Source organism: Brachyistius frenatus, unplaced genomic scaffold (genome assembly GCF_029030835.1).
Source record: "Brachyistius frenatus isolate BFR_SWC_R1_liver_20210118 unplaced genomic scaffold, ASM2903083v1 Contig_7, whole genome shotgun sequence".
NCBI lineage: Eukaryota > Metazoa > Chordata > Actinopteri > Embiotocidae > Brachyistius > Brachyistius frenatus.
The window spans coordinates 3,876,583-4,010,000 of NW_027210606.1; the positions used below are offsets into that span (position 1 = coordinate 3,876,583).

The 133,418-nt window shown below is 42.2% G+C and overlaps 6 protein-coding genes and 1 pseudogene across 8 annotated transcripts; 5 read left to right on the forward strand and 2 right to left on the reverse strand.

The window, feature by feature from the left end:
* The first annotated feature begins 3,254 nt into the window (after positions 1-3,254).
* On the forward strand, positions 3,255-10,232 carry LOC138615814 (fascin-like). Its single transcript, XM_069689651.1, has 5 exons — positions 3,255-4,291; positions 6,169-6,325; positions 6,488-6,609; positions 7,471-7,641; positions 8,808-10,232. The coding sequence occupies exons 1-5, from the start codon at positions 3,460-3,462 to the stop codon at positions 9,011-9,013; spliced, it is 1,488 nt and encodes a 495-aa protein (XP_069545752.1). The 5' UTR covers positions 3,255-3,459; the 3' UTR covers positions 9,014-10,232.
* A 6,418-nt stretch (positions 10,233-16,650) lies between these two features.
* On the forward strand, positions 16,651-17,431 carry LOC138615645 (dexamethasone-induced Ras-related protein 1-like; annotated as a pseudogene).
* A 3,259-nt stretch (positions 17,432-20,690) lies between these two features.
* Positions 20,691-26,405, forward strand: plk1 (polo-like kinase 1 (Drosophila)). The gene is made up of 11 exons (XM_069689398.1): positions 20,691-21,363; positions 21,845-22,013; positions 22,354-22,498; positions 22,594-22,687; positions 22,794-23,019; positions 23,138-23,180; positions 23,315-23,412; positions 23,679-23,756; positions 24,365-24,519; positions 24,676-24,858; positions 24,990-26,405. The coding sequence occupies exons 1-11, from the start codon at positions 21,001-21,003 to the stop codon at positions 25,182-25,184; spliced, it is 1,749 nt and encodes a 582-aa protein (XP_069545499.1). The 5' UTR covers positions 20,691-21,000; the 3' UTR covers positions 25,185-26,405.
* Positions 26,406-26,980: 575 nt separating this feature from the next.
* On the reverse strand, positions 26,981-35,526 carry palb2 (partner and localizer of BRCA2). 3 transcript variants are annotated; one of them, XM_069689655.1, is made up of 13 exons: positions 35,166-35,526; positions 35,023-35,082; positions 34,922-34,942; positions 34,672-34,876; positions 33,044-34,480; positions 31,359-32,809; positions 31,035-31,187; positions 30,164-30,246; positions 29,068-29,217; positions 28,877-28,993; positions 28,065-28,152; positions 27,783-27,979; positions 26,981-27,700 (listed from the first exon to the last, which is right to left on the reverse strand). In XM_069689655.1, the coding sequence occupies exons 1-13, from the start codon at positions 35,241-35,243 to the stop codon at positions 27,496-27,498; spliced, it is 4,245 nt and encodes a 1,414-aa protein (XP_069545756.1). In that variant the 5' UTR covers positions 35,244-35,526; the 3' UTR covers positions 26,981-27,495. The 3 variants fall into 3 exon arrangements, with proteins under 3 accessions (XP_069545756.1, XP_069545755.1, XP_069545757.1); XM_069689654.1 differs by having other exon boundaries at positions 34,672-34,942; XM_069689656.1 differs by lacking the exons at positions 26,981-27,700; positions 27,783-27,979; positions 28,065-28,152; positions 28,877-28,993; positions 29,068-29,217 and adding an exon at positions 29,245-29,430 and having other exon boundaries at positions 34,672-34,942.
* A 1,547-nt stretch (positions 35,527-37,073) lies between these two features.
* On the reverse strand, positions 37,074-41,980 carry LOC138615647 (retinol dehydrogenase 8-like). The gene is made up of 6 exons (XM_069689399.1): positions 41,794-41,980; positions 39,405-39,566; positions 39,118-39,297; positions 38,757-38,850; positions 37,904-38,087; positions 37,074-37,768 (listed from the first exon to the last, which is right to left on the reverse strand). The coding sequence occupies exons 1-6, from the start codon at positions 41,897-41,899 to the stop codon at positions 37,541-37,543; spliced, it is 954 nt and encodes a 317-aa protein (XP_069545500.1). The 5' UTR covers positions 41,900-41,980; the 3' UTR covers positions 37,074-37,540.
* Positions 41,981-46,794: 4,814 nt separating this feature from the next.
* Positions 46,795-84,085, forward strand: LOC138615817 (collagen alpha-1(XI) chain-like). Its single transcript, XM_069689657.1, has 66 exons — positions 46,795-46,875; positions 57,690-57,857; positions 57,965-58,056; positions 58,483-58,604; positions 58,979-59,141; positions 60,118-60,240; positions 61,555-61,674; positions 61,770-61,898; positions 62,013-62,060; positions 62,805-62,846; positions 63,050-63,112; positions 63,196-63,270; positions 63,719-63,802; positions 63,965-64,021; positions 64,706-64,759; positions 64,903-64,956; positions 65,131-65,184; positions 65,279-65,332; positions 65,413-65,466; positions 65,554-65,598; positions 66,357-66,410; positions 67,541-67,585; positions 67,664-67,717; positions 67,804-67,848; positions 67,925-67,978; positions 68,117-68,161; positions 68,266-68,319; positions 68,631-68,675; positions 68,842-69,003; positions 69,104-69,157; positions 69,248-69,301; positions 69,387-69,431; positions 70,232-70,285; positions 70,398-70,442; positions 70,525-70,578; positions 71,348-71,401; positions 71,844-71,897; positions 71,979-72,086; positions 72,195-72,284; positions 72,376-72,429; positions 72,649-72,756; positions 72,920-73,027; positions 73,126-73,179; positions 73,282-73,335; positions 74,141-74,248; positions 74,354-74,407; positions 74,504-74,557; positions 74,649-74,702; positions 74,792-74,845; positions 74,985-75,092; positions 75,898-75,951; positions 76,403-76,456; positions 76,572-76,625; positions 76,842-76,895; positions 76,979-77,086; positions 77,181-77,234; positions 77,839-77,892; positions 77,976-78,083; positions 79,190-79,243; positions 79,355-79,390; positions 79,476-79,529; positions 79,647-79,956; positions 80,165-80,277; positions 80,451-80,519; positions 82,595-82,828; positions 82,914-84,085. Exons 1-66 carry the CDS (start codon positions 46,797-46,799, stop codon positions 83,058-83,060), a joined length of 5,217 nt encoding a protein of 1,738 aa, XP_069545758.1. The 5' UTR covers positions 46,795-46,796; the 3' UTR covers positions 83,061-84,085.
* Positions 84,086-91,020: 6,935 nt separating this feature from the next.
* LOC138615818 (noelin-2-like) lies at positions 91,021-119,663 on the forward strand. The gene is made up of 8 exons (XM_069689658.1): positions 91,021-91,610; positions 97,240-97,389; positions 100,065-100,214; positions 105,513-105,738; positions 107,963-108,069; positions 116,979-117,155; positions 117,243-117,416; positions 118,708-119,663. Exons 1-8 carry the CDS (start codon positions 91,467-91,469, stop codon positions 119,026-119,028), a joined length of 1,449 nt encoding a protein of 482 aa, XP_069545759.1. The 5' UTR covers positions 91,021-91,466; the 3' UTR covers positions 119,029-119,663.
* Positions 119,664-133,418: the final 13,755 nt, after the last annotated feature.

Here is a 133,418-nt window from a genome sequence, read left to right on the forward strand (position 1 = left end):
ACCATTACGAGGCTCGTTTAGTGCTCTAGCTGTGGTGTTATCATTTATTAGAGTAGTCTGGGGTTTTTTTTTGTGTTTTTTTTAGAACCCAACTCATCACCTATGTTGACCACAAAGATAATGGATATATAACGCTGAATAAACATCACACGCCTTTTAAATCCAAAATACATTTTATTTTCAAACACATCATAGTTGTCATAGCGGTCAACAATCCAAAAGTCAGAGGAACAGCCATATCAGCAGTGTAAGTGAGCAAACAACACTTGTGTCATCACTTGTGTCACTGAAAAATCAACACCTAATAATGTGGAAAATGTTCTGCACGATGTGAGTTTAATTTGTTGTTAGGATGGGGTTTCTGTGATTCTGAGTAGCTAATCTAGTTTTAAATATTTAAACATACAAGAGTCCAATAGGATTCTGTTCACTGAACTCCTCAAACAATAATAAGGAAGATTAAAAAAAAAATCTTCCTTCAGGCACTTTTCTGTACAAGAAGTTTCTCTTTGTGTCCAAAGAAAAAACAAATTGGGTGTGAATGGAGTAAAGTGTTGCATGTAGAGGCAGCTGTCTGATGTGTAGTGTGTCAAACTGACACTAGATAGATAGATAGATAGATAGATAGATAGATAGATAGATAGATAGATAGATAGATAGATAGATAGATAGATAGATAGATAGATAGATAGATAGATAGATAGATAGATAGATAGATAGATAGATAGATAGATAGATAGATAGATAGATAGATACTTTATTAGTCGCGCAAGGGGACATGTTTTCGCTACAGCAGCATGTACAGGTACAGGGTAAAGCAATAAAAATAACAATAAAAATAGAGGTAGAGTTTTTTTTTTTTTTTTTAAATGCACATTATATACAAATGAAAAAAAAAGAATAATGTTAAATTAAACTAAACATCAGTGAAAAATTAATGAACATGAATCTATCAATACTACCAGAATAAGGATTTTGGTCATTTAAAAGCACAGGTGTGAAGAATAAAATTGATAAGCTGCTTCAGGTTTGGTGTAGCAACGAGAGCTTCATTTCACTTAGGGGAGGCCTTGCTCTTTAGTTATTGATTCAACCTTTGCTTTTCCTAATGAGACAAGTAAAAATGTCCACCATAATGTCCCTGTTGGTTCATTGTGACACTGTCATGACTTGTTCATGTTTGACGTAACACCTGCGCCAGTTTCCAAACATATTTTGCAGTTACAATGATTAGTTATGATTAGCTGAATCCAGAGAAGGTTGAGTTATACTTTATTGATTTCTGTGGGGAAATTAACTTTCTCCTCTGGGTGCCATGCTATAAATACAGGCAGCCAACCACTGACCACCACCAGTCCAGGGGGCAGTGCCTTGCTCAAGGGCTGTGGCAGAACGTTGCAACTAGATTGGCTAGCGAGGAACAACGCCAGAAGTTTCTTCTACTAGAGATGAGGTTCGTGTTCCCTGTTACCGTGTTGGTCATACAACAGAGATCCAGGTCTCTGCTGCTTTACCCTGAATGCCCAGACGGGGGCGATGTGGTCTGAGCAGAACAGGCCCACTCCATGCTTTTTTCCCACATACCCCCCTCCCCATCCCCATCCCCCGCCCCCTCCTCCACATTTCCCTCACAGGCTCATTCCCGGCCCACTCTCCATGTCCTGTCCAAACCCACACTCTTCTTACAGTCAAATCCCAACCTCATTCAAAGCCCTCGCCAGGCCCACACTTGCTTAAATTGGAGTCATGCATGTTTTACTGACAAAAAAAATGTCATATTTTTTTTTTAATATTTCCTCTGTAGTTTTCATGCTCTCATGATCTCACATCCTCGTGTGTCTTCATTTCATTGGACATTTGGGCACATGGGACAAATCTAAATTATGCACAAAAGATGCTTTTCTCTGTTGCGGCTTCTTTTTTGTTTGTTTGTGGAAAACCGTTCATTTAAGGTTTTTGTCTGTTAAAATGCCAAAACTGATGAAAAATCTAAGCTTATGAGATCCCAGAGCAGTGACATAAATTTTGCTTTTCTTTGTCTAGATAACAGTTAACAGCCCAAAGGTTCAAGTTACAGTCAACTGACAGCAAAACCTCAAAATGACATCAGCTCTTAACAGGCAATGTCATTTCTACTTGCCAGATGTATAACTATAAACATATACAAGCAAACTTATGCAAATTTGCCTGCTTTAAGCGACTCAAGTTACATTCAGAAGTATTAAGTGCAAGTTATTTCAGTTCTAAGGCACTCTGAAGGGAATCTGAGTCAGGCTACAAGACACATGACCATTACTGTGTAAGCATCACTTCATTATAGCTTTAGAAGCTGATATCTTTGCTGGATAAAGCACTCAAAACGTTATTAATATAATCAGATTTATCATTAGATCCAGCAGAAAATACATATAAAATGGCATAAAATCCTCAACTGGATAAATTGGCTTTTCAGAGAGATTTGCCACGCTAATATTGTTTTAGTTGGTGTGAGGAAAAGATAAGCACACACCCGTTTAACTCTCTCCAGGATAAATAAAGGTGGGTGTGCAGGCCGGAGCCATGACAGAGCCCAGGGGACGAGGACGGAAGAGACAGGCAGGGCCAACCAGACCAGAAGGTGGAGAATCACAAAGAAGGAAGCAAGCTCAGGAAACACCCATCCACACTTTTAGTTTTGGTCTTCATGTCTGATTTTCATGTGTGTTTTCATAACAAAGATTTGATTACCTGCATATATCGCTCAACACGGCCCTTTGAAGCGGAGCGATTTCAATGTTGATCGCAGAGTTTTAGAAGAGAGAAAGAGGGGGTTGGGGAGAGAAAGTTAGAGCAGACATGACCTCTGACCTCACAGCAGATATGTTCGCATGACAACATGTCACCAGGGGAAAGAGAGAAGAGGCCCAGTCACAGCTCCGGTCCATCCAAAAGGTGTTGGACAGGGTAGAAGTTCAGGGTTCTGTTCACTCCAAACTATGTGTGTGGGTGTTGGTGTCATTCTGATGCGTTTTATTCCAATATCTCACAAACTCAACCCTGAAAACCAAACCGTTTTGTAAGTGAGTGGACATATATGTGGGAGTGAGGGTGAGCAGATGTCATTCAGAAGGAGGGGAAGTAAAGGAACAGGAGTGGTTTGGGAGGTAGTGATGTGGGTGTAGGTGAACAGCGGAGAGTTGTGCAGGAAAGGGTGGTTTGCCAAAATTGCAGTGAGCTCCTCTGTATGTGGGGCGTGTACTGGCGTTAGAAAAAACTCTCAGTCCTGCAGCTCCAGCAGCGAGGCGGTCTGGGTTTTCAGTCAGGGAACATTCATCATCATCATCATCATCATCAGTCAGCACAGCTCTCTCTCTCTCTCTCTCTCCCTCAGACATCCCCACAATCTCCCCCTCTCTCTGTGTCTCTCTACAAGCCCTGCATCTCTTTTCTTCTCTCCTCTCCTCTCTTCACACGAGAATCATGTCCTCCAACGGTGCTGACGGGGACCTGCTGCGGATCCCTCTTGGGCTCATCAACAGCGCCGGGAAGTATCTGACGGCGGAGACCTTCGGCTTCAAAATCAACGCCTCAGCCAGCAGCCTGAAGAAGAAGCAGACCTGGACCCTGGAGCAGACCGGGGAAGACGGCAGCGTCGTGTTCCTGCTCTCCCACCTGGGCCGCTACCTCGCCACGGACAAAGACGGCAACGTTACCGCGGACAGCGAGACGCGCGGCCGGGACTGCCGCTTCGTGGTCACAGCGCACGAGGACGGGCGGTGGTCGCTGCAGTCCGAACCCCACGGTCGGTTCCTGGGCGGCAGCGAGGACCGGATCACCTGTTTCGCGCAGACTGCCTCACCGGCGGAGAAGTGGAGCGTGCACCTGGCCGTGCACCCGCAGGTCAACCTCTACAGTTTTGCGCGCAAACGCTTCGCCCACCTGAGCGCGCAGGGGGACCGGCAGGAGGTGTCAATAGACCGGGATGTCCCGTGGGGTGTCGACTCCCTCGTGACACTGGTCTACCGTGATCAGCGCTACCACCTCGAGACCTCTGACAACCGCTTCCTCCGCAATGACGGCAGCCTGGCCACCAAAACTGACAAGGACACCGGCTACGTGTTGGAGTTCCGCTCCGGGAAAGTGGCATTCCGCGACTGCAACGGCCGCTACTTGGCACCGGTGGGCCCCACCGGCACGATGAAGTCCGGGAAGAGCAGCCGGGTGGGGAAGGATGAACTGTTCGGCCTGGAGCGCAGCCACGCACAGGTCGTGCTGACTGCAGGCAACGAGAGGAACGTCTCCACGAGGCAAGGTGAGGCTCTGCAGCGCCACAGAGCCAGAGGGGGGGGGGAGAAAAAAAAAATCACATTCAGCATGAAGTCACTGCATAACTGGGCACACAGCAGAGGCAGCTGTTGCATGATTTTGGTGTGTGTCAGAGAATGCAGAGCAGAATTAGAGACTCCTGTTACTTCATTTCTCCCACACCATGTGTTTTTCATTATCATGCCCCCTCCCCCCTCCTTTTGGCCAGCCTCTGCTTAGCTTAACATTTTTCTGCAGTAATTCTACCCCTGCATTGTGGTTGCTGGTCCAGGGTCAGCGTCGGTCTACAGTTATCCATCCTTCTTCCTCTCAGAATAGACTGAGAACAGAGAGGAAAGGAGGAGAAATGTGTTTTGCAGACGAAGACGATAACATTAAGGAGATGGCAGTGAAAACAGGCGACAAAGAGTGAGGTGTGACTCAGACAGTCGGGCTGAATTTGGATCTTTATGCCACATGCAACTGCTTCTCCTTTGTCGCCTCCCAGTCTCAGCCTGATTCTGTGGTGCTGTGCACATGACCGATCATTAACAGTAGTTCATCCATGCAATCAATACGGGTTTGTTTTGGAGTATAATGTGTTTTGTGTGTGGGTCAGAGAGACAGAGAGAGAGCATTCAATGTGAGATGGATTGAAGAAGAAAGATAATGTTTGTTTGAAAGAGGTCAGTGTAGATCGAGCCTTGTGACCACAATTGCAAGACTGAGGGACAGCACATGCGTTAGAAGGACCAGGAGAGAGGCCCAGTTCTCTTTCCTTTGTCTCTTTTTTTTTTTTAAGAACCACCATCTTCATCTGGAGCCAAAGAAATTGAGCAGTAGGCCAACATGAGCATTTTGTCAGCTAGCAGCCAAATGGCTAAAATCGGGCCTATGTCAAGTTTCAAGTGTGAAGATTGCTGGTTATGACTTAAGATGCGAGTTTTTCTGCTCTGGAGCATTTTGTCTTTCAAAGATGCACTAAAGGCGCACGAACTCAAATTTGTATCTTAATAATAGTTTGAATGACCACCTGTAATATAAAATGTGTTAGGATGAACCCACCTATCGGCCGACTCTTCAGCTCCCAACAGCTTTGCAGAGCTTTAGCTCATTGTTTTGGTTTACTTTCACGGTTCTCATTGTCAGGCGGCTGCTTTTAGTCCTAAAAACCCAATGTACTCAACCTGCTCAGCGCTGTATAGCAGACCGTCATAGCAACTACAGTAAGTGCTGAATCTGCAGGAGCATTGAGCAGCCGAAGACACAGAAATTTGATAAACAACAAAAGTACACATTAAAACAAAAGAATATCTGAGTGACACATGCCATTTGACTCCAGATGGATGTTGCTCCATATCTGCTATATATGAATATACAGTGTATGTCACAGGTTGTTGCTCTGCTCCCTAATTGCCCAAAAATAGCCGTTATACTTATTCACCAGGCCAACACTTTTTTGCAATTTTTGCTTTCAAATATCTGTAGAGGGTCAATCTTGCAGTCCTCATCTTGTTAGAGTGTTTTGAGTCCACAGCTTCAGAAACTAAACAGAAGCAGGAATGTCCATATCCTCACAGTATGATAATTAGAAGAGAATGAGACATGTTGTAAACCTGACTGATCGATGCAGTTCGATCATTTAGAACTGATCAACTTTTATCATGTGGGGAAACTAGCTTCCTTACTGGCATCACCTGTTCCTCTCATTCAGCCCCATTGAGGACTGGCCTATTTCCTGCAATATCTGGGTAGCTATAGAGAGTTCAGGATATCCTGTCGCTTTAAGAGTCTGTTGGGAGAACTTCATGAATTAGAGGGGAGCAGATTTTCAGACCTCCAGAGACAAATGAAATCTGACAGCTGACTGCCCCACTTTTCTAGGCATGGACCTGTCAGCCAATCAGGACGAGGAAGGGGACCAGGAAGTCTTTCAGTTGGAGATGAGCCGTGAGGACAGAAAGTGTGCCTTCAGAACTGCTTCTGGAAAATACTGGGCACTGACAGCAGCCGGAGGATTACAGTGCACCGCCTCCACCAAGTAACCACACACACACACACACACACACACACACACACACACACACACACACACACACACACACACACACAGCACAGTGTTGTACATAACACACTATTGTTGATACATATCCATCCTTCACAGTCTGCTCACTGAGTTCTGTATTGTGTGGGTGGGTTTCAGGTCCGCCAATAGTTACTTTGAATTGGAGTGGCGTGATGGTCGTGTGTGTGTTCGTGCAGCCAACGGCAAGTATGTGATTGCTAAGAAGAACGGGCAGCTGGCTGCTACTGTTGACAACACAGGTCAGTCGCTTTTCTGATGTTTCTCAAATAACATGAGGTCCTGAAACAGGAGCTTGAGGTGCAAGTAACTAATTACAAATGCTCTAATTAATATAAACAATTAGCATTTATGTACATGTACTTTTGAATGCACTGTGAAATTGATTAGTTTTAATATCAGGTAAAGTCAGGATTCGTATTTATTCTCGCCCAGAATCGCAGCAAAGCCGACAATACATCCACCTGTCCACTAGAGGGTAGTGTGTCTTAGTGACGCTTGGTGTCTCATTGACATGAGGGGAAGATGCAAGTCACCCGACTTGGGTTATTTAACAGAGGTCATATGACGGACATTATTAAATAAAGTACAAAGACAGTGGAGTCCTTGTATGGACGTTGGAGGGGTGTTCTTATGGCGTAAGTCACAGACTTGTATCCAAGAGACCAGGGTTCAGATCCAGGGGGAGGGTGATGTGGATTTTTTTTTTTAAAGCAATATAGTCTTTGTGTATAACCTTAACCATGTGGTTTTTCACGCTACCACTAGGCAAAAACATCTGACTGACACATGAAACAAGCAAAAATTTGACATGTTACCCTCTAGTGGACGGAAGGATACATTACACTTTGCCGTGATATCAGGTTGTACTCGTTCGAAAGTAAAATGTCAGTACGTCTTCCAGACTACAATATCTCAGTACTCTTTTCATCCATGATGAGGACAAATAACAGGGGAAACCTTGTTTCCTAGCAGCACCAAGAAGTTTAGATAACCTAAATACCCATGTATGGCTATGGGCTATTATTATCTTTACTTCAAGATGCTTTTGGGAAACAAGTTCCCGATATGTTGATTGGACCCTAATCAGTCTGTCTCTTCAGGGGAGGCTGAACAGTTCCTCATGAAGCTGATCAACCGTCCAATCATCGTTCTACGTGGGGAGCAAGGTTTCATCGGGGCTCGTAAAGCCGGGGTGGCGACTCTGGACTCCAACCGAGCATCGTACGATGTTTTCCAGCTGGAGTTCCATAACGGTGCCTACGCCCTCAAAGGTAGGTGATTGTGTAACATCATGACTTCACAGAAACATGGTGTTGTTTTAGAATGGTTCACCTGTAAATTACAAGTCACATAGCTCATGATTGCCGGTAGTTTTCCAAAACAAGGCAAAGCTAGTTATATTAAAGTCCCATGTGTAGTAAATATGTAAATATTAGCATGTTTTAGCATCTGGATAGCAGGTGATTTTTATTGTAAGAGATTAACACTGTTTGCTATGCAGCCTTTTCTGAGACAAGCACTTTGAGGAGTCTCTTTAAACCTGCATTCAAATATTTTTTGGCTTCTTATGGGCAGTTGAAGCTGTAAAAATACAACATGGACATATCAGCTTATAAAACGGAGAGTGAACCTTTTAGCATGCAACAGCTGCATGCATCCCAGTCTTGTGAACACAATATATTAATAATGCTTTGAAGGAATTTCTTTGAGTGTTCACTTAGTGAAGGATGAACTGATTAGATTTTAGGGCTCAAAGGTCAGTGGTCACTCTGACCTCACATCCTTCCCATGCTCATGAATGTACTATGTTTGGAAAGCCTTGAGTCTGGACAAACTAACTCCAATTTGACTGGTTGGTGGAGCCATACAACCACGAGGCATCATTCTAGTTACATTTTTATGACAATAAGTCTTTTAATAATACAAATAGCACAATAGAGGGGTTGAAACCAAATTTAGACTTGCTGGAAGGAAGATAAGACATAAGACACTTGAAAGTCAACTGAAACCTTTTTAATACAAGACGCTGGATCAGATTCCTTTGCACAATCTCTCCATTGTCTTGTCTTGTGGGTTTGATTTTAATTTGATTGATTAGTTTATGAATGTAGGGATTGTTGTGGCTGTTAAAAATAGTGCTCACCACAACCATGTTTATCTCCACTGTGCTTCAGTGAAAATCAATCTTGAAAACATCTAATGGGAATAACGTTATGGTTCGAAGCATCAGTCATCTGAAACCCACTTCAACCAGCATACATACTTAGGCCTGAACAGTGACTCACTGTGATGTATTATTATCATTATCTCCATGATGAAATGGGGGTTTTGTGTGATGTCGAGTAAATTTGACCCTGAAAGATTTAAAAAACAATCAGCCAGCTCTATATGTGCTGTGTGCATGTGCCAAGCCTCATTAAGTGCGTTGTTTGTCCAGACTCCCAGGGGAAGTACTGGAGCGTTGGAGACGACACAGCGGTGGTGTGCGGCAGCTCCTCGCCTGTCCAGTTCCTGCTCGAGTTCTGCGACCTCAACAAGATGGCCATTCGCGCTTTGGGCGGGAAATACCTTAAAGGAGACCACGCAGGGGGGCTGAAGGCCACCGCAGACTCCCTGGACAGTGCCACCCTCTGGGAATATTGAGAAAGCACAGCCGGACTTCTCCACTGTCTGACACAACGCTTCAAACTATTGATAAATACTGTAGGTAGCTGTTTCTCTTTGCATATATATATATGTGTGTGTGTGTGTGTGTGTGTGTGTGTGTGTGTAGTTGTGAATATGTTTGGATGGATGTCTGGTGGAAATTAAAGCTGATGAACTGGAAGTCGTGGCACCAAAGCACTACAGGTGTTTGATTTATTTTTATTTTTTTCTTGGTCATTATCTCTTCTTACTGGGCTTTTTACTGGAGTTTTGGATTTCCACTGACTTGCCGTTTAATTAATCTATTATAATGTGGTTGCACATTATTTGTTTCACTTCCAGTCAATTTTACACAAGCTGTACCTGATAAATGTCAGGTTACTATTATTAGTTGTGCCTATCTGTGGTAACTACTGGTTTAACAAACATGTAGAGCGCTATAACTCATAACCTACAATATGTAACCTTCTCCTCTTAAATGTCCTGCTGCTTCTGTATGCTGCTTTCACATCCTGTTCTCTTTCAAACTCTAAAGCAGAATGCACATCGGCTGAAGCGATGTTACTGATTTACATGCTCCTGCTGTAAATAATGCTTTCTTTGTCGCTGAAAACATAGTAACCATGGAAACGAAGAAAGGGGATATGGCTGCCAGATTTACCATATTTGTCGCCTGTGCACCCTCCAGTTTTCCTTCATTAATCGTCAATGTGCCGAAGAAAATTTCAGTGAAGGGGTAAGAGGTCAAAGTTTTTCCTTCAACACTAGATCCACACAGTTTTATCTGGTTCCCCGGATTTTCAATTATATTACAAGATGAAACAAAGGAAGGTGACTAAAAGGACCTTTAAAATCTACTCATTGAGTGAAGGAGCTTTTCTTAGCCTTCTGTTCAGAGGGGTGATGGGGAAGTGGTGGATAATGCCTTGCTAGCACATACAAGTCTATACCTTCAAATGCACAAAGGGACTTAAATAAATGTATTAATTCTAACTGTGAAAAGATGGTGACTAAATATCTGCACAAATTTGATTAAAGTTAGAAGCACATGTTTGTAGTGATGCCTTTGGCTGAGTGCTGCTGCGGATGTGTAAACACAATGGTGGAGTCTTCTCTCTTGTCTGTCATTGTGGCTCTGCCTTCCACACAGCATTCAGTTTTCCTATTACATTTGAACTGAACTGAGATTAAACACCAATAAAGTTTTCCCTCCTAACAGCGGACCTAATTCTTGATTATTATTTTTTTCCAGTTGCTTAATTTTCTGTTATCGATTTTGTACCAGAGAAAACTCTTTCAGCCATGTTAGTTATGTGGCTCTGTGGATGACAGTGCGAGTCTGTTGGCGCGCCATTTTGGTAGAAGGAGACATCTGGACGTTTAATAGGTTGGTGCAAAATCTTTTGTGTCTCTTCTGGCTCCCCTATAAGGTTCACATTTGTTGTTTTATATAGTGAATATATTTGTATTAAGTTCTATTTGACTGGTGTTCCCCTTCAAAATGAATCAGAATACCTCAGGTGCTCCTTCCGTTATTGCTACGCTTCACTCTGTCCAGTACTTTGGGTTATGACCAAATACCTGCAAAACTCAGCACGCTAACATTTTCATTGCAAGCTAATGTGAGTAAAGTAAAGCCTCGCAAGACGCTAGCACAATGGAGGACTCGTCTTAATCGTAATTAGAGTGAACCAATCCTTTGAAAAAAAAAAGAAGGAAAGAAGTAGAATAACTATCTGATCGTGTGCCTCTGTCAAGTTGGAGTTTACATCCATGTCTGTCCAGATTAATATATTTTATGTTGTCAAGACTGAAGGAACTTGGCCAACTACGCTGATTCTCACAAAATACAAAGTTCCATGACAGGAGACAAATGCTTCAGATATGGAGATTTTGTCTTAAGGATTCTTGAGTTATGGCCACAAAAGTGTTTTGTAAGGTCACAGTGACCTTTGACATTTAACCAGCAAAATGAAAATAGTTTATCCTTAAATCAAAGTAAATGATTGTGCCAGATTTAAAGAAACCTCAAAACATTGAGATATTGCATTAATGAGAATGGGATGGACAACCCCAAAATGTAATGTCTCTGGCAGTTGCTTTCGTGGAAGTATAAAAAAAAAAACTGGAAATACTGGAGGTCCTGCAAAGAAGAACGGGAGAAACTGCCCAAGAATAGGTGTGCCAAGCTTATAGCATCATACTCAAAAAGACTTGAGGCTGTAATTCCTGCCAAAGGTGCTTCAACAAAGTATTGAGCAAAGGCTGTGAATATTTGTGTATGTGTTATATTTTCATTATTTTTCATAGATTTGCAAAAATTTTAAACAAACTTCTTTCACGTTATCATTATGGGGTGTTGTGTGTAGAATTTTGAGGGGAAAAATCAATTTAATCCATTTTGGAATAAAGCTGTAACATAACAAAATGTGGAAAGAGTGAAGCGCTGTGAATACTTTCCGGGTGCACTGTAGTTTCTTTGAGGGCCAGAAATCTTTCTGTCCCATTGATGCTACCGTGATAACAGTTCTAACATTAAAAAGCTGGAGGAAGAGGAGACGAATCAGGTCAGAACTTAAATTGTTAATAGGATACGTGTGTCACGATTTCATATTTTTCATTAAATCTCATTTGAAGGATTAAACCCAATGATGAATTGACTCTATTAATTAGCCAATTATTTCCCCTGTGTCTTACAACTTCATTTTTGTCCTCCGTTTCTCTTCAGTTATTCCCAATGTGGCAACCATCTTGTTCTGATAAGAAAATTCATTGTCATGATTTTGCAAATGTGGTCGTGTGTGGGAGAAGGAAGAAAGAGCCTGCATCACGTCCCCTTGAGGTTTCAGAGCCAAAACTGTACAAGAGGAAGGAAGGTGAGGTGGAGAGGGAGGTAACCTACTCTACTTTCTCCGTCCTTCTGCAGAGGAAACTCGACTCTCCTCCTCTTTAGAAAGTAAGAAGTCAGTCAGACAGTGTAAAACTTGTGTGTTCTAACAGATACAGGACACACGGACCAACCTCTTTCAATTTTTACTGCAGGTTCTCTGCGTGTTGCCATGGTAACAAGTCATGGCAGGGATGGGGCTTGAGGTGGATGAATGTTCAGAGACGCAAGAGACACACATGGATCAAAAATCTCAATAAACCTTGCAACAGTCAAAGTCAAACAGTCACATAGCTGCAGATACAGTTTCTGATACTGAATAATGAAAAGAAGACTTTGTAAATAAAAACCTCGAGAAGCACAGACGCGATAGAACCTGAATGAATTGGAGCTTCAACGGTGCTCACATTAACACAATAATAGTCCCATTCCTGTTCAGTGAGTCTTTGTTTGTGTGCAAAGCCTATAAAAGAAAACACATGTCAGGCTTGAGCCAATGTGCCTGCCAAAAAAAATTAATATGGCACAAGAGTGAAAGGAGAGAACAGTGAGCAGAAGTGAATACAAAGCAGGACATAATGAAAAGACAAGATCTGCAGCAAAAAGGGTTTTTGTTGACCATTCATAGAAGGACAGTTTGTTTCTTGAATTTGTGTACACAAGAGGAGACTCCTGAGACATGAAGGAGATAAAGAAGAACAATACTTCAAATATAGATGTTGCGACGAAGAAGCTTCAAATTCTAAAACATGGATAATTCATTGCAAGAGGATGGAAGATCTAAAAAATCCACACAGCTTCAAGGTGGACACTAAAGATTAGTGTCACCAATTCAGTATCTGATGTGGATGTGAAATATGGTTATATGAGTTATGGTGTTAGTAAAGGCTAGAAATGTGTTGGTGCAGAACATTATGATGTCACAGCAAAATTTGACCTTTGACCTCTTGGATATGAAACATTATGACTCCATCGTTTTACCTTACTAGATATTTGTGTGAAATTTTGTCATGATTATGAATTCTTGAGTTATGGCCACTGTGTTTTGTGAGATCAGTTACCTTTGACCTTTGAACACCACATTTCAATCAATTCACTCTTGAGTCCAAGTGAATATTTGTGCCAAATTTTAAGATAGAAGTACAAGAATGTACTGGATGGATAGGATTGATATAAAGTCATACTGACCCTGACCTTTGACCTTTGTTTACCAAAATTTATTCCGTTTATCTTTAAGTCCAATTGAACATTTGTGGCAAAGTTGAAGAAATTCCTTTGAGGTGTTCCTGAGATATCATGTTCATGAGAAAAGGTCAAATTGAGGTCACAGGGACCTTAACTTTTGACCCCAAAATCAATCTAGTTCATCCCTGGGACCAAGTGAACATTTGTGCCAAGCTTAAAGAAATTCCCAAAAGGCATTATTGACATATGCTCACAAGAAGGGGATAAGGCATAAAAAGAGGAGGATCAAGAACATTGTTACAATTCATCCAGTCTTTATGTTCCTCGTCCAGAATTGTTTTGGAGTGCATTCAGTAGTTGTAGAGATATTTCAGACTGGACCAACAGATTGACATATTTGAGGCACACTGCCAACATGGCTGGAAATCCACTGGAAATCTCTGCAGGGGTGTCAAACTCATTTTAGGTAAGGGGCCACATACTGCCCACTTTGATCTCAAGTGGGCCAGACCAGTAAAATCATAGCATAATAACGCATACATAACAACAATATTTCTCTTTGTTTAAATCATTGGTGAAGGTTTTTGGATGATAAACCCTATTTTAAGGTCTTTCTACAATAAACTAGAAACATAAAGACCAAAAACTCAGACATCAGCCCATTTACGCTGTTTTTGAAGCAATTACTGGATCGATTAAAAAAAAAAAAAAAAAATAACAAAACGTTTGTACTCATAAACCTCCATTTTCTCATAGAAATGCAATTTATGTCTCTCTGTAATTTTCACACTTAGCAAAGTCATCCGGCGGGGGAGCTGGACCCCCTGGCGGGCCGGATCTGGCCCGCGGGCCGTATGTTTGACACCAGCAGATCCAGCAGAGTGTCCCTCTAGAGTCTAGAGGGACACTCAATCCTTTATGCAGGCTGATAAAAACAAAACCAAATCTCATGGCCTTTGTCTTTGAATGAAGCTTCTTCAGAATGTCAGCAGCTGAAATCTGTAAAAAGAGAGAGAGACAGAGAGAAACCTCCTATATTGTGTGTAGGACATGACAACTTTTTCATTGTTCTTTTTGACTGCAACGTTTTGTTTTTAGTTTTTTTTAAACACAGCACTGGAACAACTGCTCTGCACTGCTCAAATGACATGAGGCCGTCACTGATTTGATTACTCACACCTGTGTTTCCCTGCTGTGTAGAAACGTAACGCTCTTACTTCTGCACGTCTCATATTTCTAGCTGCAGTAATATTCCCGTGTACATTTGAACCACAACTGTCTCTCAAACTTGTTTTAAGGTGTGTACTGCTGCCATCTGGTGTAGATCATGTGAAGGAGATTCACAATTGATTTCACTGTGGGCCCTATATGTATGTGGATACCTCTGTTTTTCATGGTTTTGCTCTGGTTATTTAAGGAAATATGATTAGAACGCGCTTCTAATTTTGTGGAATGAGCTTGGGAAGGTTTTTTTTTCTTGTTTTTTTATAGGTCTCTGCTCTAAACAAGGTCTGAAGGTCACCTGGTCTTACCATCCAACATCAACCTCACTTCATGCCCCTGTGGCTGAAAGGCAGCAGCATTAACCTCCATAGTTTTTGAATGAAATTTACAAGTGTGATTTCGAGGTGCCTGCATACGTTTACATACCATGTAGTCTACACGTAGTAGTTTATTACCCCTCCTGACAGTGTTGCTGAGACTGGTGCATAACAAGTACAAGTATTTGCTTTGCAAAGATGCTGTGGTTTATGCCAATAGGACCTATAAAATGCCATAAACAGTTAACAGTTTTGTTTTTTAAAGGATGTGTTAAAGTTGCAGCAGTTGAAAAAGCTGTAAACTCAGTTGAGTTTGTCAGTTGGATTGTTTGTTCTTTTTTTTTTTATTTGTTCCTGTCTTGTTTGCTTCTGTTATACTACTTCTCATACTGACCTTTTTCAAATGAAAAGATAAGAGAAAGAACAAACTGATGCATGCTCACATTGTCAGATTATCATCTATTTACGCAGTGACAGGCACGTCCAGACAGACATGTGAGCCAGCAAGACACAGGGGAGAGTTTCGTATCTTGTGACAATAATTTCACGCCTCGGGGTAAACAATTAAGTTCTTTACCACCCTTTGATGGGTGTGTTTATACAAATATGTGATACTTTGAAATCCTGCCAACCATCTGCTGTGCTGTCAAACTTCATCACACACCCAGCTGCTTCTCAAGAAATCCCCCCCAGGTGTGGTCCACTCAAACAGCTTCCCTTCCTGTGTTTTTAATAGCACGGCACAAAAATCAGCAGATGATCATTTCTGAAAGAAAATGTGTGTGTGGATCAAACAGCGGATCTCTGTGGGAGGACCATCATGAGACCTCCATGACTCACACCTGGTGTACACGACCGCACGTGTCTGTATGTCTTAGTCGTGCGCCTGAATGCTTTATGACTGCTAGACCGTACCTAAGAGCACAATAACAAAACCATGTGGGGATAATGAACCAAGAGCAAAAGGGAAATGCTGCTGTACCATACTGTAAAGATCCTTCAAAAACATATTTCAAATGATGGTCTGAGTTGAACAGGTTTTAATAAATAACACATTATAATTTTCTCAGTTCACAAATAACCAACGGTCTGAGGTCTACTTATTTTGTAATTATTTTTTCTTACCCCTTGGCTGTGACTTGAGGATCAAAGAAGTTATTTATTTTCTGGTTGTTGTTTTATATAATTTTTGTGCATGTTTGTATCAGAGAGCTAAAGAGTTAACTGCTAACATCAACCAATAACAAAAGTCTCTCAAGCTGGCTGACTGTGTGCAAACTAGGCTCTCAACTCTCACTTAGTGCAGACTGTCTGTCTCTGAAAGCTGGAAAAAAAAACGTTTTTATTTTTTTTATGAATTTTGTTGGCTGTATTGTTTTTGGTTTTTAAGGTTTACATTTCTTGTTTTGTTTTGTTCGTTTGATTTTAAAGTTTGATCCTCCACGACACATTTTGTGAGTTTCACCGAATCAATTTTTGCTGCACAATAACTTTTAGCTGAGAAAAATAAGCGTAAGTGGAATAATAATAATAACGGGAACAAAGACAAGAGGGTCCCGTGCAGCTATGCTGCTTGGACCCCTAAATATCCTACCGAAGAAACAAATTCTAAAATCAAATCTACTTGTTTGTTTGCCAATATCTGATTAATATCCTATCTTCATCACATATAAACACGGGGATGGAAACTGTTGAAGTTCCTGAGAAGGATGCAGTGCTGCTTGAAGTTTGATGACTCATAGTGCTGCAAACAAGAGCTCGTGCTTGTGTGACCATGAGTGATTGTTGACGTACCAGTAGAACACATTCATTTAAAAAAAAAAAAATCATTTTTGGTGCCCTGCATGGTCTTTTAGTGTCTGTTAGTGTGTATTTTGAGTGGTGAAACTCATGCGAGTGTGGGCTTGTATCGGTGGAGAGGGGCCTATAAATAACGGCTTTAAGAGGAGACCATCGTCATATCAATTCATATCCTCGGTCGGAGCCGCGGTGCAGCCCTGCGTCCCGCAGGTCAGATCAGCATGTCTCTGTCGGGACGTCCCAACGGTTGGTGTTCCTTGGGTCGGCAGGGGTCGGAAAGACTGCGCTCATCCGCCGTTTCCTCCACGACTACTTTGAGCACAAGTACATCGCACGGTCGAGGAGCTTCGCGTGCTGGAGTACGACACTGCGGGTATGTCTGGGAAGATGCGTCTGGAGATCTTGGACACGAGTGGGAGCTACTCGTTCCCGGCCGTGCGGAAGCTCCGCATCCGCCACAGTGACGCCTTCGCCCCGGTTTACGGCGGTGGACGACCCCCGGTCCTTCGAGGAGGTGCGACGGCTCCGCGACGAGATTCCGGAGCTGCGGGGCGGCGAGAGCGCGTCTTTTACCGTCTGCGCGCACAGGTGTAAACAGGTGTTCCGCTCGCTGCTGCATCAGGTGAACGAGCCGCACCGGCTGAGCCCCGCGGGGTGGAGGCGCAGAGACGCTGTACCAAGACCAGCAGAGAAGAAGAGACCATCGCTGAAGAAGAACAACAGCTGTATCCTGTCATAGACACATCTGTTCTGGTGGAGGGAGGACTCAGCTGACTCTTTTTGTGTTTCAGGTCATCACAGTTTACTAGTTCGTGTCTTGAAGTGGAAAGAATAAATCCTCAACATAAAATTTTACTGTCAAAAAGAGAGATGCTTGAAAGACACAAGGCTTACAGTCAAAGTTTAAGGGTATGGCACTTTAACGACTCACAATTTTTTTTATCTAATGTCAATAAAAACAAATCTTGATTGATTTGTTTCTGCTGTTTCATTCTCACTCTTTACAGCCAACTTAAAGAGTTACTACAGGGATTTAATTTCTCCTATTGTAACACCCTTGTAAACATACTATACCGTAACCTATATAGCCTCTTTCACAAGATAAATAATAGAACTATTTAGCCTACTTTTGAGTATCGAAGGTAAAAGTAGCTTACTCCTTATGAAGTACTCCTGTCAGTGTGATATATTTTTGGATTTATGTGCAGCATTTTATGTTGTAGGTGGTCAAAGTAAAGGTAGTTTGAACTTCTTGCCAATCACAGGATAAAGCATCGTATTTTAAAAAGTGATAAACCTTGATCTTCCAAGTAACTGACTGTCAAATCAATGAAGTAATGTATCTCTGAAAAGTATAATATAAACTAGAAATAACAAGTAAACTTCAACATTGTACACTAAATGTTTATACTTCACACCTTCACAACTCAGCAGACTCATTATTTACGTCTCTTTTGATTGATGACAGTGAATAATGTAAGCTAATAAACTCAAAGCACCTCTTAAAATAAGGTCATCTTTGAGTTTATACTTACAAAGACACAATACCTCTGTTAATTTTCTGAGTTCAAAGTTTTAATTTGTTAAGGAACTTCATTGTGTCTATGAATCTTACTTTAATTCATACAATGATTTGGTTGCGCAATGACAAATAAGACACTTTAAAATCAACAAAGAAGTCCCATTTGTGAACACTTACACAAATACAGCCACACAGTCATATAAATTCATCATTCTTGAGATGCTGAATGTCATCTGTCATTGTCAGCAGATTGTCGGTGAATATTTAGATCAGTCTCTGCTTTATAGAAATAGCTCCTCTCTTTGATGCATTGTGCTGTTTTGGACACCTATGTTAAGTGGCCCAAGGATAAACAAACCCACGGATATCATCATCTGTCCTCTCTTCATCCACTTATTCTCCTCCTCTTCCCCGTGTCAGTTTTATAATCTGCAGCTGGACAGATATAGCACTCTTCCTGAAACACACAATGGGTAGAAGAAAACATGAGACTCCTGACAGGGCTGTTGTTGCAAGATCATGAAATATCGCCCGGTCGGAGTGCAACCGGCGCTACCCTTCATCAAATGAAGTGATATAAATTATAGAGGAGTCTCACATTCAAATATCAAATGAAAGAAAAACACAAAACTAAAAGATGATTTAAATTTTTTTGTTGTTGTTCCTTTAAAACTGGAAATGTATTGGCTCAGTGCAGGTTGTAATAGCAGGCCCATGGTCCATTTGGACTTTTATATCCATTTATTAGCCTCGTGTAAAGTCATCGTTACTGGTTCATTTGTTATGACGAAGGCGGAGGTGATAATACTGATTCTGAAGATTGTTAGTTGCAGAATAGCAGCAGAAATAAAATTAATATCGGCAATTGATGCAAAGGCAAAAGTAACAGCCTGCAAGGCAGAAAGTTATAGCAGTTGCAATACTGCAGAATAACAATTATACCATCCCAATGGTCTATTTAATGTGTAATGTATATTGTAACATTTCCCTTCTAAAAATTCTAGATAAAGGTTTTCCGTGACAAAATTCACTTTTATGAATATTATGTTGCTAAGATGATCAAAAGATGTATGACGTGGAACTGATTTTTGTTCTGCTGACGTCATACAAACACATAGAAGCACATCTTCGTACAGTTTGAATATTCAGCAGAAACGTTACAGTGAATATAATCAGTCAATTTTTTCCAAAAAATAAAAGTACATGGACAGTTCCAAAATAAGTGTATGGTTGTTTCATAATAAGTCTGCAGAAAGGGCAATTCATATCAATGTCCTTTCTTAATTTCTACAATTACAGTTTTCATGGATAGCATTGATGGAGAACTTTAAAACAGACATCTGTAGGTTTGTAATCAAGTATCTTGAAAATAACACTCTTTTTTTTTTCCACTGGATTTTTCAGATAAGCCTTCCCCAGAAGTGGATTATAGTGACAATGTCTTTCTGAAAAGTGAGCTAATCCTTCTATTGTTGGTTGAAGGGCTGAAAGCATACTTTTCCAACCATGGTGTCATACAATGTTGGCAAACAAGGGAAGAGAAGTGGATCGCAGCACCCCTGAATAACAACATCACACCTTTGGTAATGTCATTCATCCATTGCAATAGCAAATTCTTTTTCAGGGTGACGGGTATTATAAGTGGACAAAAATTCTGAATAACTAATTGAATATATTCTGAGTTAAATAACTGCTTTACCAATAGAATATTATTATTAGACCAATTTGGGGGAAAAATATATAAATTTGTTTTTGTGGGTTTTAGCATATCACAGTTATTCCAAATGAGATAGCGTATTTATGTGGAGAAAAGCAGTGCTTGTTAATAAGAGAAAGAGATAAGAGTCAGTCTATGGATGAGACACAGGGGACCTCTGATGTACCAACTACACTGTATTTTGTGAATGCTGCCCCCTATTGCGAGAGAATAAATAACATCTAAACTACAAAAGTTTGATCAAGCAAATGTACATAAGTTTTATTATGAAAATGTACTTAGAAGAAAATGGCAGACTGGGTCTGTCAGTATGTTTTTGAATATAAGGGTTATATGTTTAGTTTCGCCTGCATTCGTGTAATGACAAGCAATCGTCATTTTAGTTGATTAAGGTTAATCTGAATTTGGACTAATTTGTTAAGCATACTGCTTTTAAATTGATTAATCTTTAACAAACTTGAGGCTTTATATGTAAAAAAATTAATAAACTAAACCCGAAAAAAATACTCGTGCATCCACATTTATTTAGTCAATGATCCACACAAACATTCAAATATAACTTTCGTTTTTAATCGTCATGTGTATTTGGTTATTTAGTTTAGAGGGTAAAATGTTGAGAACGCTTCCCATATAGGTCCATAGAGTATTTTAGACGGTGCTTTTTTTTTTTTATTTTTTTTTTAACAAAAGCAAAGAGCGTAAAAGCCGTTCTTCGTGACCATTAAATTCACAACCTGTACATTTACTCCAAAGTTAGTTTTAAATCCCACTCAAACTACATTTCCCGTCAGTACTTTGTTCAGCAACCATCGGCCGGCATTCAGCCAATCACACCGCGCGATGAAATATCCTCGTTTGGCGATTGGCTATTTTTGCACTGTCTTCCCACGATGCTTTGCTGCAACTCCTCGGAATTCAAATCGAGCCGACCAATCAGAGAGCGCCCTAACGACTGAGGGAGCATTTTAAACTTTGTATCAGCGGCTGTTGTGAAAAGGCAGAACGGGGTTACGCTGCAGGCACCGGGGGACGAGGCTGGCGATTAACTTCGTATTTACCTCAGGTTGTTTTTTTTAAATCTTAAAATTCACTTTCGCTTCGTTCAATCAAATGTCCAAGTAACGTTCGCGTCCAAAGGCAGGTAACGTTAGTTTTTATTTAAAAATCTTGAGGTGTATGGGAGCAGGCTAGTTTCCAGGGCTAAACTAACGTCGGTTGGGGGGGGGGTGAGGTTAATAATAGTTTGACCCTCGCAGCTAATATCGTTACCGGAATTTGCTTAAGACTTCTGAAAGTTTTTTTTTAAGACGCCGAAGAGCACTTTAATCCAAAATGAGTGCTGCAATTGCGAAGCCGGCGAATCCGTCGGCACATGTTGACCCGAAATCAGCGCCTCTCAAAGAAATCCCAGATGTTCTGGTGGACCCACGCACCATGAGGAGATACACGCGGGGCAGGTTCCTCGGCAAAGGTGGTTTCGCCAAATGCTACGAAATCACAGACGTGGAGACGAAGCAGGTTTTTGCAGGCAAAATCGTGCCCAAATCCCTGATCCTGAAGCAGCACCAGAGGGAGAAGATGACCTCGGAAATCGCCATCCACAAGAGCATCGACCACCCGAACATCGTGGGCTTTCACGGCTTTTTCGAAGACGACGATTTTGTCTTCGTTGTCCTGGAAATCTGCAGAAGGAGGGTGAGTTTACGGAGAAATACCGCCTCTGTCCAGTGAACGAGGTCCGGATGGCCGACGGTTAACACGGCGGTCTCTTCCGTTGTCGTCCCCCCCCTCCTCCCGTCCCGTCCCGTCCCGTCCAAGTGTGTGAAGTTTAAATTATAAGAAAAGCCAGGGGGATTTTGTAACGCGATCCCGACTTAAAGGAGTTATGTAACATTTTAAGCAGAGCTTTTATACCAGAACTCATTAACTGATGTCGTTTTTTGTTTCTATGCATTGAACTGGTAATCTACTAAAAATAAAAAATAGTTTTGCTTTGGATTAATTATGCAGCAGATTCAGTGATGTGTTTTTTTTAATAGCTTGAATCAAACTATTTCATATAAAATAGCATCCTTCTCATGGCTGCATTACTGTCATGCTACCCCTTTTTTGAGTTTTCTTTGCCTTTTTTTGTTTTCTTGATAATATGCCGACTAATCAAAAGCTCTTCTTTTAGTCCCTGCTGGAGTTGCACAAGCGACGTAAGGCAGTCACAGAGCCTGAAGCTCGCTACTACATGACTCAGCTGCTCAAGGGTGTCCACTACCTGCACAACAACAGAGTCATCCACAGAGACCTGAAACTGGGCAACATCTTCCTCAATGACGACATGGAGGTCAAGATAGGTAATTTCCTCAGAGTTGAACTGGACTTATTCTTTTGCTGCACCTGATACAGGCATAATAAACACCAGAGGACTGTCACAGAACCCACAAACAAAACCGGATGCTCCAGTAAAGAATTGGACACGCCCAAGTACTCTAATCAGCACTTTGTCACACTTCCTGGATGAATGGTTTGCCTCGGCTGGTGGGGAAAGTTCTCATGAGGACTAAACGCACAGATAAACTTCATCCTCCATGTGCAGAGAATAAGGACATTATTATGTCCTGAAAATGTACACAAAGCTGCCACTTTTATTCTGCTCTTCTCCAAAAAGGTTGTCTGTCTGTCTTCCTCGTCTAGGGGACTTCGGCCTGGCCACGAAGATCGAGTTTGATGGCGAACGGAAGAAGACCTTGTGCGGCACGCCCAACTACATCGCCCCCGAAGTGCTTTGCAAGAAAGGCCACAGCTACGAAGTGGATGTCTGGTCACTCGGTTGTATATTGTAAGTCTGAAAGCCAGAACACACCTGGGAAAGGAACTCGTCGACACGAGTCCGGTGAAGTCATTTAAACTTCCTCCCTTTCTCTGCTCTCCCAGGTACACTTTGCTGGTGGGCAAGCCCCCATTCGAGACCTCCTGTCTGAAGGAGACCTACAACCGCATCAAGAAAAACAACTACACCATCCCCTGGGTAAGTTGATTTCATGGAGCGCGCACCCACTGTTCCCTCAAACCGAATTGGGTGCGTTTACGTTTTCGGGCCCCGACTCCTCTCGTGACGTGATATTTGCGTGCAGCACATCAACCCGGCCGCGTCCTCTCTCATCAAGAGGATGCTGCACGCCGACCCCGCCCAGAGGCCGACCATCGCCGAGCTGGAAGCGGACGAGTTCTTCACATCAGGCTACATCCCCGTTCGTCTGCCCACTACTTGTCTCACTGTGCCGCCACGCTTCTCTATCGCCCCCTCCACGGCGACGGAGCTCGGCCAGAGACGCCCCCTGGTCGCGATAAACAACAACGGTAAAGGTCCCGACAGAGCCTGAAAATAAATGACCAAACAAACGATCGAAACGAAGCCGAAATGTTGAAGTCGGGAGTTCGGTGTTCGGAATGATGAAGATTTGGTTTTGTCTTGCAGCGGGGACAGAGAAGGCGGATTTGAAGGACGAGGCCATGCAGAGGTGAGATGTTTGCGCAATGTTTGGCTTCTCTGACATTCTGCTCTTCATTCAACTGCATCAGACCCAACCCGAATTTCTGAAAGAGTCACATTTGTATTCGCATAAACGATTTGACTGGTGTCTTCTGTGCGTAGGGAGATCGAACCGGCAGAATGCCACCTGAAAGACCTGCTGCAGCAGCTCAACGTTATCATCGCCGCCAAACCCTCTGAGCTGGCTGTCATCCGCCAAGGTGAGCGCAAGAGTCTTCACGTCAGTTGGGAGGAGAACCAAACACTGGTTCTACAGAGGGTCTTTTACATTCTTTTCAATTGAGGGAAAAAGTGAGGGGAGGGTCACTCGGGTTGGTTGCAATTTGAAACCTCACCACTAGATGTTACTAAACCCTACTATACACTGCTCCTTTAAGTGTGCGTCGCACACGTCAGACTTGTAGGTCGTCTTTGTGACCGTTTCTCTGCTGCATACAGACAATATGTTGTCTTTTTGTTTTTCCAGAGGAAGCAGAGGATCCTGCTTGTATTCCCATCTTCTGGATCAGCAAATGGGTCGACTACTCTGATAAATATGGCCTGGGTAAGTATCCCACTCTGATTCCACGGCCATCTGCCAGCTATGCTTATAGGCAACTCTTGTGATTTAACAAGAGAAGTCATGAAGTCAGTTATGGAATGAAATTGAGCAGTAATTTCTTTTTTGAGTCTGGACATAACTGGACACTAATGTTGCACAGGCGGTTAATAATTTGAACGTGTGTGTAGATCAATGTTGACCTCAGTGTGGAGAAGATGGTAAATGTGGCCTTAAGTCTTCGATGCATTTGAATTATAGCAGAACTCCCACAAATGGTTTTAAAGCTGAATCTAAAATTGGTTCCTTATTAAACCAAGAACTCCAAATTCATCATTTGTCTGTAGTTTGATGTGAAGAGTTCAGCTGAGCTTCTTTGATGCTATTAAGAACCAAAGGTTTTAATATTTGGCTTATGTCAGCCAGTAAGTAACAAGAAACTACTGTAGTGAACTGCTAAAAGTATGTTTGAGGTAATTGAGAAACAGTGATGCTATTACATATCTTGTCCACCAGAGAGCAGTGACACAATATTTCTTTGACAGATGAGTGACTTTCTAACTACATTTCCTGGTTCAAAAGGTCCTCATCAAGAGTTTAAATGTCTCTTCCAGGCTACCAGCTCTGCGACAACAGCGTGGGCGTCCTGTTCAACGACTACACTCGTCTGATCATGTACACGGACGGAGACAGTCTGCAGTACATCGACAAGACGGCAGCTGAATCCTACCTGAGTGTCCGCTCCTTCCCTTCTGCTCTCAACAAGAAGGTCAGGGGTCAAAGCTCGTCCTGATTTCATTCGTTTAAAGTTTAATTCCGGATGTTTGCGCGACGTCGTAGAACTGGTGCCGCCGACCGAGGCCAGCGACCTGCTGTTTACGCTGCGGCGTTAAGCCTCGTGTATTTTTTTCCCCCCTCCTTGCAGATCACGTTGCTGAAATACTTCCGTAACTACATGAGCGAGCACCTGCTGAAAGCCGGCGCCAACATGGCGCGGCGGGAAGGAGACGAGCTGGCACGGCTGCCTTACCTGTCCCTCTGGTTCAGAACAAAGAGCGCCATCGTCCTGCACCTCACCAACGGCACCGTGCAGATCAACTTCTTCCAGGTTAGACGTCGTCGCCCACCTGCATCTTCCAACCGTCTCCCGGCAGCTCGTCGCGTTCTCTTGGTCTCGCGCGCGCGCACACCCACACACCCGTCCTCACCTTGTGTCTCGTGTTAACTTTTCTCCGCCAGGACCACACCAAGCTGATCCTGTGTCCGCTCATGGGTGCGGTGACCTACATCGACGAGAAGCGAGAGTTCCGCACCTACAAGCTGTCTCTGCTGGAGGAGTTCGGTTGCTGCAAGGAGCTGGCCAGCCGCATCCGCTACGCCAAGCTCATGGTGGAGAAACTGTTGGACAGCAAGCCTTCCACCACCGCACATTAAACAACCTCCAGGCTTCAGCCGACATCTGTCTTTAACCTTAGGCCTCCTCTTCCAGCCTCTCGCCGGACGGGACAGACCTTTAAATCCTCCTATATTTTATTTAAGGGTCACAGTGTAAAGATTTTTTTAATGGCATCTTCAAGACTTTGACAACGCACCACCAAAACGAGTCTTCTCCGTGTGGTAAATGAAAAGTCTTTTATTCACTGATTTTTATCTTTTCTGCTGGTTCTAGAAACTCCAACTCTTTCTGTCTTAACGTTCTCGACGACGCTTCGGTGAACGCGGTCCTGCTGACAAATTACAACAAAGAATTACAGGAGGGAAAGATGACGATGATGTTCACTTTGTTCAAATTTATCTTCTTGAAGTTAGAATGGTCTTTCCAAGGTTTCACTCTGTTCTTCCTGGTCGGCATTTGTTCATGCGTCCGTCGTGTCGTGTGGGTGGATAAAAGCTTCTCTAGTTTGTCTGTTTTTATCTGTGTTCTGTGTAGAGATATGCACCATGTTAATACATCATCATCATGTACATTCTGCTTGTAGCGCCGCTTCGCTCATTTTATAAGTCTATTTTAGATGTCATTTCCATCAAGATGTACAAACCTGTACATACTGCGGAACCTGCAGACATGTTGTAAAGATGGTTTAATTTCACCTGAGTTTAAATAAAGATGATCTTGAACAAGGTAAAAAAAAAAATACCGTGACCTCATGTTTCAGTCCAATTTGCTGCTCCACAAGATAATTTTTGAATTTAGTCTGCACACGAAAGATTTAAAGTTTATTATTGAGTCAGAAAACAGTGTTTGACAAAAGTCCTTAAACTGTTTGAAAAAAAAAAAAGCTTTCATACTAGCTGGATGTTGATGTTGTAGTTATGGTTTAGTCAGGATCCACATATATTTCATGCTTCATGTTGCTCGACTCCCTCACAGCACATCTCGGCTCAATGTACTATTTAAAAAACGTGCTGATTTCGCAAGTTTTTTTTTTTAAAGGAATAGTTCACTCAAAACTTTTGCACTGTGGACCCTTATTCGCACTGTCGTCCGTTTTATTGTTTTTGCATATTTAGGCTTTTCTTGTTTTGCATATTTATTTGCACACAGCGGGACGGTGAGAACGTTTTTTTTCAATCCATCTGCATTTCATAACGGTGGATTGACATTAAAGTAGTTGAAGACCGAGCCCGTGCAGGTGAGGTGTTTCTGTGTATTAAAATGTGTTCGATACGATCAGAATTCCTTGTTGTGACGTGATATTTGCACATCGCATACATGTTTTGGCGCGCTGCAGCAGCTCAACGGTGTCTCCGCCGTCAGACCCTCCGAGCCGGACGTCATCGGCCGAAGGAGGAGTGCAGAGTCTTCAGCTCGGTTGTCAGGTTTTTTTTTTAATAAACGTCCAGTATGTAAGTTTCAGGGGATCTATTAACAGAAATGTATATAATATTGCTCATGTTTTTCATCACTATAATCATCTAAAACTAAGACGTGTGTTTTATTTATCTCGCAATGAGGTATTCATATCTCCTCCTCACTGAGCTGGTCCTTATCTACGGAGCCTGTTGTGTTTCCACCCAGGAGCGTCCAACCAAACACTGGCTCTGAAGAGGGCCTTTCTTGTCTTTCATGTCCACGTAGATCCTCTTTATCCGGGCTCAGACTGCACATTCAGCCATTCAGGAATTTTTTTTTTTGGGACTGATTATTTTAGTGTACTGACTAAATCAAAAACACGAGATTACTGACTCGGTTGTTTTGAGTCACGGTGGTGGAAAAGCTGACAAAGTACGAAAGTCACAAATGTTTAATGTAAATTTTAAAACCAACTTTGGTCAAACATCTTTTTCTTTAAATAGAACAAATATTAACAACATGCACGTACGTGCACAAAGAACAGTCAAAACAGAAGCGGTAACAAAAACACAGCTAGTTTTCAGCTAAGAGTAGACATAATTAGAGTGATAATAGTGCTGTTAAACCTTGATGTCTCCAGTCTGGAAGACAACAAATCCAGCTTTAACACTTACGTCCTGCTGAGACCACAGGCTGTAGGGATGAGCTCCATTTACAGCATTTAGATTATCTGTGTTACAGTAGTCTTACTGAGAGTAAAGACACAATCCTGTCAGGCCGAAATAACATCGGTGAGAAACTGTGACCGCTAAATGAAGGTAACCAAAGCAACTGAAACTCACGAGTACAACGGCCCGATGTGATGTTGCAGTTCTGTTAAAGTCTTGATGTGGACACTGACGGAATGATATTTACATTTTGATTAAAAAGCCACCCGACGGTCTTGTGTTTTTAGCAGCAGTGCAGGGTAACGTCTCCGTTGTGATGCCCGGTCACCAGCGTGTCCGCCCCCCCCCATCGAGCCAGCTGCCAGCCTTCGCTCTCCGGAGCCCGGACCATCCGTGAAGCCCCGCCAGGCCCGAGCTCCCACACGCACACGCAGCCGCTCTGACTCAGGCCCACCACGCTGCAGCGCCTTGCGTCGGCTTCGCACAGCCTGCGGGGCACAGAGGGAACACGTCAGTACGTCGACGCGCCGCGCCTCGCCTCGCCTCGCCTCCCGTCGGCCCTCGTCTCACCTGCCGGACCAGGCCTCGGGTGGATACAGACGGGTGGCCGGGACGGACCGTCCGCTCAGGGGGTTCACCGTGACCAGGGAGAACAAGGCGGTCTTCGTGTCCTCCTCTGGAAACAGCCCGTCTTTTAGTTTCCCTTCTTTTTCCTCTTCCTCCGGCGAGCTTAGGAACTGATGCTGCAGCAGGACAAACAACACTCCCTGCGTACAAACACAAACACAAACACACACGAGTGAAGTCATCTTAAAGGCCGACAGGTATTTTATACAACGACAGCGTACTTACGCAGGAGGCGTATCCTCTGAGACAGGCCGTGTGTGAGAAAGCACCCCCGAGGAGGACTCTACGCAGCAGCTGTCCGGTCTTTAAATTCCTGTAACAAACAAACAAACGTTTCCCTGTAAACAGAAGCAGTCTGAGGATATTATTTCAAGGCTTAAAATGAATGAGACAGTATGTTAGAGAAAACTGTGGAGTGTTTATCTTGACATACACAACATGTAAACATGCTTCAGGTTTTTTTTCTCGACACTAGGGAGCAGCACAACCAAGTTCCAAACTTGACATCAGCTGTCTACAGTAAGTTGTTGAGGCAAAAGCAGGGAAACTTCTGACCAATCAGGTGCTGCCGATGCTACTGCATGCTGTACCCAAGCGACCAGGCTTCATTCAGCCCACCTCAGCTCCAACCACACGCCACTCCTTTGCCCTTTTTTTTGGATGAGTAAAGACGAAGGCTGTCAGCCACTGCAGAGATGGAGAGCGCCGGAGACGTCAAAACCGTTCTTCAGAAAATGTCACAGAGGCTTCCTCCATTTTTTATGAACAGTCGATTGTGACAAACGCGTCTCTCACCGTCTCTCCTGGCGGTGTCTGAAGTCAGAATTTTCCAATAAGGGCACAAATACAAGGAAGTGAGCACAAGTCTGTCTGTGTTATTGATTCTCCATTGGAATAAATGATTGGGTCTAACAATACTTGAGCGTGTGAACACTATGAAACCAGAAAACCAGAAGTCGGCAGGGTTGATGTTTTGCTGCAAAGCGACCGTCGGCGTGGCAGTAACTCCGACCCGTCATCGCTTCATTGGTACTCACCAGATGAAGAGCCGTCCGCCCTCGTCTGTGCCGATGAGGGCGTCGGAAAGTCCGTCCACTGCAGCGAGAGCCCCGACACAAACACCGGGAGACACCAGAGGCTGCGAGCCGGGCGAGCTGGGAGACAGACGGAAGTGAGACGCCGAGACATCTCTGCAGCGACGCGAAGGAGTTTAAGTACGCCCAGTTACCTGCTGCCGTCCGTCAGCGTGAACACCTGCAGGGTGGAACCGGTCGCCGAGGGGGACGAGGTGACCACTCTGGACTTGGACACGCCCACGGCTGCCTGGACGAGCCCCTGACAGAGGAGCGTTCCCGTGAAGCTGGAGCACGACAGCGTTCTGGGCACACGGGCGACACACGCGGAAGTCGTCTCATTTCCCAAACACGTCTGAGGTATTTCACAGCTTTGAGTTCATGCAAGCAGTTGTTCCACCGTATGTTGTTGTTGTTATTTACAACATTTGAAGTGCTCCTCAAGAAATACAACCAATCCTGACGCCGCCTCTTTTCTTTCCACTTTGTTGCGAAGCAGAACCGGTTTTTAAATTGTGCTGTGGAAATAAATGTCATGATGATGATGATGATGATGATGATGATGATGTAGGTCTGTCTGTAAGCTTTTAGACCACTGACCTAACATATTGCATTTAAGAAAAAGTCTATTGAGGATGAATAGTTTCACATTATTACAATGGCCTGGCAAAATGCAGAGCACAGCAGACAGACAAATAATCTGATGAGAGGAGTGAACCGGGAGTGAACCGAGAGTGAACCGAGTGAATCAGGAGAGCTCCGATTGTTTGCCTTCTTTCATTTTGGGCTCAAATTACACACAAAAGTTGAAAACTCAATGTTTGTGGAGTTTGTAGTTCTCAACTTTGTCTGGAAAAACTAAATCCAGAGGAAGCTTGATGATTCTCGTGTCAGATGGACGACCTGTTTTGTGATTCAGTTAACGGTCTCTTTACAGCCACCAGTTCAGTTTGCAGTAAATCTCCGACTCTCTGTAACGTTCAGCTGCGTTCAACAGAATCACATAAGATAGTTTTTCAAATTGGATATTATTTCTATATCTAAAACAGAGGATGTTAGGTGAGCAGGCAGGTCTTCAATGTGGTCCAGGACATGTTCGTTTACACCTCTGGTAAAATAACGAGGGGCTCATCATGTGGAGGAGATTGGATCTCAGTGCGTCCTGGGGGCCTTTACATTTTTCATTTGTGATTTAAACACGAGAAGACGCATTCAAGGTCAGGTGTGAACCTCTTTCACTGTTGTACTCACCTCACTTCTCTGATTTCCAACTGACCCAGAGTCACACACATGAGCGCAGCAGCATCCGGGACAGGAAACACATTGATCACTGGCTGCAAACAAGACACAAACAGAAACAAATACAAAAATACATTACAATTCATGCCTGACTGAATGAATGGGTCCCACAGCAGAGCGTGAAGGAAACATGAAAGTCTGCCAGCAGCCGCGTGTCCTACTGTCACTGCAACTTGTTTAATTTAGCTGAAGCTAAATGAATCGTTGGTATTTGTATATAAGCGCTGCAGCTAATGATTATTTCCATTGCTAGTTAACCTATAGATATTTTGGGATCAATCAATAATGTATAAATGTACAAAAAAAAAAATGTCCCTCATGTTACCAGATCTCAGATCTTCATCTTCAAATTGCTCATTTATTTTGAGACCAACAGTCTAAAATCGATTTAAATTACAACAATATTAACGAGAGAAATCAAACGTGAACACTTGAGAAGCCGTGAATCGGCACATTTTTTTTTTATTAGAGCCATTTTTTAACCAAGAAGGTTGTGTTGACATTCACCGTTTCTCACCAGAAAGCATTATGTTGATCTCTTTCATGTATTTCGCACGTTACAAATTGTTTTCAGAGATAATGGATGAAAGAATATGAAACCTAAATTGTTCATGTTTACTCGTCAACAGTCTTTTTGAACGTACTGCTGCATTTCCTGGCAAATTACAGACGCCAAGTATCAGACAGAAGAAGAGTGTGACTGGATTTCTGCACAGTCCTGTGAGAGTGAATGAAACGCACTGAACCAGCGCTCTATAGCGCTCACTGCTGGTGCAGACCTTTGGTATGCAGGCATGTATGTGGACACTCAGTAAAAACTCACCTCATCAAAGGTCCAGGTGTGTATTAAGCTCCAATCAGATGCTGACGTCTGACTCCAGAGGCACACAGCCCACGTTCCTGCTGCTGCTACACACAAACCGCCTGCGGATCCGGGAACACAGCATGCGTCCACCAAACAGCCTCCTGCTGCGGCCTGACACACACACACACACACACACACACACACACACACACACACACACACACACACAGTAATTTACTCAGAAAATGTGTTGCAGATGCTCGCCACAGATCTCATGACCTACTTTCACAAGATTTAAGCACAGTAATAACAACAACATATAAAACACTTTTTTTTTTTTACCTTCAGTGTGTGCGTGTGTCTCATCTTGTACTTCTCTGCAGTCTCCTCTGTCCTCTGTCCACCTGAGCCCTGGAGCTGAATGCTGGCAGGAGTCGGGCAGGTAGCAGCAGGTTCAACCCTGTGACACTGATCACCTGGTGGCTCAGATGAAGTCCGGATCCGAGCGGAGGGGGCGACATCAGTCGGGCTCGGAGGGGGGTAAGTGACGGACGGACACGGAGACAGAGCTGGAGGAGACAGAGCCTGTGTGGACGGGCTGTGAGGAGGAGGAGGCAGGGTGAGGGAAGGGGCGCGGGGGGAGGTGATCTGGGGGCGGCTGCCGGTGACCGGGTGGGGGCTGGATCCGAGGGAGGGTAGCGGGGGACTGGAGGTTACAGCGGATGAGGGCAGGTGCGGGGTAATGAACGGGTCGAGCGCTGAGGCTTGAGAAGTCAACAGCAGCTGGAAACATTTGCTGTTATTTTCGCTCAGTCTGTCTGTGGTAAGTCTTGTTCTGGGTTCAGAGGGTTCAGAAGGTTCCTCTGAATCCTCGCGACACGTTTTCACATCCAGCTGCTGCACAGGAGACTCTCCTTGAGCTTTCATGTCATTACGTGCATTTAAAGCGGTGCAGTTGTTCCAAGGCTCTTCTGGTGTTTCCTGTAGAGGGCAATCAATGTAAAGAGCCTCGATGGGAGCTTGGTCTTCTGCTTCAGGGTCTATAGACATTTGTTTTTCTGATGCAGGCTGGTTTATTATGAGGTCATCTGAGTGTCCAGTGATATAATCATTCACTTTGCCTGCTGGTCTGTCTGTAAAGTCTAGATGAGGTTTGTTAGTGGAGTTTATATTTGTGTGCGTGTTGCTTTGGCTATGACAGTTTGGAGTCCCAACTTCATGCCCTGCAGATTTATCTTCACACTCTTCGACCACTGACACCGATTCTGTCGAGCTGCTCCGAGTCTCCATGTGGAGGTTTTCAGTCCGAGACTCTTTATGGGCTTCTCGATCCGACGGCTCTTCAGTTAACGACCGGCCAATCATTTCATCTGTTAGCTTGTCTTCAGTCGACAAGTCCTGAAGGTCTACAGACTGTGTGGCAGCTTGTTGCTCTTCATTGGGATGAGGTGAGTCTGCGATTGTGGGCGTGAGGCTGAGAGGGAGAGAAAGAGGCATCACCGGTTCACTGCTGCTGTTGTTGTTGTTGATGTTGTGGTGAGGGTCATAACGCCGGTTACTGCTGCGCGTGTTGTAAGACGGCGATGAGAAATGTTCGACTTCTGATCCGGTGGCGACTTGGCGGAGCTTGTGCAGCTTCAGGGAGGCAAACTGGTCGTCTGGGAGATGGAAATCTTGGTGGATGTCCAGGTTCGTCAGGCCGTTGACCAGCGAGCCGGGCAACAGAGAGGGAAGCGGAGATGTTTGGGACGCTGGAGAGGAGGGCAAGAGGAGAGATCGCCAGCTTGATGAGCCTGAAAGACACGAAAGTGAAGTATGTCATAAATGTCGAATAGACGCCGCGTTAAACCAAGAAAGTGTTGAATGGCTGTCGTTTTGACTCCTCTCTCTCATGTTTCTGGACATGTTCACATGTATATTTTACGTGATGTTTGTGTTCATTTGCATATGAGTGGGGAAGTGAGATTCGATCACAAGTGGTCACTTAAGATGCATGTTAACACCAGGTACCTCCATACAATACTTACTTCTGTTCCTGTGTGAGGATCCGCTCAGAAACACGGGGCAGACCTTCTCCAGATATTTGCAGGCAGAGCTGGGTAGAGCTCCATCAACTCCAGAAGAAGGCAGCGACGAAGTGCTGCGGGTGAACGCAGGCTGGGGTTCATCTGGCACTGAAATAGTTTCCCCTGGAGTGAGGCGGGGACCTGGTCCATCAGTTCCATGGGGAGACTCGGAGGACGAGATTGGGGTGTTGGTGGGTTGCGGATCGTCTGAGGTTTGTCCGCTGCCTAACTGATGGGTATCTAAACTAAGAGAGGGTCGTGGGGTCCGAGGTCTCCCTCTGCCCCTTCCTCTCTTCCCCCTCCGGCCTCCCGCTGGACGAGCCGCGGTGACCACAGTTGAAAAGCCGGCATCTGATTCAATCTGCCGAGCTGCAGACGGGTCCGACATCCCCCTGGCGCTCTGACCCTGCTCTGCGTCAACAGCCTGCACATGTGACAGTTTAAGAGGAATTACAGCCGTGGGTGCAGTCGTCGCAGAGGAGAAATCTGGGTGAGTGCGTTGATCTGAATGTGTGCTCCTGCTCGGTCCTCTGCCGCGGCTCCTGCGAGGTCGCCCCATGCTGAGCTGGGAGAGTATGACAGCCTGCATGTCAGGCTGGCTGCGTGACAATGTCATTCGCCTTGTGGTTCGAACGTAGTACTCCGCTGGGAACAGTAGTCCTTCCACTAAGGTACAAGAGTCCAGGAGGCTCACAGCTGTCTTTTCCTCTTTCATGCCCACAGTTTCATCAGGATTTTTTTCACTTTCTATTTTTTCTGATGCATTTTCTCCAGTGTGTTTATCACTAGTCTTTTCACATAGGCTTATTTCACTCTGTCCTCTGTTATTATCACCATCTTCTCCTCTCATCACCTCCTCTCTTCTTTCACTTTGAGTGCCATCTTGTCCCCTTTCTTCTGTGGTTATCGCGGGGTTACAAGATGTGAGCAAGATGGAGGTCGACTCTGATTCTTTTTCCCCTTCAGCTCTCAACTCAGTTTTGTCTTCTTGGTGTCCTTGCATCTCCTTTCCGTCCTTCTCTCTTGTGTCAGTGTTCCAGTGTGTAAGCAGCAGAGAGGGAGACTCGGAGTCTGTACCTGAAAACAGCTCTTCACTTTCATTCAAAACATCTGTTCCCTTTGACTTGGCTTTTTTCTCCTCTCCTGCTGTTCTAGTACTTCCCGTCAGTTCACTCTGCTCCGGTGCTTCTTCGCTGTTGTCCGTGTTCATGCCGACCTCCGCGCTCCTCCTCTCCCAGCGCAGGCGGCTGCGTCGTGACCTGAGGCGCAGGGCAGGACTGGGTCTGTGGCCTGCAGGTGTGCCATCGCTTGGACCTGGTGTCTGTGGACTGGCAGCATCAGCGGGGAGCAGGAACCTGATCACCTGTCTCCTCCTGGAGTTATCACAGTCTGCTGGACCTGGTAAATCATCAGATCATTTGTAAATCTAACGGTTACGACAGTGTAACCTCATCCATATGACAAAATGTATGTCCTGTGAGAGTATTTATGTGATCAAGTATCAACGAAATCGTTTTGAAGTAGATAATGGTGTCATATGACTGCAGATTAAAGGTGAAAGAGATTTGATTGGATTAGGGCAAACTAACCTTCAGAGTGTCCCTGGCACTGCGGGACATCTACAGCTATTGATTGGATGAGGCAGGGATTAGATGTGAGCTCTGGATGTCTCTGGTCCTGCTGAGTGACGGTGCTCCTCACATGTCTCTGGTCCTGCTGGTCCTGCTGAGTGACGGTGCTCCTCACATGTCTCTGGTCCTGCTGAGTGACGGTGCTCCTCACATGTCTCTGGTCCTGCTGGTCCTGCTGAGTGACGGTGCTCCTCACATGTCTCTGCACGGCATCCAAGCGCTCCGCACGCTGTTTGCAGACGATGGTGTGCATCAAAGAATGTTTCCTCCATGTTCCCGTTCACAAAACAACGTGAAACAGCCTCTCACCTGCAGTCTCTGGGCTGTCCTCAGGTATTCCCTTTGCAGCTGTGCCAACTTCCTGCGAAGCTGAGAGGGGACACTGTCAGAAGAAGCGGCTTCGCGGGCAGCGCTTCACGTGGCTTGAAGTGTGTAAACAAAATGTGCATTACCTTCTCCTTGTCGTCGCAGTGCAGCGTGGTCTTCAGCTGCTCCTCACGGTGCACCGCGTCTCCCCCGTTAGTCTCCATCCTGCTTTAATGGACCCTGACACACAACACGAGACTGAGACTCGCATGCGGCCGTAGCACGGCCGGGTTTGGCACGAGTTTAAGGCCGGCGGTTACAGATCGGACGTTACATTTATTGTAGAAAAACAAACTACAACTGAAACATGAACAACGAACAGCCAAGGTTAAATATATCTACTTCGCCGGACGGGAAACGTGCCTTTCCACGCAGGTCGTGTTCATGTTTAGTTCGGCGACTCCACCGGTTTGTCCGCGGAAAGGTTTGTTTTGGTGTTCGATCGTGCGGGGATCGATTTACTCCGAATATTCCCGCGACTCAAGACAGGCGTGAAAAGTCGAGCTCCGACGACTCGATCGGTGGCAGGTAAACAACACGGGTTCGTGTTTACTCCACATTCACGAGCATTCATGTTACTTCCACGTCCAAAACGGACACCAGTGTATTCAATTGTAATGCATATAGTCAAGTTATTAACCGCTAAACCGGTCACATAAAATTCAGAGACCAAACAGGCTCATAAGTGGAAACGTTAATCACATTTTTTCCGACATTAGGAGCGAACATTGTCCAAATGCCACCACGTTAAATCTTTTTATGGCCGCCTTGAAGATATTTTTGGACAGACTATGTCCCAAACATCTGCAGTGGTGTGCTCTTGAAGAGGTTTGGCTGTTCGCTGTCTACCAAACCACACGGATTAAAACTGGGACGCAAGTGGAAATAATTTGTAAAGAAAAACCTTCCAGACAAAGTTTACAAACTATTTACCCAACACAAATATTTCTCATAGACCTCTACGTGTTTATTTTATGTGTGGTAGAAAGTCACTAAAGTACATTTACTCAAGAACTGTACTTAATTACAATTCTGAGTTTCTTATACTTTACTTAAGTATTTCCATTTGATGCTTCTTCATTCTTCCACTCCACTACATTTATTTGACAGCTTTAGTTACTTTTAAGATGAAGATTTGACACAATAATATTCAACACGTTGTTAAAGATTTAAAAAAAAACAATTTCCTACAAAAAGCAGCGTGTTGTCTGGCTCACTTTTCAGAAGTCTGTGAGTTGTTAACAGCTCCATCAAACAGAGTTGTCCCTCTAAACTTCAACATGGTTTCATTTGAATAAATGTTCAAATTACCTCATATCTCAACAAAAATCAAAGCTTTGAGGGAAAAAAAGCCTTCAAAATCCCTTTGATTTATCTGCTGTCCTTGGATATAAAACTGTAAGTAACTTCATCATGTCATAATTCATAATATAAGGGTAAGGGACCATGTAGAAGTACTTTTACATGAATAATTTTACTACACTTTGCTGTTAATAGTTATCTTGGGATTCTGGAGGACTTGGATGTTCAGTGGTTTCATTGAGGGGTGGGTGGGCGTTAAAACTCTGCATTTTCATGTAATTTTGAAATATCGTTATATCATATCTACTTGAAATAAATAGCGGTAAAACAAGGCTTATCGTGATTTGGTCTAAACTGCACTTCTCTCATTCTCCCGTAGTCAGCACTCAAAATATGTTCGGTGCTCTGATAAAGCACTCGTGTGGTGCACTGAAGTGTTATAATGCTCCAGAAAACTCTGCTTATGTACTTTTGCTTAAGAAGGATGTTTCATGCAGGACTTTTACTTGTAATGGGTTATGTTTAAAGTACTGTATTATTTTTTCTCGGGTAAACAATCTGAATACCTCATCCACCATTGGTAAATGCTAATATTTTATTTTAATTCTCCTATGACATCAGCGTTTTAATACATTTAATTTGGATTTAGTTTTATTAACATGTTGGCAGATACCCCCTCCCACCCCAAAAAAACCACCAAAAAAAGCAATATCGCACACAGCCACATTTTCTACAAACTATCAAAAGCAATTGAACAGTTTCAGAATTTTAATGCCACAATAATTGCTCAGATGCACTAACAGTACTTGGAAAAATATGTACACTGCTCCAGCGAACCCGACTCGTTTGGCACAGTTGGAAGGATAGCGAATGTTCAAATCTATCGGATATAAACTCAAGCGGACTGCGGTATCTACGTCTTCAGGACAATACAGAAGACTTTTCAGTCCAGACTGCATCAGCATAAAATATGGCAACTAACACAAGACAAACTCTTTGAAACTGTTCACGTGTGGTTGAATTTGTGATTGAATCTTTCTTTATTTGTAACAAAGTCACTTTTGCTACGTGTCTATAGTATTAGTTTAACACCAGTTTAATATGGTTTTCGCGATCCTCTGACGATGAAGCCAAGCCCGTACGCGGTCCTATTTAGTTTCTAGTTCGGTGAAACCGTGCCGCTCTTCAGCCATCCGAAGGTCAAAAACTTCATTGCCGACAGGCTGAGGTGCATCAGTGGACCCAGGTTGTAGAGCATGTGGTAGAAGGCGTGGACAGACAGGGTTCCCGTCTCATCGGCGTATTTCAGCGCTACGATGGGTGTGTACAGCTGGTTTGTCAGACTACGGAAAGGTGGTTTGCTCGTTTCAATGACTTTCTTGGTGCACTGCAAAGAAAGAGACAACGGACAAAAAAAAACAAAAAACGGACAGTTTTGTGTCAGATTTAAAGGATGAATCAGTGATGCGGTCAGAAAGATCGGACACAGCGACGCTGAGCCGCAGACCGTTTGTGAACTTACTCTGGCAATGTCTTCAGGTGTTTGTCCCAGTCCCTCAAAAATTTTCAAAGAAGTAGGAAGATAGTAATTGCGGAAGTGTTGCAATGTTTCAGGATCAGTTCCAGGGTACTGCTTCTTTTTCACATCCTCCATCATCTTTGCTTCAAACTCCGTGTGCACTGGACCAGGTTCAATCATTGACACTCTGAGGAGAGAGACACCAGCAGAGGACAGAAAATGAGAAGACTGCAACTCAATCGCAGCATGGATTAAGATTTCCACTGTCAGAAGGACTGCACTAGTATTGGAATAACAATTTAAGTAACTGCTTGATGGTTTTCCATAATTTATGACACGATTGGACAATAGACTGAAAGTGTTGGTTTGACTGAAGGTACTAAAAGGAGCAAACATTTGACATTTTAATATTGGTCTGGTCTTTCAAGCTCCGTGCTCGAGATGAATTTGTGTCAACAACTATAAAATGGCCTGCTCAGCAGAGGAATCTAACTGACTGTTTATTCCCCCGATGTCTTTTCTAGCCCCATACACCAAACATGTTTATTTTTTAGGAAAACATCTAAACTGTGAATGTTGTTACCATATTTCTTGGCAATCCATCTAATGATGGAGACAGGTGACAGTGGGAAAAACAATGAATGCAGATGCTATACGATAAATGGTTTGATAAGTATATAATTGGAGACTTTGGACAGCTGTATTATCCAATGCACCAAATGACGTAATCTTTTTCAGAAAGATGGTGTTCGTCCCTTCTGTAAAACTTCTGACATTGTTTAAGGCAGACTTTCTATTTTTCTTTGTATGTTGCTACTTTACTAAAAGCATTAATAATGTGACCAGTGGCACTCACGTGACGTCAAACTTCAGGAGTTGCACAGCCAAACTCTCGCAAAACCCCTCCATGGCAAACTTGGAAGCCGCATACACGTCATTAAACACCACCGCTTGAAAAACACAGCACATATAATTTCCATTTTCTGACGACATGAAGACACATCAGCTCTTCTGGTTCGTTCTTGTTTGTGAAGACATACACTCGTACTTAAACTATATTATCTTCTTCATCCGTCTACGCTTCCACTCATCCATCGTCCACGTACCCATCCATCAAGCTGAAGCCGACAAACCTGTTGTTTCCTCCTGTACCTATTAACGCCCCATCCCGCCTCCTCTTCCTTCACTCATCCCTTCACTCCTCTGTCCCGGCTCACCTTGCACTCCCATCACACTGCTGACCACGATGATGTGTCCTCCCTTCCTCTTCTTCATATCAGGTAACACCTCCTTGATCATGCGGACCGCCCCGAAGAAATTGGTCTCAAAAACCTTCTTCATCTCTTCAATGGGGATGCTCTCCACCGGACCGACCAGGCCGATACCTGCATTATTGACTGTTTAGGAGGAAAGGAAAACAAGGAGGACCAAGAAGAAACGGCGTAATCACCATCAATTTTAGACTGTGACACTGCAAGATACATCAGAAGATGCTTCTACTTACTCAGGACATCCACGTGTCGATCTTTGATGCCATCAATACACTGTTTGACGGACTCGTCACTGCAGACGTCCAGTACAGCCAGAGAAAGAGTTTTCCCATACGCATCCCCGGCAGCTTCCAGCAGCTTATCTTTGCGTTTCAGATCACGCATCGTGGCGATGACTGTGGACAGCGAGGTGTCAAGGAGAAACAAAATCAAAGCTATGAGGAGTGTGAAAGAGATTTATCTTCATCAAGGAGGTTATGTTCTTGGTGCGGCTGTTTTTTTCTGTTTGTCTATTATGGATAAACTACCGACCCAATTTCCATGAAACACGGTAGAAGGACGTAGCGTGGGCCATAAAAAGAACCCATTTAATTTTGGAGCCGATCAAAATCACAGGATGGATCCACGAAATATTTGGCAAAACAAAGGCTGTTCTAGAAATATGATCAATCCTTATCACAATCCACATCTGCAGATATCAGGCGTCTTCTGGGACACACGTGTTTGCTTGTGACAGTGGTTGGGGTGAACTGGTTCTGTTACAGCAGCTGAGATGTGCACAAGCGTACTTCGACATCACTTTCTCTGGGTCTACGACGGGGCCTCCTGCTAGTTGTATGTATGGAGAACCTTAAATAGGAGCCCCCCCTGGGAGCCTCCTCATCAAGTACCTTAACCACCTCTAGTGTCTCCTTCAGCGTGAAAGAGCAGCATCCTTCTATTCAATGTTAATGTATTGTTTGTATGTATTTGGCAACACAAATGTAGCATCTCTGTAAGGCGCCTGTGTGTGCTCCGCCATACAAATCATTTATGTTCAGATTAAAGACAAAAAGTCTCACAAACTTTTGTTTGTCTGGTACGAACAAAGCCTCGTTGAGGGGGCAGCAACCTCAACGAAACATTTGAAACCGTAAACATTCATTAAATGAATGAGAAAATTAGCTCAGCCCCTACCGTCAAAGTGCCTTTCAGCAAGACGCTGAATCACCAGCTTTAATCGTTTCAATCCCAATCAGATCTTCGTCATGTCTTTCTGATCTGTGCCGGTGTTCCTGTTTTCATTGGCTGTTTGCCAATCGTTTTGTCTATAATTATGCTCCTTCTGTTTCCATTGACGGCTTCCAATTATGAGTTTGTGAACTTACAGTAACACTGCCTTCCTGTAACTCCAGCACTACCCCTTCAGGCTGCTGTAGCTTAAGGTTAAATTGGGATCAGAGACAATGTTTACGGCTGCAGAGAGGCGTAATGACCTGGGAGCTTTTCCTTGTATTGGAACCTTTAATCTGAGACCTTAATGACAGTCGAAGAAACCCAGTACGCAGAATATAACCTTTTGTACTCTACTGTGCATGCTACAGATTATTTTAAAGGTAGTTTTCCATCTCTTAGGAAGTCATTGTTTCCCATTATTTACGGCATTAAGATACATAGTGGACATCAAACATTATTAGCATTATTTTTTTGTCCATGTTATAAATGTAAAGTATTTCTTTAGTAGTATCAAAATGAATGGAGACCAGTGGATACCTGGAGCAGCAGCAGAAGTGCATTCAAATTTAAAAACGCAGGAGCATAATGATTTGCATAATAGTTAGCTGTGATGTAAATTTAATTCAAAGTTAATTTTAAAGTCATTTTTAAGAGCTGACACATGAAAAAAACACCGTTATGTTCATTTAAGTAGGACGCTGATACAACCTTGCTTCTTGTCACCATCATTATTTCTTCTTTGTTTGAGAACATATGACAGGTATGTGGCCAATAGTTATGAGTTTTACATTTGCAGTTCTGCTTCTAATGAAAGAGTCCTTAGCAAAGTCAACTGTGACCTCTCTGTGCGAGATCAAATGCTGCAAGCTGTGCAGTTTCCTTTTCAGGCAGTTCAGGCTGCAGCATTATTGGTTCTCAGTTGTTGTATCTAAAGTCAATCCTTATTGACGTGGCTCAGACTGATTTGATTCCTAAACAACACTTGTTGGAGATGTAAACCACAAACAGCATCTTAACTTCAGATGGAAACGCCTCCTCTGCTGTGCATCCAGATGGACAGATGACAGTTGTCATAATCATGTGTAACACTCTTATTATCCAATTAAAGTATAATTGTCTTATGTGTTCCACACGATAGAGGCTGAAGCTGCTATAATTATGATCATCATCATTAGTTGTATTATTTTAGGAAATGTTGCATGTTTTTTTTTAGGCTATTTCCTATAACACAAAGGTAGCCTATACACACCACAAATAGAAATACAAAAGAAATGCTTTCTCTGTATGTCTCTAACACACACACACACACACACACACACACACACACACACACACACACACACACACACACACACACACACACACACACACACACACACACACACACACACACACACACACACCTACCATGGTAGCGCTGATTCTCGTCATTGGCCAACATCGTGGCCAACCTCAGGCCGATACCGGAGGAGCAGCCGGTGATCAGCACCACTTTCTGTCCGGGAATTGCCATGACTACACTGCCTCTCTGCCTTCTACTGGCAGATGGAGACAGTAGGTGAAAGCTTTGCTGGATGTGCAGGCTGATCTGAAGTTAAAGCCACTGTAAGAGGATGAAACAGAGAGAGAGAGAGAGAGAGAGAGAGAGAGAGAGAGACAGTCACATAGACAGCATCCAACAGGATTATCTCCAGGTCGGCCTTATGATAACTATATAACAGTTGAAATAAAAACATGTTATAACTGTAGGAGTTGATAATATTTGACCTGACGTTTGGTTTCTGACTTATAGTGGACAGAACTGACTGAAACAGAAAGATTTGAAGTATGTGAGTATGTACATACATGTCAGCAGCTGTAAGTCTTTTTTTAAAAGATTTGGCGCCGCCTAATGGTCAATATAATTATTCTTCAGGCGAGTCCACTAATTAGTATATTTATATATGAAATGAATGATTTAAAGACAATTGACTATATTCAGAAGCAGACTGGTAACAAAAATGTATATCTGCAATTTGCTCTCAGTCAGCACCAGTTTGATGCACTAAATTCAAATAGACACAACAGGTGCCTGTAGTGACTTCCTCTAAACCTTCTCTGTGTGACTCAGCTTCACCTGTTTGTTAAAAATGCATAAAACATAGTTCATTTGGAGCGTCTGACAGGAACAGAACATTCCTACCTGGACAAATATATACACTGCTCAAAAAAATAAAGGGAACACTTAAACAACACATCCTAGCTCTCAATGAATGAAATATTCCAGTTTAAAATCTTTATTCATTACATAGTGGAATGTGTTGAGAACAAAATAACATAAGAATGATCAATGGAAATCAAAATCATTATCCCACGGAGGTCTGGATTCAGAATCATACTCAAAATAAAAGTGGAAGAATCAGATCACAGGATGATCCAACTTCTGTGGAGATTCCTGAAGACAAGTCAAAATGAGGCTCAGTAGTGTGTGTGGCCTCCACGTGCCTGTATGCACTCCCTACAACGCCTGGGCATGCTCCTGATGAGACCACGGATGTTCTCCTGAGGGATTTCCTCCCAGACCTGGATCAAAGCATCAGTCCACTCCTGGACAGTCTGTGGTGGACGTGGCGTCGGTGGATGGAACGAGACACAATGTCCCAGATGTGCTGGATTGGATTCAGGTCTGGGGAACGGGCGGGCCGGTCCGTAGCATCGATGCCTTCATCATGCAGGAACTGCTGACACACTCCAGCCACATGAGGCCGAGCATTGTCCTGCATCAGAAGGAACCCAGGGCCCACTGCACCAGCATATGGTCTTCCAATGGGTCTGAGGATCTCATCCCGGGACCTAATGGCAGTCAGGGTACCTCTGGCTAGCACATGCCTCCCCAGACCGTCGCTGACCCACCGCCAAACTGGTCACGCTGGAGGATGTTGCAGGCAGCAGAACGTTCTCCACGGCGTCTCCAGACTCTGTCACGTCTGTCACATGTGCTCAGTGTGAACCTGCTCTCATCCGTGAAGACCGCAGGGCGCCGATGGAGAAGCTGCCAATCTTGGTGTTCTCTGGCAAATGTCAATCGCCCTGCACGGTGTTGGGCTGTAAGCACAGGCCCCACTTGTGGACGTCGGGCCCTCGTACCACCCTCATGGAGTCTGTTTCTGACAGTTTGAGCAGAAACATGCACATTAGTGGCCTGCTGGAGGTCATTTTGTAGGGTTCTGGCAGCGCTCCTCCTGTTCCTCCTCGCACAAAGGAGCAGATAGCGGTCCTGCTGCTGGGTTGTTGTCCTCCTACGTCCCCCTCCCCGTCTCCTGGTATCTCCTCCGTGCTCGACACTGTGCTGACAGACACAGCAAACCTTCTTGCCACAGCGTGCATTGATGTGCCATCCTGGATGAGCTGCACTACCTGAGCAACTTCTGTGGGTTGAAGACACCTCATGCTACCTCTAGTGGTGAGGGCACTGGCAGAATGCAAAAGTGACCAAAAATCAGCCAGAAAGGATGAAGACAGAGAAATGGTCTGTGGTCACCACCTGCAGAACCGTTCCTTTATAGAGGTTGTCTTGATAATTGCCTCATTTCCACCTGTTGTTTGTTCCAATTGCACAACAGCAGGTAAAATTGATTCACAATCAGTGTTGCTTCCCAACTGGATACGTTGATTTCCCAGAAGTGTGATTGACTTGGAGTTACATTGTGTTGTTGAAGTGTTCCCTTTATTTTTTTGAGCAGTGTATGCACCACACTTGCCAATCATTTGTATTTCTTGCACTGCAGCAGTAAATATCTTGACTGAAGTAGTCCAACCTGATCTGATGTAAAGTGCTGTAGTTTACTTCACAGTGACACAGTAACATTCCATAGTGCATTAGTTAGATCTTTGCTGATCCCTGCTCCTTCCTCCTCCTCCTCCTCCTTCTCCTCCTCCATTTTTTTCCCTTTCCTCTTAAGAGCTATTTTCCCCTGTTTGTTTAGATTGTAGTTTTTAACATGTCATTTCTATTGCACGGCTGGCTATCAAATATTAAACGCCTTATAGGCGATGATGTGAAAAAGAATTGAGTAGTCTAGAAGAAAATGATCCTGTTTACAAGCTTATTTCATTAATTTACAGTCAAAGCTAATGACCATTTTTAAAACACTTTTTTGACAATGTAAAGGATGGCTAGTTAAACATTGAAAATGGTCAAACCCGCAGCAGGACTCCTGCACTGAACCACCGACATATTGTTCTTTAGTTTGTTCACTGGGTGAGTTCACATGTAAGCATGACAAAGCACCAAGAGCATTACTCTTGGTAAATGTTTCTTCCTCTTCACCAATGTCATCATCATCACATGCAGATTGCTTCAAAGAATCTGTTATCGTAGCGACACTTTGTGTCTTCAGCAGAGAAGGGTTCACTTCTTCACCACCAGCCGCAGGTTTTCTCTTTCTATCCATGTTTTGGAGACGAGTGCTTGATACTTTTTACAGTCGTTGACACTTTTAACAATGAAAGGTCCTTTGAACGGTCCGAGATACTTTTTACCAGCGGTAAGTACTTTTAACTTCCCAAACTTCCCCAAAAATTCCCAAACTTTCCAATGGCCAGTTCATTGCTGAAACAGGAAGTCGGGGGAATGTTTTTTTAAATTTTATTTTTCATTTCAGTATTATATAAAGTTATAACCATGGCTCCTAGAATAGATGAAACAAACGCTACACGTGAGTAATACATCTCTGTCTGTTCACACACACACACACACGCACACGCACGCACGCACACACACACGCACGCACGCACGCACACACACACACACACACACACACACACACACACACACACACACACACACACACACACACACACACACACACACACACACACACACACACACACTTTAACACAAGACTGTACATATGCCAGTCATATGTTTAAGTCAACCTATGTGAAGCAGGAGGTTAGGACTTTGGAAATATGCCTGGAATCTATTTTCATCCAAAAGAAAAAGTCAGTATGCATGTGTGCCTGAATCCAATTGACTAACGTTACCAAAACATGGACAATTATTGAACACCACATTTATATCGTCTTTAACTTAAATCTTGTAACCTATATTATATGGAGAATATTCCAAATGTCTTAGGACATGAGACGATATACATTCACAAAAACAGAGTAGTTTGTGCATCTGTTCATTAGTTACAGGCTGGAAAGCACTAATCCTCATCTCAAACTATGTATATATAGGGGAGTGACAATTTTTGCAAAATGCTGCAAGATGGCATCAAATCACACCATGAACAGTTATTTCTTCATACTAACATGAAAGTACACTCCTGCATATTTACCACTATGTGCACTTTTCAAATTTTTCTGATGTCCTTTTTAATATGGGTCAAATTTTAGCACACATGATTTAAAAAAAAAATAAAAATAGGTGTACAGATGTCCTCTTCGACAATAGACTAATGTAGATTTGGGTTGAAGCGAGGGGGACATGCATGCATGTGTGTGCATGTACTGAGCTCAGATTATGTTAAACTCCCTGTGAGCTGCTAGTTTCTTTGGAGTTTCCCACATTAGAGATTCAGAATGGTAAACCCTTGAAATAGAAGTCATTGAGTACATTTTTGGCAGCATTGTGCACATATAATGGTGTGTGTGTGTGTGTGTGTGTGTGTGTGTGGTGGGCAAAGACAGACAGGCACTGGAATTTGGAATCTGCAGCAGCATATTTTTATTAGTTGGGCAGCACCGTTGTCCTGTCCTATCTTGTTGCGTGCGTGCGTGTGCTTGCGTGCGCGTGCGAATGTTCATGTTGGTTGTTTTGCGTTAGGTCCTAGAGAGTGATTTTAATTGGCATGCTTACATTAATGCATCGAAACAATAATGCACATGCGCTCGGAAACATGTGCGTGCCCATGAGAGATACAGATACAGACAGCACAGACTCCCTTAAATCAATCCAAAGACAATGATGCTAATAAAGACACGTGCAGTAATTATGTTTCGGCACAGCCCCAAGAGTCTCGGAGTGCCCTGGGAGGGAGGGGTAGCCCCGGAGAGGAGGAGAGGGGAGGGAGGGAAAAGAAAGTGAGGGAAGTTCTCTGCGGGTGAAGGTGCATTTTTTTTTCTTTCCCCCCTCCCCCCGCTAGTCTGTCGTTTTCATCCGTCCATCCAGAAGTAAAGCAGTAAAGAGAGCCGTGTACGGGCTGCTGAGTATCAACTATCATCAGTTGAATCAGCCTTTATGTTTGCGCACTCTTAATTGCCAGATGTCGGAGCGCGCGTAAAGACGCACAGGCGCGCCGCACTTCTCGACTGGTAAAGCTCTCTCCTGCAGAGCCGAAGTTCCTCTGACTGCAGGTGTCCCGCTGAGCGCAGGGAGCCACGAGGGAATTATTGGTCGCCATATCGATAGCTTCAAATGCAATATGATGGATCGATGGAACCCAGTGCGCGAGACATTGCTGCTGTTGCTGCTTGCCACATTGCCTTACACCTCAAGAGCAGGTAAGCTGAAATATCCAAGATTGTTTATTTGTTCATCTTTATGTAAATAATTGAACCTCTAAATTAATTTGTCTGATTAAATTGATATAAAAAGTTAAATTGGTTCCTCCACTTCACTTCTTCCTCTCCTCCTAATCACATCACTTGTCACCACCTGCCCTCAAGTTTTAATGCCATCTTCATCCCATCATTGCCATTATTTCAATCCTTTAAAGCCAACACACTCATTTTCACCCACTTTTGCATCAAGCCAAAAGTTGGTTTGAGATTGATCAGGTAAAATCAATTTCTAAAGATCCTCTCTGTCACCCACAGAAAGCTCTCCGTGCCATTTTCTCCTTAACCCCCACAAAAACAGTTTTCCCCCTCCATCTGACAGATGGTGTTGTCGTGCCAGGTCATGCAGGCCTGAAGCTTATTGAACTGAACTACCCTTTTTTTGGGGGGCTCCATGAGCCCACTGCACATTTGCTAGACAGTCGAAAGGTATCGGCCTATATGTCCAGACTTGTTCTGCCATACCTGCTGCATCAGTCTGTTCTCCCATACAGCAACTTACAGGATATCTAAACTGTAGCCTAAAGCTGGGTAATGAGGAACAGACAGATAAATTAAAGTAAGCTGTGCTGAACTGTACTGGGGGATGCTTAGTTCCATACAGAAGCTCCTGGAGCTGCACTGGAACCAGGAGGACTTTAATCTTCTTAGAACCAGGTGTCACTGATGTCTGTCAGCTTAACTTCAAGTGTGTATTAGTGTGATTGAATATCATCTCATGATATAAACTACAATGTAGTCTATCATGGTCACTCACATGATTCAGCCCCTCAGAGGAACATGGTGAAAGACAAAAAAAAACCTTGTGTCATCAAGATAGACCAGAGGAATCAGGTTATTCTTTGTTATTCTTTAATTTTAAATATTAAAGATATATTTAGGGTCTGCTTTGGAGCCATTGTTCCTATTATAGGATCTGTATTAAAGATGGAGTTTCTCTTTGTCATGAAATTGTAGACAAATTTGATCTACAATTTCTTTATTGCAGAGAAATGGTGGGAATTTTGCGAAATTGAAAGCCTCTGCAACCGTTGAGGAGATGGACTATATTTGAAATCAGTATTTTGCTTCAATTTTGCAGCTCTTTTAGACTTTCCTAATGTTATCACACTAAATGTAGGGAAATTAGTATTTCCTCAGGAGTTTCGGCACTCAAACCAGTTTATCCACCATTTTACAGCTGTAACAGTAGCACTCAGTATGTTACAGTGGAGCTATGACGTAAGCTCGAGTCTGGACAAAAGTTCTGCAGGGTTTAAAGAAACAGGAACACTTTGGGAAGCGTGCTTTTTTGTAAATGGTCTGCACTTATTACAACGGTTCTTTCACTTGTCAGTTAACAAAGCTTTTGACATTTTTGCCTCCAACTTACCCATTCATAAAGGCACACTCTCCAATGGCTGGAGAGCTGCCGTGATTGGTGTTTGCGTGCTTAAAAAATATTTGATGTTATGTCCTGATAACCTTAAAACAAGTTTTAATCATCCAAATTCATACTGAATACTTAGAAAATAACTTATTATGTGTAAATTGTGTCATAAAAATGGATTTAAAAAGTTTTAGCACAGCCTTTAAAGCTTGTTAGCCTTTGTCACAGTATCACGATCCCAGCATCCAGTATATGAAGTAACACACACACACACACACACGCACGCACACACACACACACACACACACACACACACACACACACACACACACACACACACACACACACACACACACACACACACACACACACACACACACACACACACACACTCAGATCTCAATGTGTCTGTGAAGGTCATTACGGAAGTGACTGATGTGACCTCTGGACCTTTAAGGTCATCTGAGGTCAAACTAGGTCAGGGTGTAAACCCTGCAGCGTCTCTCAATATGTCCTTGTAAATAAGAGTTTACAAGAAAACAACCCTGCCGGGAAAGAGAAACACAAATTCACAAATAGTCCAAACAACACAGACACACACACAAACAGTATTCTTTCATTCAGATACTATACAAACTCTTGCATAACACCCGTTCTTCAACTGTCTCCAGTTACAAGACCCTCTCGATAGTTTTCTTAATGTCAGATGCAGTTACACACCTAGCTGTCAGCTGGTCCGCTCTGAGTTATGGTCGCAGACTTCTGAGCTATGTGGTTAAGTTACGGTCAAGCGGTTATCTCAATCTGGCCTCAGGTGACATTACCCGCCTCTGTGTTACAGGTAACTATCAGCCTGACCCGTGCTATTTATTGCTCTCAAATAATTCAAAGTATTCAGGATTCACAAAACATGTGGTTGCCACTGTAACATACCTGAATACAGATTTGTTTAGTTCAGTGCTTTCCTGTTCCACTGTGAGCTGGCTGCCTCTAGAACAAGAGGAACAGCAGGAAGATGACATCACAGGCCCAACTCCCAATCAAAATATGTTTGTATTGGACAGTTATTCAGGACAGTTGTGTTAATGCAGCAAATGGTGTGTTGTTTAGAAAGCTTATGATGGCTGGCAGTGTCAATAATTGGTCCATCACTTTGGTTCAGATTAAAAATATTCCAGCTACTACCATCAAATTCTTGTCCCCCTTTTGATTTCCTCATTTAGCACCATGTTTTTTATTTTTATTTTTATGATTACTCGCAAAACTAAAACGGCATTCCCACCTGGATCAGCTGCATTTTGTGTTTACTACTTTTACTAGTATCATGCTAACACATTAAACTGTAATAGCGTAAACAGACTACACTTTTCTACTTTAATGAACAAAGTGCTTTATAAAGTAGTTCCTCTCTCATTCATGGCTTTGCACAAACACACACACACACACACACACACACACACACACACACACACACACACACACACACACACACACACACACACACACACACACACACACACACACACACACACACACACACACACATCAACCAGTCGTGGTGGAGCTGCTATGCGAGGCCGTGGTGTGTCCACTGGGAGCAGCTGGAGAATCTGAAACAAAGATTTAGGTGAAACAAAGACATGAAAATTTCAACAGAGTCCAAAAACTGGTCATCAGTCAATAACTGACTTCCATTTTGTGCCTTGATTGATGACCGTAGTTCTTTCAACTGACAGTTTGGGCAGAATTGTTTGAGGTTTTAGGTCAGTTTGAAGAGTGTGAAGGCGTTCCTCGCAACAGAAGAGATCAAACAACAACCTGAGTAAACTCTTTTTAACAGTCATACAGCTGCTGCTGCGTTTCAGTAGATTTATATAGAAAGAGGACATTTTGTTCACGAACATCATGTTGAACATCATGTTGAAGCATCTTTATAATTTATTTGTAAAGTATTCATAGAAAAGCTATAATGTGTATCTTAAACACAACTTTTAAATGGACACATAAAATGTGTATGGACATTTGTGGTGGATGAAGTCTGATGACTTCACCCTGATTTGTGACATCAACACTCGTTTGGACACCAATCGTGGTCCAGAAGACAACTTTCACAGGTGTGATGCGGAAACTTGAAATCTGCATTAAACAAACAGTGAGAACGGTCTTCCAGTCAGCAGCAGTTAATCATCTGAAATGACAAATAATTGCATATTCATATGACTTTAAGAACCAGCCTCACCACTTATTAACTTTGGACTAACTTCATTATAGAAAAATGACATCAGTCACAAATCATCTTTCAAAGCAGAGTATTTTTTTTAATATGTTTTCTAACAGCCATGTAGCGGATCTTTAATTACATCCCGTGCTTTAGTTTACGATCAAATACCAGAAAATCTAAGAATATTTCCACCTGCCTCAGTTGTGCTTTGCTTTTAATTCCAAGTTAGCATGCAAACTTGCTAAAACTGCAACAAAGAAAAAAAAAAAAGTTTTACACTTGGCTGAGGTAGAAAAGGTCATGTAATTTATTTATAGAAACAAACCCGGATGGAAACACAGCAAATGAATCGTAACTTACATATGTTCCGGCGAAGATGTCAATATTAGCATTCAGCTCAAAGCATTAGTGTGACAGGGTTAGGGTTAGTGCCGTTTATAAATAAATTATGTTTCAATATTTTGTCCTGCTGTAAAGATTTGTCGGAGTTTACTGCAAATATAGTTCTAATGTTCCCCGACCTACCAGAAAGCCAGACTTTTGGTTGAAGCAAAATAGAAGTTGAATGATTGGACTCTATAAAACATCTGTATGAATACAAGACTGAAAAGCAGTTAAATCACAGATCATCATCTTATTAGTTGTCCATTCAACAGTTTAAATAGCAGCCACTGACCAGCATCCGTCAGCAAAAAGATCAAGCAGAAGAAGTAATCTGATGTTTGGAACAAGTCCTTATTTACCTGGACTGGTGAGCAGTGTGAATGGTTGTGTAAAATATTCTTTGGCTTGTTCTACAAGAAACCCAAAGAGTCTTTTATAACTGGTGATGCTCAGTGTTTCAGGTGATTCTGTCCTGCTCTGTCAGCGTTTTATTTTGAAATGTTTCATTGATTACTTAAACAATGGAGCATGCAGAGGATCAACTTTTCAGCCAGCTTAAAAACAAAAGTGATAACGTATGGAAATTCACAAGAGCTGCGTTTCTGAAGTAGCTATGTCATTGGCTTAATGTCGAGCTTTAATTTTGCCCAACCAGCTCTGCACTGTATGTCATCATTTTGATCTGACACAGGACATCAACTGTTGATATTAGAAAACTTTGAAATGTTTGTGTTTTTATATTATTCTGTAAATCATGCTTTAACGTTAAGATATTGTTTGAAGAGCTAAACACACAAAGATATATTGCCGATGGTCATAATTTGTGTATTTCTTCCATGCACTCTGGCATAGTATGTCTTTGTACTGTAAATTCTTCTTATGTTAGAAAATAAGCTTGCCTTTGTTTTCCAAAAATCAAAGTGGCCATATGATGCAACATCCAACAGTAATAGAGAACAGAGGCGCATAAAGCAACGTGGGGCTTTTCAAGAAGACTTGGAGCCCAGTGACTGACAAATATTGATGCAGTCTTTCATCTGTGTATGGTGGCATGAATAAAACCCCTTTGTCGTTCATGTGGAGGAAGAGGAGGGAGAATTACAACCGGGGTGTTGATACTCGAGATCAGCATTGATTTCAAGACAGTGTCCTGAAGGGAGATAAGGAGCACATGTCCGTCTGTCTGTCTGTCTGACGGTGACACTGATATTAGAGATTCCTTTAAGTAGATGCATGTGTGTGTCTGTCTTGTGTGTGTGTGTCTGTCTGTGTGTGTGTGTGTGTGTGTGTGTGTGTGTGTGTGTGTGTGTCTGTCTGTGTGTGTGTGTGTGTGTCTGTGTGTGTGTGTCTGTGTGTCTGTGTGTGTGTCTGTCTGTGTGTGTCTGTGTGTGTGTCTGTGTGTGTGTGTGTGTGTGCGACAGGAGGGGAGATAATCCAGTGTGTTTCTTTGATCCGAGGAAAGAAAACACATGGTGCTTCTATCCTATTCTTGCCCTCCTCCTCTTCTCTCTGGTTTTCATCTCCCTCTTTTTGTCCTTCGCTTGGTTTTGTCTCAAAGGAGAACGGTGTCAAGTGTTTGAAGGGGAAGTTTGAGAAAAGCTGCAGAATGAGAGTGAGCTTGAGAAAGAGTACAAAAAGGTAAAAGACTGTAATGAGAGGTTACTGAAGCAAATCCTCTGTGGAGGAATTGAATTGTGTGTGCGTGTGCGTGCAGGCGCGCGCGCGTGTGTGTGTGTGTGTGTGTGTGTGTGTGTGTGTGTGTGTGTGTGTGTGTGTGTGTGTGTTGTCTAAGCCTTAGTTCTTGTTACTGCGAAAGGCATGTTATTGCATTCTTCGCCATTACTCAGTTAATGACAGACTAATCACAAACACACACAAACAACTACACATGTACACAAAAAAGAGCTCACCCAGTCTCCACTGATACACACAAACACAGACACACATCTGGTTTCCAGAATATCCACAGTCGTGCCAATGTGGTGCCAGGGAGGTTGTCAAGTGTTTTGTTTGTTTCTGTCCTACTTCCATGATGGAAGCCTGATAAAAGACACTGAGCTCCACTTACACTTCATTATTTCACTGTCAACCGGCATTTTGTAACAGATTTGTTAAGCTGAAAAAAAAAACAATATTACTGCAAAATGTGTGCATTGGTCCAAAGCGCAAAATATTTATCGCGTCACGGTAATGGCTCTACAATCGTGAGATGCCTCCATTTGAGACGGTTGTGGAAGGAGGAGGTCAAGGTGGTGGAGTGTGACGTAAGAAAGACAACTTACGTAATGTACAGAACTTAACTTACCCACGTAACATAGCTTGAGTAAGTAACTTCATTTGAACTCAAACCGTGATCTTTTCCAAAACTTAACCATGTGATTTTTGGAGCTGAAACCTACAGCAACTTGTGCGTATATGTGAGACCCCAACGGGCTTCGACAGTCACGTGACTGATGCTGGTCCTCAGAAAAGAAATAGGCAAAGAAAAACACCGGCTTCTAACATTTTTAGAGCTGTTATTGGGAAGCTAATACGTTGCGTGCTGTGGACGAACATAACTGTTACACCGCTTGAGACAGTTGAGTTCAAAACTGGCGTTGTCTGTTCAACCGTCCGTCCATTCACCCATCGTCCAAATGTGTCCAACAGAGTTACTTTGCGAAAGTCTTCATAGAATTCATTGTTTCTGCTGCGAGTTACAAAGATGCTTCCTCACAAGTTCCACCCAGTGTAATATTTCATCTTGAGATTTGGAAATAGTGCGCCGGTGTCGGATCTTGAATATGAGATGAAGTGAGTGAACCGGTGTTAGTCAGCGAAAGGTTGGCTTGGAGGACTCTTCTCTGTGCAGTAAGACAGTGTTACAACCAGGACACTTTTTCATTGTGATGCCTCTCTGCCGCTGACGTTGATTTTAGAATACCGTTTCACACACCGGTTGTAATTCTTCGGGAATAAAAAGCAAGTGGATAAATTAAACGTCTGTACTGCAGCCGACTCAATTTCTCGGTTGTTTGGAGAGTTGAAATCGGTGATTAGTTGGATTTAGGTCGTGTGAGTGACCCGGACGGTCGACGACATTCCGCTGTTCAGATCTTTTCTCTTCAAGATACGTCGTTCTGCTTTATGTCGAAGCTTACGTTTGACATACTCTGCTTGTGTGTGCATGTTGATGCCTTTCACACCAGAGTTCAGAGCCTCGGGACAACAGCAGCCACTGATGGAGACCAGAACGACCCCTTGTTTATATACACAACACAGATTTTGTTCAGTGTGTGTGTGTGGGTCAGTGTGTTTGTGTTCAGTACGTATAAATAATCTAGACCTTTAACCGACTCTTGCGTCGGCTGCGTTGGGAAACATTAGCTCGTGTTTGGGAGTGCGTATAGAGCAAGGGCAAAGTTTCCATGTCTCGTCTTGTCCGCTGCTGCATTCAGATGTCAGTGCTGCTGATCACTTCTTGGTATGTACTACTGAAACCCCCTTTTCCCCGACTCACTTCTTGTGAGTGAGGAGCAGCGTCACCAGAAGTCTCGCCGTGACTCCAGCATGTGCTCACTCCGAGATACGTCTACCATGTCGACAAAGTGTAGCTGTAAGAAAAGCACTTTAACACACCTGAATAAAAAAAGAAAAGGATTGTAAAAAAAAAAAAAAACTATTGTTCTACAATCCTATGGAGATATATTGTGTCCATATCGCATATGGTTTTATAGTGCATTTGTGGGAAATAACTTCTAAAATAGCTCTCTGATATCATTACGAATATAAACAAATAGGATAGGAGCCTTTAGATGAGAGTTAGATAAGTAGATTGATACCTATTTCATGACTGTACTGTAAATATAAAGCCACAGCTGATTAGCTTAGCTTAGCATAAACGCTGGAAGAAGAACAGCCAGCCTGCCTCTCTCACTGTTTTAAACCAAGAAAAAGTTTGGCACATAATAAAATATTGGTTGCTGGACTGGGCCCCCTGAGGGATGCACATTTTAAACTACATGCTGCTGTGATTGGTTGGTTTCACCTGAGCTGTATACCCCACCTTAATCCTATAACCATAATCATAACTCTCCCACAACGTAACTACCAATCACAGGCAGTGTCCCTCCCGCTGATCCAATCCAGCACCGGCCTAATAACGAAACAAAAAAAGCAAAACACAACTTGTCCTTTTAACTTCTTTAATCTAAATACAGCCATCTTTAGTGAGCTTTAGAGATGCTGGTGTATTCTACTACTCTTAATCAGACAACAGACCATTACACATGACGTATTGGAGTTAAATTCTCAGCAAGAAAATGAATAAGTGCATTTCCCCAAACTTTGAACTCTTCCCTTAACAGCCAAACAGAATTGTATAGTGGCTAATTTGCTTATCACCAGTCAATTAAGGATATCTTAGAGGATATAGTATAATATAATTTATATTATATTTATTATATATATATATAAAATTTAATAGAATCTTCTTGTGCTTGTATACTTTATTTTCACAATTTCAAGTCAGTTGGTAAGAATTTCCTTTGGGGAGCTGTGTGCAACCCATGCAGACAGATTTCGCTGTAGTGTGTGATGTCATCTGAGACTGTTACATCTTGCAGTGCAGTTGTTATCTTTGCTCTTTTATGGAGCTGAGATGAACAAATAGTAACTAGTCAGTATGCTGCAGGCCAACACACAGTGCAGATTCAAACTGCACACAGAACTGGATAAAATTAGTAGTCTCAACATTGAGGATTGTAAATCACATGACAGTGAACAGGTGTTCACGTTTTTGTGAGTATTTTGAGTCATGCACGATCAACTCCGACAGCCGAGCACAAAACACAGAGAGCAAATAATCGAAATGCCAAACTTTCCACAGATGCTTCTCAGCCTGTAAAGGAACCAAAATCTCTGTGGAGTTTGAATAGTATTAGTTGTATCTGTAAACGATATGAGGCCAAGCATATGAAAGACAGCGTTACAAGCTGACAGAGTGCCATCAGGCAGGCTGGCAGACAGACCGACCTGCAGACAGATGGACAAACAGACGGACAAACCTGAAAAGAGAAACCGGGCAACAAATACATCTGGCAGTCAGACGCAGACATCATGCCAACCTCGTGTGCACACACATGCGTGTGTTCGCACGTATGTGTGGAAAGGTACGAGGCAGATGGAGGGTTTACGTAAGCCTCAGAAATACGTGTGAAAAGAAGCCACACCAGTAGAGGCATGCCCTCCTCTCCCCTACCATCTATTATTTCTCCTATTTTCCCTCTTTCCCCCTCGTCTCGCCTTACTCTCAATATGTTACAGATTTCTCTGCTGTCTCGCCCCCCAGTCTCGACTTTTATATCCTGTCTTTTTCTGCTTAGTCCACCCTTGCGAAGCTCCGTGACCACAGTGTCCACATCATTCAGAAGAATGTGTGTGTGCATATGTAATACATGGATGCATATCTTTTGAATTGCAGTTGTCTCTTACTTTTCGTGTGTCTTTGTGTGCATCTGTTGTGTGACATTGGGCTGGATCAGTATCAGACCACATGTATTCTTGGTTGCCTTCTGGTATTAGTCCTGTGTGATGCAGACTTTTGCACGCGTGCCAAGACGGGTGTTATTGAATGACCACATCAAACTTCTGCAACAAGTATGTGTCTGAAAGAGAGACAAAGAGATCAAGAGCACATAGTTGGACTGTTAAAGTTGTGTACGTTTACAGAGGTTGTCGGTTTGTTTGTTTATTTGTACCATTGTTGCACTAAATCCTTGTTTTTATCAGAGCTTGTTTGCTGAACGTGGCTCAGCTGGAAAAAAGGTTGATGAGTGTCGGTTTTGGTTCAGAAAACAGAGCTAAAAGAGGCTAAAAAGCTCAGTAGACGAAGGTTTCGGTTGTTGTGAACAAAATTGATGAGTGCAGCTTTAAAAATAAAGTAAAAGGACACCTCAAACTTAATTTTGGTCGACAATTCTTGGAAATGTGTTTGTTTCTTTTCCATTTTGAGTTCAACTTTGAGGAAATAGACATTAGTCTTTGGTAAAAAAAAAAAAAAAAAAGCAGTTGTCAAATGCAGTCTTAAAGGTCCACTGTATAGGATTTAAAGGGACCTACTGTCAGAAATGGAATATGATATTAATAATTATGTTTTATTGGAGTATAATCTTCTTAAACCAAGAATTGTTGTGTTTTTGTCACTTTACAATGAGCCCTTAATTTCTAGGGAGAAGATAGCGCTGCAGTTCGAAGTACAGTAGCCCACAAGGGACAAACCAAACACCAACTTGTGCTTTTCACCATTTCACGGCTCCCATTGCTTCTTCTTTAGGGTGAGGCGAGACATGTTCAGTTGGTGGCAGTCTGCAACTTCACTATTTGATGCCACTAAATCCTACAATCAACCTGATATTGCTTTCCTTCGCCTCTAAACTGAAGACATGTATTTTTGCTGTTATATTTTATCCGCTGTAACTCATTTATTGTTTGTTAAGCTGCGTCATGAAATGACAGAGGGTAACTTTTCCAGCAGTTGCAGGATACATATTTCCATGTTTTTGCTGCTGCAGGGGAAGTTTGGCCATTTAAAACCACTCTACTAGCCCGTGTTCTGGTGAAACGTACAGCATCAAATTAACACTTTTAAGTCAAAAATAACAATAAGCAAACTGTTTGTCAACCTTGCATGAAGGTCTCTCTGAGCACATAGACATACCCTCTGAAATAACACCAGCCAGGTAAACGCTGTGATGATCTGCCTCAAACCAGCTCCATCCTCACTGTTCTTTTTTCGTTTTGCAGCCAATCCCATCGATGTGCTGAAGGTCCTGGAGCTGTCCGAGGACATGGAGGGCGTGTCGTTGGAGGCAGGACTGTGCACCAGCAGGAAGGGACGAGAGGAGACGGACCTCTCCTTTAAAATCAACAGGAAGATTCAACTGAGCGCGCCCACCAAGCAGCTCTTCCCTGGTAACTTTTATTATAACTGTGTGGTCTTGTTTGGCAGAAAAATCGTAGGTATGAATGCATTTTGTTGAATGTGTTTGTCCTGATGTGTACGTGTGCATTCTCTCCAGATTCCCCATTCCCCATCGATTTCTCAGTGATGACAACAGTTCGAGCTGTGAAAGGCTCGCAGGTCTTTCTCCTCTCCCTGTACGACACGCAGGTACGCATCAGATGTACTGCATCCGGATGTTGAAACCAATTTTCAAATTGCTGAATGTTTAATGACCAGCTCTGCTTTCTCTCACTCACCATGTTCCGTCTTTTTACTGTGTCCACCATACATTGAAATAATTCACCCCACTAGCGTGACACAGACCTTGAGCAAAACAATGATTCATGACTGAACATGCAGTCTGTAGGAGGAGCTCCAACTGGGATCATCAACACGGCTTGTCCTTAAAATGGGAATTTGTTTTGCTGGTTTTGTTAAAGATTTGTCAAAAACTGGTTATGTTATAATCTCAATCCTTGTATTATTATGTAAATTTAACCCTGTTTTATGGCCTGTAATAGACCTTTTCCCATTATCAGTTTATCCTATCAACCCTCTCTCCCTCCCTCGCCTCTGTGTCTCTGCCCTTCTCAGGGCACCCAGCAGCTCGGTGTAGAGGTCGGCCGCTCTCCTGTCTTCCTGTATGAGGACCATGAGGGTCAGCCAACTCCAGATCTTTACCCCACCTTTAGAAAGATCAACCTGGCTGATGGCAAGTGGGTAACTACACATGCTGCTCACATACACTTTTGTGTCTGTTTAGGATTTCTTTATTTGTTGGTTTATTTAACAGGAACAATGGACTTTAATAAACATTGCTGTAAATGAGCGAGCGTTCTCTCTGGACGGCAGATTAAAAGAAACAATAGAAGAATAGAATCACTTACTGAGATTATTTTTAAGCATACAGAGGAATCAGAAAAACACAAGAGAATACTAATGTTTAAAAAAAATTACCATTACACCTGTGATACATGCTGCAAACCTTCCTGTACATGACTGCTGCAGCGTTCTAAAAAAAAGACATAACTTCTTAACCTGGGAGAGCTGTAAAAAAGTTATCTTCTTCTTCCTCTGTTCTTGTTAACAGGTGGCACAGAGTAGCCTACAGCGTGGAGGGCCAGTCAGTGACTCTCTACCTGGACTGTGAGAAGGTGGACACCCTGGACCTACTCAGAGGTCACAACCCCCACGTCAGCACCGACGGTGTGACCGTGTTCGGAACACGGCTGCTGGACGAGGATGTGTTTGAGGTAGGATTAACCGTGTGTGTGTGTGTGTGTGTGTGTGTGTGTGTGTGTGTGTGTGTGTGTGTGTGTGTGTGTGTGTGTGTGTGTGTGTGTGTGTGTGTGTGTGTGCGTGTGTTTCAGGAGGTTAAGTAATACGACATGGAGTTAAAGGCAAATGCTTGTGAAGAGCAGTGAAAATCCCATTCTTAAATTGTGAACCATCATATTTTATTCATATGTAATTAAACCAGGAGCAATAAACCATTTATTTTGTTCAGTGGAAACTTGTTTGGCTTCAGAAAAACACTAAAAAAAAACATGTAAGAAATACATATGAGGATAGACAATAAGTTCCTTGTGTGTGGTGAGGAAGTGTCTCTGCTTGTTCCTGCTTGTTTGATTTATCAGTCAAATGGTGACAAATGAATTAAAGCTTGTCTCCCCACAACACCCTCCAGTGGATGTGAGGAAGAAGTGCACCTTTAATGTGAAGACGTATTCTTTGAGCTCATCACTACGATAATCAACACTGTCTTGCTTAAACTCTCAAAATCCTGCAAACCTTTCACAATAAGAACTGAGAACATCTTGAAAAATCTTTGTGGGTCATTTTGACCTTTGTTATGTCAGGTGGTCCATCTGTTTAACTGAACAACTCCCAGCCCGTGTTTGGCTTGGCCTTCCTGCCATGTGTGTTGCTCTGTGTGTGCATGACAAAAGAAGGAGTTTCTGTCTGTCTGTGGACTCAATATGCTGGCACCCCTTGAGACTGAGGCTCTGGAGACGATTAACTGCAGAGCAACCATAAAAACAGGCTGTTAAGTCACTTTGATCTGACTAAATGAATGCATGAAGTCAGATAAAAACACCAGAGGCACATGGGTCTGGCCTGTCGTTCATTAAATGACATTGTAAAGTGATGACCAGTGATGATGTGTGCATTCCTGACGACTGGGCACAGATATTCAGAGTTTTGTTTGTGGGTGTTTTTGTGGCACAGGGAGACATCCAGCAACTCCTGATCGTCGACGACCACAGAGCTGCAGAGACGTACTGTCAGGACTACATCCCCAACTGTGAGGCACCTTTACCCTACGACAGCATATTAACAGAGGCACAGGAGGTAAGTCTCCTTCGAACAGCCAATCAGAGAGAAAGCAGAGCAAGAGAGCAATAAAATCCCGACAATAACTCTCAGTCTGCTGTACCTGGCCTATTCCACACACACTGAGGCATCTCAGGTGTTGAACGCTGTAAATCCAGACTGTTGTTGGAAAATGAACAGAGCCCCCAAGGTTACAACTTTTATAGGTATTTATGGACGTTTTAGAAACCAGAAAAGACAAAAAAACTATAAATGGGTTAATTATGTTGGCCGTATATTTACACCAGGTATCATAAATTAATGGATCACTGCAGGCTGTGAAGAAGTTAGATCATTTTCTCCACGGTATTGGAGTTCTTTCTCAGGCACATACATGTTTCTTATCAACCAGCTGCAGTTTTAAAGCATCACACAGAAGCCTATAGCTGCTTATTTTCCTGCTGTCAATATGATCTTTAAATTATAAAAACAACTTAAGTCCACTGAGCTCTCACCGTCTCCATGTTTTCACAATAAAATATATTGTATATAATATATATAGATATATATACTGTACTGTATATACTGTGCATTTTATATTTTATATTTTTTACTGCTATTTTATTGCTTTTCTATTATTCTATTATTATCTTATTGCTTCTGTATGCTGCTGGAGCGAAAAAATTTCCCCTCGGGGATTAATAAAGTAACTACCTAACCTAACCTAACCTAACCTAACCTAACCTAACCTAACCTAACCTAACCTAACCTAACCTAACCTAACCTAACCTAATCTAATACAATACCTTTATCCCGTAGTAAAGCACATCACATGGTTTTGTATTTCTGTATACTTTGCCAAATCCTGTTTGCCAATGGTAAACACTTCCTGGAAAAGTTTGAAATCCTCTTCCGCTGCTGCTGTTGGATTTATCATCTGTTTTACTATTCAGAAACACAGATTTAACCCGTTTAATACTCTTTTATTGTGTTCAGTTTAGTATTGTGTTCAGTTTTTTTTTTTTTTTTTTTTTACTGCAGCCCAAGAAGCCGTCATGCTAAAATGTGCCAACCTGAAGAAACCAAAATAAAAGTGCTTTCTGTAAACTAGGCCAACTTGAGCTGTTACATAAGCAGACTATGCCACGTTTGTCTTCGATAGTCTTCATGTAACACAGCGCTTATTCAGACAGGCTGGTAGAGGAAGTGTTTCTGATTTCAGGAGATATCCTTTATGTCCGAAAGGTTATAAGTCATACTTTTTTTTTTTTTTTCATTTTGTAGGTTAATTAATCAATTTCAAACCCTCAATGGACATTTTGTCTTCTCTTTTGATTCTCTTTTGGTCTCCAGGTGGAGGGAGCACCTAAGAAACGTGTGGTCGAAGAGTTTGAGGAGTTTGACTACAGCGACCTCTACGACGACGTCTCTGTTTCAACCATGACTGCTGGTTCTAATGTCACCGAGTACGAGGTGAGACCCAGCGGGAAGAACAGCAACATGAGCGTTCGTGTTCCCTCTGTGTTCTGTTCCTCAATCGTTTGTCTTTGTGCATGTGCGTTGGACAGATCGTAGAGTACGAAGATTACGACAACACAACTTCCGACTACGTCAACGAGTATGAATACGAGGAGGAAGAGTACGATGAGCGCTACGGACCAGCCGAGAGAGAACGAGAGCTCTCTCTGAACACGCAGGTGCTTCCAAACTGTGACGCACCAACGTGATGCTGTCTAGAGAAGAGAAAACTTGATTCTGTGCCTGTCGGTCATCCACATTAATGCTGGTCATATCTGTTCTCCTCTCATCAGGATTTACCGGAGAAAGGAGAGAAAGGAGAGCCGGCCATTTTGGGATTGGTAAGAAAACACATACAAAATCTCACCCGGGCTGGTAAGACTTAAATATTGGTTTATAGTACCGATTGAAAGGTGTCCGTGAACGTTTCACAAAATATGGGATGTTTTATATGTTGTTTTTTTATTTTGCCCTGTGAATGTGTACATTTGGAATTGTATTTTGTGTTGTTTTTTATGTCAACATCTACCAGTGGGCCTTCATAGTAGGTATATTGACGAGTTAATTCCAATACAGAACAAAGAACTTCTGTTTCTGCAATTAGGTGGAACAAAAATATGTGCATATACAAGTATCGGCATCAGGAATCGGCCAGAAGAGATGGGAAATATTGTGCATCCGTAGTGTGAAAAAGTACTTTGGTTCACACACTGGCTTAATCTAATCTATAAATTATGTCTAAATTACATTAAGAGTTCAATTTGCTATATAGAAGAATTAGTGCTAAATGTGTCAGATTTCTTAAATAACCCAGTTGAAGTAATCCTTATATACATGTTGGAATATGTTGAAATATTAACATGGTGCAATACATGGTTATTGGGTTTTTCAAACTCTCATATGACTCAAACAGGCTGTCCTGCTCAGGCTTCAGGTGTAAGACTGTTAGCAGTACACAGAGTCAGGTATTGAACTGAATTGGTATGTCCAGTATGAATGGTTACATCATCACTAAAGAAAGGCAGAGAACATTTTTTTATGTGAATTTTTTTTTGTTTTTTTTTGTTTTGTTTGTTTTTTTGCAGGGAACACAGATCACAGGACCACATGGGCCTCCTGGACCTGAGGTTAGTGAATGTTACTGCATGACATGTTTGTCTTTAGTACTTAGATAAAGAAATTGTTTTACATGTTGGAAATGAAACGGTTACTGCAAGAACCATGAAAATACAAGATTATAATTCATTTAAAAGTGTAAAATACAGGCACTTTAAATGAACTTGATTCCATCATTCTCAAGTGATTGACACACTGTTTTCTCTGTTTGCAGGGTGAGCCAGGGCCTCCTGGAGTCACAGGACTAGTTGGAACTCGAGGAGACCCTGGAGAGCTGGTGAGTGCTGCCCGCTATTTGCTGAGTGAGTGACACCAAACATCGGCATTTCTCCATAACCGTGCTTATCTCGCTCCTCTCAGGGTCCTCCAGGGCGGCCCGGCCTTAATGGAGCTGATGGGATACCAGGTCCCCCAGGAAACATCATGCTCATACCGGTAAGACCAAGAACTCAGCTGTGTTCCCCTGAGGGCCCTGCAAGCTGCTGTGATGATGCTGTGGCAGTTATTAGGTCCTGTTAACCTTTAACTGAGCTCCGGGGCAAATGTTTGAAAGTCATTACTGAAAAATTAGCTGGCTGGAGATTGTCTCACAAATCAACTATTTCTTTGTGAAACCATACAGGGCCTTTGTTTCGACCAAAAATATTTTTCATACAATTTATGCGTCAGATCAGTCAGCTGTGTTTAGATGAACAAGCATTTATTTTACTTATCTTCTTAAATGTTTTCTTTATTTTGTCTCTATTTATACCTTCTTATGTAAAACCTGAGCAGCAGTGCAGTGTAATGGCCACTGGGTGGGGTACTGACTTTGACATGGTTTGATTTAAGAGCTTCTTGAGTGCTTAAGTGTGTGCACGCGTGTGTGTGTGTGCGTGTGCAGTTCCAGTCAGGTGGTGATCCGAGGACAGGTGCTGTGGTTTCTGCACAGGAGGCGCAGGCTCAGGCCATCTTGCAGCAGACCAAGGTACATTAATAAATATTACTGCTGCATTTTAAAACACACTCACACACAGAGCTGATTTAGAAATGCAGTTTGTGTGTCACACTGTGAAGATGAATAAAACCTGGCGCGTGTCGTGTCTCCCTCCTCTTCCTCCATCTCATCTTCTTCCTCCTTCTCATCTAGCTGGCTATGAAGGGACCTCCGGGGCCCCTCGGCCTCAGGGGAAGACCCGGACCACTGGTGAGTGACAGGATGGTGTCAGTTTCATTTTTGGAGTGTATATTACCTTGGCAGATTCTGACATGCATACACACCTGTAAGAATACATATAATTAATGTCAAAGATGACTTTTTTTGTGCAGGTTAATGCTGTTTATTGATTACCATATATACAGTTAACATTCCCACAGTGGAGGCAGTAAGATGCGCAGACCTATGCAATCAAAGATACTGCACACCACTGAATATACTTCAAATGTATTTAGGGGAATAGGCACAGTATACAGTATAATGTCAGGCACACACAGCTATATGACAGTATATAAGTATTGAATAGATATTTGGTACATTTGTATGTGTACATATGTGTATCATTCAAGTTTAATAGCTATGAAATTGTAATAATCAAATTTGCATGCGTGTTCTCAGTATATGTGGTGCTCCGAATTGACCTCTTTGATTATTTAAACATCACATTTAAATGTTTTCTTTTGTTTTATACCTTCACTTACTTTAAACCTGTAGGTGTCTTTGTGCACACAGTATATGGGTCTTTATGCATGTTCCTGGGTATACCGTGTGTATATCTACTGTACATATGGTGCAGATCTTTTGTTCTTTTCCCTTTCATCCTTATGTGACTGTAAATAATGTAATGACATGAACGTGATAAGATTTTGTTCTACATTTTTGTTTTGTTTTCAGGGTTCACCAGGTCCCTCGGGACTGAAGGGGGCCGGTGGTGATATGGGGCCACCAGTAAGTTAGCTAGTTATCATGGCAACCCGCACTGGAGAACCAGCTTCTGTCAACTCTTTTGCTTTACGCCATTTACTTTCAGCAACATTTCACGTGTCATTTTCTACTTTTTTCCTCTCCCCACTCTCATTTGTTCTCCCCAGGGCCCTCCAGGACTGTCAGGTATCTCCGGTCAGAACGGACGACTTGGAAAACGGGTGAGACCACTTACTGCAGTCTGTTCTTTTATAATCAGTGTTTATGTTCTCATTTCACACACTGACCATGAAGTCATCTTGTCACAGTAACTCAAATATCTACAGTATATCAGTGAGGAAGCTACAACCGTGTCTATCTTTGTGTGTATGTGTGTGTCTGTGTGTGTTTATTAGGGTCGAGGGGGGACAGACGGGGGCCGTGGTGCAATAGGAGAGACAGGAGGAAAGGTGAACTGAAGTCACAGTCACATTTTTCACTTACTGATGGTTGTCTTCTTAAAATATGACCTCATATCTCCCTTTTTTAATGTATTCATATTAGGGAGACAGGGGGTTTGATGGCTTACCTGGTCTCCCTGGAAACAAAGGACATAAAGTAAGACATCTGGCAGATTTAGTGAGTCTGTTAAGAATATAATTCATAAGACCGATTGTTAACTTCCACTGTGTTCCCAGGGGGACAGGGGAAAGCCGGGCCCTGCAGGTCCTTCAGGAGAGCCAGGAGAGAAGGTGAGAGGTCATATCAGGTTTAAGTTCTCATGTTCATGCAGGTGTTTCTGTATGTAGGTATTCATGTTTTTTTGTTTTTATTTAAAGGGCTCTGAGGGGCCAGGTGGGCCAAGAGGACAACCAGGTGATGCTGTGAGTGTTCACACACACACACACACACACACACACACACACACACACACACACACACACACACACACACACACACACACACACACACACACACACACACACACACACACACACACACACACACACACACACACACACACACACATAAAAAAAAAACGTTTTAAAGGGAAACTCCATTGACTTTACATGCAAAGATCAATTAACTCATTGTTAGCACTACTCACCTTATGAAATTTGCTGTACAGTGTCTTCTGTAACTCTCCAATGTCTGTCACTTCAAATTTTTAACAGTAAGCCAATGTTAAAATGGATCTGTGGAGTTTGATGATACACAGGCGTTCACCACTCATGTAAAAGTAATGAAAGATGCTAGTAAGTTGTATTATGGGAAATGTAGGATGCAATGATTTTGAGTGCGACCCGTACCAGAGACTTTAAGTCAGGATTTTTCTGCCTCTGCTGCGCAGATTTTGATACATTTTGTTTAAATCAGTGTGAAAGTTAAGATTTCATAGCTGCCATGTTTTTAAATATCACATATCTTATCATATCGCAGAAAAATGCATACCAACACATTAAACTCATGTACTTTTAAGGACTAGGGTAAATATTGATCCTCAAAAAAAAATCACTAAACAAGTGAGGACTAGCCAAAATGTCCAAGGTTTACAAAAATATCCTCAATCTTCAGATGTCACTAAGATTGAAGTGTTGGGGGACACTAACTTAATTAAATGTAACTGTGATTTGTTTTTCAGGGTTCCAGAGGTCTGAATGGCCCCAGAGGTCGCCCCGGTCCCGCAGGCCAGCCGGTGAGTGTGACCTTTACACCTTTTCATGCATACCACACTTACACACACACACACACACACACACACACACACACACACACACACACACACACACACACACACACACACACACACACACACACACACACACACACACACACACACACACACACACACACACACACACACACACACACACACACACACACACACACACAACATTCACAATCACGTACATTATAATACCTAACCATAATGTTACAGTGGTTCTGCATTTGTTCACATGATGCTGTGTAATTCTTATCTCATCTGAGAAAGTGACTGTTTGCTTGCCAGATATCTAATCCAAACACCTGAAGCGGTTTCTTCTGATTTTATGTGCCGTGTGTTTGCACTTGTAGCAACAATAGTTAGAACTTGTCAGCATCTGATAACATACTTCCCGTTGTCTAAATCACATATTTATGTATGGTTCTAGTTCATTTAACATTAATTTTTTTAATTTATTTTTTATTTTTTTAAACCAGCTGATAAATAAAACAAGCCTCAAAAAATGTCTGCACCCTCTTGATGTGTTGTCTCATCAGTCAGACAGGAAAATTAATAAAAAAGCCATATCCAGGAAATACACCCCATTCAAGTGAATTATTATATGCATAATAGCTCACAGTCTTCCTAGAAAAAAAAACTTACATCATCTTCCAGTCTCGTATTATTTTGAAATAAAAAGCCCCTTTGCTTGTTTTATAATAAAGGCCACATAAGTACCCTTAAGGATATAGAAAAAAAAGTCCCTTTCATTAAACCTGCTGTGCTGAACTTTTGTCTCACCCTTCTGACATTAAGAAGAATTACAAAAACGCTCTCGACTCGCAATCACATCCTTGACTCCGCCCTACTCTGATCCGTCACTACCTCTGCAATCTAAACTGTGGATAAATTAAATAAAAGGTGTCACGAGTCCCGCAAAATGACTTATTTCACTATTAGAATTTAATCCTTTCAGTCCGATAACATTTGGAAAGTCTAGATAGACCACATGATTGAATCGTTTTATATGCAAATTTCTGGTGCACCTGCTCTTTCCATAGTGTATGATCAATATGTATTTATCCAGCTCCTTATCCTCCTATCCTTATCGCTTCTCACAGGGCATTCGAGGAATTGACGGGGGTCAGGGTTCAAAGGGAAACATAGTGAGTATAATAAAAGTAGTTGACACCGGAGCCGCACAGTAAATTTGTTCCCGTGACGTCATTTCTTTTCTGTGACAGGGAGCGCCTGGAGACACTGGAGCTCCGGGACAGCAAGGCAACCCTGGGATCGTGGTACGATCAAAGAGCAAACACTCACAGGAATAACTCAACTGCATTCACTCATCCACAGAAATGCTAATGCTCCATCTCTCCTGCAGGGTTTCCCGGGTCCTCAGGGGTTGGTTGGGCTGCCAGGAGAGAAGGTACGAGAGTTTTAATTGGATTTTTCTCTCTGGAGAGAATAAGTCTTGATTGATTGACTGATCTTTTTTGTCACAGGGGCCTCAAGGGAAGAAAGGGCTGCTGGGCCTACCTGGAAACGACGGGCCCTCAGTGAGTACATGCATACTTCTACTTGTATACTTTTGAGTTCCCTTATTTACATAATGCATTCCCTAGACCGTAATCCCAACCTTAACATCACAACTATGTGTCTTAACTGTAGATATTAACACGTCTTCTTGTCAATAGGGTCACCCAGGAAGAGAAGGGACTCCGGGTGAAAAAGGACTGCCGGTACGTCTGATGTTTGTGTCTGTTTTTTGTAGAGTGCATCCATGTTGTGTTGATGTTGTTACAGCTGAAGGTGCCAGTAAATGTGTGTACATGTTGATTTTTAGGGTCCTTCAGGAGTACAGGGGCCTGTTGGATACCCTGGACAACGAGGAGTTAAGGTGGATCATGCAAAACACAACAAGAAAGATCTTGGCTCTTAGATAGACTTAGCAAATCCACATGCCTTTGACACAAAAACGATGGCAAAGGAAACGTATTCTGATGTGAATATTAACAAGACAAGCTCTAGAAAAGAGCAAAGTCATCCCACTTTGATGAATACTGATGATATACAGTATGTCAGCATGCTGGACTTTTATTATACTTCTTACCAGATGCTGAAGTCAGCTGTACAGAGTGAAATTATTATCAGGTGTTTTCTGTTTTCTTGTTGACTTCCAGTTTTGTTGTGTATCTTCTTGTTGGACAGGGAGCAGATGGAATCAGGGGATTGAAGGGAAGCAAAGGCGAGAAGGTAAAAGAGACAGAAAAGTGTTACAGCCTGTCCATGTTCAAAATATTTTGCAGTCTAAAATTATCACATTACCCCCCCACAGAGGAACGACAGGATGCACGCCGTTTGTTTCCAGCACCATCTGTGGCTTTATGTTGTCTGATAAACTCCTTTGTTCTGTCTGCAGGGAGAGGATGGTTTTCCAGGGGCCAAGGGGGAGATGGGAACAAAAGGGGATGTTGGGGACAACGGAGTTCTGGGGGGTCGAGGCGAAGATGGTCCCGAGGGGCCCAAAGGCCAGATGGGTCCTCTGGGAGAGGCTGGCCTCTCTGGTATTGCTGGAGAGAAGGTACAAGTTTATTAAAACTGAAACAATATCAGGAAATGTTCTTAACTCATGTTGTCCGAAAACTTGATGTGTTAAGAGTCATACCGTCTTTCTATTTCAGGGGAAACTGGGAGTTCCAGGGCTGCCAGGATATCCAGGGCGACAGGGGCCGAAGGTAAAATAGTGAATTATTAATTGAATTAAAGTAAACAAGTTACAGATGTATCATTTCTACAAAGTGAATGTATGGCTTCTTCCTCTCCAGGGTTCTGATGGTTTTCCTGGTGCTGTGGGAGCTGCAGGAGAGAAAGGGAAGAAAGTGAGTAGATGGTTTGAAGTAATAATGATATTAGTCTAAGACTATACTTTTTACATTAGTATCCTGTGTTTGTGCTATTACCCAGGGTCCTGCAGGACAACCAGGAAGTGGAGGCCAGAGAGGTCCAAATGTGAGTGCTGTCCCAAAACAAATATTTTCTTTCTACCAAAGTTGTTTCACTGTTAATGTTTGGAATCCAGGTACCTAAAGTCAGTTTAATTTGGAGCATGGTAACGAACACCAAAAATTTCAGTAAAATATTGAAAATAAAAAACAAAGAACAACCTCATTAAAATATTGTTGTCAGAATATAAAAACAGTGAACAGTAAACGTTTATGTCATTTTAGCTTGCTCTAGTTCTAAGATTATTTAAAAAGATAGAGTTTAAGCTGGCGGCACAGTGGTGTAGTGGTTAGCATTGTCGCCTCACAGCAAAAAGGTTCTGGGTTTGAATCCAGGGATTGGATTCTCTGTGGGGAGTGTGCATGTTCTCCCTGTGCCTGCGTGGGTTCTCTCCAGGTACTGCGGCTTCCTCCCACCATCCAAAGACATGCGTCTCAGGTTAATTATTGGTTCTACAAATGTCCCTTAGGTGAGAATGAGAGCGTGAATGGTCTTTGTTTCCGTCTGTCTCTTTGTGGCCCTGTGATGGACTGGTGATCTGTCCAGGGTGTAACCCTGCCTTTGCCCAAAATGAGCTGGGATAGGCTCCAGCGCCCCCGTGACCCTGTTCAGGATAAAGCGGGTATAGATAATGGATGGATGGATGGAGTTTAAGCTGTTGAATAGGAGTAAAGTACTATTGCTGCTAACTTAGGTTGACCAGTTTTCACAACTCAGGGTGTTTTCTTATACAATATTTATGGGTGTTATATGAACAAACATATGAACAAACATACACTTCTTCTTTCTCGGGTCTTCTTTGGCAGGGTGCACGAGGTGCCAGAGGGGCAAAAGGGCCCACTGGGAAAGCAGGAGAAAAGGTCAGCTGACTCTCCTCTCAGCCAATAGTAACACACCGTCACTATTAGATGTGCTTCAATATTTCCATCCATCACTGCCTGCATGTTCTCCTCCTCTCTTATTTTTTCATAGGGTGCCTCCGGACTTGACGGACCACCAGGATCTCCTGGAGAGAGGGTAAGAAATCCACTGATGATCTATAACGTCAGTAAATCGATTGTTTGATCAGCAGTTTAATTGTTTGGTTATGTTTATTTAGGGACCTCAAGGGCCACAAGGAAGGAACGGAGAGTCAGGACCTAAAGGATCAACTGTGAGTGACAAAACACAGATTCTTATACATTCACAGAATTACACACTCACACACATTTAGACCTCATTCATTAGTTATTATCTTTATTTTTGAATTGTGTGTATCAGGATAAAGATGTACTCCACCTTTCCGATTACTTGTCTTATTGTTGGGAATAATAATGGATCAAAATAAGATGAGACCAAGTTCATAGGTTAATCTAAAGTCTCTGTTATACACAGAAAAAAAGGAAGGCCAGTTCTATTAATCGAGAAGCTTTCAAAATCAAAACACTCATTGTAAAGGTAACAAACTTGAGCAAACGGATGACTTGACCTGTAACTTAGTAGCTGATTTTCTAGACCACCAAATCCCTGACCCAACAGTCTAAAAGGTGGAGTGAAGTACCAATAAAAGAAATGTGAGTTAATTGTTTTATATTGTGGCTTCGATAGCAGTGGTCTTTTGATGTGATGTTGGCTGCATGTTTCCTACATTGTACAATGCATGAGGTGAGAAACTTGTTTATTCTGTAATCAGAGTTGCTTGTTTTTCTGCCTCAGAATGTCCTGAAAAAAAATCGGAGTCATTTGCTGTGAACCACCTGCAGTATTTAGCTGCATATAACAGTTCTTGCATTCATATTTTAATGTTTAACAGTTCAAAGAATAAAATGTTAGCCGTGTGAAATGTATTCAGACTATTTTTATCCTCCTCCTCTTTAACTTCCTGAGCTCCTGTTTCTTTCTCACCTCGGTTTTGCCTTACGTGTGTCTGTGTGTGTTTATAGGGTCCAGCTGGGAAGGATGGACTTCCAGGTCACCCAGGTCAAAGGGGAGAGCCGGTGAGTCAGGTCTTATGAGGTCATCAGTTAATGAACTTCACCTGAGAAATGATTATCATCACACACACACACACACACACACACACACACACACACACACACACACACACACACACACACACACACACACACACACACACACACACACACACACACACACACACACACACACACACACACACACACACACACACACACACACACACATTCTTGTTTCTCTTTTCCAGTGAGGACTCTCATTGACAAAAGTCATTCCCTGGCCTCTTGCCCTAACCTTAATTATCACAACTAAATGTTTAACATAACCTTTATCAATTTGTGTTGCCATGGTGACTGGGAGTGAGTTGGTGTACATTCAGGTTAAAGTGGAATAGAAACACAAGCCTATGTACACACATACACACCAGAATATGTTTGAGAAACATGTTTTCTGTAACTACAGGGATTCCAAGGGAAGACGGGATCTCCAGGACCCTCAGGTGTGGTGGGACCACAGGTAGGCACAACCATGTTAATCAGCATTGTAATGGAGAAATTCGTCTTCTTTGTCCTTTATGTTTTCTTATGATTGTTTCAGGGCAAATCTGGAGAATCTGGACCAACAGGGGACCGAGGTCACCCAGGAGCACCAGGTGTGCCTGGAGAGCACGGTTTACCTGGGGCTGCTGGGAAGGAAGGTGGAAAGGTAGGTCCACATACTCAAGTCACAGTAACCAGCATCAGCTAATAGAGCCATCGTTTGAGTTATGCTTGTATTGCTGTTGTCGTTGTTGTTGTTGTTGTTGTCTCTCAGGGTGATCCAGGTTTACCTGGGACACCTGGGAAGAATGGTCCTCCAGGACTGAAAGGGTTCAGAGGGAGCAGAGGAGCAACTGGAATTATGGTAACACATACGTTTAACACACTCCATAGAAATGTCTTAAGGTTTTAAATAATATAAGCTATAATGTAAAAATGATGTGTGATTTGTTCAGGGACCACCTGGTCTGAAAGGAGGATCAGGACCTAATGGATCCCCAGGAGCCATCGTGAGTTATAATACATCTCTTTTATTTTTACAGTTATTGTTCAGCATGCCTTCTTAAATTGGTTTTCCTTTGCTGGAGATTTTTTAAGTATATTATTTAATACATTTTAACATGTCCAGTTAGACCATGATCAGCTGGTTTCCACTGCGAAAAATTCACAAAACACAGATACATTATCAAGACATTCAAGGACCAACATGCTGTACTTCCTATCTGTAGGGACCAACAGGTGAGAGGGGCCCTCCAGGATCAGCCGGTGCCATTGGACAGCCTGGCCGGGCCGGATCAATAGGAGGACCTGGACCAATGGGAGAGAAGGGGGAACCTGTAATTACATCTACAGTTTTTTTTCAATAGTGCTGTTACAATGTTGATGGAAAGAAAAATTAAGTTATCCATGTGTGGTTTGATTACTTGTTTGTTGTGTGTGTTTGTTTTTATAGTTTGTACGCATAATAACATGCACTAAATGTGTTCATTTGCGTTCCAGGGCGATAAAGGTCCAATTGGACCGGCAGGTCAGGATGGAGATCAGGGACTTGTGGGGATGCCTGGAGCTACAGGCCCTGCAGGACCTCCAGGAGATGACGGGGATAAGGTAAACTGTCTGTGTCCATAAGTTGCAGAGGGTGAGTGAGAGTGTGTTCGTACTGTGGTGATAAGTTGTGTCCTCTGTGTTTGTGTGTGTGTCCACAGGGAGAGCAGGGAGGACCTGGACAGAAAGGCAGCAAAGGAGACAAAGGAGAAGCAGTGAGTCTGGAGCTGGAGAAGTACATCCACATGGACTGTACTCCATAACTCTACAAACTCTGATAATGCCTGAATTTCTTTTGTCTTTCCTTCTCCCAACAGGGACCCTCAGGGCCCACTGGCACTCAGGGCCCAGTTGGTCAGTCAGGACTTCCAGTGAGTCTGGTTCTCTCTGTATCTAGCTTCAGTGTCTTAAAATACTTCAAATACCACTGTAGTACAAATATTATGAAAGAGTTCCACAATTAAAACACAGTTAAATAGTTTTTCACACTGATGTTGAGGACAGAATCAATACCGCTCTCATGTCTGCCTGTTAAATACGCAGCTAAAACTTGGAGACAGTTATCTTAGCTATTATATTTAGATTTTACCTTTGAGAAAGAGATTTTAAACTCAATAAGGCTTTGACATGGTTAAATAAAGGATATAACAAAATAAAAAATAGATACTGTGTCATGTTTTAATTAGAAGTGCTTTGAGGTTGATTTCTTTTTTTAGAAGGAGACGGGCTAGCTGTTTTATATTATTTTGAATTTATTTTATTATCTATATTGAGGTACATGTCCCCCACAACTTTGAACTGATAAACAGGTATAGCTAATGCTATGGTATGATGTGTGTAGCTTAATTTATACCAGCCAGAAAGACAGAGAGGTATCAGTCTTTTATCTAACTCTGGGCAAGAAAACCAATACATGTGTTTTTCACCATTAATAAGTGTACCAAAGGTCTGGCCTATGAATGAATGTACTTTTTATTACATTTTGTTGACATTACTGCCTCTATGCTGGTCCTTTTAAATCATAATACTTCAGAAATGATTACCACTTGGTACCTGGCATTGATACCTGGCTGTGCTGCCCCCCCCCACATCATGTCAGGGAGGTAAAGTAAACATTTCAGAGGACCTTTTTAAAGTCATAAAGACGCTCACGTCTGATTCTGCCCTGTGCACCAGGGTATAGACGGACTGTTGGGTCCCCGGGGCCAGCAGGGCATGTATGGTCCCAAAGGAGATGAGGGACTCCGCGGCTTCAAGGGCTCCAAAGGACCAATAGGATTACAGGTGAGATTTGTATTTGTCTGGGCGCCGGCCTTTGAAGTGATGTCTTCTGAAGAGACGCAGTAAAAATGTAACTCTAATCCGCTAATCCTGAATGTGTCCTCCAAGGGCATGCCAGGCCTACCAGGAGAGAAGGGCGAGAGCGGACACGTGGGATTAATGGTGAGCTCACGTCCTATTTACAGATTTGTTTGTTATTGCCCCACATTCCATTCATTTATACAAATTACTAAACTCTTCCTGATCACGTTGTTTTAGGGTCCACCTGGGCAACAAGGCCCCACTGGTCCTCAGGGACCTATTGGGGGACAGGTAAGTCTCAAAGATATATTTATCGATCCTGATTTAGTCGACCACTTGCTTTTAAATTCTGACGCAATATCACGATTTTTGTGCTGCATAGGGGCCAAATGGTCGACTGGGGATGGTCGGACAGCCAGGTGTTGTTGGGGAGAAGGTAAAGAAACGCATATCAACACTTTTTATAACACCTATCCCAAATTTCAACTTCCTGTATATCATAACCTTGATTTCCTTCCGTTTTAGGGGGAGGACGGTGAGGCGGGTGACCCTGGACCAGTCGGGGTTTCCGGAAGGCTCGTGAGTTTGTTTGGTTTTTGGTGCGACGTCAAAGATGTCGTCAAAATGAATCCCACCGTCGTCAGTTTGTAAGTCTCTCTTGCTCTTTTTTTCTGCCTCACCTATAATAATCTCTTGCGCTGCTCCTTCGATGCTTTAGGGACAAAAAGGAGACCAGGGGGAGAAGGGAGATACGGGCCTTCCAGGAGCAGCCGGTCCTCCAGGAGCCAGAGGCCTCACAGGGGAGGACGGAGTCAAGGGCAACGCTGTGAGAGACACTTGTACCAAAAATACTACAAATATTATATTACTGTTATATACTGTCCATCACAATGCAACACAAACCTCTGTAATAGCCTACAGTATGATACTGTATATATTTTACTATCTGCTGACATATATATCAGATAATTAAAAAAGAAAATGGCATATAAATGTATACATTCTATAAAAAACACATCTTTATATTCTCCAAAAACTAGGCCAATACATAGTAGGCTAACTGCACTGCCGAAGAGAAATGCAACAAACTACATTGTAAACAGCAAAAGCGAGAAAACTATATCAAGTGAAATCTAGCTCGTTGTTATCTGTAACTTAACTGAAAACATTTGATTTTGAACTGACTCCTTGGTACATGGTTAAACAAAGCAACGGCTCAATTCAACTATGGTGGAGAAAAAAACAGAGCCAACTCCAGCTGAAGCTATTAGCTTAATGTTTCAGTTCAACTTTTGATTCCAGCGCAATTCAGTTGATGCGTTGTGATTAATATGCCTTTTAATCACATGTTTACAAACTCTAAATTGTACATTTGTAAATTGTGTGAGTGCAGACAGAGACTTAGAAAAACATATTTATTTTCTATGGATTATACATAATTACATCAAGTTAAATGAACGAGAGGGAACGATACATTTTGCTGGAAGACACGTTTCCCCTTCTTCATTTCATTATCCAAAGGCAGACTGTAGTATCTATAATAATCATAGAATATATTATATGAAGACACTTGTTAAACACTTTGTAGAGCACGTTGTCTGTACCAGCTCAAGCAACCTCTCTCCCCACAGGGTCCTATCGGTCTGACAGGGGACCTCGGACAGCAGGGAGAGGCTGGACCTAATGTGAGTGTCCGTCTCTTCGTCTTCTTCCTCTTTTCCTTCTTCTTCAGCTGTAATTTACGATTTGTTGGAGGTAATGGACACTAATCGTATCCATCTTCCGAGTACAGGCTGACCAAAAAGATCTCTCTGGGATAAAAGACATGATTGTTCTCAGTTTAAGGACAGCAATGTTTCCAAGCTTGCATTGTATTTGTAGAAAGAATTTTCTTTCCTATAAATGCAGTCAAGCTCAAATGTTCGAGGTTCATAAGGACCAAAGGAGGCAGAAAATATGGAATAAGACAAACTTGCAACATGCAATTTTAAAGCCAAAAACACCGAGCCACTATACAGTATAAGTATTTTACATGGTTTGTCTTCCACCTTGAGTTTTTTCTTCCATTTTACTGCTTTAAAAGCTGTGAATTGTAGCGTAATGTTCCTATGATCACAACTCTTTTTTTCTCATCAGGGTGTAGATGGACTTCCCGGATCCAAAGGAGACACCGGAGACCCCGGGAAATCGGTGAGCTCCTCTTTTCTACAGAATGTGACACTCTTAACAGTTTTTATTCGTAATCATGAAAGATGCTGTGATCTACGAAGGAAATTTCTTCAACCCGTTTCTTTGAATTTCTCAGGGACCACCAGGAGCAGCAGGGGAACCAGGACCATCTGGACCTCCTGGGCGAAGGGTTTGTGTGTTTTTGTTGTTATATGTGTCATTGCCTGCATTCGACTCTGATGTACTTGAAATCCTCATTGTCTATTTCCTGTATCTGTTACTTCTTCCTGTTTGTTGAGGTTGGGAGTGTCATTTATAATGTATTCTCACAGTGGATGTGTGTTTGTGCATGAGTGCACCTGTTTGGCAGATTCAGGTTAAAATATTTTAAAATGTTGCTCTCCAGGGCCACTTGGGGAAACCTGGGAAGGAAGGAAAAGCAGGTCTGAAAGGAGCGAAGGTGAGAGTCAGACACAACTCTTTGAATAAGAACTTCTGAACGCTCATGGTGTCTGAACGTCGACCTGCTTCTTGTGACTCCAGGGTGCTCCCGGATTGGAGGGTCCCATTGGGAAGACGGGGCCTGTGGGTGCCCAGGGGCATCCTGGCAGGCCTGGTCCCCAGGGTCTGAGAGGGATCCCTGGCCCTGGGGTAAGTTCATTTAGTGAAAGCACAGAAAGAAAGTGTGAAACAAAACAAAAAAGATGGAAGTTTAATTGTTTCCGTTTCTGTATTTTTCTGTCAGGGTGAGCAGGGTTTGAATGGACCACCAGGACAGACGGGACCACCGGGTCCCATGGTAAGATGTAATCAATAAAATATCACAATTTTGAAGTACATTGAAGTAACAGATTCATATTTTGCATATTTGTTTATTTACGGAGAGTTGGATGTGAAGACCAATACCACACTCATAGCAGCCAGTTAGCTTAGCTTAGCTTAAAGCCTGGCAACAGGGGGAGACAGCTGGACTGGTTCTATCCAAAGATAAACAATATTTGCCTTCCAGCACCTGTAACTCGCTACTCAACATGTTCTGTCTAATTTTGATGCACAACTAAAACTGAAGTTAAGAAACGACGAGTCGTACTTTTCTACAACAGAGTATTTCTTAGTGAGAGCAGAGTTGAATCGTTAGATTTAGATGTGCTGGAAATGTTGTTACCTTGAGAGAGAGCCAGGCCAGCTTGTTTGCCATGTTTCAGGTCTTTATACAAAGCTCGGCTAACTGTCTGCTGGCTGCAGCCTCGTATGCAGCAGACAGACATGACAGCGCCGCTGTAAGTTTCAATATGAAATTAATGTGTAGCCCAAAATATCGGACTGTTCTGACCGACTGGTAAATGTAATGTGTTTTTAAATGCACTGGTGTGTTTGACCTCATCATGACTTCATCCCCTCAGGGTCCTCCAGGTTTACCAGGACTAAAGGGAGACCCTGGCAAGAAGGGAGACAAGGTGCGTGCATGCTGTACACACAAACATTTACGTTGACGTCGACTGCGACTTTGTCTTTGACCTCGTTCCTGACGTCCGTGCAGGGTCACGGTGGTCTAATAGGTCTGATCGGGCCTCCGGGAGACATCGGAGAGAAGGGTGACAGAGGACTCCCAGGAAACCAGGGACTGCTGGGTCCAAAAGGAGATGAGGTGCAAAACCACGATGGAGTATTTTTCAAAACATTGGGATAATTTTAAGAAAATAATGAGTTAATTAGATGAATTAAAGAGACATAAACGGTGACTGGTGCGGTAAAAATTAAGGCACTCAAATAGTTTCATATATCAGTAAGTTTGAAAAAAGGCATCCCAGCCCCAATTTATTTCCAAATGATTAGAACCTTATAGTGAGTGTGTTTGATGTCCTGTAGCTGTTTCAGTTTGTGTTACTATTCAAAGCGCTGCAGGGATAACATCTTCTGGTTAACCACTGATCAAACAATCATCCACAGCTTGTATTGTACTATAGATGTCAGGAGGGGCTCCTCCAGCCCTCAGTACAGAACACAGACTGAGCTAACCTGACTAACATGGTCTGACACAAAACAGTGGACTCACTGTCAAACCATTTCAGGTGAAACTTTGACTTTGATGTTTTCCTTTTTTTGTTCAATTAGACTGTATTAGAGTAATGAGGAGTTATTTGTTTCACATAGCATACCAACTAAACATGTGTGCCTTTATGTTGCATGTTTCTCAGCAAATTTAACTGTAATTATTATGAATAATTGCACAAAGACAATGACATGGGGTAAGTATTCATCCAAAGAGCTACCCATGTTATCTTATCTGGGTGAAAATTTTAAGTGGACATGATCCCAACTTAGTCTCATTCTATAAAAGGCCTGAGATACCTAATAAAAGGCTCCAATAGCTTTGCACAAGTGTAAGTACAAAATAAGTGAACAGTGCTGATGAGCTCAAGGAGAAAGGTGTCTGGCGGAAGTTTACTTGGAGCAGTTTAATACTGACTCACAGGCGTATTTTTAAAGGATGAAACTTGCATTTGATAGTCGTCAAATAAATGTATCTTCTCAAAATATTCCCTTTCTCTTGGGGAATCTTGTGTGTGAGTGAAACAGTCTGGGTAAAGAGGTCAGAGTTTGGTGACCTGGATGTCACTTTGCTGCTTGGCTTTATTGTTTTCTCTGGATCTAACATGAAGAAGAAGCCGTTGTGCTAGACGTATCATTCACAGTATTATTCTGCTTGTTGCCTTCATCTGACAGTTTGATTTCTTCTGTGTGCAATATCAGGGTTCATTTGGCCCATCAGGTCCCCCCGGTCCGCCTGGCCCTACGGGTCTGTCTGTGAGTACACTGGATCATCTAGACAGTACACGACCTACAAATGTACAACACAGTTAATGGAGATCACAAGAACATCGTTCATCCTGACTCTTTGTCTCACTTCTCTCACAGGGTGCTATCGGTCTAAAAGGCTCTAAAGGAAACCTGGTAACATTGTTTTCCAGGACTTTTACATTGGACCTGTATAATTCTTCACTGCTACTCAAAACTGATCATTTTGCTGTTTGTTTAGGGTCCGATCGGCCCCAGAGGAGATACTGGAGCTGCAGGACCTCCAGGACCTCCTGTGAGTTCTGCTTCCAGAAATGTAGCACATTCAACAAGCTTTATTTATCTAAGTTTATCCAAGCATCTCCCTTTCCCACTTTTTCATCTTTGTCTGCTTGTCCTCTCCTCTTCTCAGGGACAGCCAGCAGCTCAGATAGCCCCCCTGCCAGAGCGAGGAAGGAGAAGGAGAACCGACGCCTCGGTGGATGGCGCTGCACTTGAAAACGAGGAGGAGGAGGAGGAGGAGGTGATGGACAGAGGAGAGGAGGAATGGATGCAGGACGGTTTGATGAAAGAGAAGGAGGGCCAAGGCATGGAGGAGGTGTTCGCGTCTCTGTCCTCCATGAAAGTGGAGGTGGAAGGTCTTCGTAACCCGCTAGGGACGTACCACAGCCCCGCCCGCACCTGCAAAGAGCTCTGGCTCCTCCACCCAGAGCTCCCCAACGGTACTTTATCAGTTTGTGTTTCAGGCCATCTGTTTATCACATCTGTCCGCCTTCATGTCCAAACTAATATTCTCTCCCTGTCGGTCCTCCCAGCGCTCTGCGCGTTTCTTCCAATACCTCTGACTTTTCTGTTTGACAGTGGGATTAGCTTTGACCTTTTTCTTTTTTTGACCTGTCTGAGCTCCTCTTCCTCTTTGTCTCTCTCCAGGTGAGTACTGGATAGATCCCAACCAGGGTTGTCATAGAGACTCCTTCAAGGCGTTTTGTAACTTCACTGCACAGGGAGAGACGTGTCTGCACCCTGACAAGAAGTTCCAGTCGGTTAGTTTTACATACAGAAACACACGCTTTTTTTTTTTTGTGCTTTTTTTTTTTTTAAAGAGTTTGATTAACTGTTCAAAGTGAACAGGAGACTTTGCCAAAAGTTCAATGACTTAAACATGGTTATTACATGTTTTTTGACCACCTGAACTGATTTGTTTGTTTGTCATCAGGTAAAATTAGCAGCCTGGAAAGGGGAAAAGCCTGGAACCTGGTACAGTAAATTCAGGAAAGGAAAACAGGTATAGTGTGATTATTAAGCTATCAGTATCTCTGTGTGTCTTTGAATACCACACTTCATGGGAAAAGACTTCAAATGTGAAATGATATAATCATAATTATCAACAATGCTGCAAATATGGGACATATTTAGTTAAATGACAATTACAAACATTTGTGAACTTTAAAAAGGCACTCTTCATTTTATTAATGCGTTTTCAAAAAAGTATTTTAAGCAGTTTTCCGATACCAAGGCTACATCCAAACTAATATGTTTTCATTTTGAAATAGCTATAGCTGCCAGCATAAACAACAAGGTCAACAAAGCCCATCATTTGTTTTCCATGTTGACTTTAGCCATAGGCTGATGTTGTTTGTTTTCTTCTGAAAAAGGTCACATTTCTGGGACGTGACAAATCAGGAAAGGATAGGTCATAACTGATGAGATCAGTCAATCAATCAAGACGCGAACACGGGTGTCAGTGTCGCCGTATTTAAAAGTCAGTTTTGCAGCTTCCAGACTCTGACAATTTCAAACTAAACTGGGTTCACTGTCTGTTTTAGAGGTTTTAAAATGCTGCTGTAGTTTGGACACTTGTTGTAAACATCACAAATGTTACACATTTTCAAACTTAAAATGTTTTACTGTGTATGAAACCAAACTGTCCTACAATGCTATCAAATGATCTGGAGGGAGACTGCGGCAGCAATCAAATCCTATCAGTGATGAGCGCACCAGGATCTGCTTCACTGACTAACGTTTCCTAATTCACGAGCTTTGCTTATTGTAATCGTAAACAACAACAGGTTCATTGATGGGGTACATGTAAAGCTGATTTCTACTACAGCAGAGAGGGATTCTGTGGTGAAATGTTCAGCTGGGCTTGTTCCTATTGACAAAACTCGCTGTTTAAAGCTGGGAAGCCTGAATAGATTCATGTCCTTGGTTCTCCACTGCAGAGTAAACACAATCGTTCACAAAAGAGTTTTAAGCAATTTGTGCTTCTCACCCAACAAGCACAAATTGCTTCAATAACAGTTACAACTTATCTTTGAAAGTAAAACAAAACAAAGGGCTGGCACGTTCCATCAAAACAGGCAACATCTTGTACAAAAAGAAGCCCAGATCTGTTGCAGGAGCTTATAAAGAAGCAAATAAAACACTCTTTTCCAAAGAAGCTTTGTTTAAGGGTGGATCCAGGTGAGAAGTAGACTGGAAAGGGATTGCTGTGGCTCGGAGGGAGACGGGTGCTCGTTCTGTTTGGGCTTTGTAACTTTTGAGAGTCTTCAGAATTACAGTATGTCAGAGGTTACAGACTTGAAAAACATTCCCTCATAAAGAAAACGGCACCAAAATGAGGAGCAGAAGTTAGTCTTAACCTGCATGTTGGACATTTTTAATATAACAGGAGATTAATATGAACTAATTGAGAATGTGGTGCGACTCTAAACAGTTAACATTTCATCAGGCAATCCTGTCACTGTCATCGTCTCAGCTCCTACAACTAGAGGGAGAGGGAGCAGACATTCATGTGGCCAAGAGTATGACCTGGTGATCCCCTGACTCTCTTTTAATGTCACCAATATGTTGACAGGAATAGCTTCTGGTCTTTACAAATGTCAAATCTCTTGACAGGTGTAGGATTGTTTTTTTGGTTTTTTTAAATATTTGGCCCAGATATTTTTTACATAATGTCCATGAATCCGAATATCTCTGGTGATTCTCTGACTTTCTGCAAACCCTTTGAGGCAAACAGTATCTCAACAACTGTTGGGTGGATCATCATGAGATTTGGTGCAGACTTTCATGATCCCCCGTGGATGAATAGTATTAACTCTGGGGATGCTCTGAGTTTTCATTAGAGCGCCACCATCAGGCCAAATTCACAGTCAGCATCGTTGAGCCTCTGGTCCCTCAGACGAGGACACATGAAGAAATGATGCGGCTTTTTTGTAATGCGGTCCAGATGATGTCATGAATTTGGTTCCTTTTCCTTTGTCATGCTGGCTTTATGAAATCTGGTAGTGTTGGAACATTACCTTTGTCCGTGACATTCTTCTCTTGTTAATGAGCGTGTGTGATTCTCTTGTCCTCCAGTTCTCCTACTCTTCGTCAGACGGCGTTCCCGTCCACATTGTCCAGTTGACCTTCCTGAAGCTGCTGAGCGCCACGGCCAAGCAGACCTTCACCTACCACTGCCTCAACTCCGCCGCCTGGCTGCACACCGCCACCTACAGCCACGAGCAGGCGCTGCGCTTCAGAGGCAGCGACGGGGAGGAGCTGACACATGAGAACGCACATTACATCAGCGCGCTGTACGACGGGTGTCAGGTGAGTAACGCCGACATACATTTCAGTGTGAACACAAACCAAAACACAATTTTTTTTAAATGATTTGATTGTGTGTGTGCTATAGACGCGCTCGGGGCAGGAGAGGACGGTGTTGGAATTTGACGCTCCGCTGTCGAACACACTGCCCGTCATCGATGTGGCTGTGTCTGACTTCGGAAAAGGGAACCAGAAATTTGGTTTCCAAGTTGGCCCGATCTGCTACAACGGTTAACCAGGAGGAGTAATTTAAAAGGAGAAAGAGCCATGGACACTTTTTACAAGCAGGGAGAAAAACTACATTCAGAACCACATATTTATAAGTCGTACCTACAACAGTGTTCCTTTTAACTAAACATTCACTTTTTTTCACACAATCATTAATTCACACATTCATCTCGTACATTCTCACAGAGGACTCGCACGTACTGACTGTTCACAGACCCTCAGTGACACTCATTCACATTTATACTGGGGAAGGAATTATTTCCAGATGCACCGCCAAAAGAATAATAAAAGTGAGTGATTTTATGACACCAAAATGACTCGTTGAAAAAAGTTGTTGAGCTCGTGTTTAATGAGAGAAGTTGAATAGGAGTCTGAGCCTTTTTGGAGCCAACACCTAGCGGCCCTCTGTGGTATTGCAGCTTAAGGCACTTCTGCATCGGCTCGGCCTAATTTTACAGACCCGGAAGCTGCATACACTTTTATATACAGTGAATACATATGATGCAATGCGGCATGGTGTGTTTTTCAGTGACACATTTACACTTTATTCTTCTTTCCTCTTAAAAGGAGTCAGTGGTGCTCTCACAGTTTCATCTATGCGTGTTCATAAAATGATTGATTTATGCACTCAATGTCCATCTATACATATTCACACACAAACATCATGACAAGGGAATCATCTTCTAACACTAAACACCATATTTCAGCAGCATTCATCCACCGTGTTTGTCTCTTGTCATCAAACCTCAATTTGTTGTGTTGTTTTTGTTTGTTGTTGTAATTTTGTTGTTATAATTATCTGTTATGTATATTGGAGTGTAATTCATCCTGGTGCTATTATGTAGCTCCTTGCGGAGTACATGTCTTCGTAAAAGGGAACTGAGGCAGTGCATTTTTTTTTATATCGTGAAGCCATGTTTTATATTTGTTTGACATGACAAATCAAACTGTGGTGCGTGATTGCCTCAAGTTCTTTCTATGCATATTTGTGTGGGGAAGTGACTGATGAACATATTTTAATAAAAGTACATAATGTACATTTAAGTTAATATGGGGACATTTTGTTTTATTTAATGTGCTTTCTAAACTCAAGGAGCAGATAGAAAGACCTCCTGCAGCTGCTTTCCAACCAGAGAACCCTCTCAGGTTAGCTCTGTTTAGGTCTGCACTTAAACAATGTCAGATTGAAAACTATTTTATTAGTGACGGCAATTTGGTGGTTCGGTCGGTCCGTCACTTTGGTCAAATGTGTCAACATTTACTGCATGAATTGCAAGAAATTTTCGATTGACATTCGTGGCGTGAAACCTACTAATATCCTCTACAGTGCCACCGTGAGATTAACATTTTTGTTTCCATGTATCAACCACCATTGGACAGGTTGTCATGCAATTTGGCACATATATTAATTTTCCTGGGAACAAATCCTAATGACTTTGGTAATCCCCTGACTTTTCTTCTAGTGCCGCCAGCAGGTCAAAGTTTTCACTGATAACGTGCAGACATTAATGGATCTCACATTATACCTAAATCCTATTGACTGTGATAATCCTCAAATATACCCCCTATGGCATCACCAGCCAACCTCATATTAACTGATGGATTCTATAAGTTTTCATCACAAAGTCAAAGTTTTAATTTGTCCATTTCATTAATTTATCTGTGCCAATAAAAATCTAGAGTTAGCAAATGTTCTTTGGAAATGTTTGCATGCCAACATGCTCAAATGCAAAAAACGCTAAACTGTGTTCAAAGTACACACATTAGCATGTTATCCATGAGCATGGCTGCTGAATAGTCTTGATTTGCATTTAACTTATTGTTCCTACTATTTTCAGAACACCTCAGATGGTGATGGGGTCCTTGTTGATCGCACAATGTCAATTAAAATAATTTTTTTAAAGAAACGGAGCGTAGCGTTAGTTCAGGTTTGGCCACGGGATCAGGCTCAGCTCTCCCGACCGCTACAACAGCTGATCTTCCTGCCTTTGGCTTCCATGTCGGCATGTGGACGGACAGGGAGGACAGAGTCATGGCGCACGATGTAACTTGCTGCGAATTCTTTGACTTAAGAGGTCCTGACTGAAGTCAATTTATAGTAGAGTGATGTGACAATACGCCAAATAAAAGATTAATCATCCCTTACCTGAACGGTGATAAATATTGGGGCCAATCTATGTATTTAATGTCTTGTAATTGATCAGTCAAATCTTAAATTAGTGACTGGAATCCAATGGAGATGTGATAAAATATCTGTCGTGCTGTGTTCCAGTTCCAGTTCCAGTTATAAGTCAACTTCCAAAGTGCATTTGTGGGAGTGTGGAAGTTAAAAATGTCAGGATGGGTAGAAGTACAGGCATGAATCACTTTCTCTGCAGGCAGAATTGCAAAGAATTTACTTGAGAAAATATCTCAAACGAAAACATTTTGAGATCGTGTCAAAGGTGATTGCTGAATTTTCCGGCAGGGAACTGATGTTTGGTCAGCATGAAGCCTGGTTTTTCATTTATTTCCAATGTCAAGTAAAATTGCAGTAACAGGACTGTGTGTGTGTGTGTGTGTGTGTGTGTGTGTGTGTGTGTGTGTGTGTGTGTGTGTGTGTGTGTGTGTGTGTGTGTGTGCGTGCGTGTGTGTGTGTGTGTGTGTGTGTTAAGTGTACCAGTATTTTGCATTCTGTGTCTGCTGCAGCTTGAGCATACATCATTCATACAGTATTTCTGTCTGTGTGTCTCGGTCTCCCCTCAGTCACACTTTATGGTGACCCTCGTCTCTCCCCAGTATCTTCGTCTCTCTCGGGCTGCTCCTCCATCTGTCCCGACACAAACAGTACAACGATGCTGAAACTTTAATGAAAGGAGATGAGATGGATGAACACAGCTCATCCAGGAGCGTTTAGCCACTAATTTTCGCCCCATTAATATTGATGGCGTGACACGAAAGTCACTCTCATTGGGTTTTAACTACACCCAGAGTTATTTTCATTCTTTTGAGCCTCGACCCAACAGTTCACGAGGAAAGACTTAAACACAGTTGAATAATTTATGTCTTTTCAGTTTGAGTGGGGAAGACACATGTCAGCGTCAACATAGAAAATGTGAAAGCTGAGGAAAAGCTAAAAGAAAGAGGTTTTTATCTCGTTTTGGTTCTCGTGGAGTGTCTTTAGAATTAGATCAACGAAATATTGAATATCGCCACAACTATTAGATGAAGAAATATAAATGGAGTGCAAACGTTAATGGAATTAAAAGGATGGAATAATTGTCAGACAACAACTAGCATCTTTCTTTTTTAAAACATCAAACTTTAGCTTTATGTTAGTGTAACTTGCTAACTTAAATAATGTTAGTGAGCTACAGTGTTAGGTTAGGGTTAGCCAGCTCAAAGCACAGCTGAGCCAAACTCCAAGTAAAGCTCAGCAGCATGCTCGAAATAAACTAAAATCTAATAATATTGTTCTGACATGGCAAAATGTATTCAGCATGATGTGAAATAGATCTTCTCTTGATAATAACCTATGTTCCCTTGTGCTTCGTCGTCGTCGTCCTACTCATATCGGAGTATTCGTGACCTTTTTGACGAAGTCTCTCCATTCATAGCGGTTTTTAGCTTTGATGTCGCAGCTATAAATTGATTTCTTTGTGAGAGTTGTTATTCCATCTGTCCAGCGGAGTTTCTGTCTTCCTCTGCTTCTTTTCCCTTTCACTTTACCAAACATAATCCGCTTTTCCAGATTGTCTCCTCCACGCCTGGCAATGTGACCAAAAGATTACAATTTTTGTTTTGCAACCACTGTGAAGAGATTCTTTTTTTTTTTTCTCTCCAATTTCAAGCAGGACGTTCTCATTGGTCCTTTTTGGCTGTCCAAGGAATGCACAGAAGCTTTCTCCAACACCACATCTCAAATGCTTCAATTTTTCTCCGATCTGCAGCATTGATAGCCCACGTTTCGCATGTATATGTTGCAATTGGGAAAATCAAGGCGGAGACCAGTCTGATCTTTGTTCTTTTGCTGATGCTTCTGTCCTTCCATATCTTGTTCATAGCAGACATTGATGATTTTTTTGCCATTGCAAGTCTGCGTTTTATCTCGGTGGAACAACCACCTTGGTTGGATATCATTGACCCGAGGTAATTGAAATGGTCGATTACATCGAATTGATGGCTTCTCTTCACATTGGTTGACAGTCATCACCTTCGTCTTGCTTACATTTAGAAAGAGGCCAAACTTTTCACTCTCTACTTTCACTCTCTCCCTTGTGTTTAAAATGTGTCAAAACAAAACCAAATTTAGTATGACAAAAAGTTCTTTGTTCTTTCTATGGAATATTTCCAATTTCCTAATATTAGTTTTTAGTGCTTTAATAATTTAACTTTTAACTACAGTTTGTTTGGAGTCATAGTCTATAATTTGGACATCAGCACTTACTGATGTCCTTACTAATGTATTAGTAGTGTTAGTGATGTCACAGTTATCATGTTATGATTAAGCCAAAAGGGGGAAAAAAACTTAGTTTCTCCCCCATGGAAATGATTGAATAGTTTGATATTTTTGCATGACAAACTGTCATTAAAATCAATAAATTGTTTTTAGCACACCAAAAATGTAAACGTGATATTAAACTTTTCTTAAACTTTAATTGTTTGAACTTAACAACTGCATTATTTTGTCAAGAAAGAAGCTTTGTAAGGTCAAAACCAACAGGGTTATCGCATGCAATCTGTCAAAAATGCACCCATACAATCATTAAATAACTGTATGTTCACTCCCTGTGTGGACGTAGCAAATAATCCTCCTCTTCTTCAACTCTCCTCCTCCTCCTCCAGTTCCTGTCACCAGTCAGCGCCTGGTTGGCTCTGGTCCGCATGCAGCCATCACCAGGACTGTGTTGTTCTTCCACAGCCAGAAGGGATCCAGTCACCCCAGCTCCACCTACAGTAGTACATAACCTCTGGGCTCGGTAGGAGAGGTGTGCAGTCCACTGAAGTAACTGAAGTAGTTTTTTTTTTTTTTTTTTTTTTTGCCTGTTGCAAGTCAAAGCTGGGTCAAGTCCAGGGAGACCTGAGAGAGATAAAAGGACAGTGATGACTCCACCTGAAGCCCTTTGGGTGCTGCAGCTGCTGTTTACTGTCAGCTCATGTGCGGTAAGAAAACACTGAAGACCCAAAGCAAACTTTTTATCACTGTGTCGGAAGATAAAACGTGTCAGCCAAGCCAAAATTATTGCAGTTCTTCTACTTAACATAACATAACTCTGTCAGAAAATCGATAGTCTAATTCATAATCTTGTGTTATGGAGAGATAAAGCTATGTCTTTTTTGCAAAAAAAAAATTGTAACTTGTGATATCTGTATATTCAAAGCATAGAAAAAGTGAAAGGTAATTTTAAACTTTTAAAAAAAACCTTTGGAATCTTTCAATAGCGACAGGGAAAGCATGCATTTGTTTGCACAGGAAACATATTTTTATCTTCCTGAGAACACGAGTACTGAAAACTTTCATTGGCTTTCACCAGGGATTTTTCTCAACTTTTTACTCAAGAAAACGTGTCTAAAGAAATCAAATGCTTCATGGATCCAGAGCATAAAACGGAGTAGATTGATACACTGTTCCCTGCTGGAGGAAGTTAGACCAGAACCTTCAAAGTCTTTCCTCCAGTTACTTCTAAATTCTCAATATAATCGATTTAGTTTACTGAGCTCCGTACTAAAAACAATCCCTCACATCTTTTTGTTGTCATTGGTATTGTGCATTCTTTAGGCCGATTAATGACTTTTAATCTCTCTTGTTTGTTGTTCTGAGGCATATTGAGCACTTGTGTTCTGTTGTTCTATCTAAAACAATGTTGTCCCTAAACGAACAGAGAGGGAACTACCTGAGTCGGTGACCATAAATGTGTTTAACACCACTCAGTTGTCATGATGGATCTGTTGTGCCCCTCCACCTCTTGATGACTCTGTTACCCCTAAGTGCTGCTTATTGAAATATTCATGTTCGTACGGTGTATTTGCCGAAGGGCAATTTATTTATAATCCATGTGTATCCTGCAGGCTCTTTACGGAAACAAGAAAAGAGGAGCATGTTACTGTTGTTGAGAACAAAGGCACCATTAAATATTTAATGTTGGTTAGTTAGATCGTCGACAAATAATTGCTCCAGGCGCGTAAAACACAGCAGCAGCCATGTTCTTCTGGAGCTGCTTTGCAATAAAGAGATGTTCATGTTGTTAGAGGGCAATTAGAGGCACCACACAATTGGTGTTCACTAATATTCTGTCTGTTTGGTATCTTGGACACTTTTTTAACAATATATTTATTGGATACTTATCAGCTTGATACGTTGTCATTTTTTATGTTTGTATTAGGAATGCTTCCAAACATGACTTTGAACTGACAAATTGTGGATGCCCACTGAAGAGAGTTACTTGTTTGGTGTCCCACAGTCCTCTGTGATGGCCAAACATGTAATACACCCATCAGTCTACTGGAGGAAAACGTGCAAATGTCACGTTTTGCCAGGGTTGCTCTGTCATGTGACAGAGGCCTTGTGACCAAGTTCAAAAGTGATGAAGCGCAAGATGTGCGGTGGGCTGGAGGTGGTTGGATGAAGCAAACCCAGGATCCAGTTAGAAAACCAGGGTTGTGAGAAAGTTTTTTTTGTTTGTTTTGTGTTTCTTCTAAGAAATATTTTCCCTACCATGTATTTTTTTAATTTTTTCTAAACCTAACCAGGTGTTTTTTTTTTTTTTTTTTTTTTTTTTTAACACAGAGGTGAAGTAAAACGTGACACTGACACAGATTGCTGCTGTGGCTCGCTCTGGTGTGACACCAGGTCGCCTATAGAGGCCTCAGCTGTAAAACACAGTTAAATACAACAGTCTCTATCCGCTATGTCTGTGACTGGTGCTGACAGTCTCTGGGGTCTATTTGACACCCAATATCAGTTATACCACTCTTATAGTAGAATAAGAGACTGAGTGACATTTTTTGGAAACAAAAGAAGCATACACCATTTTTCTTCATGCATAGCCAATATAACATAAGAACATTATTATTTTTTATGTTCTTTTTAGTTCCTTTTTTATTTTATGCTCACTTTTTATTGTCTTGTCACCTTGTGGTGTAAGAAACAGTTACTCATCTTCTTAGTGGAGGCATACAACCCCTAAGCAGTAATTCTACTTTAATACATTAACTGCAAAAACAGTATACTGAGACAACTAGTGCCTCCTATGCACTATTAGTTTGTTGTATTTAATTGGCACACACTTGTGCTATGTACCAACTTGCACCTTCTAATCTGCATTCCCTGAGCAGGTAGTGAGTAACAGTACAAAAATACAGAAGTGCTACGCTGGCTGGATTTTTATTTTGGGAGCTGCTTCCATGGAAACGAAACACAAAGAGATGAAATAAAGCTTCTACTGAAGTTTTGATCAAATGTGAAACAGCTTGTGTACCGAGTCTGACATTGGCAGGCAGCGCTGGCCACATGGTGGCACTGCTGCACCAATTAGAAATGCCAAATACACACTCAGAATAAGGGACAGGTCAATCCAGAGCATTGTGCAGTCATGTAAGAGTATGCATTTAATCAATATAAAGGAAGAGAGCGAAACAATGGACAGAGAGGAGGAGGAAGGACTGTGTGTGCAATCAAGATGAAAAGGAAAAATGAAAGGTCAGAAAAATGAGAAGAAAATGAGTATGAATATGAAAAGACATAAGAAAAAGAAAAAAAAAAAAAAAAAGAAAACATGTTGAATGAATGTGATTTTGTTTTCTTGCCTAATATTTTATGCTTTGCGAGTGTTCTAGTCATTAGTTATTGTTCAGGATCAGATTGTGCTGCTTAGAAGAAGTTCAGAGAATAGGAGAGAGTCTGAGTGAGAGATGGAGGAGTGTGTCTGAGGGAGGGTGGAGGGAGGAAGGGAGCAGAGAGTTAGTGGATAAATGAGAGAGCAGCGCTGGCTCAGCCACATCGCCTCACTGCCAGGCGAAGGAAGGAGTCCAGGAAACACACACACACACACACGGTTCACACCAGCTGTTTCCAGGAGCAGCTCCTACAGCTCGAGCTGAGCGCTGGATGTTTGGACTTTGATGTGTCTTCACATGGGAGAATCTGGAGTTGCTCGTGCACCGGGATTTATTCCATAACCTGTGGCAGCGTCTGAAACGGAGACTTCAGCAGTGAGAAAATATCTGATCTGCTTTTTTTTTTTTTTTTTTTTTTTTTTTTTTCATAAACAAACAGCAGAGTGTGTTCACAGCGTTTTACCAGCATCATGCTGCTGTTTGCAGAATGACTGCTGTCAACAGTTTGGACTGAGTGTAGGAGGCAGAGTTTTCTGTTTGTGTGTGTGTGTGTGTGTGTGTGTGTGTGTGTGTTGTGTGTGAATGTGTGTGTGTCAGGATGAGTGTTCCCATGTTAAAGATTGGTGCGGTGCTCAGCACCATGGCTATGGTAACTAACTGGATGTCCCAGACCCTGCCGTCGCTGGTCGGACTCAATGGAACCATCATCTCCTCTGAGGGCACACATGAGCGCATCGTCAGTGTATGTATCCGGCAAAAATACACGACATACACGATATTGTCCAAAACTAAAATGTGTTTTGGAATTTGTTTTTCTACAACTTCATTTTCCAAATTGTCCAAAATTTGGAAGATGAAGTTTGTTAAGCGGCACAAAGGATTTTTTTTTTTTTTTTTTTTGTCAGATAAGTTATTTTGTGCTCTTCAGTGTACCATCACATAGTTCTATGAATTTTTGTACACATCAACACCCACTCCTCAGTACTTATAATTACATAAGCTCTCTATTGTGACATGCACTGTATTTCATTTGATTAACTACTTTTTTTTTTAACTAAATAAAAAACACCTGGAATATCTGGGAAAATTTAGGGATCAACACATTCAGGAATATTTAGCCTGCATGCAGCAGATATTTGATCTACTCGTTGGTGCAGAAAATACGTCAAAGAAGGTACAGGAATAGAAAAGAAAGAACAGTGTCAGAAAAAAAAAGAGCACAGTAGGTTTTAAATATGAAGAGTAAATAGCAGTAATAAATAAATAATGCTTTCTGTAAATATGAGTCATAAAGAACACATGGACAGTATGCACCCACTACTACACACACACACACACACACACACACACACACACACACACACACACACACACACACACACACACACACACACACACACACACACACACACACACACACACCGATAATAGGATTGCTGTGTCTCGGACATACTGGGGTGATATTTCTCCTGGGGAAGGCTGACTCACCCACGGGACAGCCAGCGATTTGTTGCCCTAGCAACACCCCGGCAACCCCTGACATGAAGATGCTGGACCACTGCACACACGGGCAGTGTGTGTGTGAGTGTGTGTGTGTGTGTGTGTGTGTGTGTGTGTGTGTGTGTGTGTGTGTGTGTGTGTGTGTGTGTGTGTGTGTGTGTGTGTGTGTGTGTGTGTGTGTGTGAGTGTGAGTGTGTGAGTGTGAGTGTGTGTGTGTGTGTGTGTGTGTGTGTGTGTGAGTGAGTGTGAGTGAGTGTGAGTGTGTGTGTGTGTGTGTGTGTGTGTGTGTGTGTGTGTGTGTGTGTGTGTGTGTGTGTGTGTGTGTGTGTGTGTGTGTGTGTGTGTGTGTGTGTGTGTGTGTGTGTGTGTGTGTGTGTGTGTGAGTGTGTGTGAGTGTGAGTGTGTGTGTGTGAGTGTGTGTGTGTGTGTGTGTGTGTGTGTGTGTGCATTTGTGCGTGCTTAGGCTTTGCATGATTTAGCTTTCTGGCTCAAATAGCACCTCGCATCTGCTCTGTGGTGGTGTTTTGCAAGTTCAGCAAAGTGCATGTAGTCTCATGCAGGCAGGCGCCTACACACAGGGCTCCCCCCCCCCCCTCTCCCCACACACACACACACACGCCCCCCCCCCCCCCCCCACACACACACACACACACAAATGGCTGCGAACAGATGGAGATGTTATAGGGGCAATGTTGCCACTTGAGAAGATGGTAGACAGAAATTCTCAAAAATCTTCAGCTGTTATTTTCCTGTAAAGCAGTTTGGTGTCTAAATCACAACAGTTGTGAGCTGCAGTAGAGAAACTTGTTCCCAACCTTTGTTGTCTGATGTGTCCTCACAGTCCTGTTAGATGACCTCGAGGGGCCCTTCATCAATCATCATGTTCCACGTGTTTGAGTGTGTTGAATTGATTTTGACCTGGAGGTTATTTAAAAGTGTGAATTGATTGATTGATTGATTGATTGATTGATTGATTGATTGATTGATTGATCGATTGATCGATTGATCGATTGATCATAGACATTGTTATAAAAAAAAAATTTTTGTCAGAAGCCGGACATTACAGCCACTGATGTTATACTTTTAGCTAACTAAAACTACCCTCGGAGGGTAAAACACGATGTGTAACGTTAATGTTTCACACTTTAAATATCACAAGACATTATTTTTTTGGCGTCTAATGGTGAAATTGTAAAGTTTGGTGTTGAATTTAGAGTTCATAAAACAAAGTCAGACTGCATTATGAAATGATAGTTCTGCGTCTTTATTGGGGGGAAAAGGAATTCAAATTTGATCTACCTGGACAGGCTGCCGAAGGAGAGTATATCTGCTATTACACCAATTTAGCCACAGCTTTTAGCTTTTTAAGCTCTCTTCTTGATGATACAGTTGAACTGTTTATCAGTTATGTTTTAGCCATTTATTTTAACTATTTATCCATTACCTTTTGCTGTCTATAATTTTGTTTATATATAACTTTTAGCTTTCTGTTCCAACTTCTCTGCTTGCTTGCTGTGGTTTTGACCCATTCTCAATCGCAGCCTGTATTGTTCAGGTTTAACAGTTGATTCAAATACAGATATATATATATTTTTTTCTTCATTCAAATCATCTTTCAAATTAGTTGGGCGACTCTACAGTGTCTCTACATGCCCTCAGACAAGTGCAGCACCTACCGGGCTGGTTATCACTGAGCTACATGACAGCATTTAGATTTTTGTGAGAAATGAGCTGAGTGTTTTACATTTTCTCATCTCTCCTGCCTCTCACCAACAATTTGTTCAGTGCAGAAATGTAGCTCTGATAACTCTGCACTCGCTCTCTATTCGTTCTGATCACAATCAGTTACACTTCTTGTGTAGATTTTTATTTTTCCCTGGTGTGAAATGAGCCCTAAGGTGCCATATGTCCTCCTTTGTTTAATTACTTCGAGCAGTCGGCACAACCGATGCTTGTATTTGCATTTCATCCACGTCATCCGATCTCAACCCCCACCCGCTACCCCCCCCCACCCCACACCCCTTCATCTTCATTGTGAACAGGACTTCAAGGTTAGCACTCCAAGCCCAGCTGATTGATTTATCAGATGTTTTCCTTCAGGCCTCCACACCCCTCCCCAGATTCCCTCTCATGCCTCTGTCCTCCCAGCTTCCTTCTCTGTCATTATTCTTTTTCAGGGTTTGTAGGGCAGCCTCTCAGCCTGATGACAGTGACAGGCTGCTGAGTGTCAGATTGAGCTCTGCCGTTCCTTTGCATTGTTCTCAAAGTAGGTCAAACTGAAGACCTGGTTGAATCTCACCATCACGATTTCCCGTGTTTTATTCATTTAATGTGTTGTCATTTTGGTCCGGACAGACCAGAGGGAACATTTCGGTCACCTCAGCACTACTTTATGACGTCGACACCCAAAAAAATTAAAAAGGGAAACACGTGTTATTATGTAACGATGTAGATGCTATTTTTGAAGTATTAATGATTGTGTGCCTCTTGTTCTGTGCTGCAGCCTTGAAATCAACAACTGCAGGTTGTATTTCTGCTTCTCTTTATGGTACAAAAGATTATGAAGACGAATTTATATATTGAAGCAAATGATGGCAATTACCATCCCCTCACCTCCTCACACCTTCAAAAATGTAATTACCGCTGCCAATGAGGGTGTGTTTTTGGTGTTTATTTTGTTGTTGTTGTTTGTTTGTCTTTCTTTAAACTTGGTAGACAGATGTAAGGAACACATTCAGTTTTGGAGCAGATCTGAATCACAGGCTTTCTGCGGTTTGGTGCTGGCAAAGTGGCATGTAGTTGTTGTTGTTTTTTTTAGGTTTCTTTCTGAAACCATTGCTTGTTGTAATCATAAATGAGAGCTGAGAACTGAGTGACCCATTTCATAAATGAAAATAAATAGTCAAATATGCTGGATTTTTTTTTTTTTTTCATTTTCTTTCTTTCATTTCTTTTGTCTGTTTCATCCAACCATTCATTATTCACACCCGCTTTAACCTGAACAGAGTTCACGTGGGGGTTTGAGTCTTCTGACTTTGGCTGAAGGCAGGGTTCATAACCAGTCGCATTCACCTAGCATGTATGTCTTTGGACTATGGGAGGAAGCCAAAGTATCTCAAGAAAACCCACGCAGCTCACAGGGGGAAGATACAAACTCCACACAGAAAGGCCTCAACTGAGGTTCAAACTCAGAACCTTTCTATTGTGAGGCGGCAGTGCTAACGACATGTAGCATCACATTTGAATGCAGAGTTATTCAACAGTCTCTTATTGAGCCCTAGTTTGTTCATTTAGGCTTCACAGTTGTTCATCTGTTTGAATAAATGTGGGGATGTGTTTTGGAGCTTAGTGGGTTAATTTTACCCAAAACGTTTTAAAAAACCAGCCAGAAGAAAATTCTGAAAAAAATTAAACAAGGGAATAACCACATGAAACAATTCTCATACTTTTTTTCGGTTTTCAAATTCAAATTTTCACTGCTTTAAACACAACATTACAACATAGTATCATAATAATGCAATAAAACAAGGTTTTGCTGCTCCATTCAATACATCTATAATTTGCCTCCATATAATTCAGAAATAATTCAGAGAAATATTGCACTAAACCAAAACAATGGATCAAAATGTTAAGGTTACACTTTAAACATACTGTATGTCGATGAAATATGATTTTAATATGTGAATGAAATGGTGGCAGTGAGAGCAGAAGCTTAATTATGCAATAATATGGATTGTGGGAAGGGTAGAAATCGTCTTTTGTGCAGATTTGTGGGCGCTCTGGGGAGTCTGTGACTTCTTGCCAGAGAGAACAGCAGTTCCGTCTGTGGAGGCAGAGGATGGAAAGACTCCAGTTCTGCTTCTAGCTTTCTTGGACACAGACATGTGGGAGATGTCACAGCTGATTTTAGCTGCAAATGAAAAAGTACCCAATTTAGCCACAGATGTCTCTGGTGCAGTGAAATAAAGTGCAAAGAAGGAGCTCTCCCCTTGTTACCAACCCAAATGAACACATAAATCACGATATATGTCCAGTCAGGAGCTCCTGAAATCATGCTGAGACTTACCTGCAGGGCAGAATTAGAAAAGGAAAATATTTGTTCACCATCGTGACTCTATAGACTCTATCTGAATAACAGGCTGAGATTAAAGGTGTTGTGTGAAAATTTTTAAATACGTAATGGAAACACTTTAAAGGCTGTGAAACTGAGTTTTAGCGGTGACTATATCCTTTTAAAAAAAAACATCCTATGGCACTAGTAAGAATAAACTTTTATTTTAAATGTTTGCCTATTTACACATCCTGTGGAGATGGAGCAATATTTACATTAATTTTGACTAGTAAAAGGTCCCCAGTGAAAATGACGTTCTTGGGAATGATAAGCATGAATGTTGTATTTTAAATTAGTTAATTAGTTAGTAATTCCACAAAAATGTAAAGAAAAATGTGCATCATAAGGTTTGTCTGTCAAACAGTCCAACACACAAAGATATTTAATTTACAATTATTGTATTAGGAAACAAGTGACACTTGTTAGTAGCTGGAGGCAGAAGCTTTTTCCCATTTTTATCTGACAATCTTTTGAAATCTGTTGATTAGATGTAGGTACTGGCAGAATTGGAGATACATTTCAATAAAATGATTTTTTTTTTTTTTAAATGTGATCTTAAGTTATACGACTGGAATGTATTTGAAATGTGTGTAAAAAAAAACAACAACAACAACAGAGAAATGTTTAAAAAATGTCACATATTGAAAAAGATACCCCACAAAATGTGATTTTACTTTGCTGTGCTTGTCCTGTGTCGGACAGGCGGCTGTCGTGTTGTTCCTGCGGTGACTTGATTAACGCGGAGCCTGTTTGTGTGCAGGGTTTGTACCCGGGCTCAGAGGAAGGCTGGCAGGTGTACAGCACGGCCTCGGATCCTGACGGCAGGTGTGTGTGCACGGTGGTCGCGCCGGCACGAAACCTCTGCAAACGAGACCCACGGAGTCGACAACTACGCCTGCTGACTGAACAGGTGTGTGTGTGTGTGTGTGTTTGTCTTGCTCTTGAGTGCGTCGCTACATGTTTCAGCGGTCAGCATTGCCATGCAGCGCGGGGGAGAGGCATCGTACTGGAATGAAATATTCACCGGACTGTCTCTTTGTTTTGACACTTGCGGACGCACACATGAACAGACACAAACACACACTCGTATACGCACCGGTTTCACGAACAGATGTATCCCTGATGCGTCAGTAGCTGAATCCTCCACAGACTCCCAGTCATTCAACATGCCAAAAGAGTTTAAACTCAGAGGACACGCTGACAGATGGACGGGGAACTAACACTGTGCAGGGTGAAGCGCCGACCATTTGCATGCCTGTCTGTCTTTATAAGTGTGCCTGCATACGAGTGTATTCATGTGAGAGTACGCATTTGACTGCGTAAGCACTTCGCTCTCATGCACATGTGCGCCCTGAGAAGGGAATAAAAGTGATTTGTGACAGAAATTGATGAATTATTGAACACCATCAGGCCAGCAAACATTTCTCAAAGCCTGCACCGCTGTAAGCCTCACACACTGTGCACAGAAGAAGGTAGGAGTGAACCACAGCACACCTCTGACAACATCACAAGGATCAGATCTTTTTTTGTCATTGGCTGCTGGCGTTACATCCTGTGCTTCTCTTTACTGGAAACCAGTGATACATGAGGAAAAAGGGCATGGAGACTGTCAGGAAGAGCTTCTCTCTCCCCATGCTGCTCCTGTTGAGAGCTTTCTGTATTTATTAATCTTAATTAGCGCAGCATGTCTCTGGAAGTGACACCTCCATCCTGCTGTGAGTGTGAATGTGTTCATATTTGTGTTTTAGTGCATTGAGCTCTGATTTTTCTGCTCATCTCTTGCCTTTGCAGCAAGAGATGTGTAGGTGTGTTTGTTTGTGTGTTTGTTTGCATATCACTTCTGGATATCTGGGTCATTTTTTATGATTTTTTTTTTTGTTCAATATCAAACGGGATTTGAGCTATCTGTTGGCATTAAGGACGGTTAATGAGGAGAGGTGGGAGTGTTTGTTTCTTTACAGCAGAATATACTCAAGGTGAAGAACCTCATCTCTAAATGGATCTAATGAGATACTCCAATAGAAACATGATGTGTGCGCCTCATGCTGTTTGAGCCACGTGGTGGAAATATTTATAACTTCTAAGACTTAAGAACATATATTCTCTCCCACCCCTTTTATTTGTCTATTTGGTTGAGAAGACAGTTCAAGAAATGTCTGCTTCTTCTCCTTTAAAACTGAGGAGAAAATAATTTTATATTTGGCGCCCACTGCTTTACAAAATGAAATTTAAACAATTCAATAGCAATGTGTCTGTAAATCAGTGACTCCCTTATTTTGTATCATCCACAGCCCTCAATTGTTTGAAATATATCCACTTTCTGCGCACAAAATAGAAGAAATGGATCCAATAAAAACACAGTGTTCTATTTTATTTATGTATTATTCTTTATATATTTATGTATTATTTTACCCACACTGCCAATTTGGCTCTCTGTTGTTCTGCTGCTTTAGTTCAGACTGAAATATGTCAAGAACTATTCTTCAGACATTTATGGTCCCCAGATGTTGAACACTAATGATTTTGTGGTGCCTGTTTCTCTTTTCCTCGTATGTTTGCAATCACCAATTCATAGTAAAATGTCTTTGCAACATTTGGATTGATTGCTGAAACATTTGTTTAAAATATTCAGGGTCCCCAGAGGATATTCACCTCGTCATCTATAAACCACTGTACCAGTGTACTTAGTGCTAAGAGAGAGCTTCAAAGAGCTGCCAGCATGACTGCAGACTCTTCATCCTGTTAATTTAATAACAAGAAAGTTACGTGACACATTCTTACAAAAGTCAAACTTTTTGATGAACACATTCTACCTTCAAATGGGGTCATATTTATTGTGTTTACAAGACGAGTCTGTACGTCCCCCTTTTGTGATATTATCAAAAATCAATCATTTTCTGAAAGCTCGCAGTTCACAAGTTTACGTGTTGGCTGATGTTTTCAGAAATAAGTTCATTTATATTCAGATTTTCTCCTTCATGACTTCATAATATGTTTGAGGAAAATGTTGATGTTCCCAACTACCTCATCTTTTCCCTCTGTCCTCGTGCCTTTGCATTTCCTGCATTATGTTACTTACCGGCTAGCTTGATAAATTGCCAGACGGATACTTTACTTCCCATGTTGTCGCTCACAAGTTCCATTTGAAAGCAGCAACCCTGTAAAAGCAAATTGGAAATTATAACATAATTGTTTCTGGATGGACACAAATGGGCAGCACAAATAAAGTTCCACTTTTATATCCACTGTAATGAAGTGGAAGCTGAAGTGGCACAGATGGGTATCTCCGCAGGAGGAAAACAAAAACATTTGCAAGGCCAGTTACCATGAGAGGTTGAAAATTCGATGAATTAGCCCTTTAATAATTCCATCATATCAACACAGAGCCATATCTGTTGGTAAACAACAGGTGTTTCAAAACAAAAATGTGTCAGTAATTAGACCACAGCTAGAACCAAGCATGAGCCTTTCCAACAACGGGGGATGATATCAACCGTGTGTGTGTGTGTGTGTGTGTGTGTGTGTGTGTGTGTGTGTGTGTGTGTGTGTGTGTGTGTGTGTTTGTGTTTGTGTGTCCTGTGTCAGGTGCAGAATGTGAGTCAGTCCATGGAGGTGGTGGACCTGCGGACATCCAGAGACCTGCAATATGTTCGAGACTCTGAGCCGCTGCTGAGAGGAGTGGACGGACGTTTACACACTTATGTGGCCAGTCCTCGCACTCTAACGGCTAAGGGCCTGCAGGTACACACACACACACACACACACACACACACACACACACACACACACACACACACACACACACACACACACACACACACACACACACACACACACACACACACACACGCACGCACACACAGACAGGCAGACACCCAGACACACATACAGTGTAAGATGTTTGCTGTAGGGAACACGTAACCTTTGGTGTGAAAACATTGATTTCACGCATGCCAAGCTGAAGTTTCCTGCCTGCACTCAGACACGCGAGCATCTTTCATCAAGGGGACAAAATTTGTCTTGAAGCTGTCAATTTGCTGGCTTCATGTCTGCTGTGTAAAAGTGTCGCACAGACTCGTTCTGATGGTGCCAGCAAAACTGCAGCACCACTGCACACATTAAGGCTTTGAGCTGTCAGAATAAAATAAAAAATCCATCTGGAAAGAGTCTAAAATTTTAATATTAATGATAGAATTTACATAATTTTTATTCACAAAAGCACAGGACATTTAAAACATACTGTGTGTTTGTTGCTTTAGATTTTGCAGGCGAGACATTGATATTAGCTCCCTGGATAAAAAGTGGCTTTTATTGAAGTAAATCTAAATGTATTTCACTTCTTAAATTAGGAATAGTAATCTCATCAGGCTCGCTGTTTGCCGCTGGCAGGCATCTGTGCCAGCAACAAAAGCGGGGGCTAGTGGAAGATTAACTCGAGAGCTACAGAGAATGAGAGGCTCTGGTTTTGAGGAATGAGAGCTCAATGATCTAAACAGTTAAGTCAGTTGTAAAACTGCTGGTTTAATGTCTGCAACTGGCAGCTTAGGACACCTAACGACACTAAACTAAAAGGTAGAAAAACCCTCTACACTGTTTACACCTGCATGTAACTCTATATTTGAGGATCTTGGTGCAAAGATGAGTGAAAACTGAAATAACATTGGTTGTTTTTAGCCATCGAGGGTACATGTAACATCTGCTTCAACAGCATTTCCTTGACTGCCTTTTAGTCCTTCCATTTTCACTTGAATATAGCCATAGGTCACAGATCTCTATCATGAAAAAAATAACACATTATACAGGAGTTATTGAAAATAGATCATTAGGTTTTAGTCATTTTTAAGGTGCAAATGAACGAGGAAAGAGGCAAACACATTTACTTCTAATTCATTTCATCCTGAGCTGATCACCTTACATAGAGATCAATGTGACTGATTCTCCAGTGTTCTGTCAGTTTCAGAAAGAGGCTGAGACTCTAACTTTTTAAGTATTGATTGTGTGTATTATTAAGTGTTAGCAAAGGGATAGAAAGCAAGGGAAAGTATAGCTTGTAATTATGATCTTCCTTCTGGTCTCACTCAGTCAGGGTTACATGTTCAATAAAACCTTTAAAAATCCAGTGTTATCAAAAATAGACAAGCCAGTGTTAAAGGGATTATTTAATGTTTTGGAAAATATGCTAACTTGCCTTCAGAAGACTGACACTACTGTTATGTCTGTGCAGTAAATACAAAGCTACAGCTGGTTAGCTCATATTCATGACACATGATGGAAAGGTGTAGCTTGGGCCAAGGAGGAACCCATTACATTTTGGAATGGATTCAGCTTCAGGGCAGATCCAGGAATTATTTTCATTTTAATTAACACTGCAAGATAAGGTATTTGGCCTATAAATGTTATACATCTTAAAATCCAGTAGGATATGTGCCAGACAATTTCTTGGCCAGGTGCAGGAGCCTCCTGGAGTCTCTATTGGTTGATTAGTAACTGCTGCACAAACTGGCTGCCGACTCTATCTACAGTAGTTATTTACCCTGAAGATGCTTCTTTTAAAATGAGCAAATAGGCACATTTCCTAAAATGTCAAAGTATTGCTTTCAAATACCAAACAGAAAAACACACACACACACACACACACACACACACACACACACACACACACACACACACACACACACACACACACACACACACACACACACACACACACACACACACACACACACACACACACACACACACACACACAGTTGTGTTCTCATCACTTCAGAGGACATTACATTAACTTACATTCATATATTAACTTACATTTATTTCTCAGAGACTTGCTCAGACTATTACTTATCCTACCTTAACCCTTACCCTATAACCTTCAAGTCTTTATACTAAATATTAACATTGTTATGGGTACTTGCTTTTGGTCCCCAAAAAGAAGTTAAGTCGACAGAATGTAACTGTGTAAACAGATGTATGTCCCCATAAAAGGAGTAATACAAGTATGTACACACACACATAAAAACAAACCCGAACACTAACCGTTACTTCTCCAAATATCCAAATAGAGCATATTACCGTCTTCCCACAAATCCATTCTGCCTTTCATCTTTCTCTGAGCATCTTAACAACTAGAGGGGGGTCTTTTAAAAAAAAAAGTTTTTATATACTTAGTTCGTGTGTGTGTGTGTGTGTGTGTGTGTGTGTGTGTGTGTGTGTGTGTGTGTGTGTGTGTGTGTGTGTGTGTGTGTGTGTGTGTGTGTGTGTGCTTGTTGCTCCTTGGGGCTTTTCACAGTCATAAACTCTTGCCTTTGCACTGAAAGGCAGAACTCCTGAATATTTATGTGCAACTACAGTAAGTCTATCAATAACTAAACAGCATTTTTATTCCGGCGAGAAAGGAGGCGAGGAAACCGCAGAACAGGAGGTCAAACAGAGAGATTAACGGACGACGGGATGGAGGAGAAGAAAGGGAGGAAACGGAAGAGAGGAGGATGTCTTATTGCAAATGAACGTTTTTTTTTCCCCTGTGGGAGTGGAGGGATAAGAGGAATGAGCAAAGTGAAGTTGGAGGGAAGGTAAAGGTTAGTCTGAGATAAAAGAGTGAATCAGGAGGGGAGAGATTAGAGAAATGAAGATGAAGGTGGAGACATGGCAGGGGAGGGATTAGCCAGGTAAAGTGTTCCCCATCTAACAAACCGTGACATTTCTGGCATTTTGTCAAGAACGGGTTTAATGAATATTTAATAAAGCTGCAATTATATCTGAATAATGCTGCCAATATCAATCAGTGAGGACGAAGTAGCCAAATTTAAGCAGAATCACAGTGCGTTGACATGTGCGGGAACAGTTTTGGAAAACGTTTGAAAGTGAAGTAAAGTATTCAGGTCCCGATGTCAAGATAGCAGAAGGTGGATTAGATACACAAGGTGTTTGACTGACTGCCAAGCCTGTTTTCCCAGTTATGTTGTTGTGTTTGTGTGTGGGGGTGAGAGATGTTCTGAGGAGATGATAGCGTCTTTGACACTGCTTTTAATCCCTCTTTTTTTTTTTTTCTCTCATATCAAACCCAGCTCCTCGCTCTACACGGCAAACTGTTTTTAGGGGCGGATTTGAAGGTGAAGATACATCTAAGTATCGAAACTGAAGCAGAGATATAAAATAGAATATAGACGAAAAAAAAAATCCCTCCTGCTGCAACAGGATATACATTTCATATTTATTATTTTCATTAAAGATAATCAAACTCCTGTTCTTTCCATCCACGCTGCCTGAAAATAATCTCTAAAATTCATTCATCTATTTTATGCTGCTTATCTGGGTCGCAGTAAACTTATGCAGACTGGCCCACACAAACCAGCACATCTTCCATCTCCTCCTGTGGGATTGTGAAGTGTTCCCAGGCCAGATGGAATGTGTAGTCCCTCCAGCATGTTCTGCGGGTACTTTTAAAGTTGGTTAACACGTTTCTTCGCTTCCCTCGCTACCATCTCTTCCTCCTGTCTTAGCTCCTCCCAACGGAAAGCTAAGAGATGCGAGGATGGAGGCAGCAATTAATCATGACGCACAGCATCTCAACTACTAAATGTGTATAAATAATTAAGCGAGGGGGGAAAAAGACACATCGTCCTCATCCAAAAACAAGAAAAGAGAGCTTCGGGGGTGTGTAACTAAAGCTGATAGAAAGTATTAAATAAGGAGACGGGTTGGCCGAAATCAATTAGATCGATCCTTTCAGGCTGCACAGATAGTTTTGCTATAAAGTGTTTACAATAGTCTTTCAGTTAGATGTTAACCTTTCTCCAACAGGTAGTGTCAACAGGTGCTCCAGGTATAGTCAGATCTGGCTCAATGAAAAAAAAAACATTGTTTTCCAGGTGCTTAGTTTTGTCATTTAAAGCTGAAAAAAAGGAACAAATCTAATAATTTCCTTTCAGAAGCCTTTGTGATAAGAATCTTAAGAAAGTGCTCGAGGACTGCTTCTCCAATACTGAACTATAGTTCTCGTGTATTTCTCACCGAGTAAGATGTTATGTCCCTGGTCTAGGGAAAGCAGAGACGTAAGAATCAGCCCAGTTTAAGGACTTTATTTGTAACGCCCAAAACAACAATCAAAAGTATCTGGTTCGCCCACCGAACACAAAAAAACAAAATGCAAAAGAAAGACAAAATAACTGGTGTTTCCTATTAATAATTGTTCTTCTTTGTTAATTTACTTCCACAAGTTCTCACTGCATAAAACGTGTTGGTAGCAGAAGAGTAGAAGGGAGGGTGGAGGGGGCAATGGCAGGTCAGCAGGTCACCGGTTCAATCCCGCAATACCAACTCCATCGAGCATCAATTAATTTGAACTGTCCAACCAGAAGCCTCCACCCGTTTTTACACAAACTCACTCAGGGGAACAGAGGAAGAGCTCACGCATAAAAACATCATTTCACACATTAATGTTCCGGGGTCATAACAGAGAGCCACAGAGAAAACACCAAGAGACAATTAATTCAGTCATGAATACACAGTAATTTGTTCAACAGGTACAACAGTACATCTGACAGTCAGGAAGGTGAATAAATGTAACTCTTCAGAGGTTTGTTTTTCCCACATTTGGCTTGTCTAATCTACAATCTTGGAGCCAGGCATTGAAATTAATATAATAATACATGCTGTGTCATGCTGTTCTCATCAGATCGGCCGACATATCACTGAACAGATTCACAGTGAATGAATGTGGCTCTCCAGTAAAGAAACGTCTGCAGAGAATACACCTGTTATCCCTCTCCTCACTCGGGGATGGAGGAGTGAGGATGGCAGGAAGCACAATTAGCGGAATGAGAAAAAACCTTGGATCTCTTCTGGGGTCTCATCCCAGTTAGATAAGCTCGGATGAGGCTGGCACTCACAGGGCATCCTGACCAGATGCATAAATTGCCTCAAATGACTGCGAGGGAGCAGTGATTCTACTGCAAAAATACTGCAGATATTTTTTTTTGCAGATTCAACCACCTCCTCTCAGACTTATTGTTCTTTTTGTCTTTTATGCACCTGCAGGAGTTAAAGGGTCAGATGTCTCAGCTACGGCCACTGCTGTCAGTAGTGGAGCAGTACAGACTGGACCTGCAGACACTGGCCACCCAGCGACTGGAGCTGCTCAACCTGTCAATCACCCTGACAGGCATTCAGGAAGAGATCGGCGCGTACGACTACGAGGAGCTTCAGCAGAGGGTGTTACTGCTGGAGACCAGGCTACACAGCTGCATGAACAAACTGGGTATGTGGTCTAATGAAAACTAATGCGCTGCCTTTGAAAGTAACCATGGGGTTGTGTTTTCAACATGAAAAGTCAAGTGCATGAGATGCCTGCTGATCAGGTGGTTTAAAGAGGCGCTCCACAGATTAATTAAATTATAACAAGTAGTTCTCAGAAAACAGTTGTATAAACTCTTATGAACAAGATAATTCATCATCAGGGTTATGTCTGATTTGAAAACAGTGTTATGATCCAGAGCAGTGATATCTGAAATGTGGACCATACTGCTGTTGAACAGAAGGCATCAGTGTGTTAAACTGAGGGCACGAAAACACATTCATGTCTGGGTAAATGTTTCTCTCTCTCTCTCTCTCTCTCTCTCTCTCTCTCTCTCTCTCTCTCTCTCTCTCTCTCTCTCTCTCTCTCTCTCTCTCTCTCTCTCTCTCTCTCTCTCTCTCTCTCTCTCTCTCTCTCTCTCTCTCTCTCTCTCTCTCTCTCTCTCTCTCTCTCTCTCTCTCTCTCTCTCTCTCTCTCTCTCTCTCTCTCTCTCTCTCTCTCTCTCTCTCTCTCTCTCTCTCTCTCTCTCTCTCTCTCTCTCTCTCTCTCTCTCTCTCTCTCTCTCTCTCTCTCTCTCTCTCTCTCTCTCTCTCTCTCTCTCTCTCTCTCTCTCTCTCTCTCTCTCTCTCTCTCTCTCTCTCTCTCTCTCTCTCTCTCTCTCTCTCTCTCTCTCTCTCTCTCTCTCTCTCTCTCTCTCTCTCTCTCTAACATGTTGCGGTTATTTCCGGCCAGTGCACAACTTCAGTGCACCTTCGGATCCAGGAGGTAGCAACGTTTTGGTTGAGTTGTTTTTTGTTCTCTAACCCAACCATGTTCTTTTTCCTGTTCTTCATCACATGGCTCTACGCATGCAGTAGGTTTCATTTTCATCCACTACAGGAAAACGTTTAACTGTCACGTCCTGACAGGCCAAAGTGTGACTATTTCACGTTTTACTAGTTGACCAGCGTGTCGGTCACGCTTTGCCGTGATACCGGGTTGCAGAGCACTATTTGCTAGTTTACTGAGAGAAGTAATTTAATTACAACAGAGTTAAGTTTATGCTTAAAGAAATAGTAATTTAATTACAACAGAGTTAAGTTTATGCTTAAAGAAATAGTTTGACATTTTGGGAAGTATAATGTTTTGCTTTCTTGCTGATAGTTAGACAAGACGATATATACAGTATATGCTGCAGCTAGGAGCCAAGTAGCTTAGCATAAACACTGGACTCAGGGGTAAACAGGTAGCTTTGTGCTTTGTGCTGAGCAGGGCTTACGCTGGTGGTAGCTTTGTATTTACTGGACAGATGAGAGTGAGTATTGATTTTCTCATCTCTCAACTCTGCTCCAGGGAGTGAATAAAGGGTTTCCACAAAATGTCAAATTATTGCTTTAAGAGCAGCAGGCAGTACTTTGACAATTAAGTCTGACAAGTCGTACATGGGGATGGAAACAGAAGCAGTGCTATTCATGAAATATGAATAGAAATCACAGAAATGGATTATACTGCAAAATTATACTTTTAGATATCTATGTGGGTGTGTTTGGGGTTGTTTTGCTGTGAAAACCTGTATTTACTGAAAGACATTATTACTGATGCGGATCCAAGCTGACGAGAACCCTCTATCAAAATTCCCAGTGAAATAAGATTTGATTCAATGACATTCAAATACATTTTTACAGCCAGCTTTCAAACCTACAGGTCACAGCTCCATTCAGTTGCGTTAATGCGACGATAAGTTTATGCAGCTAAAACACTTTGTCAAGGTTTTTTGGTAGAGCTGGTTGGTTCATGTAAGAAGAGCCTTTCACAAAAAAAAAAAAAAAAAAAATCATCGAAAATGCTTTGTTAGAGTTTCGAAAGTTTTCTAAAACCCTTGCACCTTTTCGTGCCACTTCTGCGTTTTCATTTTGCAGAGGAGAAACAGTTCTTTCAAAGTTCATGCTTGGAGCATGAACACATTTTCAAGATCTCAGTGAATGTTTTTAAATTGAGTTGAGAGTAGTGGCTGGTGATGGCTGCTAATAAACTAGCTGGCCAAGGAGCCTTGACAGCAAACATTACTCACTTCAAACCAGAAAATATGAACATGCACAGCTGTTTCATCTCCATTAGCTTCTCCATGTACTCTGCTGAATGTATAAACTCTACTTTTCGAGGGTTTTCATTGCAGATTTTAACACAATCTGTTCATTGTTTTTAACAGGTTGTGGTCGTCTCACTGCAGTTAGCAACCCGATCACCGTGAGAGCCTCGGGGTCCCGCTTTGGCTCCTGGATGACAGATGCCATGATTCCCAGCTCTGACAGCAGAGTAGGTGTACTATGTGTGTGTGTGTGTGTGTGTGTGTGTGTGTGTGTGTGTGTGTGTGTGTGTGTGTGTGTGTGTGTGTGTGTGTGTGTGTGTGTGTGTGTGTGTGTGTGTGTGTGTGTACTTTGTATATATACAGTTGGAGTTTTAGACTTTGGGAGTGTGGACATTGTGTGTGTGTCCTCGTTTTGACACCCCTTCAAAGACCTGTTTGAGGGTTAAGACTCAATTTTTGGCTTCAGGTTAGCATTAGGTTTCGGTTAGGGTTGTACTTTGGTGTTTTGTTTTGACAATTAAGGGTTAGTGTACGGCGCATTATGTCGATAAGGGTCCTCATAAAGATAGACACAAAAATGTGTGCGTTTTTGTGTGTGTGTGACAAGTGAAGCAGGTGTTGTGAACATGGTCACAAGGTAGCTGAGCTCTATATATTTTTCCTGACATATTTTTTCTGTCTCTTACAGCCTTATTTCTGACATGACTCCTGTATGCACTCTGTCTCCGCTCACTACAAGCTTCACCCATTACCCCTCTCCCCCCACCACCACACACACACACACACACACACACACACACACACACACACTCTGTTCAGGGAGCGCATATTAAGCTAGTTGTCAAGGCGACTGTCTCCCAGTTGCCAGGTGTGATTTATATCGCCATGGTGACCCTTGCCTGTTCCCTATTAGAGCGTCTCCCAAGTGAGGAGAAGGAGCTATACGCAGCAGCAGTATCCCAGTTCCTTCCTCTTGTTTCCCAGTTCCCAGTGTGACTGGTACAGTGATGGGGTTATGGGTGGGGGGCTCGTTCACAGTCCCCACGTAATGTTTGCATCTCAGCCCCAAGAATTCATTCTCTGTCTTTTACTGCTGTATACTAGATGTTCCCGAATCTTGAGTGTGACATTCAGGAAAGCAGAACAAGTCTAGTTTATACAGTATTTTCTTTTTATAGATTTGTTTTTTAAATAAGCCAGTGAAACTATAAAAAGCAGTAAACCACTGGGACCACTTTTACCTCGGTGTTTCTCCCAGCTTCTGCCGAGCTCTCTTTGGAAACAAACACAGTTATGTTTACATTTAGTGCTTTAGTTTGTGTCTTTCAGACTTGACAAACATGTCGGATGCATTTCCATCCTCATAAAACATTTGCAAAGATGATTTCTTTTCCAAACACAAAGACTCATTTTGGGATGTTGCTGCTCTAAAAATGACTTTACAGTGTTTTACAGCCACTTCTGTGCTGACCCAAAAACCATTCATGCCAAACACAATCCCTGGAAAAGATGCAGCTGTAAAATGGTGAATAGATTTTCTCTGAGCGTCACTGCATATTCATGTACACCATGACTGCATTTAGTAGAACGGGATAGTGGATTCAGGGGTAATGCCTCTGCTCACTTTATTTACAGGTGGAGGTGTCCTGTCAACAGTTTTATAAATGTCTCTTTTGTAATTGTGGCCTCTGAGAAATTGCTTTTTGGGCCTCAGGTTTTAAAATTTATTTTATTTGTGCAATACTGTGAGTGACCAAGTGACCACCAGGGAGGCTGTAGCTCAGTGGTAGACTGGGTTGCACACTAATCGGAAGGTTGGTGGCTCTATCCCCAGCTCCTCCTGTCCACATGCCTAAGTGTCCTTGAGCAAGACACTGAACCCGAAATTGCTCCCGATGGTGTACTGTCAGTGTGTGAATGTGCTCCTGATGGCAGCACCTTGCATGGTGATTTGTCTCATGAGTGGGTGAATGGGAAAAACCATGTTAAAGCGCTTTGAGACCGAAAGGTGATAAAGCGCTATACAAGTACAGACCATTTACCGCAATCAGCTGCAAGGCTAAGTGGCTGTGTCGTATACAGCTCTCTTAAAGCATCCATTGCATCCACCCAGTGGCATCTTTCATAGAAATAAATGGAGCGCCATGTCTGAGTGTGGTGTTCAGTTCTCCCTGAAGACCGCCTCCAATGTAAATCAAGTTTTTAACCTGTTAACATGTCCATGTGGGTTTTTTAATTTCAACAAGACATGTCATGAATGAATTAAGCAGTCTGACAGTCTCAAAAATGCAGACAGGTAAGGTTGCATTCGTCACGTACCACACATAAGTACCAATACTGTCAAATTGGAGGGTGGGTCTTTTAATGTCATCGGGGGGGGGGGGTTGAAGGTGGAGTCTGTTTCTATAATCATAAATCTGTGTGTACTGAAAGGTAAGGGTGAAGAGTCGCTGAATGTCTTTTGTCTCTGCTGTCATGGTAACAGGTTAGAGCAGCTACACAGCCTGTGTGAGATGCACGTCACACCTTGAAGCTGCTTCATCCTCTTAAGTTTTAGCATCTTTGCTGTTTTTCATGGGCCACACGGGGCTCCAATAGACAGGAAAACATCTGTTGATATTAATATTGACATAGAACTGATGCCTTTCATGATATTTTTCATGTCTGAATATGTCACAGGAATTTAATGATACAAATATTCTTTATATTTTTTTAACCATTCTAGTCTTTGAATGTGGAGACAGTGGAGGCCACATGTGGAATATGTATTCATAGCAGAAATCCAATGTAGGCTGGAATTAGGTTCATATTTTAACAGGTCAAAGGTCGTGTGTTTCCCGTGTTATATGTGTGTCTTGCTTTTTGGTTACAAGTCTTCACTTGTTAAACTATGACCCACAAAATCTAAACTATGAAGTAGAAGACACCGTGCTGATGTGGACATGCATATGCGCACACACGAGCGTGTCCAGGCAGTTTCTTCTTGGAAAAGACTTTTAAATATGTAATATGCATGAACAGATATTAGTTTTTTAGAAGTTTAATCAGAGCCAGGAAATTAACTGTAATATATTCATTCTGTTTGTCTTGTCTCTTTGTTGTCCCCTTTCTCCCAATGTAAAAAAAAAGAACTGTCTAAAATCTATTTCCTTCACTTTCCTGCTGAACATCTCCAAATCACACAGTAACACACAAGAAGCCAGTGAATGAGTGTTTTGTGGAAAAGATGATATGACTGACAACTATTGTGCTTTCTTTGACAAAGTTGTTCTTCATTAATATATGAACTAATAGAAGAGCAATCATCTTATTGCATTGATTTCTCAGCAGTGATGTCTGCTATGTGCATGTATGTGGAGATGATCTTGTCGACCTTTAATATTTCATGAGGTTCTGCATATAAGGTTGCAAATATTAAACATCAGAAACATCCCCTTCCAACTGGCAAAAATAACTGTTTTTATTTTGTTTCCTTAAAAAAAAAAATAGTGATATCAAGACATGTAAAGCAGTGAATTTCCACACTGGACAACCTGTATTTTCTCATCTAAAGATGTGTGAAACTAGTGGCAGCCACGCACGCACACGCACACGCACAGACACACACTAAGTCAAGATGAGTAAAGTCATTCTCATACATCCTTTGGTATCCATGACTACAGTGTCTCCACCAGGTCCTAGTTTGGCATTTATGAATTCTTCATTAGCTCATCAGTGTGTGAATGTGTATGTGTGTGTGTGTATGCACGTATTGTACTTACCCATTCTCACACACACGCACACACACACACACACACACACACACACACACACACACACACACACACACACACACACACACACACACACACACACACCACACGCACACACACATGCACACACCTGTCGCTGTGTTTGAGAACAGCTGCTGAGGTGTGGATATCCCCTGATCTGTCAAGATGTCTGTGCTGATTGTGTGCGAAGGCGAGAGAGGACGAGACAGACCCAGCAAATAAGAGGAAGAGAACGAGGACAGTTTGGTGAGGTGTTAAAACGGATCAGAGGGTGGACAGAAAGAGGTGGCAGATAAAGAGACATGGAGGCTGCTCAAAAGAACAACAGCTGTGTCAAACAGGCAGGACAGGGTAAAAAGGAGCAAAGAAAGTGAAGAGAAAATGATCCATAAAAAGAGAGCACAACAGAATTGTTCAAACCTCACTTAAATGTGTCAGGTGTTAATTGTTAAAGGGTTGCTCAAATAATTATTGTACTCTAACCTGTTGGTGAACTGCCACCTCTCCTGTGTGAATTTACTGAAAGAAAGGAGAAACAATAATAATTAAAAAAAAAAAAAAGCTTTCTTGAGTCAAGCTGAAGATAATGAGGCTATAGCAGTTCATAGTTCCAGCATTTCTAGTATTAAAATCCCTACTAGAAAGTCTCAAAGTCAGTTCTTACTTAACACCGTTTCACTGCCCACTGGGGTCTGGATTAAAGTCTTAGATTAGCTTATGATTCGTAGCTGTTGCAGAGTTAAATGATCTGGGTCACCCTGTGTGAAGACTGAAAACAGCACTTCTGTAAATGCTCATTGCTGTTTTGGTGAAGCTTTTAGGTAAAGTCACACAACGAAATATAATTCAGTAAGTGTTTGAAAGATGTTTAAACATCACACATTTGATTCTGGTACCATAATTCAAAATGATCACAATCAAAATCAGGTAACCCTCTGTTGCAATGATCAGCATGTACATTAGAGGAATACTATGTTTGTATTATGGGTCAAACATGCCTCTCTGGAGACCACTTGTATATGTTTGACTGACCAACACATTGCGTTGCAGCAAAGGTTGAACCAGGTTCATCTTTTTTTTTGCAGGACAGCCCTGTGATATTTGCTGTGTTCCTGTGCAGCGGGACCTTTGCTGTGTCAGAGCTGCATTGTTGAAGTGAGATAACGGCATTCTTTGGGGCACTGCTGCTGTTTTCTGTTTTCGGGTAACAGTTGAACACTACTCGCTTATCTGTATGATAAATATAAAGCTACAGTCCAGCTAAGCTAACAGCGGGCTGGCAGTAGCTTCAGAGTGGAATCAATCTACTGACCACAGGGTTGGCTTTTCAATCTGTGGTTCCTCGCGTTGAAGTGTCCTTGAGAAAGACACCAAACCTCAAAATACTCCCGATGATGAGGGCCACAGCCGCTGGTGCAGGAGTGAATAAGAGGTTGATAGCGCTATAGCTCCTTATTCACTCCTGCACCAGCACCAGGGGTCTCCAACCTTTTTTTTTTTTACTCTGAGAGCCACTTGGACAAAATGAAAGTGTCGAAGAGCTACTCATGTTTAGTCACATTTGTTCACATAACTAAAGATTTAAGAGGGAAAACCCAGTGTTTCTCCTTTGATTGGGACCCCCGCCCCTCTTGAGAGAAACGCATGTCCAGGTCAAAACTTAGTATACGGCTGAACCCTTTGTTAAACTGAAGGTCTTTTAATTTGAGAAGTCATGGCATTCACCTGAAATGCGTTTCTGTCCTCTGATATCTGTGTTTCACGAAGGGCGGAGCTCTACCCTGCCTCTCCCCCCTCTCTTACACTGACACAGGTAAAAGTCAGCAAGTGGAGATTGTCCACCCGTTTATCTCTGGCGTTGAAAGCATCATTCTCTCTGATAGGCTAAAAAAGAAATGAATAAAAAAAGGCTGAAATGGATCACCAAATACACCTGGGCAGCACGCCCAGGTAAGTCTAAGTGTGGGAAACAGGGAACAAGCTGGTAGCTTGCTAGCGACAGGTTGGAGGCCCCTGCTCTATATAAATGTAGTCCAACCCAGGACTTTAAACCAGCATGAAGCTAGCCTCTCACTGAATTCAGGAAATCTTATTTGCAGACCCGTAGATTTTATTCCCTTCAGTGAAGTCCCACTGGGAAGAGATCGCTTCATGCTGTGTAAGTATTGTATCACATACAACTTGGTCTTTAAGGGAGAGTGGGAGCAGGCCGACTGGGAAGCAGCTGAAAGAAAGCAGTGCAGCAATCTGTGTACGTTGGGTGTCAAATCAGGAAACAGCTTAAAAAAACTTCCCATCCACTTTCTTGCACGCACCGTTTATTGTATAATCAGCGTCTGGAGTTTGTTTGTATAAAGTAAATGGTGCATTCAAATGCGAGAAGATTACAGCTGCCAGAAAACAAAAGGCTTTCGTCTTCCTTTGAAACTCTGTTTAAAGGGGGAATTAAAACAGAGAAGGCTTCATCAGTATTTAAAGGAGAGGAGTGTTGGAAGCAGTGAGGCAATCAGTCTGTTTTATTGTCTTTACAAACCACAAGCTGAGTCTCAATTAAACTTTGTGTTATTGGAGGTGCTCAAAATGAGTCTAATCAGTTACCTTTGTCTGAAAGTTTCTAATTCAATGTCGTTTCTAGATATGTTAGGACAAATTACTGTAATTTTAAAAGTGCGGCTGCTGGAGAGATTTTTTTCTTATAAAATAAGATCCTTTTCATCTGCTGCCTCTCTCCTGCCATCAGTACTTCTCTCTCTCTCTCTCTCTTTGCAGAGGTAATAACGAGCATCTTCTCACCAACAATGCTCCCTCTTCCCAGTGCTCTCTTCTTTCATCTGTTTCACCTCTCGTCCCTCTCTGTAATTAATCCTTCACGCCGTCGAAGCTCAATTTTCCTCCCATCTCGTTTCTTCATCCCCCCTCATCTTCTCTCGTTCTCACTCCATTTGTTTCTCCACTGATCTCTTTCACCGCCGGCTCCCTGCCTCCTTCCTTCGTCCTATATTTACACCTCTTCTCATTAATCTCAGATTATCTGGTTTTACTTCTCATGAGGACCGTTATTTAAATTCAGGTCAGCCTGATTGAGGAGGTGTGAGCGGGTGGGCATCAATCCTCCATAGCTGGAATAAATCAGAATGTATTACCTCTAATTATCTCAAGGAATGTTATAAAAATTATGGCGCAAAACCTCCTCCGCGTCATCATCAAATCAAATTCTACCATTAACAAATTTTATTAGCTGTAGGTAGTAGCTGTTAGCTAATTCATGTTGACGCTGTGTGAGTTGAAAATACTGTCACCGGCTGACTCATTAAAACAGGAGCCCTGTAAAAGACGTTTAATTATGCTCCTGCTGCCGACTTACACGAAATCATGCTAAAAAATTTGGGCTGCAGCTGCATCATGTCTCAAACAACATGCAGCCTCCTGCCCATCCGAGGATTCATGTAGAAGACAGTAAAATAAGGAAGGAGCATTGTTGTTGTATTGCAACATTTAACTAATCAATTTTCAGTTTTAAAATTCAATCAATTATTTAGCACCAAATCCCAACAATGTGTATGGCAATACATTTCATGCGGTGTTAACACAATTAGAAGAAAGTCATTTGAAAGATTTGAAGAAAAAAGATATCCTCCTAGCTACATTACAAACGTGTTCAAATCAATCATCAATTTGGCCATGGATCTGAATGTAGCAACGCTATCAAGAAACAAAGCTCTGTAGTTGCACAGTTGAGAACAGGACTTCCTTCTGTGGCCCTTATGTTGGCAGATTTAAAGGATGACAGGCTGTGTGAATTACATAAATCTAAATCTCTTTTGTTTTGTCCCCATTGGCAGAATCAATTTGCACACTCAAACACTCCCGGAGGTGCGTTCCCGCACGTTCCCGATAAGAGTTTAGGGCTGTGCTGGTGTTAAATAGTCAAGTCTGACCCCCTTACGCACCCTTTCTGTAATTCCACATATCTGCAGACTTTCCCATAGTTCATAGTGAAATTGGTGACATATTAAACGTGGCTGTCCTGACCCCCTATGTGTCCTACGGCAGTGATTGTCAGATACTTCCTGGAGGTGGGGTGTTCTTTCTTTTCCAGTTGCAATGGGTTATTTCCAAGCAGCGTGTGATGTCACGATATTGTGTCACATCTGCTCTTTTTATACCATTTTCAGCCTTCATGAACTCAAACGCTCAAACACTACAGCTGTGCATACGTGACGTCAGTTAAGTCAGTGAGGGTTTAGGCCTTTGGGTGGAGATTGGGATTGGGCCATTATGATGAATTAAGAATATCTATGGTAAATGAAAAATGTTCTGGTGCACTGAGGATGACAGAATTGAACAGTTGTTAAGCTTTATTTATTTTTAGTTTGCTACCTTTGTTAATTAAGCTTGAGGAAAAAAAAAAAAAACACATCAAGCTGGTTTATTTAGAATCACTTGACATTTTGAGGTAAATCATCTCAGGCTACTGAACATAATAAAGTCAAGACCATAAAATATTACAGTGATAAAAATTCTGTAATATCCATATGAGCGTCTGTAGGAAGGAAAAAAAAGTCCTTTTAACAGGAAGAATCTGGCTCAGAGGTGGGCGGCCATCTGCCTCCATCGATTGTGGTGGGGGGAGAACGCACACAAAAAACAACAGCATAGAGAGAGAACAAACAATAGTCGTGTTGGTGGGATTAGTAATCACAGCTCAGGCACATGCTGTTCTCAAAGAAGTAGATACCTGCAGAAAATCTACAGGAGAGACAGGAAATACAGTTCATGACATGCATAGTGGAATATGAATGAATGGAGAGTGACAGAGTGATTAGAGGAGATGAGAAATGCGTCTCAGAGCTCAGAGCTGAGAAAAATGATTAGAATGTTAAATTGTTGTAATATAACCTTGTTTTTTACAGAAAAAAACACGAGACACAGAGATAGATTTATGCTTTCTTGTTGATATTTTCAAAGAGTAAGTTTACATTTTCTAAGATAAACACTCTTGATGGCAACTTACTGAAATGTCTTAAATGTAGCTGGTGCTCCTGAAGTGTGACCATAGAGCTCATTGGTTTTGTAAGCAATGGTGCAGGTTAGCTGACTGCTTTAAGTAGTGAGCTAGTTTAGGGGGGATACTGAACCGTTGTAACACTGTTTCTGTTTTTCCTTGTTTCTATCGACTTGAGTTCTACGTCTGAGTACACCATGTCATTGTCTAATCAAGTTGCCTGTGAACAGGAGTGACTGTAATGGATCACTCTGTGAATTTAACAGAATTTAAAGCTCGTTGGGAGTTCATTTTACGAGCTGAATATCGAGGTCAGGTCAGAGATGAGCCATCTGCGTTCCTGTCGTCTCTCCTTCAGGTGTGGTCGATGGACGGCTACTACAAGGGCAGGCGTGTGCTGGAGTACAGGACCATGGGGGACTTCACGAAGGGACAGAACTTTGTGCAGCACCTGTTGCCTCACCCCTGGGCCGGAACCGGCCACGTGGTCTACAACGGGTCTCTCTATTACAACAAGCACCAGAGCAACATCCTGGTAGGAGGCGGAATATGAGCGGAGACTCAACAGTTCGAAGTGAAAAAGACTTGGAATGAAGGTGCATGAGTGTTTCTGTGTTTCTAGGTTCAGTACCACTTCAGATCTCGCAGTGTGCTGCTGCAGCGCAGTCTGAGTGGAGCCGGATACAACAACACCTTCCCCTACAGCTGGGGAGGATCCTCGGACATCGACCTCATGGCGGATGAGATGGGACTGTGGGCCGTCTACACCTCCATCCCAAACGCTGGAAACATAATGGTAAAGTATTTTAGATTTTTTTAAAAAAAATTTTTTACTGTATTTGAAAATGGGAAATATTTAAACATTGAAATAAATCGAGACCCACTGATGACGTCAGACATTTCTACAGTCAACAGTTTGCTTTACGTCCCAGAAGTTCTAAACACCAACAGTTTTTATACATTTATTTAAAAAGATGGCAGAGAGACACTGCTATACACATGCAACTACACACAACAGGTTTGCCAAGCTTCAACAAGCCTGTTTTATACATAAACATATGACATAAAATAAAAACATTTCATAATGATATTTGTTTTATAAAGAATTGTTTCTAAAATTCATCCAAGAAGGACACTTTCAGTAGAAAAGACTTGTTCATCCTCTCCGGTGTGCAACCTGTTGAACGATGACACTGTTTTAAACACATTTTTGGCACATTGTTGCTGGTTGCTCTCCGATATACCTGCAGAAAGCTAATGTTGTGTGATCAACCTGATCTCACACAAATACATTAAAATGATCACGATCTCTTACCACTGCATTATATGGTGGTGACGGGATTTAACACATTACAAGGCGTCTTTGGTCTTTTCGTGTATTTCTGTGTTTCAGGTTATGTTTAGGCATTAAATCCACTTGGTTAGGGAACAATCAGTTTGAGTTAAAATAATCACTTGAAACGGGGTGTGCGGGTAAAGTTCCCACTTTAAGTTAGGCAATCTTTGTCGTCATAGCAACAGTGTACATGGTATTAATAAACTGTCTCAACTCGTCAATATCAAGCCATCCACGTAACCCGCCTCCTCCTAATAAAGAAAAACTCCCATTATACAGACGTCATCTGAACTGCGTCACTTCTTTGGCTCACATTTGTGTGTTTACCATAACGAAGGATCCTAATGGCCTTTCCACTGGCATTGTTTCCATGGTACCGGTACATAATTTAACACGTTACCTGCCGTCATGCAATGTTAAGAGGTCGTGGTCATTTGTTCTTCTTGTGTGTTTCTGTGAGATCATTTGAGGGTCTGTTCAGTTATGGTTTGGTTTAGTCACAAGAACTGATGTCATTTCAGATATTTCGATTATATCAGCCTGGACTGGAAAATGTAGGCTACAGTACTTTAGTGCAACATTTTATTCAGGGCACTTTTCTTTACTGGAGGTAACACAGAACCAAGAACAGACGGAAGACCTCCTTGCATTCAGCTCATGAAATATCACCATAGCAGCTCACCAGGCAGTTTTTGAGTGCTTATCAAGAAGTGTGTGAAGTGAACGGCCGACCGTCCCTCTCTGTCTCCAGGTGAGTCGTCTGGACCCCCGCTCACTGGAGGTCCTCCACAGCTGGGACACCGGGTTTCCTAAGCGCAGTGCAGGGGAGGCCTTCATGATTTGCGGCACCCTGTATGTCACCAACTCCCACCTGGCGGGCGCCAAGGTCCACTTCGCCTACCACACTAACTCCTCCACGTACGAGTACACCGACATCCCCTTCCACAACCAGTACTCCCACATCAGCATGATGGACTACAACCCCAGAGAAAGAGCGCTGTACACCTGGAACAACGGCCACCAGGTCCTCTACAACGTCACGCTGTTTCACGTCATCCGGAGTGACGGATAGATTGGCACGTGTGAAAATGGTACATTTTTTTATTATAGTACAGACAAAGAAGATGGGTTTTTAAAGGGTACTGCAGCTTACAACACGCATACACATGTACACACAATCGCACACACAATCACACACACACACACACACACACACACACACACACACACACACACACACACACACACACACACACACACGCAATGGCCATTCACGTCAACAAGAAAATGAGTAGTGTCTGTGTTTGAATTTGAATGACTTGGAGACTGCGAGAGCTCACCGAGCTAATAACTAGACACAATACATGGTTGTCGAACACCAGTCTAAAGGTCACAGACAAGATTATTCATCACGGCGAAGACGAAAATTAACTGCCTCTGCAACAGGAACGCTGATAGAAAGAAGGAAGGTTTGAGCTCATCCATATTCTGTTTCGTTTCATTCCACTCGTATATCAAGAAGTGACTTTGGAAGTTGAGGTAAAAAAAAATAAAATAAAAAAAAACACAGCTGGTGAACTGAGTTTCCCCTCGCCTCGAACCTCGAGCTACGATGACGACCCTGGTGGAGATATTCTGGGTTTGTGATGTGATCGTGGACATGTCAGTCAGCATGGTTGTTCATTCAATAAAATGTGTCCAACTTTGCAGAGGCTTCTTTTTTGTTCTGTTTTGAAGCAGGAAAAGTGAAGACACAACCTTGTGTGTGTGTGTGTGTGTGTGTGTGTGTGTGTGTGTGTGTGTGTGTGTGTGTGTGTGTGTGTGTGTGTGTGTGTGTGTGTGTGTGTGTGTGTGTGTGTGTGTCTACATATAGATGAGTGAGTGTACATGTTTTTATATCCCAGTGTGGACCAAAAATTTAAAACACACCAACCCGTGTGGACATTTGTCACTCAAAAAATTGAGGTCCCCAGGTGTCCAGACTGCTTTTTGAGGGCTAAAACTTGGTTTTAGGGTAAGGGTTGAGATTAGGGTTAGGGTAAGGGTTGAGGTTAGGCATTCAGTTGTGATGGTTTAGGTTAGAGCAAGGGGCTAGGGAATGCATTACGTCAATGGAGAATCCCTGCTTGGATAGTGAAACAAACGTGTGCCCTCTCTGTCCCTCTACACAACAGTAGCTCAAACAGTGACCGTAACATAACGGGATTTGGAAAGGAGAGAGCAAGACATTTTTAAAGTAATAAAAAAACAGGAGTGTTGGGATTGCAGGTATATAGCACATCACCAAATAGCCACAGATGCTCATCAGTGCCCGTTGTCGAATAAAGCTGCAGCCAATCATGTCATGCCATATCATTGGTCCTCCAAACATTGTACACGTTTGTTCCCTGACTTTCAGGTGGTGCCTTCGCTCTGACAGCATTTGGAAACTGTGAAAAAAGCCTGAGGAGAACTCCTGTCTAAAGGACAATTCGTGAAACAAATGTCCCTTCCTTTGCTGTCTTTACCAAAACCTGTGTCAAGAAATGTCAACAGGAACAAACTAAAGGAAAAGCATCTCTGGAGGGAAGTGATGGGACCAATGTAGTATTAGTAATGCAGTACACCGGCACCACCAACTGCGCCACTGACTCCCACCCTCAAATGATGAAAAATGGGGAACGTGTGATTGTCTGCACTGTATTATTCATACACAGTTATAACATAGTTTACCGCTAAATAGAGTGATTGTGTATCAGGTGTAGACTAGATATAAAATGACACTGGCTCTGAAAAGTGGAGGCAATGTGGAAGTGCCTTAAAGTGCAATACCATTGAGGGCCACTGAGGGCTGGCTCCAAAAAAACCTCTGGCTCTCCTTGCTAAACTGGTTCTGATGGTTCTCATGAAAATCATTTCATCATTAATTAGATATTAGGCTTTAGGGTTGTGCCTACTTTCTTTTTGACATGCCCGGAGTGCAGTTCGGTTTCTGGTATCAGATCAAGTCAGGTCCACCGCTCGGTCCTCCCCACCTTGTCCAAATGTGGTCACCGCTGAACCTTTGAATGAGTCGGGGAGGAGCGAGCGGTGAATCTGACAGGATCTGATTGGGAACTCGAGGACACTACACCCGCCCACCTATATAAACATATCTGACTGCACCACAGGCCTGTCAATCCTAAAATATGGCCTTTTTCAGACCTGGAAGCTATGTCCACTTTTATAAACAGTTGCAGCTTGATTATCAGGCAAACATTTTTCACACATCAGTCATGTTTGACTATGTTCAAGGCGTCTAACTTGCATTCTTCTCACGTTGGTGTTTCACAATCGATCAACTGTAGAACTGTGGTAAATAACTAAAGGGATATTTGAGGAGCCAATTTAGATTAAAAATAAATAAGAGCCAATAGAATAGCAAAGGCAAACATTTCAATCAAGGTATAGCTTTCTTCATGTGGATCGAGGGCCAAAGGAACGACGGTGTCATGTGCTGTACGCAGGCCAATTTGTGCTCTGTGATGTTGAGCCAAATTAAATTAAATCAAATTGAATTAAATTCAATTCAATTAAATTCAATCTGAAGATAATTTGACACCTTGGATTGGAGCTCTGTTTGAAATCCCATTCACAGGATCACAGAGGTAATTGCAAATGTTCTCTGAGTAATGATATTTTTCATTGGTTTGAATTGCTCCCAGTATACATAAACCGAGTTGAATGCCTTTTTGAGTTTGGGTCAAGAGCAGCTGCAGAGGTTAATCTGCTCATTATTATTTAAGTGGTGATTATGAAGGGATTACATGGCAAGAGATAAATCAATACTGCTCTACGGAACCAACAACCTAACAAAAACACACACCTTCACACAATGATATGGTTGCAGAGTGAGGTCTCAGATACACGCAGCACATGCTGGACACAGCAGATGTATAGACATAAGAGGAGGAGGCGGCTGGAACAGACGGTGTTGGTCTCATGATGAGATGAGCTAAATGTTGGATCAATAGAAAGCGATGGAGGATGATAAAGAAACACGACTACATGTGCATCTAATTGTGGTAGCATCACAGCTGGCCACTCTGTTGCCATGAGACCAATTGATGATAATTTGGCATTTTATCCCCCCCCCCAAAAAAAAAAAAAAATTTAAAAAAAAATAAAGGTGTAAATTGGAGGGAAATTGTGTCTCTACAAACTGGCCACAACAGTGTATGGCATATTTTCAGCTTTCCTCAGTCTGCATCACTGGCCAGTCTGTTTTTCTGAATTTGCAGTAACAGTCTCCGGAGAGAACAGGTGTGAACCTGCTGCACCCGTTCACTGCCTCTCCAACAACAATAATTAGCTAATTAAAACCACAACAGGGCGAAGGTCTGATGATTACAGCAATTGCAACTACAACAGTTATAAAAAGGCCTCAACAAGGTTTTCTGTCCTCTTATTGAATGTAATCTGAACTGGGTTAACTCAGATGTGTGCATCTCTACAGTCACATTAGCCTCCTGTTTAGCAAACCTGCTCCATGTTCAGCCTCAAGAAAGGATATATTGTCATGGGTTCGTTGTGGGTAATGAATTAATATTCCGCAGAGTAATGACAGACTGAACTCTGGTTGAACTGCATTAACAGATTTATTATACTGAATGTGGTTATCGTGCATTTTATTACACTTTCAGAAGGATTTTAAGGTAAACATGTCAGCAAATAGTTAACACATCCGGCAGAAAAGAAGCAACGTTATAATTCATCTGGAGTTATATTTCTGGCCACCTTACATTACAGCTTTGGTCAACAAATATTACCTTCCTTCCTACCTACCTTGCATCGCTCATTTGGCCAACAGAGACACTGTAAATGCGCAAGTTATTGTTGCAGCCTGTTTCTTCAGTGCATGATCAAACTAACCAACCGCCATTCTGTTTATAGGTGTGACTGCTCTCATCAATATTTATTTGTGTCCCGCAACAGATAGGTGACATCACTTAGAGGTTGACTGAAATTGTAATGTGTTTTACTCTTTTCTCATTTGCCCCGCCCACCTGCCCAGAGTTAACTCTGCCTTCCCACCATCCCCGGTCACATGACCTCCCACACCTACCTGCTCATCTGTTTCTTATTTCCTTATCGAGGCCTCAGTATTTAAACTCTCCAGCTCTCCTCAATCTTTTGCCAGATTGTCTTCTGTGCTGTGTTCGCCTGTGGTTATTTCACCTTCTCCTGCCCATGACTGATCCTTGAAAGCCTTTTTAGATTTTTGCTTTTTGCCCAGTCCTTTGAAGTTTTCTGCTTTTCTACTCACCTATTGCCACCGCTAGTCTGCCCACAGTCTCTGCTCTCTGCCTTGCTTCTTTCTGCCTGCTTTGTTGTTTGTGAAAATTCAATCATTTACTGACCCCTGCCTGCTTTTTCTAAGTTGTAATAACTATTTTCATGTAAGGATGTCACTCAGGCCAGGTTCTTACCGTCTGACTGTTCTAAATAAGTGGTTCAGTTGAAAATCACTGTCTCCTGGGTAGTCGACATAGAGAAGGCCCATGGGCAAAGAAAGGCCAAATATCTCATACTGGTATAGAGTAATGAAGGCATGGGAGGAGATGGGCTTCAGGGGCTTTGCAGGTAAGTCTCTACATTGGATACGAAGGCTCCTCGGCATGAGAGGGATGCAGGAAAGAAGAGGCACGAAGATGTAATTAAAGTTGCTGGAAAAGCATCGAGGTGGTTCTGGATTACGAGGGAGGATCCACGGTGTAGCGACCCACTTGCTGCCGATTTGAAGCCTCCAGTTTTTTGCAGCCAGAAGTGACCATATTTGGATGAGCTGGGGAGGAACGATTTGACCGAGAACCAGAGGACACTTAAACCACACACAGCCCCAAACATACCTGTCTTTAAGGCCTAATATCTAATTAATGATGGGATTATTTTCAGAAGGACCACCAGAACACTAATCAAAACTAGTGAATGCAACCAGAGGTTTTTTTGGAGCCAGCCCCTAGTGGCCCTCAGTGGTATTGCACTTTAGGGCACCTTCCCTTTTCAGACCCAGAGAAGAGGTCTATTTTAATATACAGTCAATGTCTAACACCCAAAACACTCTTTGATCTTGGTTTAATCACAGATTATGTGTCCAATTTTGTATTATTTCAAGAAACTAGTTCATCAGCTACTTGTTTAATTTGTTTGTCGGGTGCTTTGTGACGGGCAAGAAACACTGTTGCTTTAAAAAAAAAATGGCTCTAAATAATGTCAGCACTTAGAGTGAAGCAAAATGGCAAATTTGTAGGCTTGAAAATCCAAACAATGAGCTGAAAGCCGCCATGATGCTCCTGAGAGCAAAGACGAACTGCTGATGGAAACATAACAAGTAACCATTTGATCTGTTGTTGACATAATACCATTAATTTAAGCAGGTTTAATTCTTGTGTTTTCATCACACGGTATCTTGAAAAATTTGAGAAATAGAATGTATTTAATTGTGCAACATTTAAAAAAAACTTGTATTAGATTGCAACCCATATGCTGTACTTCCTATAGGTGACATAGGAGGCCTCCTAAGACACCATGCTGAAGGAGTGCGCATAAATGACGCACAGAAAAAAAAAAAACATTCATCAGTGAGTGAGTGATCATCACATGGTGAAGTGAAGTGTATGTGACTGAGAAAAAGAAAAGGCGACCAAATCCTGATCTCACCGAGGGCACTAAAATGGCTGGAAACGACTGTTTCTTCCCTCTCGGGTCGACAACCATGTAGACAACTTCACTTTGACCTTACACATAGATCAACAGAGTTATTTATGTGCTCTACAGTTCTCAATAGACAAAGGTAAAGCTCGATTGAACATACTGTATCAGTTTTATAATTTCCTACAATTTTCCTGTCAACTCTATAATTTGTTACTATTAATAGTAAAAAAATAGACCTTTATCTATCCAATTAAATTCGATCAGCAACTAATTGTACCAACTGGACACTGCTTCCATTTCCCCTATAATTAGCACCAAATTACACTTCTCTTTCCGGGAAACCTCACAGGAAATTACCATCCGATCATTTTATGTCATCTCAAATCCAACACCGACAAAATTACCCCCAAATAGCAGTTCACATCCATCTTTTTGTCACAGTATTAAAGTGTACAGATTCTTCTTTCAGTATTATCTCATTGCAGTTTATTGCACACAGTAAACCAAAGTCTGTGTCTACTATTGCAGGTTGTGATGTTATCCTTGCAGACCTGTTACATAACAAGCTGGCACACATTTTCGCTCCGCTTTCTGACACAAGTGAACATATTGTTGGATTCACATCGCAGTGACAGACTGCAGACAAACTCGCAGAGAAATTTACCTCGATTTCCCTCCATCTCTTTGTGCTTCTTTCTCTCTCTCTCTCTCTCTCTCTCTCTCTCTCTCTCTCTCTCTTGCTTCTTTATTTGTCCAACTCCCCTCTGTGTTTGGCAGGGCCCCAGTCGGGTTTGGCACCGTCCCTGCTGCAAGGTTCCCTTCTATCCATCTATCACCATCATTGGCACAGATTTTTCTGCAGCGCGGAAGTGCTTCTCCGGAAGTTCTGCAGGAATTCCACACGCACACGCTGCATGAAGACACACACACCGACACAAACACACAGCCTCGGACAAAATGCTGCTCCGTGTGGAATAGACAAGCGGATATATCAATTTGAGCTTTTTATTTATTCATCTCTATCTGTCCAACTATCCTCCGAATTTCGTCTCTGGGCGGAAATCAGCCTGATGAATAATTTAGTGCTGTTAAAAGAGACCACCTGAAGGTGGACCGAGGGGGGAGAGAAGGAAACAGAGTAAGAAGAGGAGAAGTGAGGAAGGAGAGAGAAAAGAAAGAGAGAGTGAGAGCAGGTAGGACCTTTGCACGAGAGGTAAAATCCCAATATGGGAGAGAGGGAGGCATGTCGATGCAAAGCTGAGCGCTGGCCTGTGATCATGTTTAATTAATGATGGAGATATCATCCTATTAAACAAGGACGCAGGCTGAAAGACTAGTCTGGGAGGGAAACATGGGTGGGTGGGAGGAGGAGGTCAGGGAGGTGGCAGATAGTTTTCCTCGTTGGGTGTAAACCAGCAACAGAGAGGATGTGGGACTCTGAGAGAGAAAAGCGAGGCATCAGGTTCCACCCGGGCTTGTCTGCTGTGCTATTAATAGAAGTCGGAGCACATTGGGGAGGGGAAACCAGCCAATTAGAATCAAGCTCTGGTACCAGTGGTAAACCCCTTACTCAGTCCTACACACACATACATTCATGGAGACGTCAGACTTGTTGTCTTTGCCACTTATTGTCACCTGGATCATCTCTTCAGGGAAGCATTCAGACCACTGATGACACCCCTTGTTGATGTTCTGCTGGCCGTGTTGTGAGCAGTAGAAATTCACAGGTCTGAGCCGGAGGGGCTCTGATGCGTTTGGGAATGTGACAGTAGGGGTAATGTAAGTCAGGAATGTTGCAGCTATTAAGTAAGAAATTGGTACACAATATCTGAATCTGGTTTAAATGTTTCCTGTGAAACCACAGTCGCTGTGCAGAGGCAATATATTTTTATCTGTTAGCCAGCAGACACTCAGTGCAGAGTGGAAGCTGCAGATTACACTCCAGACATTATAGGTATATACAGTTCTACTGAGAGGGACTAATTAAAAGAAAAGTTAGTAATTACCTCCACCAAGGCGATCATGTTTTTGGAGTGGTTTGTTTATTACTTCTGTCTACGAGATTATGATTTAGGTTTGTTTGTTGTCTGACTGGCCCGATTTTCATAAAACTTGGTGGAAGGTGGAAGCCTGGTGTCACCAGACCCACACTTATTGCGTGAGTAGGTCTAGGTACGCTCCATGGGGAATTGTCGTTGCATCATACCGTGCGCAGACCTCGGGTTAATTTTTAAACGGGTCGCATTACATTACATCACATTATATTTCATTTAGCTGAATTTCTTCAAGAAAGCCAAACTACAAAGTGCTATCAGTAAGTGTGTTAGCAGCAGGTGGAGCAAGTTACCCCAGACTTCCCTCTCTCCAGCAACATTTTCCAGCTCATCTTGAAGGATCCTAATGCATTCCCTGGCCAGATGATACATATAATCCCGCCAGTGTGTTCTGGGTCTCCTACCAGTTCAATGTGCTCGGAAACTTTCCAGTGGAAGGCGCTCCGAAGGATTCCTGATCGGACAGCCAAGCCACATGAGCAGGCTCCTTTCAACACAAAGTAGTAGCGGCTCTACTCCGAGCTCCCTCTGTGTGTTGGATTTTCTTACCCTGTCATTAATGCTGAGCTCGGCCACCCTGGGTAGGAAACTCATTTCAGCTGCTTATAACAGTGATCTGTTTTTTTTCAGTTTCTACCCAGAGCTCATGACCATCGGTAAGAGTCGGAGCAGAGAGTGACTGCTAAAAGCTTCGCCTTTCAGCATAGCTGTTGCATTTCATAGAAGAGTGGAATATTGGCCTTGGCAGACGTTTTTCCTCCGGAGCCTTGACGGAGGTCTCCGAGTGTTGTCATAGTAGTATTTGATATAGGCAGAGCAGGTTATGCACTTGACACAGGATCACTGGCTCCATGGACTCCTCCTGTCTATAAGTGTCCTTGAGCATGTCCCCCGCTGGCATGCCAGATCATTTCTGTTTTCTTTGATTCACCAAACCGTCCTACAAACATGAACGTGTCATAATTCAGTCGATTCAGTCCGATCAAGGCTACCTGTTCCTATGTGGGAAAGTTTGATTCACAAAAAAGCAACCCAAGAATAAAAAATGTCGAACTGTGGTGCTTTCGAGGTCTTCAGTCAGCAGCGTCAGGAGTTTTCTTTGAGGACCTGGAACTATTTGAAATGTAATTTTTAGCTTCAGTCTGTGACTACTTAAGAGGTGCACATGCATCAGTTGACTCCACTTGAGCAGTTCTTACATCCTGCAGTAGGTGATGTTGCACAGCTGGTTGCAACAGAGGATGATACCAGACAGCAAGTTGCATTAACAAGGCAACTGAGTGCAGAGATATTGTGCAGAAAAATGCCAATAAAATCAAAAGGAAAACTCTCAGTAAATTGGCAAATCGTGATGACAGTGATATGCTGAACAGGAATATACTGTAAATTAAGATATATGCAGGTCATGGTTATATATCTTATTTTAGATTTTAAATCATTGAAATCACATCAACAAGCTGTTCCCAGCAGTTAGTTTACATACCAAGTGAGATACATCGCTGCTGCATTGTAGCTGAAATCGTAGTTATTAATCCCAGACACAGCATCTCAGACTTTATCCTGACTCAAGGCTGCTGTTATCAATTTTGCCTAATTGCTGCTTGTTATTCGATCATTTTCACACTCATCAAACCCTTCAGTGAGCTTCTATGTCCTTCAGGGAAACATTGGTTATGCTTCACTACTCATTTATTCATATTTGTCACACTTCTGCAGTTGTAAAATGCATTCAATGTTTGAACCTGCCCCCAAAACCATTTTTTATTCAAATCAGACATCTGACAGAGAACATTTTTAAACATCACTGAACAGGTCAAGGTCAAGTCTTTTTTTTTATTTTTATTTGATTTTTTTTTACCATTTCTCCCTAATGTAAACCCTCTCTGGAATAATTAAAATATCGCAATTAAACTCAAAAGCTTTTATGTAAGTTTGTCAAGGTTTGGTTGTGTTTGTCTGTTTTAATGGGATCTACCCAATCAATCACATTATACAGGTGAAATCCAAGAGCAGCGGTTGTATCAGTAACGTTTGAATTTTAAATGCAACACAAAGACTGCACATCAGAATCACAGAGGAAATAAAAACATCAGCAGCCTTCATTCACCTTTCATATAAGTGATAATGAAGTTTTTATTAGTGTCCTAATTAAGCAACAAACATGACACATAATAAACATAACAACAATGAACAAACAATGTTAAAAAGTTGTTAAAGGAGAGATTTTTTTTTTTTAACAGGACCAAAGTCTCTTACACGCGGGACTAATGAACAACTGTGTGTCCATCCTTGCCGTGTTCTCCTCTCGAGCTGACCTGAAACCAGCCTTCAGGCCATCCTGGAACAACATCCGCATGCTGGTTCAGATGCTGCCTCAGCACAAACCCCATGATGGAGCAACGAAATTGAGGTTCTGGTCACGGCCTACTCGCTTGCCAGTGGAGCCTACCTCCTCCCGCTGGGTAAGTGCAGACATCTTTGCCACGCCACTGCCCACAGTTTGCACTATTCCACGGTAGAGGAAATGATGGCCATCCTCCTCATTCAGTTACCCAAACCGGAGAAGATGAAAGAGGCTGTGCTGCCAGTGCAAAGGACATTTTCTGGACACGTCATTCCTCCAAACATTTACACAGAAATGATGGGGGCCACACTTTGCATACAGGTTTTTTTTTACCCTGCAGTTTTACTTTTGAATCCTTTACATCAATGTCCAGAACTACTGACTGCTTTTTCCAACATCGGAAACAGTGCAACACGCCCAAAAAAACCTGCAAGTCCCTGTTGTAAAGTCCTGATGCCACTAAATGCAAGAGATGGAACGCACTAGCGAAGCCCCAGAGAAGTCAGGGAGGAATCTGGAGTATATTGCTGCTTCTCGGTTGGTGACACATGGCTGGGTGTCTCATTTCTCACAGATTTCTATCCTGCATCTTATCTGTTTGCACTATATCTATATACAGCGATATCAGCCACGACATTTAAACCAATCCTCCTGTTCAGTTGTCATTCCATCTGATTGAGAGAGGTGTGGATTTATTTTAATGGTCATTTTGTAGTCTTTGATTTGTAGTGCTGTTGAAAAGCACTGAGTGATGGTGTGTTCAAATAGTTAGCACAAGTATTTACTGTGTACGCAATAAGAGTCCATATGGACGGCCCCCTCTTGTGGTATTCACGACGTCGGAAGTCGAAATTCTTTATAAGCCTCGATTTGCTGACGTTTACGTAAATGTCAGAGGCCATGGAAATTCCTTTTTTATTGGCTGTTAAGCTAATATATTGTAATTTTAGTCATGTACAGTTTGTCTTCAGAACTTAGATAATAGCCTACATCTGAGGAAAATGTTGTTCCTGCATCATGTTAGACCTCTGTCAGCTTCCTAAATTGTTAGCCTCTGTGGCAACGGTGTTTTTACAATCTAACCACTTGAATGCCGAGCATACGGTACACATGACTTCCTATGTTGTAACCACGAGCTCACAAGTCCAATTTGAAGGCAACATTATACTGAGAGGTATTCGAAATCAACCCAATTCATTAAAATAGCGAGACAATTCATTTTGGATACAAATTGCTGTCTCTAAAATGACACTTACGCCCACCTCACCCGCTCCTAGTTCCCCAACCTGCTCACCTGCAGCCACTCTGCCAATCAGCCGTGTTAATGGACTGAACTTCCAGCCTGCCACCACTCAGCTGCCAATTCATAGATGCTTCCCTCCTGAGCCTCAGCTTTGTGTTAGCTGTGAGTCTTTCCAACCGTTAATCCCCGTTTAACTTTGGGCTCCATCTTAGTCCGCTCTTTGTGTTTTGTTTGCCTGGTTTTTCTTGGTAAAGTTTTGCTTTTTTTCCCCCCCTCTACAGCCTCTTATGTCGTGCATTTCAGCACCTGGTGTAGTTGTGACAGATGTGGCGAATTCAGTTCGAGAACCGTATTTAATTAGTAATTAGTGCCAGGCCAGAAGACGTAAAACAAAGTTAGGGAATAGTAATAGGAGTGACACACTGCCACTTCAATAAAATATTAATCATTATGGATGGAGACTGCCCAAATCTGCCTTCACTTATTCCCCTGACATACAGGCAGTCAAAATCAATCCGGTTTGAAATGGATTCCTCCTGCCGGTGTAAAGGCTCTTTTTGGCTGCAGCCTGTCAATGAGGACCTGGGTTTCAGTTGTCCTTCGAACAAAAGTTATTTTTAATGCACAATATTTATAACAAATTTGAACAGTGAGGAATAAAGACAAGCAAACAAACTGGTCAAAAAGTCTAGTAGTTAGTTAAATGAAAATTTTAAATAATGAACCTTCCTTTTGCTGTCAGTCAAACGAATAATAGATTCAGACTTTGAGACCAAAGATTGCTCATTTATGTTTAGCCACTATAGAGACATCAGAGCCCACAGCAGATTACAAAAGGACTGGAAAAGATAAGGCTGTTCTCAGCCGCTTACCATGAGCACTGACTACCCGGACATCTTGATAGCTGGTGAGACATGCCGGATGTCTGACTAGCAGAACTAAAACTACACTGCAGCACAGGGCTGCTGCTTCAGCCCCAAACGCTGCACCATGTGTTTTCACCCAGGTAACAATATCATATACACATTACATTACCATCCTTGGCCTCATCAAAGGGGGGACGAGTTATCATACAAGGAACTGGTGAACAGAATCATTGTCTATGGAGCAGACCTTGTTCTTGACAGACAAAAGTCCAAACAAGAGCCCTCCGATGCATACTCAATAAAAACAGGAAGAGTAAGAACACATTTGGACTGTGCTTTTGTTGAGTATTTGGCTGTTTCTGATTATGTATTCAAGTCCACAAGAATGAAAGTAAAGACAATAGCGAAGATTGAGAAAGACGGCAAAAGAGTCCAGATTAATAGTCACTACGGTGCAGACCAAGCCCCCAGGAACTGCACTGGACTGTTCAAACAACCAACAAGGTTGACATTCATGACGTGATGCACAGTGGCCTAAAGCAAAGTTTCCCACAGTGCTAAAGGAGAACCTGTAAAATGGTGAATACATTTTTATGATCCTTAAAACTCAGTGAAATGACTCATTTATTATCAGAATTTGATCCAGTCAGTTTAGCAACATTTGGAAAATCAAGAAGAGCCTCATGATTATTGCAGGTAGCCAACAGAAAGACAACCAGATGAGCCGGTAGATATCTCCGTCATGTATTCTCTCTATGGGCTCGACTGAGAAGCATACGCTGTGGAGCCAAAGTTGTAGAAGCATGTGGAACATTCAGCCTCATGGAGGAAGCTTGGAAAACCTTTCCTCTGTCGTATATGTGTCACTGAGCAACCTTCTGATGGAGGAGGCACCATTTATAAAGCAGTATTTGTTTCTTATTGGTAGCAGGAAGTGGTGCCTTGTCCCTCTTTATATACCATCTATGGTTGGACCAAGCGGCAAACAACTGTGATGTCACCCATTGGTTTGTGAACTGTCGTTCTGGAGCCTCGAGTTTAATTTTGGAGCTGTTTTGGAGCCAGAAGTGACCATATTTGGACGAGCTGGGGAAGGAACGAGCAATGGATTTAACGAGATCTGATTGGGAAATCGAGACACGACATCCCACCCACCAAAAACAGAAACCTAGCTGAACCACGAGTCTGTCAATCAAACACATGCCTCCAAATATACTGCTTTATGAGGCCTGATATCTAATTTGGGATTATTTTCATATGGACCACCATAAAACTAATTACAAGGAGTGACTTTAGCAAATGACACCATTATGATGTGTAGAAAAAAAAACAACAACTGTATTTTATGAGAGACGTTGGAGCCACCCTCTAGCTGCCTGCGGTGGTATTGCAATATATGGCACTTACGCATTGGCCTAATTTTTCAGACCTGGAAGCTACATCCAATTTTATACACAGTGTATGGCTTTTATATACAGTCTTTGTTGTCAATGTAATATTTTTACCCCAGAAACCAACTGTCCAGATGTCAGAGTAGCAGCTGTAAGCTATAAGTAGGAGTGGGAGAACTCACCGGAAACTCCCGTCTGTCCCAACATCTCTCTCTTTTTTTTTCATCTCTGTGTTGGTTTAAGCAGATGAATTAGTTTTTTGTTTTTTTTGGGTGGGTGGGTTATATGTGAGACGGTTTCTTGTCCGGGCGGCAGTCTGGTTGCGGCGTACTTTTCAGCAGATATCAATTTTCTCATCTAAATCTCTCAAGAAATCAAATCTACACTGAAACCGTTTGAAAGTTTATATAAACATGCTTTTCTGGCCTGATAAACCCAACAGCTTTCATAGCTGCCGATGTTCATCAATAAACAAATTTATAAGATTGAAAAAATTGGTAAAACATGTTTATTTTTTGAATTATTTTGAAAATCGTATGCAACATTGCTTCAACTCCATGAAAGAAATTCAGCACACAATAAACAGACATTGAGGTTGCCAGAAGTACCACAAGATGAGACTGCAATATTGTTTTGGTTTAATTTTGAGTTTAGTGTGGATCATTGACAATTACTCATAAACATGTTAAATTGTTTAATGTTCTAATTTGTATGTATTATCTGTATACATAGGTGCCATGAATCTTTCATTATGTCATTTTACTCCAAATTTAGGTTGTTTTTTTAACAACAAAAAACGCTGTCTCATTTACAGCCCCTTCATTCAGTTGATCAGTGAGCACTGTCTTTGTCAAATCAATGAATAATGAAATGAGAGTAATTATAAGAGCTT

What these genes read in the sequence shown, in the direction of transcription:
- LOC138615647 (XM_069689399.1), bottom strand. Translation starts at nt 41,899, where the DNA reads ATGGCAATTCCCGGACAGAAAGTGGTGCTGATCACCGGCTGCTCCTCC. An exon ending in TCGACACGTGGATGTCCTGA is followed by an intron (nt 39,298 to 39,404) that starts GTAAGTAGAAGC and finishes CCTCCTAAACAG; the next exon opens with TCAATAATGCAGGTATCGGC. An exon ending in CAGTGTGATGGGAGTGCAAG is followed by an intron (nt 38,851 to 39,117) that starts GTGAGCCGGGAC and finishes GTGTTTTTCAAG; the next exon opens with CGGTGGTGTTTAATGACGTG.
- LOC138615817 (XM_069689657.1), top strand. Translation starts at nt 46,797, where the DNA reads ATGATGGATCGATGGAACCCAGTGCGCGAGACATTGCTGCTGTTGCTG. An exon ending in CAGGAGAGCCAGGAGAGAAG is followed by an intron (nt 65,467 to 65,553) that starts GTGAGAGGTCAT and finishes TTTTATTTAAAG; the next exon opens with GGCTCTGAGGGGCCAGGTGG. An exon ending in AATTCAGGAAAGGAAAACAG is followed by an intron (nt 80,520 to 82,594) that starts GTATAGTGTGAT and finishes CTTGTCCTCCAG; the next exon opens with TTCTCCTACTCTTCGTCAGA.
- LOC138615818 (XM_069689658.1), top strand. Translation starts at nt 91,467, where the DNA reads ATGAGTGTTCCCATGTTAAAGATTGGTGCGGTGCTCAGCACCATGGCT. An exon ending in TACGCCTGCTGACTGAACAG is followed by an intron (nt 97,390 to 100,064) that starts GTGTGTGTGTGT and finishes GTCCTGTGTCAG; the next exon opens with GTGCAGAATGTGAGTCAGTC. An exon ending in GCACTCTAACGGCTAAGGGC is followed by an intron (nt 100,215 to 105,512) that starts CTGCAGGTACAC and finishes TCTTTTATGCAC; the next exon opens with CTGCAGGAGTTAAAGGGTCA.
- palb2 (XM_069689654.1), bottom strand. Translation starts at nt 35,243, where the DNA reads ATGGAGACTAACGGGGGAGACGCGGTGCACCGTGAGGAGCAGCTGAAG. An exon ending in ACACCTGGACCTTTGATGAG is followed by an intron (nt 30,247 to 31,034) that starts GTGAGTTTTTAC and finishes TCTTGTTTGCAG; the next exon opens with CCAGTGATCAATGTGTTTCC. An exon ending in CCCGAGGCCTGGTCCGGCAG is followed by an intron (nt 27,701 to 27,782) that starts GTGAGACGAGGG and finishes TGTGCCCCGCAG; the next exon opens with GCTGTGCGAAGCCGACGCAA.
- LOC138615814 (XM_069689651.1), top strand. Translation starts at nt 3,460, where the DNA reads ATGTCCTCCAACGGTGCTGACGGGGACCTGCTGCGGATCCCTCTTGGG. An exon ending in GAACGTCTCCACGAGGCAAG is followed by an intron (nt 4,292 to 6,168) that starts GTGAGGCTCTGC and finishes CCACTTTTCTAG; the next exon opens with GCATGGACCTGTCAGCCAAT. An exon ending in CGGTGCCTACGCCCTCAAAG is followed by an intron (nt 7,642 to 8,807) that starts GTAGGTGATTGT and finishes TTGTTTGTCCAG; the next exon opens with ACTCCCAGGGGAAGTACTGG.
- plk1 (XM_069689398.1), top strand. Translation starts at nt 21,001, where the DNA reads ATGAGTGCTGCAATTGCGAAGCCGGCGAATCCGTCGGCACATGTTGAC. An exon ending in GGTCGCGATAAACAACAACG is followed by an intron (nt 23,020 to 23,137) that starts GTAAAGGTCCCG and finishes TTTGTCTTGCAG; the next exon opens with CGGGGACAGAGAAGGCGGAT. An exon ending in CTCTGATAAATATGGCCTGG is followed by an intron (nt 23,757 to 24,364) that starts GTAAGTATCCCA and finishes TGTCTCTTCCAG; the next exon opens with GCTACCAGCTCTGCGACAAC.